The sequence below is a fragment of the Caloenas nicobarica genome, chromosome 21, assembly GCF_036013445.1.
Source record: "Caloenas nicobarica isolate bCalNic1 chromosome 21, bCalNic1.hap1, whole genome shotgun sequence".
Taxonomy (NCBI): Eukaryota; Metazoa; Chordata; class Aves; order Columbiformes; family Columbidae; genus Caloenas; species Caloenas nicobarica.
In genome coordinates, this window is record NC_088265.1 from 1,027,400 (window position 1) to 1,136,174 (window position 108,775).

The window sequence follows — 108,775 nt, forward strand, 5'->3', positions numbered from 1 at the left end:
GGGTGGGCAGAGGTTGGCATGAGGAGCTGGCAGTTCTCTGAATTCCGGTGGCTTGGGCACTGCTGCCACCTCCCAGCCCTGCCGTGGGACCGCCGACTACGCCGTGCTGTGCCCGTGCGGGAACGCAGCCCGCCCAGCGTCTGCCGCCCCTCGGGGGGCTCGGCTGTCCTGGCGAGGCTGCTGCCTGGGCTAAGTTGAACAAGGAGGGAAAAATACTTAAAAACTGAGGCCAAATGGGTCAGTTGGTCATGGCGACACAGGCTGGTTTGGGATCTGGGCTGCCTGCCCTCCGGCACTGCTGTTCAGCCATGAAACCTATTTTTAGTGGTGAGCTGAAGGCGGTCGCAGCCCGGTGCAGTGCAAGTGCGAGGAGGGGAAGAGGATGGTGTGGGCAGCCTTCCTCCAGCCCACGCACGGCGAGGAGGACTCGGGGTGGCGGGTTGGGGCTTTTAAGCCCTTGCCCTGGCACAGCCACCCAGGCTGAGCCCCAGAGCAGGGTCGGGGGTGGGATGCACATTGCTACCCACCCTGGGATGGATGGACCGGGGCCCCATCCGGCGCTTGGGAGCTTTTCCTGAGGCTCCGCTCCAGCCCGTTTGCATCCTTGGCAAGGAGGGACGGAGGCGCTGGCCTTCCCCAGCCTGGCCTCACTGGCGGCGCTAATTAGGGAGGTTGGAGCTGGCAGTAACGAGCACTGCTGGAGTCGCTTAATGGGGAACAGATTCTCCCAGCGCGGGAGGGCTCTGCGGTCTGGCCGTGTCCTGGCATGGGAAGGGTGTCGCACAGACCCCGTGCACCCTCAGCACCCCAAGCACCCAGCTCCCTCTCCTCCCTCTCCTTTGCTCTTTTAGAGCCCTTTTAGTGCTGCTCCAGAGGGACCAGGTCTCCACGCAGCAGCTCTGTCCCCCGCCAGGACTTGAGACGCATGGGCAAGGCAGAGCAGGGAGGTGGGGAGCAGAGCCGGGCTCTTCACAGAGCGTGATGTACTGCTGAATGTATGTGATATTCACGCCTACAAACGTACTTTAGTGACAGTTGCCTTTGAAAAACGCAAATAAAATAGCAGTTGCCGGTGCAGGGCTACCGAGAGTGCAGCTCAGCCCTGCAGAGTGATGCTCTGCAAACCCACCCTCCGAGAGGTCCCACCAGTGCTCAGGGCTGCACACTGACATGGGCAAAGCCAGAGGTTTTCCCGCCCCTGTCCCAAGCCTGGGGCACGTTCACTGCCCTGAGCAGTGCCGGCTGCTCTGCTCACATCCTGGGTGCTCCTGGAAACCATAGGGATGGTTCTGGGATGTGGGAATGATGGACCAGAGCAACTCAAGTCCCTGGAAAGGGCCTGAAAAGCAAAGTTCAAGTCTTCCTCTGGATGCAAGCCGATGCTGGCCTTTGCTCCTTGCAAACCTTGCAAACCACCAGGGAAGGCAAGAGTTAAACCCTCCTGCCTGAGAATTAATTAACAACAGATGTGCTCCAATTTAACTAATTACTCTCCTGCCAGCACTTGGTTTTTACAGGTCTCTTGGAGCTGTAGCACTGCGCCCATGTGGCTGCTGGCCCCACCGGCTGGGCTGGGCTGGGCACCCTGGGTTCTCGTGCCCTCCTTCCTTGGCTCCTGCTGTGGTGTCTTAAATGAAACAATTCAATGAAACCAACTAAAATTAATTGAATGGCCCAGTTGCCCAAAATAGCATTGCTCTGTTGTTGCCGTTTTTAGAGCAGCTTAGTGGCAGGGTCCCCCAGGATGGGCAGCGCACAGACCTGGCTGCCATGGGTGCTGCCTTTCCCATACTTTCTGCTGGCGATTGATTATGGACGGGACATGGGATGTATTAATGATGGGAGCTTATTGTCTAATTGCTAATAGACTGCCAGGGCATTCCTGGGGCCACAGCCGTGCTGCCGGGCTCCCCTGCTGAGCGTGTCTAGAGGTGCAGCCAGCGTATCGCGGGATGTGCAACGCAAGGCTTGGAAACCACCCAGCAGCCACAGCAGCCGGTGAGAAACCCTCCTGCTTCGGGACCGTCTCACCCCATTGCCAGAGGGTTTCTGGGCACCCTCTTTCTCCCCGTGCTGTGGGTGCAGGAGGATGCTGTATGGGATGAGCCCCGCATCGCAACAGCCTGGCTGTGTCTCTGCTCCTTCGGCGGGGGATACTTTCCACAGCCCGAGCTATTTCTGTTCACAATCGCAATCGATAAAACAGGGGAGAGGATTTTTATTTTTCCACTCCAAATACTTTCTTCATCCTGTTTCCTCCCAAGTTCACACGGTGGACTGGGGAGCGCTCCAGCCAGGAGGCCCATGGTGCCGCCTTGTCCCCCTCCTCCTCTTTCTCCTCCTCCTCCCCAGCACCGGTCAGTCCCCTGCTCCTGCTCTTGCCCCATCTCCAGCCCCACTGAATCCTGACTGGCCCTTCTAGTTCCCTGCGAGGGGCAGTGGGGGTGACAGGCATCGCACATGTGCGCGCACACACACACATAAGAAAACACTTTCAAAGCCAATGGGAAAAAACTAAAAGTAGGTCTTTGGAAGACACAGCGGCTCATGTAATCCCAGGTTCTGCTGGGCTGGCTCCGCACCGCCTGGCGATGGGGGGACGGGCCGAGGGGAGACGACTGCAGTCTATTAAACTTCCTTTGAGAACCTGCCAGACCAACAACAGCTGGAAGGAATTAACATTTCGGGTCCACCAGCTCCTCTCCTCGCTTTCACCCTTCCCCAAAAACCAGCCTGAGGCCACTGGCCCAGCAGCATCTCTTTTTCCCACTCCTTGGCATCTGACAGTATCTGGTCCAAGCTGACTTTTGCTTTGATCCTGAACCTGCCAGAAGCGTGAGCAGCTGCTGAAGGGAAAATCCCAGTGCCAGTTTGTGTCCCTTGTGTCCTGGAGGGTGAGGACCAAGGTGGGGTGTCACAGCGGCACTGTCACACCTCAGCCTCCCGCACAAGGGACAGCGGGTGCTTGGCAGGGGAGGCGGGGATGGCTCCGTGCTGCTGTCGCCAGCAGAGATTACACAGAAAGCGATTGTGTCTCAAGGGAAGGGGGTGCAGAAGCCGTCTGAGCTCGGCGATAGCTGAAGCAGTGCAGAATTGGCAAATGCCAGCGGGTTTTGCTGCCAAACGGCAATCTGCCTGCGAGCGCCGGCTCCTCCAGCCAGCCCTGGAGGCTGGGACCCAAACGGAGACCAGAGATCCCCACGTTCTGCCTTGCTACCAAGTTGGAGAAGGAAAAATGCTCGTGTTAACCCTCTCCTGGTGCCTGGGGAGGAGCAGAGCAAAACCGAGCAGTCCGGTGAGCCCGTCACCCTTCTGACAGAGACCCGGGCAAAGAGGACAGGTGAGGGCTTTGTCCCCAAAGAAACAACGAGACCCCGAGGGACACAATGAGGGACAAAGCCAGGATGCACAGCATGGCTGGACCTGTGGGCCCCTGGGGCTCATATACTTTTTTGTTTTAATAACATTTCTTATGCCTTCAACACCTTAACTTATACCTTATTTCATCTACAGAGCTGTTACGAGCCCCCCTCAGCTCAAGCATGGGGGTTTTTTTTCCTGCCAGCAAAAGCTGCAGCCGTCGCATGAGTGGCTTTGCAATGTCACCTCGTCCCTCTTGGCCATGCAATGCCAAGGGCTGGTGCACGATGCCGAGGGCTGGTGAGAATGCCGAGGCAGCGCGTCGCCCCGCCAGCGCAGCGATACCTGCCTTGCAGAGCAAGCAGAGTCTTTTCCGCACAGCTCGTCAGGAAGAGGTGCCTCATAAACCCAAATAGTGATTTCCTGCTGCAGTCGGTGGGAGTTGTTTTCTTTAAAAACGCGGCTGAAACCGGAGAGGAGATGGAGTTTTAGCTTAAATATCTGGGAGCTGGGGAGTTTGCTGTGTGTGAGACAGCGCCAGCAGCCAACACACACACACATGTGCATGCACCCGCTGGGGATGCCAACATTTGCAAGCCATTAACAGGAATATTTTGGGAGGAAAATTCGGCCCTACCTTTAACCCCACACAGAAACGTGCCGAACAGCCCCAGTGAGTTATAGGGTGAAAAAAGTGGCACCATTTTTCTTCTAAGACCAAAGCACTCGTCCCTGCTAAGTAGGGAAAGTTGGCACCCGCTGCGCACACGTGTGTGACAGGGCAAACAGCCCTTCACCTCCCACGCACTAACTCACTCCTATTTACGTGCGGGGCCTCGGATGGGCTGGTGCGCACACCCACCGCTCGCCCCGTGCGGTGGCATCGGGAGGTGACCCCAGCGCTCCAATTTCCCGTGTGTGTGTGTGAGACAGACCCTGCTGTGTGCTACGTAGCCTTTCTGACTGTGTGTGTGTATATATATGCATATGTATGCATGCATATATATATATATATATACACACACACACCCCCCTATATATATGCACATATACATATTTTATGCAATCATTCATTTGTAAATATATTTATATATTTACACACATACACATTTACGCATTCATTTGTTTGTATGTATACTTATATATTTACAGATATACATATTTTATGCATTCATTTGTTTGTGTATATATTTATATATTTACCCATATATATAAATACATATATTTCTTTTTCTAAAGCAGCCCAGTGGTACTATGTGCGCTATCTTGTTGTGGCAGGCTCATCCCAGGAGCCGGTCCGGGTTTCTTTGGCCTGTGGGTGGGTTCCCTCTGCTCCGGGATGCTGGTGCTGGGCTCCCCGTGGAAAGCTGAGCCTCCGTCCCGCCTGGCCGGGCTCGCAGCCCCTCGGCGAGCAGGAGCCGTCCCCGCGCTGCCGTTTGCTGTGAATTATTTGCTGGCGCTGCTGATGCTGGAGAGATGCTGGTGGCTTTCAGCAGGTCCAAGCTCCATTTCCACCCAAGCCCCACTGATTTCCAAGCTCATTTGTGCCTGAGTTCCTGGAGTAATGAAGGTTTGGGGTTTTTTTAAATTTTATTTAAGGCTCTGAGTTGTAAAGCGTGTTGAGTCCTCAGCATTGCTGGGTGTCTGCCTGCTTCAATATCCCCACCACAAAGGGGAGATGCTCTTCTCACATGTCGGGTTGTTTTGCTCAGGATTTTGGCAGCAGGGAGGGTGTTCTCACAACACGCACTGTGCTGAGCACACAGGCTTGGCCGGGACACGGAGGCTCAGCTCGGCTGGGATTACCCACATGTGCTGCCTTCCAGCCACCTTTTAGCTCCTTGCAATAAAGCTGATCCCGGGGGGAACCCTGTTTCAGCCCCCCCAGAGCCGGGGAGCTGCTCTCCCCTTGCCGCACATCGGCCGGGCAGCAAAACCGCTCAGCAGCAGCTTCCAGATGTTGCAAACAAATCCCGGTGGAGCTGGGCTGCACCAGCCCTGGGCACGTTTTCCCAGATCCCTCCCAAGCCCCAAAGCAGAATCTGCCCCTTGCATCCAGCTTGGCTGATTTTAGCATCGGAATTTTGGTTTTTTGGGCAGCCTGGCAGCTGCCAGAGCACAGCCCCTTCCCGGCCGCCCCAGCGCCTTTTGACGCCAGATTGCCCAAGGTGTGAAGTTCTTTGGATGCTCCCACCTGGCTAATGCAAAAGTGCAGAGATTTAAGGCATTTTTTATTGGCATGATGCTGCCCTCTAGTGAAGGGATGACCAGCCATCCCAGTCTCCCCTCTACGCTGGTACTGGGCCCAGTTTCCCAACAGTGGTCAGTCCTTGAGCCTCTTCTTAGTTCCTCGAGTGGAAAATTAAGACGTGAGCATCCCATTTTTGTTGCAGAAGTGCTCAGTATCTGCACCTCTCAGTGACATCCAGAGACACTCATTGCATTCACAAAGATTTTACACAACTAGAGCCGAAGCAGTTTCTAGATTAAAAGCACCAAGCCAAAAAAGAAATCATTTTAGGAGAGATTAAAAGAAATATCAGAGGCTGCACTGGCAGCAGAAGTGCTGGTCGGCTGTGAGCACCCCATGGAGCTCTGCCCTGCCTCAGCTGCAGCGGTGACACCCACCACACAGGGGGTCCCCTGGGGTTTGCTGGTGGGGGCTGGGGACCAGCCAGGTGTTAGCAATGAGTGATGGAGATGGAAGGAGAAATCTCCCAGCAGCGAATCACCTGGGCTGGGGTATAAAGGACTCTTGGCAGGATGGAGCTCTGTTTGCTAGGATCAGCGGGATGGGTTTGTGGTGAGCAGCAAAGGTAAGTGCACGCTCTGCTTCCCCTGCTGAAAAGGAGAGGAAGGTGGTTGGGGTGATCCTGGGCTAATGACAGGATGACAAGGAAACTGATTTTCTCCATGCATAGGATCGCTCTCCCCTTGTTGCACGAGAGGAAGCAAACGAGGGAGGTGAGCAATTAAATCTCAGGCAGTGCTTCTTCGTTGTAAATGGGAGCTGTTGTGGCCGTAGCACTTAAATAGCCCTTTGATTATTTTTGTGCTTAAAAAGTTTCAGGCAGGCTTGCAGCAGCTCAGGGCACATCCCAGCTCGGTCCCCAGTGACACACCTGGGGTCAATGCATCTCTGTAACTGGCCATGAGCCCCTCCGGACTCACCCTCCTGCGATGAGGATCGACGCTCTTCCCCAACAGAGGGGACCCCGACCACCCCTCGACCCTCGCAATGGCACCAACACTTAATCCAGCTGCTCTAATCCCAGTTATGTCCCACAGAAATACCTGTGGCCTCGGCGGGGACTCGCTGGGCACAGAGTGTGATGCAAGCTGTGACTGTCCCTGCCTGCTGTCCAACTGTCCCTTCGGGTCCCTCTGCTTGCTGTTTGCTGAGCATGTGTAACACATCAGCACAGTAACGTCCCATAAAGTTTGCGCTGTTCCAGGCTGTGCTTTATGTCCCCTCAGGTTTATGTTTACATGGGGTTATTTTCAATAAAGGTTCTTTACTGTCTGAAGTATTTCATGTTCAATAAAGGTTGTTATTGACGATGGTTCAATACAGCATCATAAAAATTGCACATGGCAGAAAGGTAATGAAATGCCCTTTCACAATAGCGCTGCACAAAGTACAAAAAAAAACCCATGATAAATTCTCACTTAATAAAACCCCTTGCACAGATGGAGGAAACTCTCACAGAGCATGTATAATAATATTTCACCACTTTTTCTCCTAGGAGCAGGTACTTGTGGCAGCTGACTGGGTGCAGACACGCTCACCTTGGGGGTCTCGTCACAGCTGGACTGACGGAGAAGCCAAACTGGGGGCAGGACTCCTACTTTTTGCCCCATGTAGTCAATTTTTCTGCAACACGGACCAGTTTTCTAACTTTCCTTCTGCATGCCTTTTGGACAGTGTGAGGCAGCCTCCTCCTCTGGCCACCACTAACCCACAGAAAAAGCCAAGCGCACGGTGCAGAAAGCTGCTCTGCAAAGGGCCGGAGCCCCTCCCACAGCCTTTTCACCCCCTTTTCAGGGGCTATTGCAGAACATTTACCTGTACCTGTGTGCAACGCCAAGACACGACCAGCAGCAGCTGTTTATCTCCCTGTATTTGACTTGCAGCATCACCAGGTAATGATGAGGCTGCAAGAAGGAAAAGGGAACCTGCAGCTTCCCCAGCTGGTGAGCCCAAACCTAAAACACAAAGTTACTCAGCTTCCTAAACCTCTCACTTTTCCATATCAGATCTAGAGATATCCCCATTTGCACAAAACAAAACAAATATGCTGATGGCACATAAACCTTTGTGCACCCGGGGTTAAAAGGGACTTTCTTGTGATGCAGCTGGTGTGTAGCTGTCCCACTTGGAGATCATAGAATCAAAATGCCAGGTTGCAAAGGACCGCATGGATCATCTGGTCCAGCCTTTCTTGGCAAGATCATAGTTTAGACCAAAAAAAAAAAAAACCAACCACTAGATTTTTTTAATTTTTTTTTTGAGTGATCTGTTCACCTAGTGCCAGGCAGGATGGGGGACAGGGCTGGCTGACCTGTGGTGGCACATGGGTGAGTCCATGTCCAGCTGGGCAGGGAACAGACAAGCTCTTCAGCAACCCCAAAAAACACACAATTCTTAAGCCAGGACAGGGAAATAGGCAACTATTGCATTTGCTCTGCTCTTAGGCAAACTCCTTTTGCTTTTAATCCAAACGAGAGATGCTTGGTCTAATGGGGGGGCAAGTTTGCAGAGTTGAGCTGGCACCTTCTGCCTATGCACATGTTTCCAGAAATCCCGGGGCTCTAGGGACAGGGGAGGAATAATAAAAGTTGGCTGTTAGTTGGTACCAGCCTCAAGGATTTCTCCCTGCAGAAGAGTGTAGAGGTGTGGAGCAATGAATAAGAGTAGTACACTAAAAAAAAAAAAAACAACAAAAAAACCCCACCAACCAAAACTATCAGGTTCTTCTTTTGCCCGTATCCCCAAGTAGAAAAGAAAAAACTCTGTCCCTTTGTCCCCTCACTTGCCCTCTACAGATGCACATGCAAAATCTAATTAAAATTTAGCAGAAGAGGAAAAAAAAAAAAAAATGACACAGGGTTTTTAGCTTTAAAAAAAGAGAGAGAGAAAGAAAGAAGATCCTTAACAAAGGCCATAATATTAACAGGGCTGATTCGTCAGCCGCTACCTGATAATATAGAGTTGAGCGAGCTTTATTAACGCTGGAAGCCTTGGCTCTTTGTTAATTACGGGCTTTGCTAATGATTTGGAATATTGGTCGGTTCTGGGGGATGTTGATGAATAGAGACCTCGCCAAGATTTATTCCTAATTATCTCATTTGTCTCCCTCCATTACTTTTTATGGCTGAAATTTATGGAGCTATTACCAGGGACCTCGCCAGGGTTCTGAGATGATTTGGGAGAAGAGAGATGTTTAATAATAATAACAATAATAATAATAATAAAAAGCTAGATTAATAAGAAACCGATTACGCAGCAGCGGGCGGTGGGGACTGTTCCTGGGTGACCCCCGGTCCCAGAGGCTCCCGGCCCCCGATGGTCCCCTTGAGTCCCCGTCCCCACGAGGGAGCGGTGTCCTTGCCCAGCAGTCGAGGGACATCTGGAGATGCTGTAAGAGCTGTTGGGAAACTCCTCCTGGCACCTGTATGAGTTGGGAAACTCCTTTTGGCAGAGACGGCAGAAATCCAGCAGGTTTTACCTGTCCCCACAGCCAGGTCCCCTCCATCCCCTCCAGATGATTCTCCTGAGCTACTCCGGCTGCACCGTGATGCTCCAGCGGCACCGTGATGCTCCAGCGGCACCGTGATGCTCCAGCGGCACCGTGATGCTCCAGCTGCACCGTGATGCTCCGGCTGCACCGTGATGCTCCGGCTGCACCGTGATGCTCTGGCTGCACCGTGATGCTCCAGCTGCACCGTGATGCTCCGGCTGCACTGTGATGCTCCGGCTGCACCGTGATGCTCTGGCTGCACCGTGATGCTCCGGCTCCTGCTGCAGCCCCAGAGCTGAAGTCAGTGACAACGCTCAAACCCCCAAAGCACCCCAAGGATGTTCATCTATCCCCTGGTGTTTCCATTTCCCCACTCATGCCACCAAAATAATTCAGTGCTTTAATATCTGATACCTTGGGCCATTCATTAGGGGTTTTGGCCGCGGCAATAACAAGAAGTCCCTCTGCCACCCCATCACAGGCTGTACCAGTAAAGCCACGGGGCTTCCCAGCAAAACAACATTTTCCTTCCACCCCACCCTGGGGCTGACACTCAGCCCACCATCCTGTAATTATCATGCAAAATAATTATTTTTCTCAGCTGCCCTGGGGACTAATTCCCTCCCAAAGTCTCCCAGTAAACATTTTCCCAGTACTATCAACTTCTCCACACAAAGGCGAGCCGGGGCTGCAGCTTATCTCCATGCAGTATTATTCCCCTATCTTCCAGCATGTAAACCTACTCTGGTCCCGATAAGAGGCCTCACACAAAAGATCAAAGACAGCAAGACTCTTATGAAGAGGGGGGTTTTCTTCTTCTTTTTTTTTTTTTTTAACTTTTTCTTTTTTTAGTGTTATTAGAAATTTGCAGATCCAGAAGCAGCTGTGTTCCCACCCAGTAACACAGATTAAAATAGCTACTTGCAGCTGGTTTCACTAGCCAGAAGGAAAAAAAATGTTCGTCTTAGTGATCTGGGGAACCCCAAGTTACAGCATCCCTCGTGGGAGCTTTGCTGTGTGGACATGTCCAGCCGTGGGACACGGACGGTTTGCTCCGAGCGCCAGCGCAGGGTGCCTGTGTCCCCCCGGGCACTCCTGCAGCTCTGGCCATTTGTCAACCTGAGTCACATCAGACAGCTTCTGCAAAAAATATAACAGGGAAAAGAGAAAAAAGAAAATTACGATTATTGAAACAAAATATATAAGCGCTTTAAAAAAACAAAGTGCTTTTACTCCATGCATTGAAAGGGGAAGCACCCTACTCCTTGCTAGCCAACATAACCAGCACAAAATTCTTTGCCTGGAGTTAAACAAAGCACCCTGGTGAACCCATGGCACTCTCCCCAAAGTCCAGGTTTAGTTTTCTCCCTCTCCTCTAATTTTGGTGCAGACCCAAAACCAGACATGCCAGCGTGCGGTAACCTCTGCCCCACAGCACGTCCCTGCCAGCCCCATCCCCAGCAACTCACGGGTGCCCTGAGCCCTTTTCTGCTTTCTGGGTCCTACAAAAGGGACTTTACACCTGTATTTTTCCTGATTTTGCACTTAGATCAAGGTTGGAGCAAATGAAAACTGGAAGCTAAGGGAGCTCTTTCCTCCTTCGAGTCAGAATATGAAGAGCAATTGCCGTGGCTACTTTGGGTTAGAAACACTGAAGTGATGCTCGGAGAGGACAGAGGATGGATGGATGGAGCACAGAACATCCAGCCCTCTTGTCCCAGCAAAGCCCAGGCATCTCCACTTAAACCCATGTTCCCAGCACCCTGGGGACCCCAACATGTCTCCACGGGACTAAGATGATGCTCAGGCCCCTGTGTCCCCGTTTTGTGCTCTGCCCGCAGTGATGCCGAGTGCCACCAGCTGAGGGTTGGGCTCCAAGCGCAGGAGCGACAGCAGCCCCTTCCCACCTGAGCTGCAGCCCATCAACACAGATGGCAAAATCTAAATGTTATGATAAGGTATTTCTCCCAAATTTCCATCTTAATAGAATTACGAGACTGTAATTACCCTACAAGCCTGAAAACCTGCCGGAATCCCAATTAGGAATCTGAGGACATAATTGGCCCCTAATTAGAAAGATTTGTCAAATGTGAACAATTTTCTCACTACTTCTTTTTTTTTTTTTTTTTTTCCTCTTTTCCTCCTCTTTTCCCCCTGGTGAAAAAAACGGATATCTTCTTTTCCCCTCCACCTTTTCCCCCATAAACAGGGGCTGCAATGTCCTGGCTGCACTGTGCTCTGCATCCTGCTCCTTTGGGCTCTTGGGAAAGACCAACTCCGCACCAGCTGTTAAGCCATTTTTATATTTCTTGGAACAGTGCACTATTAAAAAATTTAAAAAAAAAAAAAAAAAGGAGAGAGGGAAAGGCCTGCAAAACCGCAGCCTTGGGGTTTGATTTTGCTCCTGCCACAAGGACAGGGTGGCCAGGCTGCTGCTGGAGCAGCTTTCGGGGCTGGGAGAAGCGGAGAAGGAGGCGGATGCTGGGCACAGCGTGTCATGGTAACGGACATCACCCCGTGGCTGCGATCCCCAGGAGGAGGGTTGTGCTGCATCACCAATATTTTCTCAGTAACGAAGCCCAACGAGCGCTCCCTGCTCACACCCACAGCATCTCTCACCCCCATTGTGCCTGCACCCTGTCCCTGTCCCTGAAGCCCCAGCTGGGGACGCACACCATCCCAGTACCATGTGCTGGGAGCACAACCACCCCCTGGCCAGGGCTCACAGCTTCCTCCCTTCTTCCTCTTCCTCCTCCCACCAAGACTCTTTAGTTAAAACGACAACAGGAGGGGAGGGATGGGGGGGGATAGGGAGAAGCCTGGTTTTCCTAATTAACAATTAGCACAGAGCGTGCTGCTAATTATGTGGTTCCATGTAATTAAGAAGCTAATTAGTGCAGTGTCAATTAAGATTTAATTAGTACCCTTGTCAAAAATACTTGAAAGCACAGTTTATATGCAAGTACTTCAATATTTCAATGGTCATGATCTCGCCGACGTGGGGAGCGCCTGCTCGCCAGCCCTCGCCGGAGCCTGCAAACAGCTCTCCCGAGTTTATTGATATTGTCCTTTAAAACGCTGCCACGTGTCTCTGTAACAGACATTTGTATTGATTCTGGTGACGCGGCAGAGCTTTACTTCCCACCGGGACGGGGCTCACGTCAAACCGGCATCCCCGGGGCTGCACCGGGTGGGCACGGAGCCTCCGGCACCCCGGCCCTGGAGCTGGCAGCACCGGCACCCACAGGACCCCAGTGCCCGGACCACAGCGCCGCTGGGGTTTTCTTTAGCATCAGCCACCCCTGAGCAGCTCTGGACAACCCTGCATTGCCCAAGCCCGGGCACAGGCAGCTTCCTCGCCTCCAAGGAGCTCCCAGGCTCTTCTAAAAGCAAGCGTGTAGCACCCACAATGGTAATACTTTGTGCACCCAAATGCTTTTATTCTGGTAATCACCCCTGCTATTGCCAAAGATGACAACGACTTGCCTGTGGGCACATCTGTGCCCGAAGCTAAACGTATGTCTTTCCAGTCCAGAACATGGCAGAGCAGCTGGACCACACTGTGTGTCCCCAAGGGGACAACTGGGACCAGCGCTGCTCAGTGCGGCTGTGCCCAAAGCTGCCACTTCACTGAGCTCCGGACCCTCCTGCCACAAAAATGGGACAGCGAAGGGTCCCCAAAATCCCCAGGGAGCCCAAAGGTGGTGGCTGGTGATGGCAGAGCAGGAAGGAGACGTGAAGGAAGGACCCAAATAGCCGAGGGGGGTCTTGGTGCCAGCCACAGGAGGGGACCCCCCATCTGCTCCCCAGACAGAGCCGGGACCCCACGTTTTGGGGCTGGTGAGGACAGAGCCCAAATCGCCCGTGATGTTGAGCAAGGCTGTCCCATACACGAGTCCAACAGGTCTTGGGGACATGTGGGCTTGTCACCTTGTTTTAAAGAGGACAAAAAGAGACAGGACATGGAGCAGCCCATCCTCAGATGAGCCGTGGCCAACCCTCCTCCCGGCCGGAGCTGAGCCCAGCGAAGCCACCGCGCTGCAGCCGCGCGGACCGAGGGACGAGGAGTCCGGGAGCACGGGGGAAGCACGGGAGGTGCTGGGATTTTTCCCCCCTCCTTCCCTTCTCCCTCCCCCCCGCCTTGTACGCGGCTGAGCCGCCTGCTCTCCCACAACGGCTGCCAAAATACAGCGAGACAGGGTATAATTACAGACACTTACTGCGGCCATTACACCACCAGCACGGTCTGCGCAAAGTGACACACGACCCGTCAACTCCTTATTCACGCCATTAAGGGGACTCATTAGCATCTTCGCTCAGAAGCAAAATTACCCTCACTGCTCATTTCAAGATGTCATAAATTTTAATTTAGGACCCAAAGATAGCACAATGGGAGCGAGCTGGCTCTCTCTGGCAGTCGCTGGCTGAGGGAGGTGGAGGTGGCGGAGGGGGGAGGAAAGAGAAATGAAAGGGCTGGTTTGATAAAAGATGGTGGGGTTTTAAGGAGCAGAGATGGGGAAGGAGGGAAGAGAGGATGTGCCCAGAGGCCTGGCGAGTGCTCTGCCCCATTGGAGGCAATGGAGGAAGAGGAGGAGGGAGGCTGCTGCGGGACGAAGGCTTCCCTGGGAGGAACAGCAGAACGGGGACAGTGCTGGACCTGCTGGGCCGGGGTGTTTGCAGCCTGTGGCTCTGCGGAAGAGTGGAAACACACCATTGCTCCCCAGGAAAAGTTGCTTTTATTTGAGAGGAGGAGTGGCTGTTGGAATCACATCTGCATGGGGCACGTGGGAGATTGTAGAGCAACTTCTGCAAAAGACCTTCCAGCCCACGTCTCCTGCAGCCAAGCCCTGATAACCTCCCTGCTGGGTTTTTGGTACCTCACCCGTGCCAGGAGATACTCTTGCAAGGACAAACACGGGCACCCCATTCCTCACACCCCCTTCACCCTCTGTGACTGAGACGCCTCCTCTCCCCCTTTCCTGCAAACTGCCAGGACCAGACACAGTTACAAACCGCTTAAACTTTACCAGCTACCAGGCTCCATGATTAATGAGTTCAAATGTCCACATCTTTAAAACACAGGGAGAGGGGAAGAATTAGAAGAAAAGCAGCTCCAATTACAGGCAGCTGAGGGACTCCAGCCCACTCCTGTACTATAAGAACACATATCCAGAAAGGTTATGTTAATTTTTTATGTACAAGACTGTAATTAATTTCTGGGGCTGGCTGGATTAGCAGAGAGTGTAAATTCCAGCCTGAGCTCAGGCTGCAGATAAACCAACACCGCTGGGGCCAGGAGCAGCACCGTGCCAGGGCCACAGCTCTCGATGGCTCCTGGGGACCCCGTGTCCCCACACACAGACCCAGCAAAAAGCCCTTTTCCAGCCCTGGGGCATGGTGCTGGTGGCACCAGGGATGGGGTTAGCACAGAGGGTCCGGCCACCCCTGCACCGTGTCTGGCATCCGAGATGCTAATAGCATCCAAAGCCACTTCGGAAAGGTAAAAATACAAAATAAACCCTCCAACAGCCTTCGCAGAGACTGCAAGGAAAGGGTCTGGGCAGGCAGGGATCATGTGGCCTGGAAATACAGTAAGTTTTTAGAGGAAAGAAAAGGCTCCATTATTCTCCCATTAAACTCTCCCCCTCTCTCCCTTCCTTCTGTCAGTCTTTCCTTCGCTTGCTGCCTTCCCCCAGCCTCTCCGAAGACAGATCGTTCCCTTAATCACTCTGGAAAAGAACCCCAAGCCGATATAATATTATAATTAATTAATTCACTAAAAAGGTATTAAATTTCTTTTCCCCCCTGTGGATATTATCTGAATTCATTGACCTTTAGAAAAATCACCCTCTAATTGTAACCAGGTTCAAGTGCATTTCCAGCCTGTCCCTTTTACATTAATAATATCTTCCAGGACTCCACTATGCTGCTTAAATATTGTATAAATTTCACTGCCCCCTCAAAAAAGGAGAGAGAGAAAGGCATGAAATGAAAACTATGAGCTGATTAAACCAGCTCTGGAGTGTGGGGGGACGAGGTAAAAGGACTTCACAGTGGCCTGGGAGACAGACAAACCCACAGCAGGACCCTGAGGGGGCTTTGGGCAAGGAATCTTGTGACTCCAAGGTCCCTGCAGTCCCTTGATCCCAGCTGGGAAGAAAATCCCAATCCCAGGATGCGGGATGGTCCCAGGAGGAGCATCCTCAGGAAAGCTGATTGCCAAGAATTTGGGGTGCAGGTTGGTGGGAGAAGGGGTCCCAGCACATCCACAGCGGCCTCTCTGGGGTGTTCGTGTGGCACAAGCACAAGAGGACTGGATTTACAATGGGGTTTCTAGACACCAAGATGAACAGGGCACTGCTTGTCCCAGCCTGGCCCTCCTGGGGGTCCCAGCACCTCCGTGGGCCCCGGCACCGCTGCTCCCCAGGTTTCTGCAGCTGCAGCTGCTGCTCTTGTCATTCCGAGTGCCTGTTGTCCCTTTTTCTGGTTGCAGGGACAGGGCTCTGCTGCTCTGTTCTCAGCGGGACCATGCTCGAACAACAAGCCAGCCAGCAAACGCTCCAGCATCCGGCACTGTAAATTCAACATCGGGCATGGAAAATCCAGCTGGGCTGCTGCCGTCAAGTCTATCGGGTATCACAGGCCAAAGCTCCGGTTGGCAGCAGTCCCAGCCCCGCCAGCGGAGCAGGGACGTTTGGCTCTGATGGAGATTTTGGGGTGCAAATTCCTGCTGCTCCAACACGCCCCAACAGCCGATAAACTGTCTGCAAGGGCTCCCCAACCCCACAACTTTAAAAAGCTGCTGACGGAAAAACAACAGGCCAAATGCATCCAGGGAGTAACCCTTCCGAGCCAGGGACTCGACCAGGGACCAACCTAGCCCCTTCTCTTTGGAAGCAATTCCTGGACAGGCATCAGAGGTTTTCCAGTCTCCCCCTCTTTATTACACACAAAGATTTACTTGCAAAGAGCTGCTTTGGTTTCTCCAAGCCAAGGCTGTCGCGCTGCATATTCCCCCACCTGAAAAAGCCATCCCTTCCTCCTGACCTCATCCCAGCCGTTGCCACAACAACCCCTGGCGACGTCACCGGCGGAGGATTAGGGCTTCAGGTGGGGAAGGAGCAGCAGGAGTAGCTGAAGTGCTCAAACCATCGAAGGAGCTCCGGCAAGAGCCAGAAAGGAAATGAAGGGAGACAGGAGGAGAAGGAAAATTCAGCAAGAGCCCAACACCGAGACAGGGGATGGCTTCCAGATTGCAGGTCTGGTTGGTCCCATGCCAGGGATACCATGGAGCTGTGCAGGGATGCCTTGGGCCGGAGCAGGGGAAGCCCCTTGTGCCATCTCCCACTCCTCGTGCTGCCCCTGCACTGCTCTTTGCTCCGGTCTCCGGGGAAGGGCCCCCTTGCTCGGGTAGAGCATCTTGCTCCAGAGGAGCTGAGGACTGGGCTGGCCTGTACTCATTCCTTCTTGCTTCAGTATCAAGCCCATCTTCTGTTTTATTAAGGGTTCTTGCCTTCCCCAAGAAAACTTCTTGTAGAAAATTCTCTCGAACTCAAGAAACAATTTGCCAACAGTGTTTGTGAGTGGGATTGTAGACATGTCTATAGGGATGGTGCTGGAGAAGTCCCAGCTCTCTTCAGGCTGCTTTTCATTTTCAGACAAGTCCAGTCTGACAACAAAACAACAAAATCAAACCCAGGCCCAAGACCTTTCACATGGAGCAGCCCAAGGGGACGCAGCTGCATCCTCCCAAAGAACGGAGTGCCCACAGCTCAGCTCCTGTCCCCACACATCAGGGGCTCTCAACCCTGTCCCAGCTGCGTGCTGGCCCTGTGCTCATCACCCCAGTCGCACATCCCCTGCGCTCTTCTCCAGCCCAGGTCAGCCCCGACCTCTTCTAGGAGTTCATTTTGCCTTCCCCCAGCTTTTGCTGGCACTTTACGCACAGGGAGGTTAAAAACTCAGCAGGTTGGTTTGTGGGAGATGCTGAGCACATGCCCTGCAGAGAGCAGCAGCCGCTCAGCACCTCTGCCCGCCAGCCCGACAGGCTTAACCCTCCTGGGTGTACCCAAGCCAGCCCAAAGACGGAGACGGGGCAGCAGCCCTGGCGCGGGGATGCTGAGAGGACAAGCGGGAGGTGCTCCTGCTCACGGAGGCACCAGCCGCAGTACAATGTGCTGAGTTAAGGTTGGATTCCATGATCTTAAAGGTCTTTTCCAACCTACGTGATTTTTTGGGCTCTCGGGGACACACAAACCCCAGCATCAGCTCCTGGGAGAGCTGCGTTTTGTCCAGGGCGGCTCCTGCCCCCCGAAGCTGCAGCGGCTCCGTGAGCGGCGGCTCCCGGGAGCAGCCGGGGCTGCGCAGCCTCGGCCGGGCCGGCCCCCCCGGGGCCCCCGCTTCTCCGGCAACGGTCTGGCTCTCTCTGGTGGCTGCTCAGCCCCGGTGCAGCCTCGCTGCTCCCGCCGGGACCCAGCCCGGCCCCGCGGGGACGCGCACGACGCCCCCGCCCGGCCCCGCTCCGCTCGCCGTCTCCTCCGAAGAAAAGCCACAATATTGCGTGGGGCAGCGGCGAAAAAGTGCCACAGGCTGCGTGAGAGAGAGCGAGCACGGCACGGGCCGGGGAACAGAGGCGAGGACTCCGCGGGTGCGGCAGCGCCGGTCCCCGCGGTGCGATGGCAAAGGGGCTGCACCAGGAGCAGCAGGGACCTGCTGCCCGGTCCCCATCCCGCTGCCCTGTCCATCCATCCTGCTGCCCTGTCCCCATCCCGCTGCCCGGTCCCCATCCCGCTGCCCGGTCCCTATCCCGCTGCCCGGTCCCTATCCCGCTGCCCGGTCCCTACCCTGCTGCCCGGTCCCCATCTCGCTGCCCGGTCCCCATCCCGCTGTCCGGTCCCCATCCCGCTGTCCGGTCCCCATCCCGCTGCCCTGTCCATCCATCCTGCTGCCCTGTCCCCATCCCGCTGCCCGGTCCATCCATCCTGCTGCCCTGTCCCCATCCCGCTGCCCGGTCCCCATCCCGCTGCCCTGTCCATCCATCCTGCTGCCCGGTCCCCATCCCGCTGCCCTGTCCATCCATCCTGCTGCCCGGTCCCCATCCCGCTGCCCAGTCCATCCATCCCCACAGGCAAAGCCCAGCCACAGCTCATCACACCCGCCACAGCCCCAGCCAACACTCCCTTCCTTTTATATCCCACTTGGAGCCCTGACACTGATTTTTTTTTTTCCGTGGGTGGCTCACAGACTGTAATTAAGAGCCCTTCTCTCCCGCCTGCCGCAGCTCCCATCTCCAGCAGCTTCTGTTTAAGCGAAGGAAACCCCCTTTCGTCCTCTCTCTCCTTTATAATTTTTTTCCCCCCCCCTCTCCTTTCTGAACATAAAGGGATGACAGTGCTCCAAGCCAGGGTCTTTTGCATTTCTGAGTTGGTTCTGTTAATTGGAAGGAGGGCTAAGAATCTGCAAGGTCGTTTCAATCTACATCTGACCTTCAGAGTAATCCTCTATGCCAACACCAGAGCATGTCATTAAAATGAGGCCCTCTACCATATCCCGGCATCCCTTTATTCTCTCCTTGTGCACATTAATTGCTCATAAGTTGATTTGATCTCCCTATTCTGCAAGAAGTAAATTGCCCTCTTATTTCGCCATTTTCATCCTGTTTTCTTAATTAGGCCCTTAAAAATCTCTAGGGCCTCAGCTGGGCCGCAGGCCTCATCCTGGGAATAAATTTTGATCTCAGTCTGATAAAGAGTGAGCAAACCCGGAGACTGAACAATGTCATTCGCCCCCCTCCCTCTCCTCCGTGCTATTCTCTTGACATGAAAAGGCTATCAGTTTTTCTCTGTGTTAATATAGGAAATAATTCACACTTCAGGCGTTGTTCTCTATTTAGTGTTCACACTCCCCAGATAAATCAAATCAGGGACTTTTTTTTTTTTTTTTAAGTGTCTGAAACTACTTACTCTTTCTCTCCCCACAGCCTCCTCACACTCTTTTTCCCTCCCCTCTTTCTTCTTTTAATAAAGTTTCCAAGATTAGCCCCTGTGATTTTCCAGCCTGGGAAGTCTATTTTAAGGTGGATTTTTTCTTCTTCTGTGCATGTGTGTGTTTAACACCATTGCGGAGAAGAGCAAAGGGGCAGCGGGAACAGAGGAGCACAGACAGGGTCTGGAAACATGGCATGCGATGAGCTTTGCCAGCTAGGAGACTTTGCAAGCACATTTTTCCCCTCGCTTGCACTGGGCAGGAGGGTCCCAGCTGCAGCAGGAGCTGGGGGACACTTTACCCCACCCCTGCTTGTCCCAGGGACTCTGCAGCACCCGGGGGTGATGCTGAGCCAGCCCCAGCAGCAAGGAGGGGGCAGCGACGCCCCCACTCAGCCCCACACCTGCCCCAGAGGCCACCCCACAGGTAGGAACACACCTGAGCTCCTGGGATGCTCCACTGTCACCCAGCACAGACCAGGGCAGCCACTCCAAACCTGCCCTGATCCCAGCACTGTGCCCAGCCTCAGGAACACAACTCCTTCCAGCTCTGCTCTCTGGGGCCTTGTGATTACTACTAATTAAGGGGCCACGCCCCTTAAGCAATTAAGCAATAAGCAGATAGGTCAGCACCTGACAAGTCCCACCTGTGCTCAGCACAGGCAGCTGGGAACCTGCCCAAAGAGGGAGCCTGAATACCCCAAACCACCTTGGGACAGGCTGAATGGGCGGAACAGCAGTGCTCTCCCCTGCAACTGAGCCAGGCTTTCCTGCAAAAATAAATCCAGTCCCCAAGCAGCCCCCCGAATGCAGGGCAGCTTCCCTAAAAGACAGGGATGCTGCTGCAGCCCAACCTCCAGGCTTGGAATGCCATGAACCTTCCTCCTCCGGGACAAGAAGAAACAGCTCACACTGCAATGCTCCAGGATGTTGTAAATAAATATATTTTAATGATTCTTCTTCCATTCCAGTTCATTCTTTTATACATTTATTTATAAAACAGTAGTAAAATTTTTTAATCAGAGCACAGTGCATTAAAAAAAAAAAAAAAGAAAAATAAAACAAACAAAAACCCCAAAAGATTAAAAAAAAATAATAATAATCCACAACTGTTTACTCACGGCTGGGGGAGATGCCACGTCTCATGATGAGCAGCGGCCGGTGCCAGGAGCGGGGCTTGTGCCCCACACGGGCCATGTGCCACCAGCGCCGGCCCAGCACAACCATTCCCAGCCATGATAATCCCAGGTGACCAGGGACTCCGTACAGCTGCCCTGAAGCCCCTGCGCACTCCACAGATCGCCCGCGTCTACAGGTGCCCGGCACAGCGTATGGGCTGCTGCTGCCCTGCCAGGGGATCATTCTCTTTACAGGCACTAATGGCAGCGCAGGAAGGACGCCAAGGCCTCCTGCGACCCCCCATGTCCCCCCAGTCCCCTCCCTGCCCCCGTGCGGGGCAGTGGCCAGAGCCTGCCCTGCCCCAGGGACCCCCCAACATCTCCTCCCTCCTTCTTCCCCCTTTTTCCCCACCGCCTGCACCTCCCCGCACCCTCACATCCAACAGGCACCTCTCGGGGGGCACTGGGGCTGCCCCCACCTTGCCATCCCAAATCCAGCCACGATGGAGTGAGCTTGTCCCTCCTTGGCTGGGCTCTCCCCTCGCAGTCCCAACCCCTCAACATCCCCCATCCTTGGTCGGGGTGCACCCGGTGACCCCCATCCCTGCACTGGGCTCCTGGCCACCCAGCCCCAGCTCCCACGGCCGGGGAGGTGATGCTGCACTGTCGTGTGGGATCACAAAGGGGTCTCCTCCCCACAGCCTTCCCTGCGCGTTACAACAAATTAATGCGTGATTTTCCCCCTGAACGGCGTCCTCCACCCCTGCCCGGCTCCCTCCCCGCTGCCAGCCAGGCTGATGAGGCAGAAGATGACACAGAGCCCAAAGCACGTCCCTGTCACCGAGTCATCCTGGCTGGGGAACGAGCTGGTGACACTGGGCAGAGACACCCCATGAGCCAAAGGCAGTGAACAGCAGCTCAGGTTTGGCAACTGGTACAAACCATCTCCTGGTCCCTGGCCAGAGCCTGGACCTTCCTGCCCAGATGTGGGACAAGACATCAATGAGTATCCCCCCACAAAAAAGTGTAAAACTCCTTCATCCTTCCACCCGAAGAGCCGGAGCTGGGTGTGATGGGGCAGAGGCACCTCTGCGGGGGGTGTCGGGGGAGGCCGATGCTCACCCGGCACCGTGCGGCCTTGGCTGGAGCCCAGAGAGGTTTTGGGGTGGTGGGTGCTGCCAAACTCCAAGGGGAAGTCCCCTCGCAAGGTGGGGGCCACAGCAAGCATCCAACACCCCGTCCCAGCTCTTCTAGAAGTCCTCAATGCGAATTCATAGCCTCAGACCCAACCCATTCGGAAAACACCCCCAGTGCCCTGTGAATTAACTTGCTCCAATTAACACCTCTTCTCCCTCCTGCCCTGTGACCCTCAGAGGCAGCAGCTGTGCCAAGGAGGGAGGAACCGTGAAGGACTTGGCACCGTGAAGCATCCGCGGGGCTCGGAGGCCACTGCTGGGGACAACTTGCTGGGGACGTGGGCTCCTGGAGCAGGGTGGCAAGGAGGCAGCAAGCCAGGCAAAAAGCTCTGAGCATCATCCCTCTCCCAGGGACACGGAGGCTCCTGCGTGCTCCGGCACTGAGCCAGCACCCTGGCGAAGGGGTTCGATCCGAGAGGGTTTCGCTGAAAGGCAAAGCAGCCGAGATCACGTTCCCGGGCTGGGGAATCTGCAGTCAGGCCAACACCACGGCAAACCAAGAAGGTCCGCTCCAGCTCTTGGCAAAAAAAAGCTTGCGTAAGACACAGCGGTACCCAGCGAGCCTCGATCCGAGCCCCCCCTTGCATAGAGAAAAGGTCTTCCTAAGTCCATTCAAGTGCGTGGCAGAACGGGCTCCTCCCGCGAGAAGGGCGCCCTGTAACTCCACTGACCAGGCCTGACGGTCCAGCCCTCGTCCCCAGCACCCGAGCAGCTCCTCGTCACAGCATGTCGGCATCCTCCATGCTGAAGCTGCTCCGGCGGCTGCTGGCCTTGGAGGCCTCCGGGGACATGGCTGAGAACAAGGGGTCAGAGGCCAAGGGCAGCATCGTGTCCTGCATCAGCATCAAGTCCAGCTCCTTCTTGGACAGGGCCGGGAAGGACGCGCCGTGGCCGGGCTCCAGGCTGTCCGGGAAGCCGCGGGAGCCGTCGTCGAAGCTCAGGCTGTGGGTAAAGTCCAGCTGGTGGTAGGGAGACTGAGGTGGTGGAGGCAACACCAGCTGCGATTCGGGGTCCGGGGGCGGCAGCAGTGGCTCCAGGGTCCCCTCGTCCCCGCTGGCTTCTTGCTTGACGACCTGCTGAGCCAGCTCGGCCACGTTGACACCTGAGGGCGAGGAGGTGGGCAGCCCGTGGACACGCGCCTGCATCTCCAGCTCCTGCCAACAGAGCGCGGGAGGTTTTGGTGGGGACGTCACGCACAGGGACACGGCACGTGGGCATTGATGGAGGTGGCAGGGACAGAGGGACCCAGAAGCTACAGGGAAGGAGCCCATGGATGAGATGAAGGATGGAAAATGGTGTCAACAACACCTGCCGTGGTGACCTGAACCTCAGACGTTGGTCTGAAGACTTTGTTCCTGGGGACTTCAGAGCCATAAGAGGGAGCAGAGCCCCTGCCATCCCTTCTGCAGCACGGGAGGGACCTGCTCGCGGGGCTGGAACGGAGCAGAGGGACGGACGAGCAGGGGAAAGCTCACCTGGATGCGGAGCAGCAGCTGCTTATTTGTCATCTCCAGACGCCGCGAGTGATTCTCCAGGTCTCGTGACCTCTGCAAGTCCTTCTGCATCCTCTTGATGTAGTCCACAGACGCTTTCAGGATTGTCCCTTTGTTCCAGCGCACGTCTCTGCCGTGTGGGATGGAAAAAGAGATTGTCACCTGCATGCCAGCAACGTGTGTCCCCTCACCACTGCTCCGCCAAAAAGTGAGTATCGCCTGCCCCGGGGCCAAGCACTGAGCAAGCCCACGAGACCCACGGTTATCCCAGCCCTGCAGAAACTGCTGATACGTACAGGTCATTGGCCTTGGGGATCAGCATCCCCAACTCTTTGATGCGGTCGTTGATGTTGAACCTTCGCCGTCTCTCGACTACAAGATGAGAAGAGAGGGCAGGAGATGAGGAGGCAGCAGGAGCAGAAGCAGCTCAATATTCCCCAGTCCCACCAGCCACACTGCTGCTCCTGGGACGTGGGGCTGGTCGTGCCCTGGCCAGACCCTCCCGGAGCTCAGGATGAGAAACCTCTGGGGCCAACCAACCCTTTGGGACCAACCAACCCTTTGGGACCTTGCTTGGGTCCATCACCCTGGCCGGTCTGACCTTCCCCCAGTGCTAATGAAGACAACGGGGTCCCTTCTGCACCGTGGGCATTCTGCAGAGCCATGACAGGGGCTGTGGGGTGTTTCCAGGGGGTCAGGTGGGATGGGAAGGGAGACGCAGCTCAGAAGGAAGGGGAACGAGCATGAAGAGTGATGGGGAAAGGGCTGGGTGGGTTGGAGAGGGAAAGGCAGCACCGAACTCACTCAGGTTGTGATTGTCTTTCTTCTGGCGCTCTTTCGCCAGGGCTCGGCTCTCAGCATCTGCAACAGAGTCCCACAACATCATCAAGAGGGGACAAGGCTGCATCTCGCCCCACGAGCATCCCAGACTGGTGTCAGAGCACCCCGGCATCCCCCAGAGCCACCCCCCAGCCCATGCGGACAGGGCAGCCCCAGCCAGCTTGGGTGCTCGCCATCACCACCTGCCAGCTCCAGGGCTGGGGACAGACCTGCCAGCTCCCTGGGGACATACCTGTCAGCTCTCTCTTCTGGGTGAGGTCGGCAGGGCAGGAGCTGCTGGTGACACCTACGAGAGAGGCCGTCACCTGGGGGTCCCCGCTATAGACATTCATGTGACTGCTGGACATCGGGAGCTGAAAGGCAGAGGGACAGGGGGGTCAGCGCCATCCAGGGCTGCGGGACTGGGGCTCAAGCCCAGCTGCTTGGTCGCCGGGGTGCGAGTGCGTAGCCCAGGCAGGTGTAATTGTCTTCCTGGGCCCTTAAAACAGCTATAATCAGAGTAGCAAAGAAAACAAGACTTCAAAGGACGCAGCTCATTCCCTCCCACAGCCAGCATCTAAAATAGGGCAGATGAATCACATCTGAGAAGTGCTCGGCAGGATGAATCCCACTGGGAGGCACAAGCTGCCGTATGGATCTGACCCAGGAGACGGTGCCGCTCTGAGTGAACTTCTGGCTGGGAAACCTCGCCCGGTACCAACATCCCCCCAATCCTGCAGCAGACGCTCGGTCCCTCCCCGCACCCTTCCCTGTCTCTCTGGGTTTTTCTAAGGGCTCCCAACTGCCATTAAGAGGCAAAGAAGCTGAAGATCTGGCTCTTGCAGTTGCAAAAGTGAGATCTCGCTGCCTCCCGTCCCCCAGGTCCCCAGGGCCGCCTGGGCATCACTGCCGGGATGTGGCAGGACAGGTCCCTCCGTGCCACCTCCATCCCCAGCAAGCAGGGGGGTGCAGGACCCCCAGGCCACCCTCCCTCCCGCAGCCTGGGCTCCAATCTCTTCCCAACACACATCAGAGACCCACCGTGTTGGGCATGTGGACTTCAGGGTTCATATAGCCCAAAACGTCATCCAGGCGCATGATGTCATCGATGACCTCATCGAACTGCAAGGGAAAGGTGTAAGGTGTTCACGGGCGTCTTTGCCCTTTCCAGCCCCCTTTGCGTCCCCCAGCAGCCCGGCGGCTCCTCCTCACCTCACGCTCGGGGTTGGAGCCGATGTTGAGCATGGCCATGGGGCTGTTGGGCGCACTGTTGCCCGCCGAGGAGGACATGACGTGGGAGGGTCGGACACCGGGGGACGCGGCGGGGGGCGGCTTGGGAGAGTGGCTGACGGGGCTGACGTGGGCAGCAAACTTGTTCCCGTAGGTTTCGGAGAGATAAGCCTGAACCTTCTTGTCCCGTGACTTCTGCAGGTGGTAGGTGGTGGGGTTCTCCAGGTAGGACTGGACCTGCGAGGACACAAACCATCAAGGATCTCGCGCACCCTTCGGCCCCGGGGAGCGGGGACCCCCCCAGCACTGTACCTTGAGGACCTCCCCAGGCACGGGCGGTGGGGACTGGTAGTGGACGGGGGTGTTGATGGCTGGGGTGGAGGCCACCGGCATCCGCTGCTGCTGCACGTAGTTCATCATCATCTGCTGCTGAGCGCGCTCACGCTCGGCCTCCTGCTGTGCCTGCTGCTTCATCAGCTCCATCCGCAGCCCGATGCGGGACGCCATGGTGCACCGGCGGGGGGACACGCAGGCGCCCACCAGGCACAGAGGTGACCCTGAGAGGAGGACACGGAGGTGGCCCTGAGAGGAGGACATGGTGCATCAGGAACAGCGTTATTTTGCAGCAGGGAAACTGTGGCACGGGATATCCTGGAGCATCCGTACCAGCCAGTGACCAAGCCAGGATGATTGCCCAACGCCAGCTGGATGGCTCTGCCCTCCTACCGCAGCTCCCCACTGTGTCACCGCTCTCCCTGGGGACAGCCGGGGCACCCCGGCGGGGACGGGGAGGGCAGGGAGCAGCCGGGACCCCGCGCCCAGCAACACGGACTCACGTACCGCCGGGTCCAGCTGCAGCTTTGAGCCACCAACTTCCCAACCACCGGAGCAAAGCAAGGAGGGCCGGGACAAACCAGAGCCTGGGAGCAGAGCGAAAGGGAAAGAGAGAGCAAGAAAAGGCCGGTGGGTGCCAGGGAGGCAGAGTTTAACCCTCAGCCCCGCCGCCCCGAAACCTCGGCTCCGGCACGGGGCGAACAACGCGGCTTCTGTGCGGGGCCGGCACGCGAGCGCGGAGGCGGGGGGAGGCGTGCGAGGCCCCCGCTCCGCACAGAACGGCCCTTGTTCCCCCGTACAAAGGGGACGGTGGCCCATGGAGGGGGGAGATGATGCCGGGATGCCAGACTCTCCTGGGCACGACGATGGGTCTTCACGGGGCTGGGATCGGGATGCGGGAGATGCCGTGCGGGATGGGGGTCCCACAGCATCCACAGGGCGGGAGGTGATGTGAAGCACAGGACCCAAAGCAAACGCTACCAGGGGAACAGGCAGGAGCCAAATAGCCAGGGTTTGCTCTGCAGCAGCGTAACCAGATAAATCTGGAGGGTTTTGCTATCTAAATACAACGTGTAATTGTGGACAAAGGGGCCACAGTGGATACAGCACACTGGGATTTCGGCGAGGCATCTGATGCACAGTGCCACGCAATTTCCTAAGGGGAAATTAAATCAAGTCAGCATGGACAGAAATACGATTACATGGATCAAGAGCCAGCTATTGAACAGCAAGAGGAGGGTAATTAATTAGACGTGGTGGCCCATCTAAAGGGGGATGGGAGAAGAGGAGCCTGGGACAGTTATCAATCGGAGCTTCGTTAAGACGGCTGCCACAAACAGCCTTAGAGGAGGACACGGGGACATTTGAGATGAGCAGCAACAGAGCCCTGGAAAAGGACCCAGAGACACCAGGGACAGCCACAGTGGATAAAACAAGGCTGAGGGGCAATAAATCACAGCTGATGCACACGGAAGAATAACCCCAAATACGGAATACAGGGGCAGGGGGAGCCGAGAGCGCTGCCCGAGACGGGAGCTGCCGAGGGCAGGATGGGGAAGGGCGGCCAGAGCCCGGCCCGATAAGGAGAGGGGGGAAATTAGGTCAGGTTTAAAATAACCCGCTTGGTTCTGCTTGGCTTCCCCCTGGCCCCCCAAAACGCCGAGCAGCTTCTGCTTTCGCTCTGAGTCAGCCCCAGTGGGAGGGCGGCGAGTGGGAGGGAAAGGATGGGGACCCAGCCTGAGCGGGTCCAGGGGGGTAGGAATAAAGCCCAGCATGGGGACCCAGTGTCACCCCAAAGGGACACAGCGCCTGGAGCCACAGCGCCGTCCCTGCGCCCGTGCAGCGCCCCACCGCCTCCTCCCCGCGCACACCGCTGCGCCCAGGTGTGGGTTAGAAATCAAAGCTGCCGTGAGGCGGTTTCCAGATTTAGTCCCTGGATCGCGTTACTCTCCCTGGGCAGCCCACAGGCACCCGCGCTGCCGGTCCTGCTTGCGACGTACGGGCACATACACGTACATATGGAGCAAGTGCAACATCTCCTGCCCACCCCTGCAAAAGCTGGAGGGAGAAGAGGGGGGCGATGTCCCGCTCAGCCCCAGAGCTGAGAACCCCCAAACTCATCGCACTGAGGAGCCGCCTGCCCAGCCCCGCTCTCTCGCGTGTGTTTATTTCCCAGTCAATTGGGGCCATTTACAAGCGGAAAAATCATTCAGCAGCTTCAGCCGGGAGTGGGGACCCCAGGGAAGGGCGGGGGCCAGCGTGGGGGCCACGCCGCCCACCCACCGCTCTGGGCCACCTCATTGATACCTGAGAAGGCAGCGAAAAGCAAAGGGAGAAGAAGTGAAAACAGCTCCGCTTCTTGCTACCGGCAGCAAGCGCCCACCCAGCCTTCCTTCCTTGTTTCTCATTTTTAAATGCTATGGCGGGGGGAGAGATGTGGGGGCAGCGAGTGAGGGAGCCCAGCGCACACTAGCCGGAGCAGGGCCAAGCGCCCGCCGCCGTTTCGGGGCTGCCGGGGTGCAGGAGCCGCGATCCTGGCCGCGATGCGCGGCAGTGTTTGCTCCACACCAAGATCTGCTCCGGCGGCGTCCGCAAAGCCGCCCCGTGGGTGCCGGCAGCCCGGGGACGGGCTCCGCTGCCACCCCGCTGCGTGGGGACAGGGGACAGCGGGGCAGCGGTTACCTGGGTGCGGGACGGCGGGGCCAGGGGGGTCTCCGGGCGCCGGGGCCAGCAGGTCACAGCTTCTCTGTGCTCCTCGCCAGGACCAGCCCGGCTCCTGCGCCAGCCCCACGTTTCCTCATTTTCAGGACCCTGCTTCTAACGCAGCAGCAGCCGCACAGGGTGCAGGGGGGGAAGTTGCAAAAAACCTCCAAACCTGCTTGTTTTTCTTGCTGCAGCACACGAGTTAGCAGTCGAGCTGAGAAAATGCATGGCAAAACTTGCTGCAGCCAGCACCGGGGTGCCGGAGCCCCAGCTGGGTCTGCCCCATCGCGTCCCCGCAGGAGCTGCCGGCAGCGCGGCTGTGGTGCTGCCTGCGGTGACATCCCTGCCTGCGAATGCACAGAGAGAGGAGAGCTGTCCGTGTCCCTGTGGGGGTTGTGGCACACAGGGACCCCTCGCCCTCCCCGTGCACAGCCAGATCCAGCCCCGCACGCTGCCGGGCAGCACCCAGGGTCCCTCCGGCACCCACAGCAGTTCCCCACCAGGATGGCGATGCCAGTGCTGGCTGCCACCAACCAGGATGGAGATGGCAAAGCCAGGGGATGACAAGGACACCTGTGTGATACCCCAACACAGCTGGCACAGTGCCGGGGACCCCCGTTGCGCAAAGCCACCATGTCCCCTTTGCACCCTGCAAGGGCACCATGGCACCTCCCTGCGCAGATCGAGCTCCCCCCAGTCCTCCGCCGGGGAGAACCCCCCAGGCCAGGCCAGCGAGCCACGGCCGTGCCCCCCTGCCAGCAACGCGGCTGGCACCCATCCGCTCCGCGCAGCTGGGACCGGCTCTCTCGGGGTGCTCGCCCTGACTTGGCAAGGCCACCGCGGCCGTGATTTATGCCGTGCCAGTGTCAGGGGTCGGGTAACGCCGGCACCCAGCAGCAGGAAGACCAGGGTCCTTCATACTCATCGGCACGCGGAGCAGCGCGGTGCCGTGGCTGGCAGCCCCAGAAAGGGTCAGCGGGACAGCGTCCGACCTGGGGAATGGGGATGGGATTCCTTACCATGAGCGTGGCCAAACCCCAGCAGCAGAACAACCCCCATCCTTGGAGACCCCGATTTCACCCGAATGTTGGTCACGCTTGGGGATGGATCAGAGGCTCCCGAGGTCCCATCCCACCTGTGCTCCTCTGGGATGAGGATGGGGTGGTGGGAAAGGGGGGGATGGCCCCGTTCCCAACCCCGGGGAGCAACAGTGCCCTCCCCATCACCCACCGGGTGGGCAGGAGGTGGGTCGGGCAGGTGGGTGGCCAGAGCCCCCCAGCCCCCCCAGAGGTGCTTTCCCCCCGCAGCGAGCACGCAGCCCTGAAAGGGAGAAGGAGAAGGCGGAGGGACTTGGCAAGAAAAAGCCGGGGTCAGTTGACAACATCAACGAGAGACTGAGTCACCAGGACTGTTTTTAGCCCCGGCATCTCAGAAACGTGGACCGCGGTGTTGTTAACAGGCGCTTGGGTCAGAGGCCAAATGTTTTCCCTTCCATGCGTTAAATACAACTCCTGGAAGCGGCCCAGGTATCCAGCACAGTAAAAACATTAACGCAAGTTTGGTACAGCAGCGGGACCCCGGTTAGGCGGTCCCCTAATTGCCCAGGTAAGCCGGCCTCATCGGGGAGGGGTCGGGGACCCTGCAGAGGGAAAAGCATCATTTCCTGGGTACCAAGAGCCAGGGCTGAGTGTCCCTTGTCACAGTGTCACCCCCAGAGCAGAATAAATGGGGCCCATAAAAAAGCCCCCTGGTTCTGCTGGCACCAAGGTGCAGCCACAAGAGCCCACCCGTGCATGGGTATAACAACACCCAGCCTTGCTGCATCGCCTCTCCCTCAGCCCAAAACCCCTCTCCTTCCCCCCAGAAAGCCCCTGTGCCCCACGTGGCACAGCTGGGGGACAGCACGGGTGCCACCCTCCCAGCCAAGCACAGCGGGTACAGGCTGCCACCCCGGGGACAGCCCCGGGAGCAGGGCTGGGGGACCCCTGGCACCCCACCCGGAGCAAAAGCCCTTCCCGCAGGGCGGCTATCCTGATTGACACATCACTGTCCGACTGACCGCCCGGGGAATTCACAGCCCAACAGCACCAACAGCCTGAGCCGACAAGTGCCTGGCCTCCCCTCCCGCCCACCGCCCCGTAGCCGCAATTATAAATAAAAGTGTTAACGGGCAGAAGGACGTTCCTGGGGCGCGAAGGAGCCAACGGCAGCGCAGGGGTTGGGGACACGGCGCAGCCAGCAACGCCCCGCGCTGAGTGATTCAACAGCCCCGTATCGTGTCCGCCTTCCAGCAGGGGGACGAGCAGGGGAGCGGGGTGACCTTGGAGGGGCCGCGGTGGGGATGGACACACGGACACACCGTGTCCCGCTCACCTCGGCAAAGGTCACGGGCTCTGCAGGAGAGAGCGGGGCCCTGCGCGCACCCGCGGCCAAAGAGCAAACCCCATCCTGCTCCAGCGTGGGCTGACTCCATACAACCTGGGTGCTGGCGTGGGTGTCATTTTTTTTTTTTTTTTTTTTTTTAATAACTGCACAAATAAGCAACAAGAGGAGCAGGCAGGACAGCACCATCCCTGGCGCCCAGCCTGGTTCCAGCAGGGCAGATGCAACGCACCACAGTGATGGGATTTAGAGGCACCGCATGCCTCCCAATCCTAGAAACCGTACCCAAAAAGTAGGGATGCTCAACAAAACCAGCCCTTGAGGTCCACGCACCCCAAGTTCATGGTGCCACTCGCTGTGAGCAGAAGGCGTGAGGTGACAGCAGACGCCCCGTACCCCCCAGTGCCGCCCCCCTCCCTCCTCCCTCCCTCCCTCCACGGGCCCATGCTGCTGCAGGGAGGTAATATTTATAAATACGCCACGTCCAGCCCCCAGCGCCCGGCCAGGAGGCTCCTGAGGGCGGATTTCATGTCACCGCACCGTGGCTGCAGCCCAGCGCCGCGGCCGCCCCGGCCATGGGAGCCGCAGCTGTTCCGCAGCCCCAGGAATAAACAAGTTGGGGACAGCCTGTGACTTGTCCTCCCCAGCAGCCCTGGGGCTCTCCCGTTGCCATCCCGGCCCCGGCAGCACCTCTCGCGCCCAGGGGAGCCCCGGCCATCGCCGCTTACCCGCAGAGGAGAGGTTTCTGCTCTCCCCTCCTCTCCCCCAGGCTCAGTCCGGCACTTTCCTGCTCCGTGAAGGTCAAACTGGGCTCTCGGGAGCCCCCGCTGCCAACCCAGCCCCTGCCCTGGCGCGGTGCCGGTGCAGCCGGTCAGGTCCTCACCACGGCTGCTGCCGCCTCCCCGGCACGAGTTACGCCGGTTTGACCATGAAGGAGCCCAGAGGTTTCTCCCATCGGGCTGGGCTGTTTCTCCAGGTTTTTTGCCTGTCCCCAGCCTGGAGCGGTCCCTGAGGAGCGGTGGCGGCGCCGAGTGGCACCCACCCTGCTGCAGATGAGGTGGGGGCTGCGGCCAGCACCATGCGCCTCCCCCAAAATCCCGGGGAAACAGCCCCGGTGAACGCCAGAGCCGCTGCCCTCGCCCGTCCCTGAGGCCCCACAAACTCCCCTGGCTGTCCCCAAGCCTGTTGCCAGCCACTGCCGCCAACATGTCCCAGCCCGGATCCCACCCCAGAGAGCACCCCCAGTACCTCTGCCTGCTCCCAGTGCCACGCAGGGGGGTCCAAATGTGCCCAGGCTGGGTGCCCCCTTGGCCCTGCTAATTTTGGCACCTGAGTGCTACTGCAGCAGCTGCACAAACTGCGCTGGAGATGCGGCCATGTGCTGAAAGCAGAATTTACAACCCAAGAAGAGTCCCCAAACAACGCTGAGCTGGGGCAGGGTGATGGGAAACCTTCGGCTTCACAACTGTTTATGCAAAAAAGTAAATCACTTTCATTAATAACGTGCATGTATGGGAAGGAAAAAGGAATGTAACCAGCAGGGAAGGATGTTACCTGAGAGTTTCAGGTTTATCTGGAAAGAAAGTTGCACCAATTTACCTAAAGGAGAGATTTAAGCAGGCTGCAGAGTGCTGGGAGTTTGTTCAGAGTTAAATGCACTTGTAGGAAAGGTGACAAAACCCCTGTAGCAATTCTTAGAAGAGTTTAAAAATAAGATGGCACAGACTCCTTGCAAAGGCTGTAGACGCCAAGCTGCTCCCGGCGAGGTCCGTCCAGCCCCGCTCGCCTTTGTCACCGGGGCTCAGCCCTCACCTGCTCTTCCTCTGCCCCCAGGGAAATCGTCTGGTTTCTTTTCTCTTTCTTTCTTTCTTTTTTTTTTTTTAAATTTAGTATTTATAGCTTTGCTCCGCTGCCTGTTTGTTCATCAGGAAGTGAGGGGGAAGATGTTTGGAGAAGGGATGGCTCCTTCAAAGGCGGCCGTCAGCATCAGCTGGACAGGACCAGGGCCGGCATGGGTGCCGGTCTCCCGCCCGGCATTCCTGCTTTTCTCAGCAATGTGCCACCTCCACCTCCGGCCAACACTCAGGTGTCCCTTGAAGGTGAGGAGCAGGAACCGGAGCTCGTCCTGGAGCGCAGGGCTCAGCATCCTGCACCCCTGGGCTGACCATGCCGTGGGACCCTACGCACATGCAAATCCCCAAAGAAAACCCACTCTGACCGAAACGCAAGCGCCAGGCGCCAGCCCTGCAGCAGGGCACGACCTTGCAGTGAATCTGGGGGAACCGCCGGGGCTCTTTCTGGGCATACCAGCGGGGGGAAAAACAGCTGAGCGCATATTTCCTGTCTGCATGTCCACGGAGAGATCATCTGTTTCATCCCTCCAAGCATCACACCCACAGCACCTTCCCCTGCTTCAGCTGCGGAGGTGACAATGACCGCGGCCGGTCCCAGGAGGGGACGCACCCCGGCCAGCCCGCACCAGGACCGCACCACGGCTCGGCAAAGCCCCAGCTGCTGCCTCCCTCGGGTTCGCCGGGGTGATGCCACCGCAGAAAGGCCACCCCGGGATGTCCAACACGTCACACCTCCAATCACCCTCCTCTTTCAAAGGGCTGCGAAACACCCAGCGCTGGCTCCCGCAGCCGCCAAGTGCCCTGTAACATCTCCCACAGCAAAGAGCCGGTCGGGGAAGCTGCCAGGGAACGGGTGCCGCGGGTCACCACGGGCGCGGGCTGCAGCCACGGGACGCCACGCTGCTGCGGGGGCCGTGCCAGCGGTGCCGCTGCGGGGCTGCAGCCCCCGCGCCGGGGACACGCTGTGCTCAGTCGGCCCCGGCAAGTCGCTTCCCCCCCGGGGCCGGTTCTGCTTTTCTGGGGTGCAGGACAACCCCACATGGGGCAGTTACGAAACAGGTCCCTTTTGGTGGGCGCAGCTCGAGGTCCACCCCCCACAAAAAACCAACTACAAACTCCAGCTGCCCCCAGGGGCAGAGCCCAGAGGCGATGGGGACGTCCCATGGCGCGGTGGGGATGTCCCATGGCCAGCACCCCCCTCCCCACCATTCATCTGCACCCCCGAGAAAGGAGGGAGAAACAGGGATCCAGGGCTGAGATTCATCACAACATCAGCACCCCAATAAGCCCCCCAGCACGGGGAGAGCCGCGGGGAGCCAGAAGGATATTTCTGCCCTTGGTGCGTGTGCTTCTGGGGGAGGACACCCCCAGCATGGCCTCCCCAGCCCCATTTCCCTGCAGCGGCTGTTTCTCTCCCCGCGGGGCTGTGCTGCTCGGGCTCCAGGGCCACCCCACCCTCAGCCCTGGAAATGTCCCCCCTGCTCCGATGATTCATCACTTTGTCGCTCGCACACACAGGGCTCTTCCCTTTCCCCACAGCACTGCCGAAAACCGGCAAACGGGGAAACCTCGTCACCGCAAAGGCGGTGGCAGGGCGGGGGGGACCAGGAACGCATGTGCCATGAACTCGGTGCCGTGGAGCGTGGAAAAAGAAATAAAAGACCTGGCTGGAATCACAACCTCCATCCCAAACACCCGGATGCTGGAGTCGCCCCGTTGCCGCCAGCTCCACCCCGGAGTGGTTTCCTACTGATAAGGGCAGGAGGCAAAGGCGGCATCCCTGGGGAGACAAACCCCGCACCCCTGGAAAACACGCCGGCCGCCCTCCACGCACGCAGGAGCCCGCATGTCGCCCGCCACGGCCATCGGCACCGACCCCACCGCCTGAACCTGGCGGTTTATCAGCTCCAGCAGCCCAGTTCCCACAGGCCCACCGGCCCCGGGATGGTTTTCCATGCTGGATCCCCCAGCTGCAGGTAAGCGCAGGCTCAGCCGCCACCGGCGCCCGCAGCCGGAGAAACCAGCCCCGCTCCCTCCTCCGGCCGGCGGAGCAGCCGTGCATGAAGCCAAGCAAACATGGCAGGAGAAACTGCAGGGGACGGCAGGGGGAAAAAAAAATCCCCCGAACTCCACACCTTTGCTGCCTGCTTGACTCTCTGCTGTTATATAAAAATAAAATCACAAACTCCCCCCATGCCCCAAGGGCCAGGAACGCGCAGAAGCGCTGCGATTCCTGGAAACAGGCCCTGCTTGTCCCCGGACTTGCACGGGCTTATTTATTTGTCTTAGAAAAGCACAACAATAACCACCATATTTTGGCTCTTTTACTCTTTTTTTTTTTAAGGACATTTCCCCATCATCTGACTCACTGAAGCTTTAGAGGACATGGGTATGAACGCTGGCGTAATCCTTCCTGCTTTGCAATTAATTAATGAACATAATTAATCGGCGGCTGGTGGTTAAGTGCAGCCCCCTCCTGTGCCCCTGCCAAACTCCTGCTGCCCCAGAGGAGCGAGTTGCAGGCTGGGACAGGGGGGTCCTCTTGGTGATCCCCTAAAAGCTGTGTGACGGGGGTACCCCAACCCTCCCCCTGCCTTTTGCAGACCCCAAAAGCAGAAGGGTTGGGGGGCAGCCAGCTCCTGTCCCCCCAGGCTGGCAAGGATTTGCAGCCGGGGGGGTTCACGGAAACCCTCGAGCAAACCCAGCGCTCCCAGTGACAGCACCGAGAGCTGGAGCATCCGTGCCTCAGTTTCCCCACGCACAGTGCAAATGGTGCTCGGGGGGGGGCGTTGCGCTTGTAAAGGGGACCCGAGCAAGTCACCTCCGGCCGTCGGGGGCCCGCAGCCCCTGGGATCCCCGGCCTTTCGGAGGGGACACCCGGCCAAGCTGCCGGAGCCCCCCGACCCCTCAACCGGCCGCTCAAGCCCGGCAGCCGGGCTGGAACCTCCCGCAAGCGGGGGCCGCTCCCAGGGGCGGGCGTGGGGCGCGGGGCGATCCTTATTATTTACAGCAAAGAAGGAAAAAAAGAAGAAGAAGAAAAAAAAGGCAACAACCCCACGGCTGCGAGTTCCAAGCGCCCCAGGACGGGGCAGGAGCGGGAGCACCCACCACCCCCCAGCCCAGCCGGGCTCCGAGCCGCGGGGCCCCGCTGCCCCCCCGGTACCCCCGCTGCACTCACCGGCGAACGCGCGGGGATCGCCGCAGGGACCCGAGCGCCCGGGCCGGCCCCGCTGCTCCCGCGCCGGGGGTGGCAGCAGCGCCCGCCCCGCCCGGGCCTCGCTGCACGCCGGGAGCTGCCGGGCCAGCGGGGCCGCGCTGCCCGCGCCTGCCGGGACTTGTAGTTCCCCCCTCGGCCACAGCCGCACTTTGGGGTAGGGGATTTCCTCCCCAAAAATGGGGGGTGTCGGGTGGGCGTGCAGCCCCTTGCACCAAGGCCATGAAGCCCCTTGCACCAGGATTATGCAGCCCCTTGCGTTGGGATCGTGCAGCCCCTTGCACCAGGATTGTGGAGCTCCTTGCACCAGGGTCCTGTAGCCCCGTGTCGTGCAGCCCCTTGCACCAGGGCTGTGCAGCCCCTTGCACCAGGATCATGCAGCTCCTTGCACCAGGATCATGCAGCCCCTTGCACCAGGGCTGTGCAGCCCCTTGCACCAGGATCATGCAGCCCCTTGCACCAGGGCTGTGCAGCTCCTTGCACTGGTGCCAGAGGCCTGTTGCAGCCGTGCAGGGTCAGCAGCGACCTGGAGCCGCGCAGGGTGGTGGGAGCAGGAGCAGCGTGTGCTTGGCCCCTCCAGACGGGACCCTTGGGGTCCAGCAGCGGCCGGGGGAACCGTGCGGTCACAGCTTTGGTCACAGCCGTGTCCTGGGCACACCACCCCCTTCCTTCTCATCACCCATCCTTCAAGGCTGCAGTGATGAAGAGATTTACCCCTGGAGAAGAAAACCAGGGTGTTTTCCTCAGCCTGAGTGTCTTTGTGTGACACTTTTTAATCCCTAATTTATTTGCAAATATGTGTGGGTAATTCCCCCAAACCTGATGAACTGAGAGCTGTTCACACGCAGCTTGTCTCTGCACATCCTGCTCCAAACTGGTTTCTGAAGCCTCCAGCGACCACACTGGCTCAGCCCTGGGGTCCCTAGGCCACTGCTGAGCACATGCTACAGCCTGAATTTCTCCTGGCCACCCTGGTTTCCCAGCCAGCCACAGCAGGGATCCAAATCACAGACAAAAGATTGACCCCAAATTTGTCATGGCTGCAAATTCAAAGGCTCCGTGCACATCTGAAAGCCCAGGCAGCGCCTGGAAACCTTGAGCGTGAACTCAGACTTTGCTGTTTCGTTAAGGAGAGCTGAGCCAGATCCCGCTCAGCCACAGCCAGATGAGACACGAGGCATTTAGATTTGCAGCCCTTTATTCGCTACAGGAGATTTGGACACTACTCATCACCATACACAGGTCCGAGAGAGGCTGAGGTGTTGCGGGGACAAATTATCCTGTGGGCGATGCTCAGCATCCCCAGGGTGACAGGCAAAGCCAACTCTGCTGTTGGCCACGTGGGACATTGAGCGATACTGCCAGAGGAGGAGGGTTCCGAGGATCCAGAGCGGCTGAGGAAGACCCCCCGGCCCCTCCCCGCCCCACCGCATCCTGGTGGATCTGCCTTTGCTTGGACAGACCCTGCTGGGAGCAAAGGGAGGAGCAAAGCCCAGCAGGGACATGGTGGGTTGTCACCTGTCCCTTCCTGCCAGAGCAGCTCCAGCTCTCCGAAACCTCCCCATCGTACGGGGGGGAGCAATGTCCGTCCCTGCTATCCCGTCTATCCGATCTCCGCCTCGCCGCGCTCAGCCTGTGTCAATATTTTGACACAAAGCACAGAGGAGTTTGTGTCCTTTCTCTGGTGAAATGACAGAGCTATTAATATATCTGATAATGAGTTCCAGTGATAAAGAGCTTCTAAGAAATGAGTTTGGAGCCCAGGAAAGAGCAGTGTAGCCCAAGCGCCCCCCGGCCAAGGTGTTCCCCGTCCCCTTCAGCCACAGATCATGATTCCCAATACTCTGGCTGTTGTTTTACCCGACTGAATAGCCCCATTTCAGGATTTAGAGGTCATTTGAATGTCATGGCTCACCTAGGCTGGCTTCATATTCCCACTCTCACTTAATCACAGGACTTTATTAAACCTTATCCAGCCGCAATGAAGATTAATCACTTCCCACACGCACCTCTGACGAGGTTTCCCGATTCCCAGCAAGAGGGACGGAGGTGGGGACTGACCGGCCCTGCGGCTCTACCCTCGGTCGAGCGGCTCAGCCCTGGGAGCAAAGCCCTGGCAGGAACGAGGGTGAGGACCCGCGTTCTGGGCCTGTCCCTCACTGGGGACAAGGACAGGAGCAGAGTGCAGGTACAAAGGCTGCGATCTGGGGGACGGCAGCTGCCTGCTTCCCACCGCACCAAGTCTGCAGCCCCCGGCTGAGCTGACAGCACATCATACCCCTTTGCGAGAAACATCAATGTGTTGACTTTAGGTCTGCACCAGCCCAGGGACAGCTGCCCCACCACTTTCCCTGTGCTGACCTGGCAGAAATCAGCCCAGGAGTTTATCGCGGCACTTACCTTGCTGCAGAAAGAGCAGCTGAGACACGCAACGTGTCGCTCTGTGCTCAGGCATCACTCAACAAACTCAGAAGGTCAGAGACAATTTGGGATGTTGGGGTTTATTTGTAACAGGAGACTGTAAGAACACCCTTACACAGAAATCCTGCAGGGACAGGGAGCCACGCGGGCATGTAAAGGGACATAAAGGTCCATAGGAACCCTGTCGCGCTCCAGCCACGCTGGTTGTGGTGTGCGTGGCCAGGAGAGGGGCTGGATTTCGCTGCTGCATTCCTCTACACCACCGGGGCAAAGCCAACGCGGTTGTCAGCCATGTCGAACACGGTGTAATACTCCCTGAGGAAGACGTTCCCCAGGATCCAGAGCGGCTGCCCGTTCTGGGAGGGCAGGTAGGTGGCCTCGACCCCCAGAGTGCAGTAGCCTTTGTTCTGTAGGGGGGGAACAACGGGGAGTCAGAGCCCCAGCCAAGCCCCGGGACAGCGCCAGGGATGGAGAGCACCACTGCTGGCCAGGGAGCGCCAGGTCCTCTCCCGGCCCTCAAGGGCTCAGCAGGATGAAGCTGCTTGGCTGAGATGATACGTACGTTCAGGACGTAGGTGGAGGGGTAGAGCGGGAGCTGAACGCCGCTGATGATGAAGGTGATGGTCGGCATGTTCTGGATCTCATTGCATTCAACCTCATACTGCGGAGAGAGGGCGAAGAGGAGGTTATGGCTGGAAGAGCAAGAGGAGAGATACCCCCGTGTGTGGGGTAACACACACTTTGTCCCCTGGCAGTGGCACGTCACCTCCCTGACATGCCTGCAGCAACATGCTCTGCAGATGCCACCTGAGTTTTGCGGGATCTGCTCAAGCCCACAGTTTCTGGCTCCCTCGCAAGTGTCCCCGCTGCTCTGTGGGCACCTCCAAAGCATCCCCTGCACTCACCCCATAGCTGGTCTGCTGGGCACCCACGGCCTCAATGAAGCTGCCCATGTACTCCCGGGGCACCGTCAGCAGGAACGTCCCCGTGTCCACGATGGCCTGGCAGCCCCGCCTGCACCAGCCCGTCACTACATCTCCGATAGCAAACCTGGCAGGAGAACCGCGAGAAGGGCGTCACTTCAAGCACCCACTGGCAACTGAACCTGTCTTGGCTGGATCGCTACGTCTGGGATGCTCTGAAATGCGGTACCTCAGCCCTGCCGGAGCCCACGCCTGCTGCAAGAGCTGCAGCTCCGTCCGCAGGACGGCTGTGCCACCCGCCTTACATGAGCTGCCCGGGCGGATCGTCCCCATCAGGTACAAACACAACTCACTCATGAAGTGCCACCTGCCAGTAACGCTGCTGGGTCACCGCTGCCCACAGAATGTCCCCACGGAAGAGCTGAGTGTTAACTTCCCCGAGAATGAGCTCTCCCCCATAGTTGTAGGTGGGTTCACTGCAAAAACAGTTACAGCAGCAGAGATTGATAAATCAGAGCGATATGCACAGGCTAGGGAGGAACAAATTCCCCAGGAATCTGCATGGGGACAGGCAGGGGGACATTGGAGCAGAAGAGGATGTGCAAAGGGCCCCGACAGGGTTTTACCGAGAGAAGTAGACGCTGAAGATGGGCTGGGCGAGCTGGTTCTGCTGCAGCAAGCTCTGCAGCACGGTGGACAACCCTTCCGACTCCAGCGAGGGGTAGCCCAACCCCAGGATCCCGTCAAAATCGGCATAGTAGAACGGCTGGGTTGGCTCGTTCTTGCTGAGCCCAAACTCCTGGTTTGTGACCGTGATGTTCTGGATCTGGAGGGGAAGGAGACACCAGGTCAGCCTATATGCTTAAGCAGACCCAAGCAGCCGTCGGGTGGGATGACTGATGCTCTGAAAGCCCAAAGAGCACAGTGCAAGGTCACAGCTGTTGAAAACATCACCAGGCAGCTGGGAAAATATGCAGGAATTGGATTAAAACAAAGCTCGGTAACTGAGGGTGGCAATAACCACTTTATACAGGTTCTGCCCATCTCAGGCCCTGGTTTGCCCAAGTGACTCCAGCACTGCCCTGGGCAGCCTGTTCCAATGCCCCACAGCCCTTTGGGGAAGAAATTGTTCCCCAGATCCGACCTCAACCTCCCCTGGTGCAACTCAAGGCCGGTTCCTCACCCTCATCGTGTCGCAGCCCAGCAGAACCGTGAGCGTGCCGCTGCCGTACGAGACGTTGTAGGTCCGGCCAGTGCTGGTGAAGGTGGAGGATGCGCTGGGATTGAACTTGGCATGATTGTCTGTGCGAGAGAAGAGGACAAAGCTCCTGGGCACACACTGGCCTGGCCCCCGCGGGATTTCCGTGCTGGTCGCTCTGTTGGGATAACGCCCGGGACAGCGGCTTCCCCAGCAGAGAGCAGGTTGTGAAGAGCAGAACGGGCTGTTCTCACCGTTCTCTCTAAGGCAGGGTTTGCATCCCAGTTCTGCCTGCATCCCTCAAGGGAACAGCTGTTGTGATCACAGGCCAGTGGGAGCAAAGCCATCAGCAGCTGCGTCCCCATCGCCAGCAGCGAGTTACATCGATGGGCTCTGCCGGGGAGCGGGACATCAGCTCCACCATTTGCACCTTCCCCTCAGCCTGGCTACAAAAGCTCAGGCACAACCCCTGTGACTTCTGCGCTCTGGGGACACCCACGATGGCCACAGTGATTTGGCCGTCTTCGTTAGCCAGGCACGCCACGACCGGGAGCTCTGCACTTCCCAAGCAAGGCAGCAGCTGGTCCTGGGCAGCCGCTGTCCCAGAGCAGCGTGCCAGGATCATTTTCGGTCTGGCATTGCCATTCCCCTGGCGAGGAGGCTCGGCGGGGCTGCGGTACTCACAGCACGGCGGGCTCTGGCAGTAGGTGGAGGGAACCCAGAGGCTGGAGGAACCGGTGTCAAAAAGCACCAAGAAGTTTTGCGGCGGGGTCCCGATGCTGATCTCCCCGAAGTAGGAGGACTGCAGGTGGGAGACGGGGCAGCTGCGTTGGCCACGGGGTCAGCACAGACCAGGCTCTCGCCTCCCAGCCCTGCACCAGCGTCCCCAGTGCTGGGGAACTCCAGGATCGCTCTTGCACATAACAAAGTACACAGGAATGGAGCGAACTCTCACCTTGCTTTTTCTCCCAAAAGATGTAATATTAAATATTTCTCTTTTTTATGCCTTTTCTTACATATAGAAAAGCATCGCTTTTGAGTGCTGGGGTGGGGAAAACTTTTCTGAAGTCTAAACCAGCAGCTTTAATAAAAAGAGGGGAAAAAAGCAAATCTTTCACTCCCGGAGGCTCGGGGTGAACAGATCCCTCTGCAGCTGGGAGGGCAGCGGGAAAGGGGAGCCGGGGGACTCACGTCCAGGTGGTTGGCTATCGGCTCATACACAACTTGGCCCTTGCTGGCTGGCTCGTATTTAATGTTCTTCAGGTAGTCCTCCAGCACGCCGGCCTCCTTCATTTTCTCCCGTATAGACTTGGCTTTCTTCAGCTTGATTCTGTACAGAGGAAAAAACAACAAAAAAACCCCAAAACAACAAAGAACATGGCACAGCAAGAAATTAGGAGATTTGGGCATTTTCTAATGAGTTCTCTGGGCTCCTTTGAGCCCTCCGCTCGGCTGCTGTGTGTGTCCGCAGGGGCTGCAGCCTGGACTCGGCCCCCGACGCTCTGTGGGATGCAGGATGCTGGAGTCACCCCGGGGACACTCGGGCAGCATCCTTGGGGACGCGGGGCAGCCCGTGCGGGTTCCAGCTGCAGCCGGGCTCTGTTATCCACCCTCTCCCTGTTCTTTCTGCTGCAACACCCACCTCACCAGCCCCTCCGAGAGCTGGAGACACAGCAGGGCCAGGACCAGGCGCTTCATGGTGCAGTTGTCACCCGCCGCTCCGCGAGCACCTTCTCCGCGATGGCAGCGGCGGGGCTGAGCTGCCTGGGCTCCCCGCTTTTATACCCGCTTATCTGCTGACCTCCATTTTCCGTTACCACCCCGCGCAGCCCCGGCTTCAAGGGTTTCTTTGTATTTTGGGCCAGGAGGATGTTGAGGAATTTGTGTCCTTAGCGAGGTGCTCAGGTGAGAGTTGAGCAGCACACGTCTTGGGTGGCGAGATCAAAGCGTTACCATCCGATAAGCGCCCAGCTCTTATCACCCCGGAGAGAGGAGTGACCCACGACGTCAGTGCGCTGGGGCGTTATCGGTGTTCGCCAAAACCGGTTCAAACCTTTGCCCAAAACAAAGGCGCTCGCAGCTTTTTTGGCGCAGGATGGAAAACGTGTCGGACTTTTGTCTGTGGTTCTTCCGCCCGGCCGGGACCTTCTGGCAGGAGGAGGGATGGAAACGCAGGCGCTGGGGCTTTCCCAGGGCTCCGGGCTGGGGCTGGCGGCTCCGCTCCCCAACCCCAGGGGCTCCGGGAGCCCAGGAGGCTCCTTCTGCTTCCCCGTCGGTGGTTTCTGTGCTGCTCCGTGCTCCTCCAGCTCTTCATCAGCCTCCCAGTCCTTCACCGTCCTCTCCTCCAGGTACTGCTCATTTCTATATGTCATACACTGCAATCCTGCTCCTGCTTTCATACTATTTTAGACAGAAATCCCATATTTTATTTTATTTAAAAAATAATTTTCTGAAGCAATCAATTCCCTTTCCATCCTGCGTTAAAAGGCAGGTGCTGTTCCTCCCTCCATGGGGAGGTTTAACCCACCCACTGGGTCCTGCACCAGCCCAGAAAATCAGGAAATTCCTCATTTGCTTTTTTTTTTTTTTTCCTGTGGAAAAAAGTGAACCACAAACACAGACCTCCCAAACTGCCAACAAACACCCCAGCGTTTTCAGTTATAACCTAAATATTTTCTACCAAACGGACCAAAATATTTTTGGTTATAACGCAAATATTTTTTTTCTAGCAAATGGACCAAAATATTTTTGGTCACAACTTAAATATTTTCTAGGAAATTGAGCAAACTGTTCGCAGCTGGAAGCTGAAGCTCAAAGGCAGCCTTGGTGTGGTGTTCAGGATTCTGGGGGCAGCGAGGAGGGTGCACAGCGAAGCCCCTGCCCGGGGCTTAGGGAGCAAATCTGGCCTCTTGAGGGACCTGCTTGGCAGAACATCAGGGGATAAAGCCCTGGAGGGAACAGGGGCCCAAAAAATCTGGTTAGTATTCAAGGATCAGCTCATCCAAGCTCAGGAGTGACACATCCCAGCAAGGAGGGAATCGGGCAAAAAAACCCAGGGGGGTTCGAACTACGTGATCTTGAAGGTGTCTTTCAGGACAAACTGTTCTGTGATTCTGTGAAATACTTTCTAGAGCTCCCTGGCCCCGCTGGCGTCCCCGCTCTCCTCACCTGCGTCGCTGTCGCTGTCACCGTCCTCATCCCGTGTCGACGCTCCGCACGGATTTTATTCCCTCGGGAGCACCGGGGAGTGTGTGTCCTTTGGTGGATATTGAGACTATAATAAAGCAATTATCTTGTTTGCTAGCAGGATTGATAGGAAGATCAACTTATTAAGATTGGATAAAAAAAGCAAATTCTGGCTGAAAGCAAAGAGCAGTTATCAAAACGTCAATATAGCGAGTGTTATCTGCAGGTCCCCACGGGGACTCGGCCTTGCCGGAAGACAAAGGAATCAGGTGCCCTCTACAGCACACACACACAGATTCCACTTTTGGTGCTTCTTGACCTCAGGTTAGACAGCACATGTTGGTCTGATGGGTTTCCAGCAGAGCAAACAGCCAGGGCAGGGTCGGCACCACCTCCCAAAGGCTGGGAGCTCTCGACAGAGCGTTTCACAGGGTTAGAAACGGGCTCTGCAGCGGGATCCAGGGCCCAGAGCCCCCTCCTGCCTGCGGACACCAGAGCCATTGGGGACAGAAACCTTCCCAGGACATGGGCATCACCCTGAATTTCCTGCTCTGCTCCAGGCTCTCCTCTACCCATGGCAAAAACACAGAGAAGTGACCGGTCCCGACTCCAGGACAATTTACCAGCCTGGCTCCTGTGTCTCTGCCCCAGACACAAGCTATTGCTAGTTACCTCAACAAACAGCAGCACGGATGTTAATGACCACGAACACGGGACTGGCAGGAGCTTCCCTGCTCGTCAGAGCCCGTTGCTCTTGTAAGCACCGCGTCAGCTCAAACCCCTCCTGAAGGTGCCGAACCCCGTCTGAGTTAATGCTCTCATCATTTAAACAGTCTTGCTCGGTGTGATTAATTCAAAGCGGCTCTATAGGCCCTGCCTGGAGCAGAACTGCTCTCTGCACAGGTTCTCCAGCCGAGAACAGGCGGTGGGAGCCGTGACGGCACACGTGGCCAGAGCAGCTGTGTGTACGAACCGCACAGGCACACGTACCCTTCGCTCCGTGCTGCCCCAGCTGCTTTTAGCGGTTTATTTCCAAAACAGAGACTGTAGTACGCAGATGAACCGCCTCCAGCCACCTTAATAAAAATATTCCTCCTTTCCCAGGCAACATGAGAACTGTTGGGCTCTCAGTCTAACATTTAACTTCCCAAACCAGGGCGGAGATCAGACACTTCATGATGATCATCTCTATTTCTTTTAAGCTCTCCGCAGTGAGACTAGCCAGGTGGAAGACAGCATCTGTTGCTCCAGGCAGAACACATAAGGACAGAGACACTACTCCTTCAGGGGAGGGAGACCTGCAAAAGAGGTTGCAAGAAATCCAGCTTGAATCGCGTGAGGACAACTGGTGACTGCTGGCCTTTCAATTTCAAATAAAAAGTACAGTTCGGTTTGAAATGACAATTGTTTTTCTGCGCCACACACAAACGACAGGACCACGGGCCGATCATCATACTCGGTTTATTCTGTATACATTCGTAGTGCACGTTAAGGTCAGACATGAGCACTGCTGCTGCTCCTCACCTGTGAGGTGACCCCCCGATGGGATGGAAAGAGGGACAGAATGGATTTCCACAGAAATAACCCGAAGCAGCAATTACACAGCGAGATCACTCCCCTGGTCAGAGCAGCGAACTCCCGGTGGCCACAGCCCCGAAGCACCTTTGTTTTTCTGCCGCATCAGAAATGTTCAGTATCAAAGACACCGGCACAAGGAACAACATGGAGAACCGCACGGGAGAAGAGCTGGAGATAACACGGATGCATCTGGGCCTTTCAACTGGAAAATCACATCCACTTATGGAAGGAAAACAAATTAACTCCCTTCTTTACAATTAGCCTTTTCCATACCCTGGCCTGTAATTGGCAACTTCAAAGCTCTCAGGATTTCCACTAATGTATTCGCCCTGTTCAGTACAGGAATGTAAACCTGTTCTGCTACCTGTGCGCGGCATTTCAAGACCAGCCAAGTTGGAGGGAAAGACAAACTTCCCAGAAAGAAGGATGGCAGCCCTCCCAGGAGCTAAATTTAGGCAATGTGTTCATTAACGATCATTCATTAATGACACTTCACAGTCAAGACACCACCCGAGAGGGCTGAGAAGCATCACACGGGGACAGAGGAAAGACCTGGGGAGAAATGGCTGAGAGAACAGACAGCTCTAATACCAAGTTCTGTTTTTTAGCCCCAGTGAACAGCATGGCTTAGGTAATAAAAATAACATTTCAGTAAGAACTGACACATTCGAGTCTCTTTGCAGAAATATTGATCCTTTAACCCTCACAATCCAGGCTGTCCTTTGCCATCCTCTCCCTGTACGGCAGGTACAGCTCAGATATTCCAACCTCCTTCCCCGGGGGAAATGCAGACACATAAAATGGGTTAAAAAACAAACGAAAAAACCCTCCCATGATAAAAGACAACTGGGCACTGGGGGAAGCTATATTCCTACCAACAGGTCCCTGGGAAAGGGAAGGGTAAAAGATCTATTTATGCATTCACTGGGGAATAATTCTGATCGATTAACTCAAAACTCAAACAAGAATCACTCAAAAAGGCTAAGACAGGGAAACTCTCTGGATGTGGCTGCTTATCGAGTCGTCCCTTGAACTTCAGTCTCACAAGTGGCGGGAGGAGCCCAGTGAGGACACAATACACAAACCTGCCAGCTTCATTCTGCTGCCTAAAGCTGTTTTTCAGAACCAACCAAAGTCTGAGCAAACGCAATAGTTTATGAGGTGCCATAAAGATACAGCATATTGCACAAACAGAAATTTCAACGAAAAGAAAACGCTAACAAGGAAAGAGATCCCTCCTGCCCATCACCCAAACCAAGGAGTTGAAGGAATGAGAAAATGCGAATTGTGATGTCCTCATCTTTCAACCCAGTCCTGGTTTCTCCTCCAGAACCATTTCAAACGTGGCCACTAGAGGAAGCTGCGACCCAGCTCGGGCTGATACAGGGAGAAACCCCAAAGTGACATTTCTGTTCCCTGTGCCCCCAGAACTGCCGCCTGTGTCCAGACACGGTTCCGCTCCTTCCCGGCACTTCCACAGCACCTGGAAAACGGGACATGAAGAACACACAAGCAGCAGCCGCAGCATCACCTCGTCCTCCCCGGACACAACCTGCCCCCCCAGCATCTTCCCTTTAAACCAACCTGCCAAGCCTTGCGCGTGTGGGAAGGGCCCTCGCCTCTTCCTCCACAGACCATTTCATCCTTTTTGCCCTTTTTTGGGGCAAGAGGGGAACAAGTATTTTGCATTTCCCAGCTCAGGCAGGTTCACCCTGAGGCTCCCGGAGCCCTGCCCTGTGCTGCCGTGTGGGAGCCCCAGGGTGACACTTACAGCTTAGAAACTCTTTATTCAAATAGTTTATTTAAAGCTTAATGCACTTTTAAACATAAATAATTTATTCTCTCCCTTCCCTAAATGAAAGCTAGATTTAGGGGGATCTATTACTCGTCTTTTTTTTTTCCTTTGAATAAAGTCATTTGGTATACATATAAAAATATATTACTTGAGTTTCCTTTCACTTACAGATCACATAAGGGTTGGGGTGGAAAAAAGAATAGAAGACATGCACAAGGACTTAGAAAAAAAGGAAAAAGCAGAGATTTTGAGCATGTGGTGCACTTTGAATTTATAGTGCAACAGCAAGACAAGAAATCCATGTTACCACCACAGGCTTGGCATTACTCATACTTCTGCACTTTTTCTGAACGGCATGGCACGTGTCCTTGCTCCCCAAAGGGTCACATTTCAATATGACATTACAGCACCAAAACAAAAAAAAAAGGCTGAACTTCAACAATCCGGAAATCAGGAGCTCAGCAGCAGGTTGCAGCTGGATGGTCGGGAGAAGATGAAGAATACAGACAGCAGAGAGGTGGATGCCAGAGTGACCCCGAGTGCTCCTGTCCCCTCAAAACCCCTGCTAATGGCAAAGAGGAGCCAGGAATGGGTGAAGCTGCAGCAGAGGGGTGGGACATCCTGCACCGGGAGGGGGCACAGAGCCCAGGCAACACCTCCCACCCGCCTGACAGCTCAGACACAGCCCTGGGATCCAGAGAAAAATCCACATCAAAGGCCACAAATATACCCGAGAGCCGAAACTCAGCCCTTCCAAGTCTGCGGCTGGAGGAAACAAACTGCATATTCACTCAAAACACCCATCAAACATTTCTCGTGGACCCAGGCGGGCACGTGGGTGCAGCAGTGACTTTGACAGGACTCCAGGCTCAGCTGCTGGCAGCTCCGCTCGCACGCCCATGGCTCCCAGACCATTTCCGCCCACCCTCTGACACTTGGTCCCAGTTAAAAAACAACTTTTTGATTCACAGCTGCTCTTTTCCCCAACGGCAGCTCAGCAAAGCCACCAACCTCTGCCGAGATCTGTCTCCTAGACAAAAGGAGCGAGCCACAGTGAGTACATGTTTCATATTGGCACCGGATTTGGCAATTACCACTGGGGTGCAAAAGAACATTTAATAAATAAATAAGCAAGCAAATAAATAAATAGACAACACTTCTGAACAGCCACCAAAAAGAACCCTTAAAAATCAAAACCGGATATGCTACGATTGAAGTTTTCTATCTCAAACCTCCAATCTCTCTCATAGTTGCGGTCTTGCCCTCCTCTTTTAAAGCAGGGTCTCTTCAGGAAATGGGGTTTACGTGATCACAGTGTCTGTGCCCATGGCTCCGTCCTTCTCTAGTAATTTCTAGAACTGCCCAACTTAAATTGAATCTGAGAAAGGGACAGAAATATGAAAAGCTTTTACGTGCTTCAAGAAAATCGGTAACAGGGCAGAGGGGAGAAAGGAGTGAGTCGAGGGGGGAAAGACTGCAGCACGAGCTCCGTCACCAGATACCGGCGAAACCACAAGGCAAAACCCGGAGTTGCATCCACATCGCACTCGCCCTCCTGCTGGCACCTCCTGCCCCTCTCACCAGAGATTTAACCTTCAAACAGCACCCTCAAATATCCCACAAGGCTTTAAAAATGAACTACATGGGAGAGATGGAGAGGGGCAGACAGACAGACAGACCAGCCTCAACATCAGCTGTAGGAGCCATCCCAAAACACCAGGAATGGGGTGAACAGGGAAGCAGAGGCAACGGGGAATGGAATTACACCGAACGGCAGGGACCAAAGCCACGACACGGCGCTTGCACTTGGTGCTCCCCTCACAGAGGCAGGTCAGTGCTGTTATGGCGAGTTTTCCGCGAAGTCCCATCGTCTCTTGGCAGGGCCCTTTGCAAACTGGACATGGCCGCTGTCTTTTTTAGGTCAATGACCGCGTAGGAGTCTGTCCGGCGGGCGTCGTGGCTGGCAGGAGGAGGGGTGCGGGGGACCGGCGGGTTCTGATGTCCCTTGCGCGGCTCAGCCTCCAGCTCCACCTGGATGTAGTTGAGCTGTCGCGGCTGCTCTGGACAAGGCCGGGGGAAGTCGAAGCTGAAGACGCTGGGCACACAGCTGCGGCGAGGCTTTGGCAAGAAGCCGCTGCGCCGCTGGCCGCTGCCCCCGTGCAGCGCCGTGTTCTCCGAGTTCATGTAGTTCTGCAGGGGCACTTCTTCACCAGCCTCCGAGTAGCCGCTGGGAGAAGGTGTCAGCACATCTGCGGCGCCCACATCCTCCTCGCCGTGCCGGAGCGGCTGGCACTCCCACACCGGTGGCAGCGACGGCAAGTTCTCATAGTGCAGCAAGGCCGTTCTGCGGTGGGAGCAGCCGGATAAGCCCGTGTCCTCCCGGCTGGGTTTCAAGCGTCCGCCTCGGCAGAGAGAGGAGGTGCTGGGGGGCAGCAAGCCGTTGACGTTCTCGTAGACACACTGGGGTGACGGGCACTCCTCCTCGCACTCGTTGTTGTTGTTGGGGGGGCAGAAGTGTGTCCTGCACTCGCGGTGCTGCCGACAGACGCGTCTGTAGTTGGATGTGGGACCTAACACGAACTTAACCTCCCCCGGCTGCAGAAAGACCTGGGGATTGCGGTCCTCGAGGGAGCAGCTGCGGTTCCTAGGGGGGAAAGGAGGGTGGACTTCAGGCAAGGAGTGCATACAGTGTCGGCCCCTCGGCTCCTGCTCACCGTTGGCCGTGTTGACGTAGGTGTGCGACTGCAAGGAGAGAAGCAGAGGGACAGTGAAAGGAGAAGAGACAAGAGCAAAGCAGGTGCCAGCAGCTGAGAAACTGACAGGAATGGAAAATTCTTCATTTAATAATTGTTAAATAATTTCCACGGAAATACTAGTGGATCAAAGCAGCCACTCCGTCGGCCTTGACAGAGTGTCTGTTCTAGTGAAGTGCCAGGGAGCAGAAGTCTCCAAGAGCAAAATGAAGCAAAAGAGGAAAAAAAAAGGATGACGAGGTAAGAGGATCCCCCAAGTTAGAGAAATCTAGAATTGCGCAGGACTCCTAGTATGACAAACTGCTTGTTCACTGCCTGCAAAGAGTAGAATTGAGGAGATCCAGGTTTACCTGCTCATCGGGCCCAATAAGGGCGTGAGTAGAGTCTTCGCCCACGGAGGAATGTCTGAGGCTGCTCACCGAGGGCTGCCGGCCTGCCGAGTACGACAGCGCTTCTCCAGGGAAGCTGGGAAATCCATTGGGAAATCCTGGGACAGTGTAACCCAGACCTGGGAGAGAACCAGGACAGAAAACAATCAGCGCACTGGTTTGGTACAAGAGCTGATTCACTTTCACAGCAAGGTGGGCTCTGAAGTGCACGCTGCACGTCACAGTCAGCCTGTCCGGGGAAGATCCCACCATGAAATACCTCCTATCAATAAAAGGGCTAGGCTCTCCTGTTTAAATCGATTTACATCACTTCTAATGGAGACAGGAACTGAGCAAACCCAAATTCTTCCAGATGTGGTTTCCTCTCGGAACCACCCGATCCTTGTAGGTGCTACTTAAAAAGGCTGCTTGGCAGCGGTCCAGGTAAAAACCAACTAAGGCTGACACCTCGGTAGACTATTTGAAGGGCTTTTTGTTGTCATTTCCTTGGAAACAAAATACCACATCGCAGACAAGTGGGACCTTAAAATAAACACGCTGTACGGGGCACACATGGACAGAAAGAACCGGGCGAGCAGCGAGGCCGCGCACGGGAGAGATGCAGGGGCTGCAAAGGGCAGTTTCAGTCGCGTGACCGCAGCCACCCCCCCCCAACTCTGTGTCCCTCCAGTTCTCCCAGAGAAGGAGGCTCACTGTTGGGTGCCTGGGGGGTCCGGGACAGCTCCCGCTCCGTGGGGTGACTGCTCCTGGTGATGACAACAGGCTCTTCCACCACATTGATGCTGTTACACTGCATCAGGTCCTGAAGCAGATTAAAGATCTCCTCTGCTCTGGAACACTTGAAGGCAAAAATCCCTGCACGGCAACAAAGAGCAGGGTCAGAAAAACAAGAAAGCAATTCTGCTTCAACCAGAGTTTATGTAATTCTCGGCTCTAAATGAACAGGTAATTTGGATTTCTTTTGCTGTGTTTAACACAATCAACCCCCGCAAGCCACAGGTGAATGACCAATAAGTCAGTGGCTTATTGCATCAACAGAAATACAACGGGACGACAGCTGTCTGAGCAAACAGGGCACTAGGACGAGGAAAACAGCGAGCACTCCAGTTATCTTATGACCGTCAATCCTGCACGAGCAGAGGTGTGAAAAGGACAGGCTATCCAGTCTCGTCTCATCTCTTGTCTTCTATTTTAACTTGCTGGGTATCCAGTCCAATTCTCATTACCACGGGAAAGTCTCTCCAGTGACTGCTTGAAGCTGAACTGGGCCATGCGGAGCGTGCGCGCAAGGGAGGGACAACACCGTATTTCCAAAATGTGTGGAATTAAACAGTGAGCAGCCCAAACCAGAGCTAACCAATCCCAAACTGGCACGCACACACACGCACAAAACCATAGCAACAAGAATGGCATGGCAACAACCGCTGCTATCCCAAAGAATAAGGTTTCAAACATTCTGGCCAAAAAAAATAGCTACGTCTGCCTTATATAAAGTGGGGAGCAGCATAAGGAAGGAGTCCGCCCAATAAAATTAACTAGGTAGAAAAAAATCCTACAAGGAAGGGAGAAAACTGATCAAAACACAATGCCTTCCCCCTCATTTCTGTCTGTGTTAAGACTGATGAGTAAGTATGTGTCTGCTAAAAATTCTGCAATACACTAAGAGCAAACAGCTCTGCTTTATGCCCTCTACCTGCACCCAAAGAAAAAAAACCAAAACACACAGAGGGCAGAATTCTAATCACTGCAAAAGACAAAACAGAAACCGAAGATAAGCAGTGCCCATCGCTGGCAAAGGATATGCACATGACTCCAGGAGAGGAAAATCCCACTTCATAAATATTAAAAAGGAGCATACAGCACTACAGATCTGCAGGGCGCTTTGCACAGACACTGAACAGTCATGCAGAGCCCTTTTGAATAAGAAGGAGTTTACAAACACATTAACAGAATGAGGAAACAAACTTTTTTTTCCCAGGGATGGAGATGCCAAGGAAATGTTCAGCTCCTTAAAAGCAAGAGAGACAGACTGGTAAAGGAACTAATAGGCGCCACTGTAAAACTGGAGGCTGTTCCCAGAGCTGCTGATGACTTGGCATGTGCTCCTGGGTGACTCACTTCCCTTCTCTGAGCACAGCATCCCCGTGCATAAAATCAGGAAAACTCCTTCCCCTCTACGTTACAACGTGCTGCCAGACACAACATGCAAAGCATTAAGTAGAACTTGCACTAACCAAGGCAGAATAAACTCAGTGAGAAACACAAAGTGTGCTCAAACAAGCACTGCTGCTGACGTGCACTGGGCAGCTCTGTGGAATAAGCAAACTCGAAGAGGGACCTGCAAAAAGGTGCCGGTGTTGCCCTTTTGCTTTATCCCTGGATTTAAAAGATGCTTAACAAAGCTTCAGGCTTGCAAAAAGCACTTTCTAGTCCAGCAGCCTCTCCTGCCACAGCTGCGCATCGCTTCGCAGCGAGGCTGGGAGCGACAGTGTCACTAACACCCTCCCTGCCATTAAATACGCCCCGTCCAACGCTCGAGCCCGCTTCACCCATTACCCCATGAGTAGCGATGCACTAGCAAAATGAGACCATTAGATTTAAGCCCAGGTCCTGAGCTGTGATGTTGTTCTCATTAGCGTTTTAATCAGGACTATTAATTATATGTGCATGCACGCTCTGGTATTCTGGGGGAACAGAAGACGCAAAAGAACCTGTTGATTCATTAAAAGCAGGAATATGGGAAGATACAAGCACCAGCTCACTCCGGCTGCCGGGGAACAGAAAGCTCAGCAGTTCCTTCCTGCAGGAAGCCCCACACTCACCCTGCCCCGTCTGGCAGCGCCGGCCACTCTCGAAGGAGAAGAGGTTGGAGTCGTAGCCGTAGCGGCGCAGGCAGAGGTAGGGCCACCTGACGGCATCGCGCTTGTGCGTGTGCAGGATGAGCTCCGTCTGCGTCAGCTCCATAATCCCAGATCCCAGCTCGTTACCTTCATCGTCCACGTTCGTTACCTGCACAGGCCACAGAGCTCACGTCAGGAGACTCGGTGCGTTGGTATCAAAAAAACCCCACCCACAAAGACACTGTAATTCCCACGGATTCCCCCTTCGCTGACTGAGATGCCTTTTTCTCAGCGGGAAGCACGAATTTGTTGCTGGCAGAAGGCACCAAGCCAGCAGCCCTGGAGACTGTGCGCTTGGCAGTTCTGCTGCCGCGTCTCAGCAGACACTGGAACACAGCCCTGAGCAATAAAAGGTTTCTCTCCAGTTCCCCTTTTCCTCACTCAAGCTGAATCTCAGCGCAAAGGCAATTTCTACTGCAAATACAAACATATTTGCAGCAGAGGTTGCTCAAGGAAAGGAAAAAACAACAACAACAACAACAAAAACAGTAACTTATTTGCAAATCTTATCAAGTGAAAGACTCCTCTGCAAGAGCAGGGGTTTTCTTGCCTTTCACGCCTGGATTCCAACCCATGCTGGGCTTTGTCGGTGCTGTCACAGCCTCTCTGATGTGGAGGAGGGTGCAATACTCACCTTAAATTTGGTGGGATGGTTGTCTGGGATGCTGTCTCTGCACAGACAACTGCAGCAGCTCCCCATGACGTCAGCGTAAGAGGAAATCCCTGCAGAGGGGACACAAAACCGAGGGCAATCAGGTTTGTGAACCAGCTCCTCCCACTCTCTCCAAACACGCTGTATTTACAGCCTGTGTCCTGCACGCGGCCCAGGGGGTTTGGATCTCAAACTCTTCAATACCTTCCTTTATTAATGGATGCCATGCAATATAAGGCTAATTAAAAACAACAGCTTTCTTACCATTAGGCATTTGTGGGATTTTTTTTGAGGAGTGAGAAGAAATTCCCACTGCTGTCCCTCTATCTCCTTTGGGACTTCATGGTGACCAGGTGTCAGAGTCACCTAAAACACCAGGGAAACTGCCCCATCTTCCACCTGACAAGGAAAACACAATTAAACAAATTAATAAAACAGTTTTATAGACTCAGTATGGATTTACTCCCCGCTGACCTTATAGGCTTTGATCTATAGTTTAGCAACAGAACCCTCTCCGCTTCATCTAATCTGGTCACTAGAGGCCTCGTCCTCTTCTGTCTCTGCCCTCCCACTCCCATCTCATCAATTCTGTCAGTAAAAATTAAAAATCTAGTAGAAAACCTGTCACCTTTGCCCCTTCTTTCTCCTTTATTCCTCTGCCCCTCTGGTGTTCCCTTCATCCACATCTGTCTAACCGGTGAGGGGGTTAGGCTGGAGCGCTGCCGCCTATCCCCAGCAGTTATTATGGTCAGAACTGAACAAACGAGGAAAAAAAAAATCATAGCGGGATCCCTGAGCACTCCCTCAGGGCTTCCTGCTGCTCCTCACTGTTGAATATTTTAGCGGCGTCCCTTTCTCGCAGACACGAAGCCTCTCAAAGCTCCGTCTCCTACTCAGCGCTCTCAACGCACCTTTCCGACGGCTGTTCGCCCGTTCAGAGCCTCGACCAGTCCAACCAAACACTCCAGAAGCCTTCGCAGCCTCCTGGGCCCAGCTCAGCTCTCCTGACCCCCCAGCTGGGATTTCCACTCTCCCCCAAACCCCCAGCCTGCAGAACACCCCTCAAGCCTTCGCCCTCCGTGTGATTCTCCTAAACCCGGGACTGACCGTGAGGGTCCAGCTGATCCCAACGGCCCCGGCGGGACCCCCGCGACGGCCCTGACCAGGGACACGGGGACGCCCGGAGGGAAACGCCCACGGCCCCACACCGACCCCCCGGGACCCACCGGCCCCCGCCAGCACGGGGGAGCAGCGGGGCTGCAGGGGGCCCCGAGGGGCTCCTGGCGAGGGGAAGGGCCGGAGGGAGGCCGGGGCCCGCACAGCCCGCGGGGCCGGGGGCCCTGGGGAAGGGGCGAGTCCCGGGGGGGGCAGCGGGGGGCGGCTGGGGGCTGCGAGGGGACAGCGGGGACAGGGAGGCGGGAGGGAGGCCGGGCCATGCGGGCGGCCCCGGGGGAAGGCCCGGGCCGCGGGTCGGTACCTGAGGCGCTGCCCGGCTTCGTCGTCCGGGAGCTGAGGCCCGAGCCCCCGCTGCCGGCCGGCCCCCGGCCCGGCCCGTCCCCTGCCCGGCCCGCCGGGTCCGGGCTCGGGCTCGGGGACCGGGAGCGGGACCGGCCCCGCCAGCGCCGCGTCCCCCAGCCCGGGCCGGGCCCGCCGGGAGCAGCGAGTCCGCCGGTCGCCGCCTAGAGCGTCTCGGGCTGGGAGGACCCAGGCACGGAGGAGCGCGGCCGCCAGGGGGCGCGCTGGGTCCGCAGCGCCTCGGCCGCGGGGGCGGGGCCAGAGGGGGCGTGGTCGTCGCGGGGGCGTGGCCTCGGCAGGAGTCTGGGGGCGGGAAAACCACGTGCGGGAGGTTTGGGGGGAGCGAGGGGCAGGAGGTTTTATTGGGGCGTTCAGTGGAGGGGGACTGGGGAGGTCTGGGTGGAGGAATGCTCTAGGGGGGTCAGTGAAAAGGGATGGAGGGGGTCTGGGGCAGGAAGGGATCCTGGGGGCTGCATTCTGCATCTAGCCCCCCCATCCACAGCATCCCTGCACGCCACCTGCCGCAGTTCCACCAGTATCAGAGCACTAAACGAGCACAGTCATGGCGGCTCAGTGCTGAGGTCCCGCAGGCGGCTGGACCCCTGGACCCCCTTGGTTGCTCCCAGTGGGGCTGCATGGGGTCCCGACTCAGCCCCCGCGCTCCTGAGCGCTGACACAATAACAGCCGCAGCCCACGTTCAGCCTCCGCCTCTGGGAGGCTCCAGGTACGCGTGAAGGGGCTGCCCCACAGCAGGACCACAGGGAGGCCACGAGGAGAGTCAGGCTGGGCTGCAGATTTTACACTTGTCATTTTACACTTGCAATTTTTACAACTGTGAAGGCTCTGCAACTACAATCCTGCCCGTGCTGTCGTGCCACAGAGCTGCTGGACACCAGCTGTGAGTTTGGAGGGACTGCTGGCTCCTGGTGACCCGCGAACGCTCCCAGTCTGCTCCAGCGCCGAGTCACCGAGCCGCAGTCTGCAGCCCTGCCCTTTCCGTGGGGACGCTGCCGGCCACATGCTGGTTGCTCTGCGGTGTTTTGGCAGCAGAAAAGCCCAGTGTCCTGCCCGTCACACGTGCACAGTCACCCAGTGCCCGTAGGGGATGTCGTGGCATTTCCAGGGCAGTGGCTTCACTGGAGTGGCAGCTGATTCCTCCTCAGAAACCCCTGAGTGACCCATCTGTCTAGTCCAAGCCCCTGTGCCTGGCTGGTCTCCTAACAAGGACTTTGACCATTAATCTTTTCGCCGTGCAGAGGGACATGGCGCGCAGGCAGCAGCAGGTACAAAGTCCATAGCAGCAAACGGGTCAAGATAAAGCTGTGGAGACCAACCTCCCACCAAAGCCAAACAGCGGATTAACCTCCCCAGCGCACATCTGAGAGCTTAAAGGGTCCCTGGGGAACTGCAACGCTGGTTTAGCAGCCCCAGCGGGACCCTGCAAAGATGCTCGCCTGCCCCTTCTTCTTTTCCTCCTGCTTCCTTCCCTGCCCAGGTGATTTTGAAGAGATATAAACCACCAGTGCAACAAGCTGTGCACCAACACAGCCCTGCACAGCATCTCCTGGCAGTGCCACCGGCTTGCCGGGGAGCCTGGCCACCTCCTCTGACAAATTACCATCCCCGCAGATTCACACTGCAGTCCCAGCCCTGGTCCCAGAGACCTACATAACGCACGAGCCGCCCGCACCCCTCGGAGCTCCCAATGGAGCCCCAAAACAAGATGTGGTTCCAGGGCAGCAAGTTGCTTGGCCCATGCGGGGGGCACAGATGTGGGCCAGTCCCTGCAGACGTGGGGTTTTGGGGGATGCTGTGGCTGTGCCTATCCCCAAAGTCACATCATCAGGCAGGAAAACTATGGCATGTGAGAAATACAACAAAGACGCTCTGCCTTGTGTTGGAGACTCTGATCAGTTTTGCCCTGACTCGTGCTCGAGTGCAATTGCTTCAGCCAAGGCCTCAAATGGCTTTTAGGAGACTCGTCAGGTATTCAGGGCTTGTGAAAACTGGGACATCCTGACTTGCCTCTGGCTAACTCCTTTGTGAGAGCCCAGCCAAAGTCTCTCCACCTCTAAATTGGGGTGTAATGACACTTCCCCTCTTTCATGAAGCTTCGACTCTTTCTGATCTATGTAGGAAAATAAATCACCGCGCGGATCATAAAAGTCATCAAAACGGCAACCTGGGGTGAATTGAGCCGCAGATGGAGGGAAGGGTGCGGACGCTCGGAAAATGAGAGGTGGCGAGAAAAACAGATGTCACGCAGAGCTCTGTCCCCTGTAGGGTTAACGTGCCCCCCCCTCCGCCATCCTTTGCTCTTCTCCTCCCTGCCCGCCGCTGGGATTCCCTGCCATTGGCTGTCTCTGTAGGTTTAGGCTAAAAAGCCTGTAATTAGGACCCTGGCTGACACAGCTCCAGTTTCCTGGGCAGGCGGACTGAAAAAAAAAAAAAGAGAGGGAAAAAAAAAAAAAAAATAATAGTTTCCGTGCCTGAGCTTGGATGTTTTCCTTTCGCTTTGCAAAGTTTTCCCTGCTCAGGCTCCATTCGCTCGCCGCCTCCGGAGCGGGGCGGGCCGGCGGGGCTGGAGCGGCCGGCGCAGCGCGGAGCGGCGGAGCCCGCGGAGCGGAGCGCGGGGAACCCGCAGGTACGTGCGGCTGGGAGCGGAGCCGGGGCCGGAGCGCCGAGCTCCGTGCTGAGCTGGGGCGGGGGGACAAGGTGCCTGGGAGCGGGGGGGACGCCGGAGAATCCCCGCCCGGGAATCGCTGCAAGGAGAAGAGGAGGTGGAGGGAGGGAGAGGGAGTGATTTTGGGGTATTCTGGGAGAAATAAACGGGGGGAGCAGAATGGTACTGCTGTCCCTGCGGTCTTTGTTTATGGGAAAACGTCCCTTGAGAGCAGGAGACGGCGTCTGCGCCATCCTACCGGACTGTGCCATCCCAGGTGTGCGGCCGCTCTGGCGCAGGCAGGGGGCTGGCAGGGTGGGCAGGGCTGCCTGCGTCCCTCGGGTAGCCAGGAAGGAGTGTGGGCTCCACCATCCCTCCTCCAGCTGGGATTCGGCAGGAATGGGGTGTTTTGGGGTTAGCGATTGAGTTTTCCACTGGAGGCGGCTGGGCCCCGTCACACACCGACGTGCCGGATGGGATCCGGTGGCTGTGGGGGTGGGTGGGGGGTCTCGGTTTGTACCCGGCGGTGTACGGATGGCTGAGTTACGGCAGGTTAATGGGTTACTGCTCCCAGCCGGGCCAGCTGGCTGTGCCTGTGCACTCCGGATGGGGGAAAACACACTAGGAAAAGCCCTTTGCAGCACTGGCACATTCCCCGGTGAGCAAAGAAGCCACGGCGTTGGCCACAGTCGCCTCCAGTGACATGGACAACACGACACCATATGGTAGAGCAGGATGCTGAGACCCTCCCTCACTGGGGGGCTGTGCTGACCCTGTCCCTCCACACTGCGGGCCCACTGGACAGCTGTACCCAGCCAGCAGCACCCAAGTGTTGCTCCACCTCGTGCCATCAGCCCCAAAAGCCACCGTGGGCTCCTTCGCGAGAGGCTCCAGCTCAGGCAGCCTGACTTGGGCTGCGCTGCAGAACTAGCTGCTCCGGCTCGCCTTGCCAGACCTCAGCTTATCTCACCCCAGAAAAGATGCATCTTTATGGCTCTTCATCTCTATTTCCACGTACCTTTGTTGCAGCTGTGTTGACAGGAGCTCAAGCGAAAACAGGTTATCCTGTGGGTGAGGTGGTGAACACAGAGCTGCACCTCTGAAAGCTGCCGGTGGTTTTGGATGCTTGAAAGGGGATCTGGTGGTTTTGGTGACGGTGAACTGTTGTGTTTCCTTGGGGTTGCGGAGCTGGGGGGCGTTTGGTGCTTCTGAAAAATAGGCTAGAGGGGTCTGAAACAGGTTCTTGTAAGATGGAGAAGTGACTTCATAAAACCAAAAGGCTGTGGGGGAAGATGCCAACCAGCCCTTGGCCATGCTGGGAACGGAGCAGCTGCCCTGAATGCGAATGGGCTGGGGTGGCTGCGCTGCAAGTTAATGTGTGACCTTGGCAGGAGAGGGCTGGGAGCCCACATATGCCAGCTGGAGAGGGGGGCTGCTCCCAGGGAGCCAAATGAGATTAATATTCTTGTGAATTTTAGCCTCTTGTACCCAGGGAGATGCAACCACTTTGCAAAGGGCTGTAGCTACTGTGGGAAACGTGCTCAGAGTAGGAAGGGGAATCCTGCGGGGCCACTGAGCCAGGCAGTGCCAGCACAGGGACCAGAGGCAGGGTGGCTGTTTGCAGCCTGACAGGTGGGGAGCATCCCTGTACCCCTTTTGCAGGGCAATAGCAGGAGCACCTGGAGGCAGTGAGGGATGGCAGGAAGGAAGAGGGGACAGGGAGCAGAGGAGACAGACCTGTTGGGGCTGCCTGGCTCCTTAGCATGGGAGGCACATACCACTGTCACCGTCTGGGGCTAATTACAGGGACTTGCCTCCAGCCCAGACAGCTGCCAGCCGGCGTAATCACATCAAGCTGGGCTGGGCTCTCCAGCACAGCCCCATGGGTTCCCAGCAGCCCTGCCCTCCACTCTCCCCCAGCATCGCCCACTGGGCTCCCTGTCCCAGGGATGAGGTGCCCTGTGCACCCTGCCATGGGGCTGGGGCCACACAGCCACCCCCAGCTCTGCTGAGTCCATCTGAGGGCTCTAATTACAGCAAAGCCCCAGCAGATTAAACAAATGCAGCTTGGAGGCTTAATGAGGCAAGCACAGCCTGGGACTGCCATCCGCCTCCCACGGGGAGGGAAAGCAGAGATGTGTGTTACCCAAACAAGGCAGCAGCAGAGCTGGGACGGGTCATGGAGCGCACAGAGGTCTCTGGGCAGCATCCCCAGGTACAGCGGTCTGTCAGCAAGGCCAGGGCTGTGGATACATAGAGCTGGGTCAGATGATTCCATCCCTGTGCAGGTCCTAGAGCTGAGCACAGCTTTAAAAAGCACTGTGTGACCAGCCCTGCAGCCTCCCTGGACTAACCCCAGGGCTGGCAGACCCCAAGCCCCAGGAAGGAGCAAGCAGCCCTTTTGTTTTCTCCCGCTGATTAGCCAATCTGCAGTGTTAATCATTGACCGAGGTGCGTGGCAGGGAAACCTGAGCTGCCCCACTGCTCCCACCTGCTGCGGCACCCCAAAAAGGGGCAGCTGTGGAGAGGGGAGCACAGTGGGAGCAGGGCCTGAGCTGGGGGTGTTGGAGCTGTTTAGTGGGAGCAGTGGGGATGCAGGTGCTGGTGCTGGCCAGGGGAGATAAACCAGACGTGCAGAAATACCATCCCAGTGTGGAATGAACTGGTCCTTGTGGTGGCAGTGATGCAGGAGGACCCGGGGGTTACCACCACCTCAGCCTGAGCCCCTGCCAAGCCACTTGCTGTATAAAACACTTTCCAGAGCAGTTATCAGTCCGTGGTGGGCACTGCACGGGGTGAGTCTGGGGATGTCCTGGGGCCGTTTGGTTGCAGCACCGGGACTTGCCCGCTGGAGCAGCGGCTCAGCTCCGTCACACCCACCCTCGCTCCCCACGCCGGAGCAGGAAACCTGGGCAGAGGCCGTCGGGCTCTGGGCCGGCGTCCAGGGAGCCCCAGGAGCCACCACATCACCATCTCGCCTGTGCTGTGGAAAGCCAAGGCAGGAAGGAAGCGAGCGGTGGAAAGCGCGGCATGGGGAGGAGGGGACGGGACTGGCCGGGTTTCCACCGTGTAACCATTAGCTTGGCGAGATGGTGACGGCTGGGCGAGCTGGCTGCCCGGGCAGGAACAGCCGCTCCGGGCAGAACAATAGCAGCCCAAGGGGAATAAATTATTTTCCACTGAACTGAGATAGACCTCGGTCTCCTCCCGCTGCCCCGCTCAGGCACTGGCCACCAGACCGGGATTCTCTGTGCCAGCAAAGGACTGGCGGGAGCCGGGGAAAATCTCCTACTGCGGGTGAACGAATGGCCAGAGCTATCTCCCAAAAACCTGTTCCAGCTTCAGCACAGACACCCAGGGTCTTTCCTGCCCGGTTTCTCTCCATCACCGTCCCTTCGGCTCCTCTTGCTCTGCAGACAAACCCTGCCCTGCCAAGCACCCATGTCCTCGAGGTGGGTTTGCTTATCACCCCTGCAGAGAAAGGAACAGCGTCCAAAAGCCCTTGGACTTCAGCAGGGGTTCAACCGAGGGCCTTGAGGTTGCGGTGGCACCGAGCATCACCCCGGCTGGACCTGCCCCAGGGTCCCTCCCCAGGGCAAGGAGCTGCTTGTTCCGCTGCCATGGGAATGACACTTGTCCTGCTCCCCCGGCTCTCACCAGCTCTGCCGCTCTCTCCCCAGCTCATGTCCCGGCCGAGCCCCGCATGGCCCCAGCGAGACGAGCCTCCGCCCTGCGGCACCGCCACCGGCCTCCCGCCGGCCTCGTCCGACAGCGACTCCGGCTGTGCCCTGGAAGAGTACCCGGAGCCCCCCGCGGACCCCGCACCCCCCGAGGTGGGCAGCACCCCGGCTCTGCCAGGGCTCCCTTTGCTCCCCGCTCTCCCCCAGCCTCGTGGGTGCCATCCGTGGGTGGTACCTGCAGCCCAGCACCCCCAGAATGAAATGCATTTTAGCAACCTCGAGCAACACAGCTTAATCCCCCTAAAAATCTGCTGTTGTTTCCCTCTTCCACGCAACACCCCAAGGTCCCGCTGTGCCCCGGCAGCCGCTCGCCGCAGCCCGTCTCTGCCGCCGACAGGATCCGGCTCCGCACCAGAGCCCTCCTGCAGCAGCTGCCGCCGCAGGACTGCGATGTGAGACACGGGTGGGTGGGTGCTGCCCCCCGCGCTCCCCCACCGAGCATCCCCTGACCCCCCTCCCCACGCAGGAGCGGTTCTGCCCCGACCTCGCCGAGGAGGAGAGGAGGCAGCTCCGAGCGTTCAGCGCCCGACGGAGACGGGAGGCGCTGGGACAGGGGCTGGCATGTCCTGTGCCAGGTCCCTGCCATGGCTGTCCCTGCAAGAAGGTGAGACATCCCCCCTGGCACCCATTCCTGAGTGGGGACCTGTCCCCAAAAGCCAACCGGACTCCAAACCCCGCATCCCTCTGCCTTGCAGTGCGGCAGGAGGCTGAACAAAGGCGACCCAGGGATTTCGGCGTCCCGGCTGGGGGACCAGTTCTGGCACCCGTCCTGCTTCTCATGCCACTTCTGTCACCAGCCCCTGGTCGACCTCATCTACTTCCAGCAGGACGGGAGGATCTACTGCGGGCGGCACCACGCCGAGCTCTTCCGACCCCGCTGTGCCTCCTGCGACCAGGTGGGTGCCGGGTGGGGAGAGGCTTTCACCCCCCTTTTGCTGTTGAATAAAGCCCCTGTGCTTGGCTGGGGGCTGCAAAGGCAGCAAGAGCTGTGGTGGGCAGGAGGAAAGTTCCTTCTGAGCCTTGCAGAGCCCTGTGCCCCTGCCAAGGCACGGAGGCTCCCCCTCGCTCCTCCTCACAGCAAAACGTTCTCCAGGCTATGGGTTTTCTTGCTGGGTGCTTAGAGGATGAGAGGATGGGTTGTTTTTTGGCCCTGCAGCTGATCTTCATGGAGGAGTGCATCGAGGCGGAGGGCCGGCGCTGGCACCTGGAGCACTTCTGCTGCCTGGAGTGTGACGTGCCCCTGCGCGGGCAGCGCTACGTGATGACGAGCGGCCGGCCCTGCTGCCGCAGCTGCTTCGAGAGCCTCTTTGCCGAGCCCTGCCAGGCCTGCGGGGACCCCATCGGTACTGCCCTCTTGTCCCCGTGTCCCCAGGGCAGGGCAGAGCGGGACATCCCTGCCCGGGCAGGTGGGACGTGGGCTGGGAGTGCTGCGGAGCCAGAGCCCCGCGGCTCGCTGCGGGGGCCGGGTTCTTGGCACGGGGCGGTGGGAAGAGCCTCCCCCTCACCCCAGGTTGCCCCCCAGGTGCCGACAGCGAGGAGGCCACCCACCAAGGGCTGCGCTGGCATGCCCGTGCCGCCTGCTTCTGCTGCAGCCGCTGCCGCCAGCCGCTGCGCGGGCAGCCCCTCGTCTGCCGCCGCGGCCGCCTCTTCTGCTCCGAGACCTGCAGCCTGGGACGAGACGCGTCCTCCACCACCTCCGACTCCTCCGACTCAGCTTTCACCTCAGCTCCGTCCCCTGATTCGACACCCCGAGCTGGCCCCACGGGCAGGACCACGCCGGGGACGGGCGGCACCGCGGCGGCCGGGGGCTGCAGGCGGCGCGGGGAAGGGGCCGGTAGGGATCCTGCTGCTCTGCTTGGGGGGGTGTGGGAGCACAACCCGGCTCTGCTCGGCCCCTGGGTGCTTTATGGGGTATGTTTTACGGGTACAGCCCACCCCAGGGTTGGGGCAGCGGTGATGAGCCCCCAGCCGCCTCCCATGGGAGGGTGAGCACTGGCAGCCAGGGTTTGGTCAGTACAACCCTCCGTCCCTGCACCAGGGGCTGTGGCAGGGCCAGCTCAGCCTTCCCCTCCCTCACCCAGCCTTGTTTTCCCTCTTCTAGACACATTTCTGGCTCAGGCGTCCGTGCATCCAGCGTTCCGGAGCCCGGAGGACCGCGGGGCAGCCAAGGAGCGGAGCAGGGATGCTGCTGCACACACAGGGATGCTGGGACCACCGGCTGGAGACCCCTCTGCCCCCCAGCCCAGTACAGAGGGTCCCAATGGGGCTGGAGCCCGCAACCACACAGCTCTGGGGGGCCCTGACCCCCAAACACCCACAGGCCATGGGAATCCACACTTCCCATCCACGTGCCCTGCCCCACACAGCCCATGGCCAGAGGACATCGACCTGCAGGACATCACGGAGGAGGATGACTCCTGGTGTCCCACCTGCTCTTCATCTTCAGACTCAGACTCGGAGGAAGAGGGTTTCTTCTTCGGGAAGCCCATCCCCAAGCCTGGGATGAGCTCCCTGGGCAGGGAGCCGGCGGGGAGGGCTGGGGGCAGGACGGCGAAGCCGTGGGGCAGCAGCAAACACTGCAGTGTGTCCTAGCAGAGGGGACAGGGGGTCCTCGACCGGCACTGCCATCCTGCCGGGTCCTGCCACAGTCTCGACACGTTCCAAGTGCATTTTGGACGCAGCCCAAGACTGGTGGGAGCTGCTGGGATCCTTCCCCCCGGCAGCTGCTGGCAAAGCACAGCCTGCAATTCCTGCCGGCCTCCCCTGCAATTAGGAACAGGTAAAGCAGGTAGGGAGCCCAGAGCCGCAGCCCGCGCCGGGGCTCCCCCCTCGGGCGAGGCGGCAGCTCCAAGAGCAGCCACGTACGGGGGGGCAGCGGGTGCTCCAGACAAGGGCAGCTGCCTGCATCGCCCTGCTGCAGGGACCCGTGGGACAGGAGGGGTGCTGGCAGCCAGGGCCGGATCCTTCCCTGGGACACCTCTTGGAAGGACAAGCACCATTGCCAGATGCTCTCCAGCCCTGGGGGCAGCCTGTCCCCCTGGCACCGTGGGAAAGGGGTGGGAGGGACACAGATGATGCTCCAATAAAGCTCAGCTGAGACCTGGATGCAGGAGCCACCTCGGTTGCCCCTTTCCTCACCTCCGGGGTCAATGCAGTGTTGGCCATGTCACCAACGGGCTGTGATCCCTGGGGACAGCTGCTGGAGCTGGGGGTGCCCCATAGTGTGTCTGGGATGGGGGGACACCGTGGGACCCCTCCTGTGCACGGCAGCCCCAGGAGAGCGGGACCAGAGCAATGAAGTAGGGGGTGCAAAGACCATAGTTTATTTTAGATTTAAAACCAAGAACAACCCTGTGAACCAGACACATCCCTGTGAACCAGGAATGGAGTGAGGAGCTGGGGGGGATGGGAGCTCCCCATAGCTGCTCTCCCTCCCACTAAAACCAGCTCCCCCTTTCGCTGCACATACAGGGGGGCTAAAACTAAGCACCAACCCCCTCCTCCCTCTCCAAGAGATGGTGGGATGGTGCCAACACATCCACACCACCTCGACACGAGGGCTCAGCACCATCACCGCAATGTGCCAGCACAGCCTCCCATCACCCCCCAGCCCTGGCTGGCCGAGGTGGGTCTGTCCGCTCCCCCCGGCCCCCTCAGCGGCTGAGGGCGGCCGAGTCGTAGCTGTCAATGAAGTTCTCGAGTTCGCGGAGGTGATGGAGCCGGCGCTGCCGCAGGTTGGCCCTAAGCGCCGGCCCCAGCGCCGCCTCCATGGACGGCTCCTTCTGCAGCAGCATCGTGGCCACCACGGCGACGGTCAGGCTGAACTGCTGGTACGACTGTCGGGGAGCACATGGGCTCAGCACAGGGCGCCCCTAAACCTCCCCCCGTAGTATGCACCCCCCTGGGATATTTGTTCCCCTCAGGGATGGTCCATGAACTCCCTGACAGCGTCCAAGCCCCTGCAGAGCCCTTCTCGCCTACGAGCACCTTCCCTTGCAACAACCATCACCTGGAGGGGTTTCTCCCCAGTGACCCCAAAAATGCCAAGTTCACCCAGCATTGTTTCTCGTCCTGTGGTTCAAAGGGTCCTCAGAGACCTCCCACCCCACAGCTGGTCCCAGACCCCCCCACACCTCAGCGGGGGCTCCCCAGGACTCACCAGCTCGATCTCCTCCTTCCTGGCGAGCACGGTGGCAGAGCGGAGGTCGGTGCTGGCTGGGGAGGATGCCGGGGGCGCGGAGCAGAGCTGGCGCTGGCCGTCTGCAGCCTGGGCGGTGGAGAAGGCGAGGAAGGGTCAGGTGCTTCGAAGGGGAGAGGGGCTGGGCAAGGCTGGGGCCAAACTGGGGCTGCTGGCACCCACTGCCAGCCAGGAGCTGGTCACCCTCAGCTCTGGGGTGCTGGTTTGCCACCCTCCCGTGGGTGCGGTAGCTGCCCCTCGCCCCCCGCTCCACCCCAGCCCTGGCAGCATCGCCCCGAGAGCCCCGCCAGCAGATTGTTCTTCCCCATTAGGCAGTAATTAAGCCACTTTGCAATGGTCTCGTTTGCTTCGTTAAAGCTCAAGTCCCGGCGTTGTTCACGCTCCAGCACACTCTCAAGCCTCCAGTTATTTTTTTGGCCATTTTCCCAGCTGTCTCCTGTTCATCGGCATGTCCGGCACAGCCGGCAGCGGGGCTGACATGGGCTCTGCCTCCAGACAAAGCTGCACTTTAACCCCATAACCCTGCAAACAGGGGGAAAGGGGAATACCTCAGGGAGAGCAGAAGCACCCGGACTCTGTACTGGCTCCGGCTCACCAGACCCAGGAGGGTGCCGGGTCCCCGGTGAGCTCACTGGTGCGGCACAGCCGTCAGAACCAGCCTGGCCGGGCTGTGCGCTGGGCTCGGCAGCAGCTCCTGGGGGGACTGGCGAGTTTTCGGGTGGCTGGAGGTCACTGAGGAGCTGCAGGAGAGAAGGTGGTTGGGGAAGGACGGCAGCGGCTGCGCAGGAGCCTTGGGGGGCTCTCCTGCTGGGGGGACAAGCCAGGGAGCTGCCCCCGCACACCGAGACCCACCCCATGGTGGGCAGCTCCTGCCTCGGCTGCTCCAGCTGCTCCGGGCAGACACGGCTGTCCCTGGGGCTGCGGGCAGAGCTCAGCGTCCCCCTCTCCAGCGGCCGCGCAGACCCTCTGGGCCAGCTCCGTGGGGGCTGTGGGTGCCTGGGGACGTGACCCACCACCTGCTCCAGCCTCGAGGACGCTCGGGCTGCTGGGCTCGACCTGCACAAAGCGTTACAGATGCGACACAGAGCCCGCGGTGAGGGCTGGCAACGCCGCCCAGGCATGGGGCAAAACCAGAGGTTTGCAAAGCGGATTGCAAGGTGCCACCTCGCCTGGGTGCTGCTTTCAGGTGGGAAGAAGAGACACATCAGCTCATACCTCAGGGTGCTGCCCCGTCCTGGCAGAGCTCTCCTCCTTTGTTTGCAAAGCAGAGGGGTCCTGGCTGCCCGCAGGGTCCTGCCCGGCTCCTGGCTCCACCTGGGGACACGCAATGGCATGAGGCAGGGACACACGTGTGGCCCGAGGAGAAGAGCTGGGGGACGGGATGGACGGGGAGTGAAAACCCAAAGAAAACCACGGGGCTCTGCAGCCCCAGAGAAGAGTCAGGAACACGTCCGTGCCTGGTAAAGAGACAGCGAAGTGAAGAGCGAAAGGGCTGGATGAGAGAGAAGGAAGATGTCACACTGGCTGAAGAAACCCCAAAACCAGGCACCTCCGGGGCGGGAGCCCCCCTGCCAGCCCCTGAGAGGGCTGCTCTCCTACCGGCGTCACTCCTGCTGCCTGCTCGGGCTCTGCGCCCGCTGCCGCAGCCCGGGGACCCACAGCCGGGCTCTCCTGAGGGGTGTCAGCCGCTTTGGGGGGCTCTGGGACTTTCTTGCTTACTGCCGGAGTGTCCTGGGGGAAACCACAGCAGTTAAAGGCACAGCAGCAAACGGTGCAAACTGGGGTCACTGCTGGGTTCTGGGGTGGGGGGTAAAAACCCACAACTGGAGGCATCTGCTTCTTGTGCAGCGCAGCATCTTTGGAGGATAGAAGTGGCTGGGGACCATAAGACCTGAAGGGCGGCTGCTTCCCTGCGCAGTGCGAAATACAACAGGAGTGACTCCTTGCTCTGCCCCAGGAGATGCTGGGGAGCAGCGCGGGGTCCCTGGCAGCCGGTACGGGGTCACACAAACCTCTGGTGGGCTGGCGACACGGGACCGGGCGGACCACGGTTAACTGCCGGTAGCTCTGGCGAAGGCGTCGGCAGTGTTTATTCCCCAGGCCACGGTGGTCCCAGGATGACCAGCCGTCCTGGAAGCCGCCTTGCTCCCTGCAGCAGCAAAGGCAGCCCCGGGCGGGGATTTGGGGCTGGAAAGGGTCCCCGGTGCAAACCCCCCTACCCTGAGCAGGGCCAGCAGCATCACTGCAGCAGCCCTGGGCTGTAAAGCAGAACTGAGTGCAGCCCCCCCACATCCCTTCCCTTGGCACAGACACCCACCCGTGCAGGCTGCCGGGGGGCCAGGGCGGCCACTGCTCCTCCGCGGGGAATTCGGGCCAGGCGAAGAAGCCGGGGCCAGGTGGTGGTGGATCCTGCAGGGAACAGGGGCGGCTCAGACACAGGGAAGGACGGGGGACGCTGCCATGCAGGGAAACGGGTCTGTCCCTGCATGCTGTACTTGTCAACAGGGCAGGCAATGGCCCTTGCCCCGTGTTACGCACCCCCTGCCCTCAGTCCCACAGCCACTGCTGCCCCCGCGGCCACCCCCTCACCGGGTAGCAGTCCTCTGCAAAGCCGTCCTCTGGTCCTCCATTGTCTTCTGTGTCATCCCACGGGGGTGGCTGGGGAAAGTCGTGGGGTGCCCATCTCCCGTCCTCCTCGTTCCAAGGGAAGTCAGGAGGGCCAGGGGGGTCTCTGGGGTCCCAGGGACCGGGCTGCAATGGCAAAGTGCTGCTGGTGAGGATGGTGACACGCTGGGGACAGCCACACAGCTGCCACCCAGCCCCAGCCCCAGCCCCCTCACCGGGTGCCAGCCCTCTCCAAAACGGTCCTCAGGTCCGCGGCGGTCTTCCCTGTCGTCCCAGGGGGGTGGCGGGGGACAGTCCTGGGGTGCCCACCTCCCGTCCTCGTGCTCGTGGAAGTCGGCAGGACCACAGAAGGGTCTGGGCTCCCAGGGATGGGACTGCAGCACAAATCGCCGCCGGTGAGGCCGGCAGCTCACCGGGGTGTTTCGGTTTTGCTGCAGTTCCCGTTTCCTGCCGCAGCCCCCGGCTCTTTCCGCTTCTCCTGCTCCCGGGGGAGCCCCCGGGTTTGGCCACCCTGGATTTGTGGGTGAACCCCAAGAGCTCCGTCCCCCCTCTGCTCACCCCAGCCCGTGTCCCCTTACCGGGTGCTGCCTGCGGTGGCCTCTCCTGCACGGGGGCTCCCAGGGCGGCTCATCCCAGCCGTCCTGGGGGCGGGGACTGCAGGGCCGTGGGGGTCCAGGTCTCCACGGACCGGGCTGTGGAGAGGACATGGGGAACACAGAACCAGACCCTCACTGTCACCCTTGCACCGGCTGGGTGCTGAGCCGGGAGCCCGTCCGCCCTCCTCTCCCCACCAAGGTCCCAGATGATTTTCCCCATAGCACAGGGATGCTCCTCCTGGCTCTTTGGCATCCCAACCCATGGAGCAGCAGACACCCATCCCGCCCCGCAAAGCCCCTTTGCTCCCACCTTGCTGGCAGCAGGGGGGCTGCACAGCCGCCTACCTCCGCGGGGAAGCCCCTCCCGCGGCCGGGCGGGGGGAACATCTCGTCAAAAGCCGGTCCTGGCCCCAGTCCCCGTGAGGAGGCCCCCGGGAGGTCAGCACCCAGCTGCAAAGGAAGAGGCGAGGGTGAGCACGTCCCCCAGACGTCACTGCCGGCTCGGGGACAGCTGCCAGCTCAGTGCCACCTGCAGTGTCCCCAGCTCTGCTGAGCCCCAAGCGTTGGGTCACCCCCAGAGCCACACGGCATCGTCACCAGCCAGGACGCAGAGGAGGTGGCTGAGCGGGGGACACACAGACCCGCTCCCCGTCCCGGGAGGGGACACGGCTCCTGGCAATGCCGGGGCTGCTCCCCTGGCACCGGGCACCCCGTCCCTGTCCGGACGGCTCCCCGTGCCTGCCCTGGCCCCCGCCCGCTCGCAGCCACGTTTCAATGGCCCCGTGCAAACCCCACGGGTCACAGCACCCAGCGGCACCTCCCGCTATTGTCCCAGGGGCCAGCTGGGCACGGTTTGGGCTCTTTGTGAGGGTGCAGGGTCCGAACCCTGCATTTCCCAGGCTCTCTGGGTCAGCCTCTGTGGTTTCCCCAGTGCGGGGCCGCCGCGGCTGCGTGAAAGACCGGAGATTGTCGTGATCAGAACCACCACCACACACCTTCACAAAAACATGCAGCTTGTGCTAAGAAGAGGAAAGTTAAGCTTGACCAGCCAGCTAACAGGAGGTATCAATAGGGAGATCCCCTGTTTTCATAAACCACAGTTTGAACTTCTGTGCCCTTCAGTTTTAGTGAGCATGCTTAATTGCCTTCTGCATATTAACTCCAACGCCTGGAGATGCACAGAGTTAGATATAATGATCACGTATGTAAAGCCATGTTGCTTATACCACGCAGTACCTGTGTCCGGATGCCATCCCAGTGAGCAGGGGATACCCAGACCCAAAACCAGCCCGGCTGGGGCACTGGGCTCCCAGAGCCACCAGTAACACCAGTAAGGCCCCAGGCTGGCAGGAGTTATTGGCAGCACAGGCACCACGCTTCGTGTCACAAGTCAGCAGGGACCAGGTTGTACCGAGAGGAAAAGAAAGAACAGAACACTTCTGTCCCCAAACGGAGGCTTTACCTGGCAGATGGGTCCCAGGTGGACCTGGAAAGCAGCTCGTCCACCCGGAGAGACGCGGCCCCGCGGAGCATCAAAGGGAGAGCCCTCCATCCCAGAGCCTTCCATCGGAGAGCCCCCCGTCCCAGAGCCCCCGTCCCAGAGCCCCCGTCCCAGAGCCCCCGTCCCTGCGCGGATCGCCACCCTGCAGCTGCCGAACACGCCAACGGCAGCAGCCAGGTGCTGATTCCCGCCCAGGCAGCTCCCTCGGCGCCCTCCCCAGCACTAGATTTCCCTTCCTTGAAAGCTGAGATCCCTCCAGGAGCTTTCACTCCTGTTTGCAGACCGTCTCCTCACGCCCATTTCAGCTGCTGAGAACAAAGACTCGCTGATGTGAAATGTGCTATTGTGATTCGTGTCACTATGGGAGCGTGCCAGGGGACAGAAATGAGTATTAGTGTACTGCCAGTGCGAAATGTGCAAAACAAGAAGTTATGATAAGTGCACAAGGATAACCAAATAAGGCATGGAGCAAGGACACAGGATATTGTGGTTAGGTAGCACTAACGACTTTTGTAAAGAAAACCCGCTTTATGCATGCACCGAATAAAGGGTAAAGAAAAGGACACTGAAGAAGAGGAGAAGCCTTCCTCCCGACGACCACCACGAGGGGAGAAACAACCACCTGAACCTCTGAGACATGCACAGAAACCCCAACGCCACGGTAACCTGGGGAATCGAAACTAGGAGGATACTTCTCGGAAAACGGAACTCAAGAAAGTAAAAAAAGACCAAGGGAAAAGTAAGCGGTGTGCGTGTTGGTGGAGCAGTGACTCGCCGCACACCCAGCGCTGTTTGCTTGCCTCTCATTGCCTAGCCTTTTCTTTGATATCTGCTAATAAAGCGACTGATTCTGATTGAGACTCGACCAGACTCAAGTCCTGTTTATCACAAACTGGTGACCCCGACGCGATGTCCTTGGATCTTCTGGTCTGCTACTAGACCCAGGGGGGCGCCCCACTATTGTGGCCCTGGGGGCTGAGTGAGCTCCAGAAACTAACGACATTACGAGAATAAAAGGCGAGCAAAGAATTGAGCTCCCTCGGGAAACTGCAGTATAATCACCCATAATTCTAGTGCACGAAGATCCGGGCGAAGACGACGGACTGTAAGTACCGCTTGGTTGGGTGGATTGACTGTGTGCCTGAGTGAGACGCAACATAGTCGCGGGGCGAGAGCGGAGTCCTTCTAACCGCGGTTCCAACGTCCCGCGAGCGGCTTGGCCGGCGAAGGGACGAAGCGCGTGAAGCGGGATTCGGGTTTGGGTCCGGCAGGTCGGAATACTAGGAGGCACCAGTCGGGATGGGCCAGGGAGAGAGTAAAACCCAGGGCTCAGGGGACCCCCGGAGAGGTCCAAGGAACAAGGTAAAAGGGAGCGAACTACCGGAGATACCCCAGGACCGTCCCCTAGGGTTAATGCTTAAATTCTGGGATGGGTGGCCATCCAGACAAGGAGAAAGAGCCACTGCGCAGTCAGTAGTCGAAATATTGTTAGAACAACTTATCCCCAGGTTTGGAATAATAAGAGTAATCGATTCCGATCAAAGTACGCACTTTACCTCCAAAGTTATTAAGTCCTTGATGACTGCTCTAGGAATACCTTGGGAGTATCATACCGCATGGCATCCCCAAAGCTCAGGTAAAGTTGAACGGATGAACCAAACATTAAAACACCAGCTGTCCAAAATAATGATAGAAACTAAATTATCATGGGTTAAATGTTTGCCTTTGGCCTTGTTAAATATTAGAACTATGCCGAACTCAGAAACGGGAATATCTCCCTATGAAATGCTTTATGGTATGCCGTACTCCCAGGAAATGCCCATCAATAGTGTATTAGTGGAAGATGCCACTATTCAGCAGTATGTAATAACCATAGGGGAAAATACCCAAGAGCTCCGAGACAAAGGGATACTGACCCAGGCTGCACCCTTGGGATTTGCCATACATCGAATACAACCGGGTGATAAAGTGCTGATAAAAACTTCGGAAGCAGATAACCTCTCCCCAAAGCGGGAAGGGCCTTGTCTTGTTTTACTCACTACAGAGACTGCAGTACGAACCGCTGAGAGGGGCTGGACACCCGCCTCCAGGATCAAAGCACCCGTAACGTCAGACATTACTAAGTGGACAGCAGCATCTACTCCGCGTAACTTACAGGTTAAGCTGTGGAAAGTATAGATGCCAGAGGTGACCTGTGAGGAAATAGGGTGTGAATGTAACCCATTTGTATGCGCTCAACGCAATTATTGTAAAGAGTGGTGGTATTATCATTCTCACAGGTAATATAACCCAGGAGGATTATGCCCAGAGTGCAGATGTATTGAACTCTTAGAGACCCAGTGGAAACTACAGGAGTTAGTGATAACTGATCAAATAGAACTTCATGGGTTTGAATGGTGGGGATTATTTCTAAACGATACTAAGGGAAGATGACGGAGTAAAGCCAATATTAGGGTGAGGGAGTGTCGCAAGAGGAATAAGGTACCCTGTTGTTCCTGTCATTTCTGGGCTGTAAAGGCTAAAAGTTGGACGGCAATAAAGAATCGACATGAGAAAAGGCAAAGTAAGTGGGAAATCCCAGGTCGCTATCCTTGCTGCCGAGAAGAAAACAAGCCTTGCTGCCAGGTGCAACCTGGTAGGCAAAGGAGGCAGAGGGGTGGGATTGACGCTGTGGAAAATCCTCTTACCAGCAGCCTTCCCAGCTCCAGCCAGCCCGAACTCTTGCTCAAAGTGCTACCGCCCTGTCAGACATGGGACCCAGGTTATGAATTCCTTTGCGATGCACTCCCACGTTAACCATGTATGCTATGATCGACGCCAGTTAGAAACTTGCTCCCAGGCAGGAAAAGAATACTGGGTAGCCAGGAACCTTGGAAAAGGGGGAACTAGGCTTGGATTAGGCTGCCCTAGAGGAGAAGAACATACATGCTTTACAAAAGGTGGTATGTGGGGGTATTCAGACGGAGGAGGAGTTCAGGATAAATTTAAAGAGGAATTAATCAAAAATGTCACTAAACACCTACAGCAAAATAACCGGGGTCCGCAGAATAAATTCCCTAACATGTACAAAAAGATAGAACAGCGACTAAGTGAATGAGATTTACAAACTCCAGGGAAGAATGTATTTGTGGATTTACTGCAGGAAATAGTTAAAGAACTCAACGTTACAGGATGTTGGATTTGCGGAGGATCCCAAATGACCGAGCAATGGCCCTGGAGAGGAGAAGGAGTAAGTCCGGAACAACTTTTGAAATGGAACCAAACCCATAAATCTCTTATTGAGATTCGGCCTGAGGGATGGATACTTAGTCATGAAGTCATTGGGCTAATACGTATCACCCGAATAGGGGAAAATTTTATGAGATATGTGGGGCATACCCTGTGCAGAATGACTTATACCACCAACTCTACTGATACTTCAGAGGGGACCTGGTGGCCTAATCCACCTGAAGGGTATCGGTCTAATCTGAAGAATGGGAATTGTACATGGGACAACATTACTGAGTTATGTTGGAATAACAAGACAAGGGCAAATCCTTCTTATGAAGTTAAAGACATTAGGGGTTATTGGGACCATCCGGGGAACGTTAGTTCCGACTGGAAGACCCCAGACGGATTGTTCTGGATTTGCGGCAAACGAGCTTACTATTCTTTACCCAAGAAGTGGAGAGGAACCTGTACGATTTGGATTATACAACCTGCCTTCTTTTTACTCCCCAAATCAAAGAGGGGCAGTTTGCTTGCCTCTTATTGCCAAGCCTTTTCTTTGATATCTGCTAATAAAGTGATGGATTCTGATTGAAACTCGACCAGACGCAAGTCCTGTTTATCACACTAACTAGCAGCACAGATGGAGCAGCAGACTCCCCTGCATCCCCTGGGGGCTGCACAGACCAGACAGCACCTCTGCCCAAACTGGCCTCTACACCAAGGTCAGCCCAATCCCTCCGGTTACCTGACATCCCTCAGCAAACCCGGCTTAAAGCTGAGCTTGATACAAGACTTGCAAACTCTGCACCGCATGAGCCTCTGGGTGCAGCCCCTGGTCCTGCTCCATCCCACCTCTGCTGCTCTGCTGTGCAAGGGGGACCCTGCACCCCCAGGGCACAAAATGTTCGTGCAAGGGGGATCCTGCACCCCCAGGGCACAAAATGTTCATGCAAGGGGGACCCTGCACCCCCAGGGCACAAAATGTTCGTGCAAGGGGGACCCTGCACCCCCAGGGCACAGAATGTTCGTGCAAGGGGGACCCTGCACCCCCAGGGCACAGAATGTTCGTGCGAGGGGGACCCTGCACCCCCAGGGCACAGAGTGTCCATTCCAGCCCACACTCCCAGCACCCGCCTGCATCCAGCTCCAGCATCACCTGGATCAGCCCCATGGTTCCCCCAGATGCTCCCAGCCTTGTGCCGGGGGATTTGGGGGAGCAGGGTCCCCCCCAGGGCTGCAGCACAACCTGCAGGGACGAGCAGGGGAGGGAAAGGGGCGAGAGGGTCTGGGGAGCACGGTGGCCCTGGCAGGACAGGGCCCAGCGGGAAGGGACGCTGCCATCACACCCACCTTCGGGCTCGGCCGGGAGGCTGCGGCTCAGCGCCGCCCGCTTCGCCGAGAGCTGCTGGGGCCGAAGCGCCGCTGGGGCCGCCGCTGTCCGCTCACCTCCTCGTGCTGCAGCCGGGTTCGGGCCGCGCTCGCAGCGCCGCTGCCCCCAAGCAGCCCCGGGGACAGAGCCCGCTGCCCAGCCAGCGCATCGCCTCAGCGGAGCCAGCTGCTCCTGCCACCACCTACAGCATCTCCTCCCCGTTTCCCTGCATTCCAACAGGGAGCGGCACTCCCAGGAGCTCGTTAGCACCAGCCAGATGTGCCGGTACCAGGCGCAGGCATCTCTGCGGCCCCGCGATGGGATGCGATGAGATGCGTCACCTTCGCGCCGCCCGAGGAACATGTGCGTGGTGTCAGGGTCTGACAGCAGCAGGAGGTTTTGCCCGGGGCTGGGAATGCTCTGATAACAAGCTGGTCCGAACTGGTCTGTCCAGCAACACAAACTCCCGAAGACGAGTTTGGGACCTTGCAGGAATGCGGGAGGAGATAAGGGAGAACAGAGAGGCTCAGCATGAGCTCCTGCTGCCAAATGTTAACAAAGGAGGAGATAAAAGGGAAAGCCCAGAGTCTGAGGTGCAGTAAAATCCCTCAAAGAGCCCAAACAATGGAGCTGTTTGCAGGGACGGGGCAGCCAAGGGCCCACCAGAGCTGCTTCTCAACCTGCTCCCACCAAGCAGGTAACACATAGCATCCCAGCTGGGCAGTTAATTATAGTCTGTAATAGCTATAAATCAATTAACTAACTGGGTGGATCTTTGCGATTTGGGAAAGGAATACAGCAGCAGCTCTCGTTCCACAAAGGATCCTTAAAGGAACCTGCCTGTCCCCACAGCACTGGGTGACACCCCAAAAGGTGCAAACCCCGCTGGGCTGGGGCACCGCAGTGAACACCCCTGCAGGGCCAGCTCACTTCAGCAGCTCTCGGTCCCGTCAGCTGCTTTTTCTGTGCACAAGAGCAGAACACACGAGCTGGTGCCCCATCTGCTCACCCGTGAACGCCCCGTCCTGCAGTGACCAGCGGCACGGTGACCCCGGCTGCTCCTCCTGCATCGTTTGATGTGGAACGTGGGCACAGTAATACATAATCTGCTGCCAAAGAGGGTGGAAATGGAGGCAGAAATTGCCATAATTACAGCGAGATTAGTGCTGGGGCGCTGGGAAAAGGTGACGGACGCCCAGGTAAGTGCCAGGGCAGGGTGCCCTGGCAGCAGGTACGTGTGTGAGACTTAACAGCGCTAATAACGGGAGTTTTGCTGTTGGGAAGTCACCTCCAGATGGAAACAGGCACCTCCTGGGGACGCTGGCGATGCCTCAAGTGGCAGAGAGCTTTTTTCTTTTTTCCCCAAAAGCCGCAAAGGCTGCGGGGGGGTCGCTGGTGGTGGGAAAGGCCGGACCCGCTGGGGCTGTGGGGCCACGGGGGGCAGAGCTGGTGGAGATCCACAAACCAGAGTGAAAGGGCAGGAAAGAGCCGAAGGGAAAGGGAGAATTTGGGAACAAGAACAGAACAAAGGTTCGGGCACAAGTAGGCAGGGACAGAGGAAGCACGAGAGACGTTTTGCAAAGGCTACAAGCCCGTCCTGCCCCGGCCCGCCGGTGCTTAGTGCTGCGCGCCGTCCCGGGGGTGCGACCGTCCCGCTCCGGGTCCAGCACCTGCACCCGAAAACGCTCAGTCAGGCGGGAGGGGCCGCCGGCCGGGCTCAGCCATTCCCCGCTTTCCACGCGTTTTTCCCCATTTTTTCCCATCCCCGCAGCAGCAGCAGCCCCGGGCAGCCGCTGCCGTTATGGCCGCTGGGCAAACCCTGCTCCAGGAGCCCCGACCTCAGCCGGGGGGGGCTCAAAGGTTCGGGGGTTCACCCGCCTGTGTGGCGGGCGGTGCGGGGGCCAGCGCTGCTCGGCTGTTCCCGAGCAGCAACACCCGCTACAAACCGCCCGTGCAGCGCCGGGGGGTGCAGGGGCCCCCGCAACCGTGCCCAGCGCGGGCCGGGGCTGCACCGGCCGCTGCCGCCCCCCCGCCTCGCACGGGGAAACGTGCACGCCCGCGGTGCACGTTGTTGGTGCTCGTTGTTGTTGTTGTTACTCGTTGTTGTAGTAGTAAATGTCAAAATGACATAGTGATTCCTATTGCTGGCTAAATGGCTCATGTTACTGATAAGAACCTCCTGAGTCTCATCGAAGAAACACAGACTTACTGGTAAACGGGAACAGGAACAGATAAATCGTGGACTGAAGGACAAGAGGATGACAGAGTGAGGGAGGCAAACAGAAACGTCAGCAAAAACCAGAAGGCCAGTGATTTCTTTCTACAAGGACCCCCGAGTTCAGATAAAGGACACACTGAGGAAGAGGAGAGCCTTCATCCCTGGGACCACCAGATGGGGAAAGAAGACCCGAACACCAAGCCAGAGCATGCGTATCTATTAGTGTGAATATGTATTAGTAGGTGGGATAGTTACCAAAAATAGAGAATTGTAATCACAAAGGGGGGGTATATAATGACAACTAAAACTTCGTTAGGTGTGCGTGTTGGTGGAACACAGATTCCCCACGCACCCAGCGCTGCTTTGCTTAACTCTACTACAATAAACCTCTCTTGAACATAGACTCTGTGTCGAGTGAGTTTGTCTATCACATTGTTGCACGTTGTTGGTGCACGTTGTTGGTGGTGGTGCTCGTTGGTGGTGGTGGTGCGTGTTGTTGTTGCTCGTTGGTGGTGGTGGTGGTGCACGCTGTTGGTGCTCGTTGTTGGTGCTCGTTGGTGCTCGTTGTTGTTGTTGGTACTCGTTGGTGGTGGTGGTGCTCGTTGTTGTTGTTGGTGCACGTTGCTGTTGCACGTTGTTGTTGTTGCTGTTGCATGTTGCTGTTGCACGTTGTTGGTGCTCATTGTTGTTGTTGTTACTCGTTGCACGTTGCTGTTGCTCATTGTTGGTGCTCGTTGTTGTTGTTGCACGTTGTTGTTGCACATTGTTGGTGCTCGTTGTTGTTGTTGCTGCACGTTGCTGGTGCTCGTTGCTGGTGCTCGTTGTTGGTGCTCGTTGTTGGTGCTGTTGCACGTTGTTGTTGCACGTTGTTGTTGCTGGTGCTCGTTGTTGTCGCACGGGGTCCGCGCACCGCCACGCGCGTCCCGGGCGCCGCCGCCGCCGCGCGCCGGAAGTGACGCCATCAGGCGGCGCCGGAGCGGGGCCAGGCGAGGCGGCGGCATGGCGGCGGCAGCGCCGGGGGCGGCGGCGGCGGCGGCGGCAGCGCCGGCGGGCCCGGGGGTCGCTCCGCAGGGGCTGCGCGGGTGGCTGCGGAGCGCGTACCGCTTCGCGACCGACCGCAACGACTTCCGCAGGTCGGTGCCGCCGGCGGGCCCGGGGGCAGGAGCGGGGGCGGGGGGCAGGAGCGGGCCCCGGAGCCAGCGCTGCCGGTTTCTCTCTCAGGAATCTGCTGGTCAACCTGGGGCTTTTCGCCGCCGGAGTCTGGGTCGCCCGGAACCTGACGGACATCGACCTGATGGCCCCGCAGCCCGGCCCGTAGCGGCGGTGAGTCCGGGGAGCGGGGCGGGTCACCTGCTGAGCCCCCCGGCGAGAGGCGGCACCGCCAGGGGACCAGACAAAACACAATAACCGGGACCGGACCCCGCGCCCGCTCGGGACCGGAGCCTGGCGCAGGCTGGTTTGTACCGGGAGTTGCGAAGCTGTTAAATCGCTGCACGGCGCTAGTCTGGGCTAGAAACAGCCTTGTCTAACTCCGCTTAATCACTGATCTAGGAAAGAACCGGAGCTGCCAGGGAGAGGAGCGCGCCCCGCACGCGAGGACAGGACACGTTTGGCCGTTCCACGCTGCGATGCGCCCGGGGAGCCCGTTCTGCTCCTGCAGAGCTGCTGCTCGCACTTCAGAGCTGCTGCTTGAAGCAACAACGAGGGGGGGGAAAGACACTAAGTGTGAGAGGGAGAATTTATTTTCAATTTGTTCTACAAGGCACAATGAGAATATTCCTCAAGGATGTGAAGCCATCGGCGTGGAATTTGCTTCCGTACCCCCCAAGGTGTTTAATAAATATTAATGTAGAATAACGACATAACTAACTGGAATTTCATTTTTTTAATAAGAAACTTCAGCTTACAAAAACAAGGTGTAAAAAGAGTAAAGATTTACAAAAAAATCATAAAAACATGATTTATATTTCACACCCAAAAGACAAGGGGACAAGTCCAGTCCCGGGCTTTGAGCAGGACCCATCAGCTAATTATTCCAAGGACAAATGAACCTGTGAGAAGCCGCAGGTGAACTCGGCATCAGGAGGTTTCCTGGGTGGTGTCTGGAGGAGATAAACCCGGGACAGGTGCTGTACCGGATGGGGTGTGGGAGGAAGAAGCCGTTTGGTGTTGCATAGCATTGGAGCGCCCTGCACTGGGACCAGTTTGCCGTTCCCAGCTGTAAAGTGGGTGGTGAAGCTGCGGAGGGGACGGGGGAAGCGCCACGTGAGGCTGAGGGAGCTGCGGCCACGATTTAATCTGCTGTGAACCCACACAGCAGCTCCTGGGAGATGCTCTTTATAAAGCAGAATTAATTTCCCAGCCCTGAGCGTTACGGCAGCGGGACCACAACGCGGGCTCAGGTTCTTTGGACGCGTTTGTGCGGGTTTTCGGTTTAAGACGTTCTGCGCTCTGTGACCAAGAGCTGTCCCACACCTGCCCTGAGCCAAACATCCCGCTACCCAGAAAGATGCTGTTTTCAAAGTGGGTATTTTAACATCCTGTAAAGAAATAAAGCTCTTTTGAAGTACGGATAATCTGGGTTATACAGAAACGGTTTCTGCAGGACAAGGGGATTAATTAGAACATTTAAATCATTTTATAGTTAATCTTAGTTTTGATTTAGAGCACACTAATCTCCCAGGGCCCGGGTTCAGGCAGGGGGCAGTTCATGCAGTTAAGTATGTAAGGCTGCCATAGGTGACGTACTGGATGTTGTCTTAACAAACCTTGATTAAAATAAAAGCTGCTGAACCTGCGATTAGGAGCAGCGCGGTTGCCCCAAGCTGTGAGACAGCTGGACAGATTGCCAGAAACATTCGGTAATTAATTGGATTCTCTCGTCACTTGCTGCTGCCTGGGAGCGTCCTTGAGGCGCCGGCGGCCTCGCTCAGAGCACAGCACGGCATCAGCTTAAGTCATTAGTGACGCAAGTACCAGAAACGTGAGGCAGAAACCACAGGCTGTTCTGACTTAAAGACCCCACAGAGTCACTGAAAAATCAGGAAACCCGCCTGAAGCTCCATTCTGGCTCCTCTCCCCAGCACGCGGCGCAGCATTTCACACCGGAGGAAAACTGCTCGTCTTCTCCCCACGGCCTCTGCCAACAGCTCCCTCCCAGCAACCCTCTCTTAGAGCAGGATTAACTTTTTAAAGTGCTGAAGATGAGCTTTAATTCTGCCCTGCTCAAGTCAGGAGTGACGTGTCCAGGGCGGCAGCAATGGGGTGTCCCGGCAGCACCCTGCCCCGGCCCAGCGCTCCTCTCTGAGAAGCTGTTTTAACTTTCTGAGATGTGTTTAAGTTTCTTTTATGGAAAGACAGACATGTAAAAAAAAAAGTTTTACGGGAAACAAACTCATCCACTTGTTCCTTTCCTGTAAACTGCTCCTTAGATGTATAGATGTGGCTTAAAGAGTTTGACTGCTTAACCAACGCAAAGTTAAGCAGGGAAGAAATAGGACCTAACTCTCTTACATGGGCTCTAGGTTGGCAGCAGTAACTTACTGTAGTTTACACATCTGATAAATGAGGTGAAAACTTGGTTTTCGCATGGAAATGTGTCATTCCTCTTGCAGCAGCAGGAAACAGCCTCGAGGCCCAGGCCCAGTAGCTTCGTTTATTAAAGGTGAGCGAAGATGACACTTGCTATGAAAATGTCACTGTAAATCAGAGCGGGGGGGAGTTCCATAGCCCAAACACCGTGCTATGACAAGTGCAGAGATTTCAACCATCTGACACTAAAACACAAGCTGCTGAGCTTGCTGGTAAACTTCAGTCACAGAGACAGGAACTGGAAAAACATCAGTGAGCCTGAGTACGTGTTAAAACACACAAATCCGCTGCTTCCATCAGGAGGGGGGAAATTCACGACTTATTTCCCAAATGTTTCTGTCCAGTGAAAAATATTATTGGGTACAAGGCACCGAATCGAAGGAATCATCTGAAACTAGTTCACAAAACCGTACTGGCGGGTCAAACTCATCTCCTGTGCACGTAGTTCTGGTTTGCAACACCACGGCTGGAGCTCGGCCGGGGACACTGGCAACAGCCACAAGTTTCGTTCGTCTCACTCAGATGCAATTAAGCATGTTCAGGCCTGGGGATGTTACAATCAATAAAAGTTTCTAAATTACCGATATCTACGCTAGAAGGTTTTAGCCTTCTAAAAGCAAAAAAAACCAAACCCAAACCCTGATAGTGAGTCCATAGGACACACTTAACACATTTACGTTTTCAATTTTATTCCTACGCTCCAAAAGCCGCCTGGACGTCGCTGAGTGGGCGTGGGATGGCCACCCAGACCAGTCTGACGTCAAGCATTTCATACGCATTATTCTGTTTGCTGTCTCACATTAACAACTTCTAAGCCAGACCAGAGAATTGTTCTGGTCAGAACTAATGGGGGAAAAAACCTGATTTTTTCTCAGTGCTTTGCAGAGAAACTGTTTTTGCGGTATGCATAGTTTAACTTGGGAACACCGACAGTAACGGGCTAACGTAAAGGCAAATTTATGTACCTAACTTGCTAGTGGGATAAAGCGAGCTAAAATAAAGTGTTTTCCAACTACCACAGCATGTGCTGTATCATACCTGGCCATGAACACATTAAGACTCCTCATTCTCAGAAAGGAATGCCAATTTACTTACAAATCGGCTGGAACAAGGACACAGCAGAACAGTTCCGCACGCCCCGAGTGTGACGGTCCCTGTGCACAAGAACCTGGTGCTCGCTCCGCACACCCCCGGGCGGCCGAGCCCTCGCGGCAGCGCCGGAACCGGCACCACAGACACCAACTCGCTGCCGCCTGCGCCACAATAAAGGTTTTCACGTCGCAGACACTGGGCTCGTGACTCAGCTGTGACCACGGAACCCCACACACGAGTTAAGTCACGTCACCTGCCCTGTGTTTGCAGAAGCAGAGCCTAAACCTGGAACTATTCTAAGTACGCATCAAGGTGTGAGCAGGATTTGAAGCCGTACCGTTAAAGGAGGGACAAAGTTTGCTTTACAGGCATTCACTGAGTGGGCTCCGCTCTCACTGCAAGGGGTGTTTTCACCTTACGGATGCACGAGGGCACTTCCAATCAGAATTTCTGGCAAGCAGGACACTATAAAACAGTGTCCGCCACGGAGGGAGCATTGGGCGATGCTTGTCTAAAGAAGCCTGCAGCAGACAAATATAAACCCAACAGCATAAAAAATGCTATACGCTATCGCTTCCAAATAAAAGCTAAATGTTACAGAAACCTCACAGTGTTGGAAAAAGCAAGTTTATTTACTTCGAAGTACAATTCACTCCTTCCCTATCAGGGCAATCACTTTTCTGCCCACAGTATCTCCCCGTCCCAGCACAACCAGGCTAACATCACACGGAGAGGCCACTCATGGCAAAAGTTGCCCCTGGAAAATGCTACAAAATCTGCTCGGGCAGTCGGGTGCAGCGACGCAACAGGAACCTTCCCAGATCCACGTTACAACTGTCATTACTACCTGAATTCAGATATTAATGCAAAACACTCAGTCAAAAAATGAGCGTTCGCAGCAAAGAGTCTCAGCTCTCTGCGTTAACAGCCAACGCTGCGTTACCGTTTGCCTTTCTATCACATTTTTATATAAACGGGGCCGGCGCGGCTCAGGGATTGAGACAGCGAACGCAGCAGAGTGGACCCTGACTGTCATTTAGAAGAATATAATCCTCTTAAAGGGCGGACAGGCTGGGAAGGACAGATGCACGGGAAAAACACCGGTTTTCCCTTCCACCTCTGAATTAAAAAGGCAATGTTGAGCACTATTTTTCCTTTCATTTTCAAGACTATACATAGTCTTCACAGAGCATGTATTTGCCCTAGAAATGCATCTGATAGTCACAAGCGCTTGATTTTGATCCTTTCAGGAGTGTCAACTTCTACCTGTGCTGAACTCAACTCTGCTTCCCCCACAATCAGCAGCCACATTTACTTTAACTGGATCTCAATTTGGCCTACTGCATTTTTAGTAATTGTATTTACTGGTAGCACAAAAAAATCCCCTACCTAGTAAATACACAGATAAACAGACATTCATCAGAAATCCTTCCAGACCCTGCCACATGTAGAGAACCAAAACCAAAACTTCTTAAATCAGTTCCCGTAGGACTGTTTCAAACTCTCATCTCCAAAAAATAACAGCGTATGATCTCAAAGTTATACTTAACTGTCAAAAAGGTGGTTTTTGTTGGCTCAAAAAGCAGCATGTTGCTCAGACATACAAGAAATGGGAACGTGAAGGACGGAGGGGAGCGAGTGCGACGCTGTGCTCTGACAAAGCAAGAGTTTCTTGTTTGCTGTGCTCATCTCTGCGTGGCCGGAGCGATCGACAGCAGCCAAAGGAAGAGATCTATTCGCCCGTAGGAGAGGAGATTAAAAGTTGTGGTAGTGGCAGTGGAAAGAGAGGAATGGTATTTGGGACACTTACCAATTTTTTGAAGAGCCTCATATTTTAGATTACTTCACCTTCAACCACTTTAAAAACCTAACAAACCATGATTGAAAAAGTCATGTCCCTTTGCAGCTACATATTCAGATTTGATTGAAACATGAAATGTGAACAGCCAACCCCGAATTATAAAAACACCTGAGGTGCAACTGTAGGTTGAGCAGTGACTATGAATAGTCACCTAAGGCCCTACGTTTCACACAGAATTCTCAAATCAAGATGATTATGGATACAGACATTTTTTCAGCCTTCCAAACTCAACATGGAATTTGAGATTTAATTACATTCCTTCCCTTTATGTCCCAGCAGAAATAAAGACTTTGGAGGTTGAACTGTGTGCAATCTCCCTGCCCTTGGTCAGTCTGGCCTGGTGCGATGACCACAATTAATGACAATTTCTCGTCCAGAAGCAGCAACAGAAGGCAGCGCTTGTCTCCCAGCCCTGCGGTGTCAGCACCGCGCTCCCCGGAGGACAACGGGCTGCACTGGCACCCAGCTGCTGCTTTGCAGTGTGAGAACCCTCCACGCCACCTCCTGCTGCCGGGGCTGTGCGAGCCAGCGCTCAGACTTCCTTGTAAACCTGCTCACCCAAGTCGTGCCAGCAGGAGCCTGTCACACAGGCTTTGGTTTTGCTGCCACTGTAAACAGATATGACACACAGGTACATTCCTGTTTTATTACAGGGTTTCATTTTTTTGCTTTTAAACACACCTTCTCCAGAGCAGAACTGTTTTTAAAACCACATTCTGAGTGGATTTAGCTGCCAATTCAGTTCAGCCCAGAGAATAAACCATCCAATATGCACGCAGCCTCAGTAACACTGAGAAACGGAGCTGCTGACAACGCTCGCCAGCCTTGGGTTTGCCCTCCAACGATGGCAAAGAAATTGGTATAGCAGAGGTGGCTGAGGCCTGGGGGAATATTTTCTCTAGTAGAAGAACATTAAACATTTCTCCAGCAAGAATGGCTCTGCAGACAGTCAACTCCACCTATCCAACGACCATTCAAATAAATATCTGGGTTACTGCTTGATTCAAACCCTGGAAATCTGAACGGCAATTAGAGGGGAGGGTACTGTACCTGTTCCTTCTGGAGTTTTGTCAGCATTACTGGGACCGATGGGGTTTGAAGCCAGTTGAATGCTTCTGTTTCCTGGTTGTGCTCATTTGTTACACACCTTACGCCATTCCTTTTTGATATGAGGTGAATAATACAGCATCGAACTTTCTCATTTGATTTTTGTGAGCATAATTTAACAACAAGATGCTTTAAAAACAAGATTCTGATGACAATCTTACGTGTCAGAATTGCGCAGCTAGGTAACGCTTTTCCAGGCCCTGGGCGGCAAACAGGACCCGGTCCCTTCCTGCAGCCTTTTTCCTACGACGAGGAAAGATGCGAACGCCAATGGTTTTTTAAAAAAAACTGAGACTTGATTGAGCTACAGAGCTCCCCATCACAGGAACGTCAGTCTTCTGTCCTTATCGCTATTTTTGGACGGCACCTGAGCTTGAAGTTGTTTTTCTGAGATTCTTGCTTTGTCCTGCACTGTTCTTTGAGTGTAAAAAAGGATGTAAGCCTGGGTTTTGCACACCTCCTCCACGCTACATACATTCAGTTTGGAGTCATTGCAGTGGACCCAAAAACCTGGGAATCAAAGTGAGAAAGAGGACACGAGTAAGGGAGGCGTCATTCCTTCCGAGTGCATTTTGGAACTGTTCATAGGAAACATCCACAGAGAAAACGCGAGACAGGCATCACTGTCTTTCCCCCTACAGATGCTTTGGAAAGGAGGTTCTAATCTGGAAAACATTTTGATAGTTTCTGTGCTGTTAACTGAGTTTAGAAATACCAAATCATAATTTAACCAATTGTAAATGATAGCCCCAAGACTCAATTAGGCAAATAAAAATTCCCTGGGGACAGCCAATTTGTACCTCTTTCTCTGCGAGTCAGAAGGCAGAGTCAATACTAATTCAGCTGCAGAAAGAGACTGCTGGAAAATCACAAAACCCTGCGGATGTTATTCATGAATAGTCCCTGTCCAGTTTCAAAACACTTTCTGTTTATCTCATCATCCCAAGGATACTGAGAAAAGACATCCAGCTGGAGCAGCTCCACAGAGTTACATCACATGGGAAAAGCATTCATGCTGTTAACAGCAAGCGATAAAAGGGACCCGCAAAGAAAAGGGCAGCAATCCGTGGCTTTATGGAAAAAAAAAAAGAGGAAAAAAGAAAACATGCTACTAGCAATACATTCTGGGAAACAAACTACCGTATGTCAGGAAACTTGATTCCAAACAGCTTTGATGATAAAGCTTTACAACGCACTACGTCTACGAACAGCACACGAGTTTCTTGCATTTGTTTCCCCGTCACAAGGCACACGCACCTCCCTCTGTGTTGTAGCAATACGCTGTGTAGTGTCCTGAGCCAAACCCTTTCCCGTGATGCATCACCACAGCGGAGAGGTCATAGACAAAGGTCTCTTTGTCAAGAGAGGAGAGAGAGTCCCTGCAGCAGTAAGGTTCCATGTTTAATACCTGGTCAAAGAGGACATGGACCCCAATCTTCTCACGGTGATTGCGTTCAGACCACCTGCAAACACACGGGCACCATCAAAGACTTGTCTGGCCGGCGGTTCAGGGCTGGGAGAGCCGCACACACAAGTACCCGCTGCCGAACAGCTCCGAGGAGCTCTCTGTGCCGGGGTCAAGCAGGCAGCGCAGAATTTTTCATTTCTGTTTTCACTCTAACATCGTCATTTTTTGCATACAGCTGATTTTGTCACTGACGCCCATTTGTTATTTGTTAGGAGACTGTTGAGATTTGCGACAGCCAGAGACAGACTCGCACCTACTGTGACAGTCTAACAGCACTTTAAATACTCGGTTACATAAATATAAAACCCACACACCTCGATTGCCTGCACTAACCATTTTAGAAACTTTTCATAACATTTTGAACTTTGTCTGCTACGTTTAATTCAACAGGTATATACAGAATACTGGGATTTAACTATCACAGGCTTCCAGTTTCGCCAACTCTTTCACTCATCAGCTCACCCATCTCACAGCCACTGTTTCAAATTGTCTGCAAACTCGGACAAATACCATTGAATACAATGCAAGAAAATCAGTATTAACATCTACAAAACATTATATTGTGTGTATAGTAGAAAACATGCTCCAAACAAGGTACTGATTGCAATGTAAGTAGTACTGACAGGGTATCACATATCTGGTTTGGGTAAAATGTTTATACATGTGCATTTCCAGGAAAGTGAGAGAAGTTCTGCGCCCACACGAGTCCCTTCTGCCCCACGGAGCATGCCCCACTCACCTGAATCGTTTAAGGTGCAGCCGGAGGACCTGAGGTAGTCTGTAGATCATTAACTGCTTTTTAGCTTCACTCAGAACAAGAGGTTTAGGAGAAGACTTTCGCCGTTTGCCTACCAAAAAAACCAACCAAACAAACAAAATCAAGGCAAAGATGGTGAGAGTCTCATTAATTTTCCGAAGGGGAAAAGAGTACATTGTGAACTCTTTTTGCAGTAGCCATGGGCCAGCTCAAACACACTCAGGATGGACACGCGAGGAAACGTTTCTCATGAATTCCTTCACAGAGCAGGAACTTCTCTAGGATCAAAACGCACACATTTAAAATACAGCAGCAGTGTGCGACTCACTGTTGCACTGGTCGCACGCGTATATCCTCCCTTCCAGGGCTTCCGTCTCGGTGAACTTGGCCAGCATTTCGGTCAGCATGCACTCCGTCTGGTTCACAGGGACCAGCCCCTTCTCCATCAAGTGATAGCGCTCGGGGAACTCCAGGGAAAGGTCCCAAAAGGGCTCAACCGTGTTGGATTTGTAGTTGCATGTTATACAGGTGACCTGGGAATGAAATGTGTAGGCACAGATGAAGTTATGAACGTATACACCTGCAGACAGGCATTGGTACCCACAATAAATAGCCAGTTTATGCCCAAAGGGCAGTGCAGCTTCACGTGCACAGAGGTGACCTGTGAGTCAAGAGAAATGCTGCTTATTTCCAGTCTGAAAGCTGCCTGTCTTCAGCAGATAATTTAAACTACTTTCTCAATTCAATTTTTTTAATAGAGCCAGTATTTCCCTTCACTTCCTCAGATAAACACCATTACAGATAAAAACACCAATTCACAGTTGGGTAACAAACACCCTGGATCTGTTTTCTACTAAAAAAGTACACGTTTGCATTTATCATGCAATCTTCCTTCCACATTTTCTCTACTTTCCTTGCATATTTCAAAGTATATAATTCCCTTAATGTCTTATCTGCTAACTATATAAAAATCATTCTTGAATGGAGCATGAAAGGACAAATTTCAGGTGCACTTGTTTCCTTATGTCATCCCAGAGTATTAAGAACAGCAGAAAAGTTTTCAATTAAACTCAGAGGCAGAAAGTGAAAACATGAGGAGGTAACAAAACCAGAAAGCAAATCTGCTCAAACTCTGTGTTATTGCGAGAACCGTTTGCCAGAAACCAACTTGCAACTTTGCAGCTTCATCCACTGAAGGCACCAGTAACTTCAAGACGGATTCGTAGTTGGGGAAGGAATTCTTCTGTGCATAGAGGGGTTTGAAATTAAATACAGCATGTGTACGCAAGAGTTACATAGGTAGAATAAAAAGCTTGGCAAGTTATTTATAGTGTATCGTAGTAGCAGATAAATTATACTGATCTGTGAGCATCTTCACGCTGTTAACAGAGACCTACCACTGAATTTAGAACACGCACCACTTCCAGAGTCGAGAGACAACCAAAGAGCTTTTAGTTAAGAAGCCCACAAGAAGTTCATGCACTGCAGAGATGATTCAAATGAACCACAACTTCAAACATCCTTTCCCTGAAAAGCCAAAAGCTTTAACTTGAAAAATACACCTTTTAATCTTTAACGTGCACGTAAGCTCTTACGAGCGGTAAGCTCAGTAAGATTGGCACTGAGAGGGATGATATAAATAGTGATGAGAACACACACACGTGTAATACTGCGTGTGGTCTGGTCCTGCCAACCCTTGGGTGTCAAGTGGTGCACACATTTCATTTCTCCTGGAAAGCAAACGTAATTGAGGACTTTGAAAATGCTCTGGGCTCCCAGGGTCTGCCTCGTGGGGAACAATGAGTTTCAGACAAGGGAACTGCACAGGAATACGAGAGTGAGCAGCACGACAGGCACTTTCATCTCCTACAGAAACCTATGTTAAGGACAGTCAGTATTTCAAGATGACTTTCACACGCCTGCAAAAAGAAAAATTATCACAGAGAGCTTATTCTTTAGAGCACAAGATGACTGCTTCCTCTGTCCTTCATCATATTCTTTCTAGCCACAGAAACAAAACCAGGCAGGGACAAAACAAATTACAAAGACACTTTAAAAACATGGTAAAAACTTAAAACTAAGGGCACAGAACTACTGTACTTGTGCAGATTCCGTTCTGAAGTGTCAGAAGTCAACTGCATTTACAATACACGTGACAAGTATCAAAAACGTGACAACCTGCACAGCAACCCAACAGATTTCTTTCTCAGGAGACGCTCCTAAGCAACTTCTCTCACTATCTGGCGGCTCCTCAAGAAACGGCACCTTCGCTCCCTGGTGCGAGCGGCTCCAGTTGATTTCCGTGCAAAAGCAGGTGCCTACCTGACTAAGCAACTGCCCATGAAAAATGGTGTTCACCACCTTCAGGACCTGCTTGGTGAGCTTCCTCTGCGAGAACGGGATGAGGATCCTGCGCTTCGTTCCTTCCGACTCCAGCTCCTGCTGCACTTTGTCCAGCAGCTCGCAGAGGAATTCCTGAGCGTCCTGCTGGTCGTAGCCTCGGAAGGCGGGGATGAGGCTCCACACGGAGTGCAGCATGGCGAACGGTGACACCAGCGCCCACTTCCCCGACCACATCACTCTGAACAGGGTGTGCAGTTCGTGACAGAGGGAGATGTGCTTTGAACTCGGTTCCTTGGGCTGTATTAGCTCTAAACTCCTGCTTATCGAGGAGCCGCCGTTTAAGCCAGCTGGCAAGCCCTGCACGCCATAGGATCCCACTCTGTCAGTCCTCCCCGACTCATTAGCGGCCGACCCATTTGCCAATTTGCCAGGCATCCGAGACTTCCCATTCACAGTTTTGGCTAAGAGTTCTTCTGTTTCACAGAGATCAAGTGTCAAAAAACATTCTCTAAATTTCTGGAGGTGACTTAGCACTTGCAGAATAGAATTCATGTAACATGTGTTTCCCAGGTTCCTTAGACCCGTCACCCCGGGAGTCATCAGAGGCTTACGCCGGATGGAATAAAACTGTTTGAACCTGCTGCTCTGCATCTGCCTTGAGGTAGGGGAAGTGGCCGCCACCTCCCTGAATTTCCTTGGAATCAAGTTCTCCCTGTGCATGTGAGACAACAGCCTGGCGCTCTTGCGTGGAGGAGTGTTCGCCAGCTCCTCCAGGAGCTGCCTCTTCAACTCCTGCCGCCGCTGCCGAGCCGCCTCCTTCTTTTTCTCCAACTCCTCCATTTGCTTCTTTTGTTTTAGTTTCAGCTGGCCTCTAGAGCTCTTATCGAACCAGGTCCGCAGCGCCTTGGCAAGCAGGGCCTGGCGCCGGTGCCAGAGCGCAGTGAGCATCTGAGACTGTCCCTGAGGGCTCCGTGGGTGGCTGCACACGTCCTCTCCCAAAGCCATCGATCGCAACGTCCTGCCGCTCCTTGTCGACGGATCATGTTTTTGACTTCTAATCGCCGACAGAGAGCTTCTCAGCAATTTCAAATCGCCCTCCGGGTTATCATTCAAGACGTAATCTTCACAAAGGTAACAAAAGACGTAGAGATCGTTGACTTCCATGGCCAGCGGGTGCCTGGTCTCTTCGAAGTGTTTGAGGGCATGCTCCTCGATGTACGTTCCGCACGCCACGTGGGAGCACTTGAGACAAGCCCAGAGGGACTCGGTGGTGCGGCAGTCCACGCAGTGCCACTTCTGCGGGTTCAGGATCGAGTGGTCCTGGGCGAGTCGTAGCCGCCCAACATGTTTGCATCTATCCATGTCTCACAGGAGTCTGTGCTGCTTTGACCTTGGAAGGCAAAAAAAAAGAAAGGAAAAGGTCTTAGAGCCACTATAAGCATTTAAAATTCTCTCTCTTGTACCAGCTGTAAAGACCTATAAAAATACAGATGTCACATCTTGTCAATCCCAATCGCAGTTTTCCTTCAACCAACTGCATTACTTCTGCACAGTTTTTTAAAAGCAGTTTTTAGTACCAGCAAAAGATATTGGATTGACAAGGTCTACAGAATAGAAGTGTCTATCTGTCTACTCAGGATGGCCCAGGCAGCTGCCACCACCTCACCCAACCAGAGCGGCCTCCAAGGAGAAAAAGATTAATTCAGTCCACACGCACGTTTGATCTTTGTCTGCCCTTGTGAAATTGATACATATGAAATGAATTTGGAATTGGAATGCATGCCATCAGGAACCAGACTGAGGTTACCAACTTTTCGCAGAAGCCACAAAAATATCAGGTAATTGTCATAACCAGAGCATTCGCAAGTCTGCAGGCTTCTCATTCTATCCTCAAATTCCCCGATTTCCCACAGCCTCACACATTCCGATGTTTAAAAAAACCCAATCAGAACCGAAAAAAATGAAATGCGTAAGACCATGTTATAATAAACCTAAAGGAACATCTGTATGTGTGCATGTTTGCGTGAGCACACAAACAGGAAGAGCAACTGATTTACTAAATTACTATAGTGTAAGAGGAGATAAATCAACGCGGGGATACTAGAAGGCGCAAAAAGCTTTCACTCCGTGTCCTGCGCCCAGATGTTGTATAAAAGATCCTCAGCCGTACAAAGAGCACGTCTGAAAAGCCGTGTGCCAGCGCCGCGGTTTATTCTGTACGGTCCCTGCACCACTGAGCCGAGGGAAGGACGGGGGGCGCAGGACGGGCCCGCGGAGCCGCTCGTGCTACTCACGGGGTCCCGGCTGAACATCCTCCCCTCCGCGGAGCAGCCTCCGGGGCGCCCACCTGCCCCATGTCAGCCACGGCGGTTCTTCCAGGATTTAATTGCTACTGAAGTCTTCGTTGTGAGGCAGCTCAGCTCCAAAGCCCTGGAGAGAGAATATTCTTGTGATGCACATACACAAACTAAGAACGCTGGCGGAGTTGCTTTTCAACACGATTAATCCCCTCGGTGCAAGAGTTGCTGCGGAGAACACATTTATTATAGAAAACAGAATTTTCTGGAAGTCAAAGCATGAACACACCTCGGAACACAAATATGTAGATGTTAAGAAACGTCACATGGAAGAGGCAGTCTGGAATTTTCATTTTTCTGCTTTCATTTTCTGATAATCTATAAATCTGCCGACGACATGTAGCCTCTTCGTAAGTCTTTTGTAGTGGGTGACCCAGCATATGGCAAAGAAAAAATCTGAGTTAAAAGAACTGAGCACAAACACGCACCTCCTGTGGTCGCTTCCATTTTGGCTGCTTCGATAACTTGGTGAAAGCAGCAGTGATGGGGTGGGAAAAAGAAAAAAAATCTGTCCCGAATTAAATTTTGTTTCTAGATGATTTTGCAAACAATAAAAATGAAGTAATGAATAGTTTTCAAATGTGAACAGCAACAAAATAAGAACTACAGAGGAAACAAAAAAAGGAAAAACCTGCATTTTGCCAAAGGCAGGAAAGATTTTAAAAACGTATCTGTTGTAATAATCCAAGAAAGACTAAATTCACTGGCTTACACATCTACGACTACAGCACTTGAATGCAGTACAAAGTGGTGACAGGAGGGACAGCGATAACACGCACAAAACGGTTACGGGTGTCACAGAGAGTGTCAGGTCTGGCATACAGAACATTGAGACAAAAAACCATTTTGCAAGGGGCAGAGGCGAACACCGCGAAGGCCACAGCGCGCTGTCCCAAAGCTTCAGGGCAGATACCGAACAGCTGCCTCGACTGGGCTGCAGAAAACCCATCTGACCAGGTTAAGAAAACATCTTTTTAGTGGTCCCCAAATTATGCAAATTTACTTAAATGATTGTCTTTTTCCAATGACACTGCTGCTAAAGATGGAATCTGTTAAAGAAATCAAAGCTCTTCTACTCTTTAACTCTTCTCAACTTGAAAGCACAAGTGGCCACTTCAGAATCCATCTCCACAGAATGATTCTGCGGTGCCTAAATCACCATTTTCGTTATTGATTTAAACCAGTTCAGAACCTGCCCAGCTTTCCTTTGGGCTGCTCTCATTCCCTCACAAATCCTGGGAAGACACTTTGGGAAATCCTACACTAAACAAAGGACCCATTTGGTCTCCTCCTTCCAAGTTGGAGACATCCCATCCCACCTTCCTCTCTGACCTTTTTTCCCTCTTTCTTCTTAATTTTTCTGCTCAGGTCTCGACAGAAAACTGTGGAATAATCCTGTCTAGCCTTGGTGAGACCGAGTGGCATAGATTCCAGCTCCAAAGAGTATAGACACTATGGTAACATTGAGAGCCTTCATTTACATAAAAGAATACTAATTATGTTGTATCATCAACATCTGTGATTCTGCTCACTGCCATATGCGACAGTGCTGGGAATTTAACCCTTGAGTCTCACCAGCATATCCCAGGTTCGTATCGTCTAACAAAAACCAGGCCTTATAAATACAATTTCCTAGAGACCGATTAAACAGCTGCCGAGCGCAGTTGCTCGCCAGCTCTGCAAGGGCTCAGGACACAAGATTTTCAAAGAGCACTGAATTTATCCTTAATTTCCAAGGAAAAAAAGAAACACCGCTGATATGTTGCTGCTTTCAGCTGGGTAACAGGCTGCACGGAAATCAATCACCCGGCAGAGCCGGTGCGTTACCGAATCATGTTTAACAATGAAGCAGCCTGTCAGGACATAAATTACAAGCCTTTTGTCAACTGCTTTTGCTTTTCCTGTGCGGGCCAGCAAGATTTCCTGTTTGAAAAAGGAAAGAGAATTTAACAGCGTTGGTCAGTTAACAAAGCAGCTTTGTTACACCTTAACTCAGCAATTCTCAGCACAAAAGCATCTTTGATACTGCATGTGATATTTCCCCACCTGTTTCTCTTTAGGCATCTCTGGATACTCCTCTCGCAAATCTGAGCCCTAATCCCACGTATATTCGGCTGCTCTGCAAGTTAGAAATAAACGGTGTTTATTTAACCCAAACCGCTGAAACGATGCGTCTTTTCACCCTCCTCAAGTATTTGCTGCACCGGCAGAGCCTCTGCACCCACCAGCTCCTGGGTTTCGCCTTCACGTTAAAGGTTTTGACCCCTTCCATGAAAAAAAATTAAAACAGGCTCTGTGGTACTGTGAAACACGAGCACTAAAGGCAGCCGGGGTGTCTGCAGGTCCAGCCTTGCCAGCCCACGCGCAAACAGACGATTAAATAAGTCACTGAAAGACGCACACGACTAAGAACAAAATTTGCTTCTCTTTTCCATAGGTAAACAAACGGCTTGCCACAACCTACTAGCAAGAATAAAAAGAACGCACCAACAGGAGAAATTACAGAGCTGTGATTAAAGGAAAGCACAAAGATGAGTCAGAACCTGTAAAGAGTTGCACAAGGGGAAAAAAAAACCCAAACCAACCTTGCAAAGATGCCAGGGCGGGAAGTATTTAAGATATTGCAGCAAGTGAACAGTAATTCATGTGGTTGATGTGACAGCCCAGGACAAGCCATGAGCAACACAAGAGTTTAATGATGGAGAATTAACACCTCAAATGTTAAGGTCTTGGAAATGAACAAACACAACTCTCTGCAATTACAGTATATCAGGTTAATTTCTTGGGTGTACAGTTTTTTCCATCAAGGTAGATCTCATTTTAAGAAATGTCTGTATAGTTGTCCCTTCTCACCTACTTAGATCCTTTCTTTTCCAGATAAGGGCTGGGGGAACGACTTAATTGCTCTGTATGGAGAAGAGGTACCAGAAGAAGGATGGAGCTGCATCGCAATGCCACTAAAGGTGAGTTAAAGCTGAAAGAAAAGAATAGGAAATACAAGGAAAATAAGGACACTAGATTCGCCAGTTCTTCTTGGACTACCAGTGATGTTCTAGAGACAATTTGAAAAATTCTTCCCTTGCAAATCACTTATAGTGTTTAAATACTGGGTCAAACCCTGCTTTCTTTTCTTGCATGCCTCATAACCCTGGAAAAACTTAAGGCAAGATCCCATAATAGCTTCAAGAACCAAACGCAGCAGAAACAATTTGGCTCTTGACCCTAAAAGAGTGTTAAAATAAACCACACGACTTTATTATGTCTCTTTGTACCATTGTTACACATTTGGAAACTGATTAAAGACATCTGTACAGATCTGTTGACACTAGTTACTTTCTTTTTCTAAATAAATTTGCACAACGCAAAAAAAAAAAAAGTGCAGTGATCAGGAAAGGTGCTGGAGGTATTCTTGGTTTCTGTCAAAACTACGTATCTTACACAAATATATTGCATTTGATCAAATAGGTTTAAAAACCCTGGGTGCAAAAAAACAAGTGCCTTCCACTCTCGCACCCAATAAACAATTTTTTAGGTGCAAACCTAGAGCAGAATTTCTAGCCTGCTGCAAATACTCAAAAATGCAAATAAGGAGATATTGGAGAGTATATATATATATTTTTAAATTGCATAAAACTACTCAAAAACTTTATTCCTCTTGTTATTTTAACCCGCCCATTTGTAAGGAACCAATTATTCAAGCGGATGTCTAATGAAATCACAGAATCTGAGCTGCACGGAAGATGGTGAAAAACATTTCCCGCTGAAAACATTGTCGTTCTTCTGCTGGCAAGAGCCGTCCCGTCCGTACCCACAGCAAAACCTGGTCTGCGTCTCAGAGCCACCAGCAATGACGCTTCAAACAGCAAACCCGTGGTATTCCGCTGGAGAGAGGGAACGGCTGCACGTGTCCCAACGTCCCCGCGCGTCCAGCACGGCTCCCTCGGCAGCCAGAGCAAGGACAACACCAGGAAAACACCCCAAAATCTCTTTTTCCTCTCTTCTCCCAAGAGCCACCCGCTTGCCCAGGCAGGAACGAGTTTCTCCCTTGACTCCTCTGGTTCAAACCCGGCTGGTTTTAGACTTTCAAATCGCATCTCCAAAGAGTAACAATAGCCCTAGAGAATTTTTCAATTATTCTGAGAGCATATTTTCTTGAAAACTGTCAGCTTTATATCCCACAATTGCTGGATTCTCTCTATCCAGGATGACACGCTATCAAGTTACTTACAGGCAAATTAACACTGCTGACAAAGGGAAAAAAAAAAGGAAAACACATGAGGAAGAGTTACAGATGACTCAAGATTCAGCATTTCTTTGAAAAGACAGGCAAAGCAATGGATTAAATAGAACTTTGAATATACGAATAAACCCCAGTTTGACAGACAGACACACAGACCGGAGCTGTGACAGCAGAAGCGGCCCCTGACTCCACCTCACCCAGCAGAGCCCTGAAACACGGAAATTCTCCCAAATTCCGAACCACCCCGCCGCGGGGCAGCTCCCAGCACAGGGGAGCCTGACGGAAACAGGATTGTCCTGACAACTTCCACAGCGAGTTCTGTTTTATTAACTCCTTTAAGTTAATTATAACTATGTCCATGTTAAACTGTTCTGGGAGCCCACAGTGTGCTGTAAAACTCTGGTCTAGGCTCAAACCTGGAATCTCGGGCATCAGTTTTCAAAGAAATATTCAGTCATTGCAAAAAAACCCCAAACCACCACCACCATCAAAACAAAACCCCCAAAGCACTCAAAAGCACCAAGATTAAGAAAATCCTATTTCCTGCACAGGCTTCCTCAGTGGAAGTAAATGCAACTTCTGCAGGACTTCGTTCCCTGAATCATTTTAGGAAGCTAAAATAAGTAGATATTGCTCCGTATCCGATTTTAGAGTACACCATAAAACAAATAAACAAAAAAGACGCATGTCCTACAGTTCCCTGAAAATGTGGGAAGTTACTCCATAGCAGCCCTGGATGTTAAAAAGCATTATTAAAATGCTATATACCTCTTAGCTCCTGGCTTTCTAGAAGTTAATGTTTCTTCATTTATTGCAACACATAAAGTCCCCTCCCTCCCCTTTCTTTTCATAGGCTTCCCAGGTTTTATTTTTGGTTTGGCGTTTTGAAGTGTTAATAAGCTGGGAAACACGATATGGACATGCTGTATAGAAGAGGCATCGCTTTCCATTAAACCAATTCACAGCATTTCCTCTGGTCCAGGAGGGACAGGATCAAGGCAGTAACTCCACCGGTACTTACGCCTGCGAAGCCTGAAGCAGTTAGAGCAACTACATACGACTGGAATTACCAAACATGAAGAAATGTTTTGCATTACAACAGTCTGCAAGTAGATGCTAACTGCCCAATATAAAGTAATAATTTCACTTTATGGGTCGAGCAACTAGCTTTATAGAATCCATGAATTCCCAACGAATTCTATTTCCATAATTGTGACAACATGATTTCATATATTTTTCATGTAATTTCCATAATTGTGACATGCCATAGCATTTTGAAGTTTTCTACATGTTTGCCCCCGAACAACACTCCGCCAGCACAGGCAGTAGCAGCTTTAGCGGACGCAGAATTAGTGGCACCGACTTCAAGTCCAGAGCTACAGCAATTCTCACTATTTGGAAATCCAGTTTTTTATACCCCACCATCCACAAGCTGCCGGGGTTTCTACCAAAACTGGTGTCTTTTTGTTTCCTTTCACACTTAGCACTGCCCAGTTCGGCAAGTATTTGAGTTTAGCGAGACTGCTCGAACGGACAGAGTATGGGCTGACGTGTCCGCGGGTCCAGACCTGGGCACAGTGAACAAGGCAGTTTGAGAATAATTAACAAGGTGCCAGTTAAACAAAACCAGCCATGTTATATTTCAACATGGCCTAAGAAAGCAGGAATAGAGGAGATAAACAGCCATTTTCTTATGGCCCCACTTTCCCTACCTTATTATTCCTTTTAGTCATGGCCTACTACAATGCAGCCAAAACACTACATTTTTCAGAACACTAAAAGCGTTATTTCTTTTGACCGCGCTCTTTAAACATTATTTCTCACATTCAGTGTGTATCACATTCATCAGTGATTGTCACATGAACAATACTGAGTTGACATTCACAGCAATAGTTCAGACATTAGATATTAAAAATATTAAAAACCACACACTCCACCTTTTATACGGAAAATTATACACAATTTCCACCCATTTTCACAATAACATCAACAAAATTAAACATAACTTTCCGCTGCTGGCAAAACCATTAGCAAGGTCAGAAGCAGTTAGATTTTGATCTACAGTACCTTGCTCCGTTCCCCCATCACTTGCAAAATCTGATTGTTTTTGTATCAAAAGACATGCAACTTTAATAAAACCAAACCAAGCCCGGAGCCTCCGTTGCACAGGTACGAGGTGAAGTTTTTTGGCTCCAGCACATCAGAGAATCCTCGCGGCTGCAGCGGAGGACTGAACAGCCCTGGCATTCAGCAGCCTCTTCGCGATCTCTTTGTGATCGACACAAAGACGGATTATCCCAGGCACTGAATACTTGCTAAGTTATGGGTAGTCCTCTGCTGTTCTTCCTCCCCCATTTTAATTCATATTCATCCTGGCAAAATCTTAGACAGACTATTAACTAATCTAAAACAACATCGCAGCTGATAAAACACATAAAGCGATCAGTCAGACGAACATGTCAGTGCCATCTACTGAAGCAATAAAGAACAAGACAACCCAGCAGACTGGGGCTTATTATCTTCCCAGCCGTCATGAATAGGCAAAGAGTATTAAATATAAAGTGCAACATTCCACAGGCACATTCGGCTGTGCTTTGAGCAGGGAAGGTGCCTTCGAGATGTTTGAGGAGCAGGGATTAGCAGATGAAATAACGACAGGTTTCCACACACCTCTCCATCATTTCCTTCCCTTCCCTTGCCAATCATCTCCTACTGAGCCTTTTAAAACCCCAAGCGAGCGAAACAGAGCAGCAGCTTGAACATTTTCTATGGGTCTTACTAAACGCTGTTAACTGGCAAATGGAGCACATCAGAGTGACCGATTTATCCAAAGGCAGCGAGGAGTTCTGGTGTTTTGTGCGACCAGCAAAGCCCGGGCCGCTGCCCCAGATGCGGCATTTCTCCATCCAGCATCCGCCGTGTGCCCGCATCCCGCGGAGCACGCGGCTGCGCCCGCGGCTCTCGGAGCAGCAGACGACGTGAGCCGGCCTCGCTGGGCCGCTCGGCTCCCGGCTCTGGTCAGCAGAGAATCAGACAGAGATTCGCACGTCCTCTCGCTCTGCTCCACGGACGCGCCTGTTTTGTGCTCAGAAATCTGTACAGCAAACCCGCCTCTTCCCAGGTGTGCAGAAGGAGACCTAAAGTGGCTTTAGCAAAACTAAGAAGTGCATTTTCAGCCTCAACCCTTCCCTACGTCCAGCTGACACGCGAGGCTTGAGCCGCTATTTCTGGTACATATGGAATATTTCGCTTGCTCATATGCACCTTTTTTTTTCCCCCCCTGTTCCTGATGGAATTATTCCCAATTTGCATACTAGGAATCCTGTTCTGGCTGAAATCCTTTTCTATAAATCACAGGCAATATCTGAGTAGTGCCTTTGTCCTCACCACAACACGTCGACGTAACAGAACCATGTAGGAAACGGGAACCCAATTTGCAGAATATCAGGTTGTTAATCTTCTTTAAGAATGGAAGATCAACCGCGGCCCGATTCGATAGCATCTGTTATTTTAATAAATTATCCTCCTAAGAGGTTAGAGTTCATCACATCAATTTGTCTTGGGAGGAACAACAGGACAAGGAAACAAAAGACAGGTGGATTTGGTTTTGATGCCACGATCCAGTGCCTCAAAAAGCTGCTCCTAAAACCTTCCACTCCTATAACAAACAGGATATTATCTGCCTTATTCATTGACTCACTTATTTCCACAGTGTCCGAGCCAGCAGGCCGGGCAGCCACGCTACCGAATCATCCTGAAAAGTGCAGAAAAAGAGCAGCACAAACGTCAAAGAGGAATTTTTGAGTCTGCCTTTGAAAAACACTCGCTGTGTTCACTATCCTGAATATTACATTTTCTCAAAATAAATCAACTCTTGTGAGAAGGATCTTCATCCTTGCTCTCATTCAGGTGAATTAACTATTCTTAGTTAAATAGATTTGCTTCTAGTCTTAGTCTGATGACAGATTAACTCATGACTGGTAGGATTATAGACTTACCTCTAGAACTAAATCACTTTTGAATCTGAGTTACAGCTATTAGTTCTTTAAAGCTTAGCTGAACAGCTCTTAGTACCTCCTTTGTATTTTTGAAAAAATGATTAAACATCATTAAATCCAAGCTAAGAGCCCTTTCTCACAACTCCAGTGAATAAACAGCTGATTCAATTTTTTTTTTTTTTTTTTTTACAGAACAGCAGAGTTTTACGTGGATTTTTTTGAGAATAATTAATACTATTCTAAGTCTAGAATACTCAAAATTAAAACATGGTTTTCATGTTTGTGTGGGTTTTAAGCACATAAAAATCTGAAAGGCACTAGTAAGGAAAGCGAGGAGCAGTCTTTCCCTGTACTTTCCTATCTTTGCAGAGGATGGAGATATTTAACCATCAGTCTCTCCGTTTAATTCGAAGTCCAACAAACTGCCTTAATTCATTGCTCTTGCCTTCTATGCTTCCATGAGAGGAAGCACGGACGGGACAGCGAGGAGAGAAAAAGCCACCGATCTACATCCCCAGACAACAGGGTTTAATTTTAAGTAACGCACACCCCAAGTTTCGGTTAATTTATCGTTAAGTGTCCCTCTGGCTCACACTAAGCCAGCTGCCATCTCCGAATTAGAACACATCACTTTTCACTGGTTGGTAATGACTGAAAAACCCCCAAGCATCCCAAAGCAGATTATCCTGTCCAGTTCTAGCAACACATCTATAGATACACACACAGATACATAGACATACAGTCTGTTTAAATCAATATTTAGATCTCTCCTTCCACCCAGAAAAGCCACCAACTATTGTGAAGTATAACCCCCCACCCCAGTGAACACAAATGCAAGGCCAAATTAGTCAAAAAAGATGTTTGCTCCTCATTTGACTGAGTTACACAAACCTGCGGGGGCGGGAGGGGAGGAATTCATGCGGAACTGTTTTTGCTGAAATTTAGTGGATGAAAAAGTTGTTGGTTCTGATCAACTACAGTTCAGTATTTATGCAGATAATGCTCAAGCCAGAAGGCTGCCACAAATCTCTTATCATTTTCTTAATTCACAAGGCTCTTGTTATTCAGCTGGAACGCATTTAATATACAACATAATGCAGAATTCTAAACTATCTAAAATTAGCAGGTAAAGTTAGCTGCAGCACCAGGCAAGAGACAAACGGGTCCCACCACACTAAAATAAAGGATTTAACATAAAATACAGTTTTGCTGTTTAAAGAAAAGGCAAGCACATTTGTCACAAACGCGCTGGAACAGAGTGAGGCTCAGCGACACGGGTCCCCCAGGAAAGCGGGGAACAAAGCGGAGCAGAAACACGAGCCGGCGCTCGCTGCCCTGCTCAGGACACTGAGCATTTCTGGCTCAAAGCTGCTTCTCTCTTCATCTGCATCCCCACCTCGCAGGCGGACACCGACCTCCTTCGCACCGCTCCCAGAGTTCAAAACCGTGAATTGTCTGCAGAGGCTTTTCACGGCATGAGAGAGGGGCAGAATGCAATTATGGGACAGTATTTCTTCATCAGATCTAAGCCGCCCACTGAAAAGTGAATGGGGAAATATGGCTGCAAGGCAGCGGTTCTCAATCAAGTGGACGGATTTGCCTTTCAGAGGGAAAAAGGGAAGGGAGCTGTGGTCACCATCTCTTAATCAGCTCAGCTGATGCGCTATAGAAGGTCTCAATGGAGGAACACAGCTGTGGCCCATAACTCTTGGCTTGATCTTCCATGCTTTGACTGAAAAGCCTGAAAAGAGCATAAGTGAACTAAAGCTTTTCTCCATTAAATTGGTCCTTTCAAAACTGGCTTCACCCAGAGAGGGGAAAAAAAAAAAGTTTCTTTTTCAGGGTGTTTGTTTAGAGGTTGAATGTAAAAGTTTTCGTGATACATACAACAAACCGAGGTACAATATGAGAGATCAAACTATTATTTTCTTTTAAAGATCGAGATGGAGCACATTATTTAGTAATTCCTGCCTTCTGTAGGGATTCCTACATCCAAGTATGTGGGTTTTGCTTTGGCTGAAACACCCTTTCGCATTTCAGCTAGCAAAATTACAAAACACCAAGAAAGCATCTCCTTAGAATGTTTTTTTACAATAGTACGTTTGTCACGACTGACACGTTACACAAGATGCATTTCAGCTGCACTCACACTAACTTCGAGCTGTCAGAGCCGCGTGTTCCAGTTTTCTGTCTTCATTTGGAAAAGCGGCTGAATGACACAGCCAAAGCAGCGAGACGAGCGAGTGTGCACATGGTGGGGAGGAACGGGGATGCACTGAAAAGAGCTGCTGCTTTTTCACACGCCTGCCTGTATTTTTCTCCTACTTTCCCAGTGAAGTTCTCAAGAGGACAGGCCTGTCAGTGCATCACATTACGATCACCTAATTAAAGGAACTTCTCTAGTGAGCCTTCTTTAAAAAAACCTGAAGGTATGCCCTGAGTTTGTCATTTTCTGAGAGATTTCATACTGATCTTTGTAATGCATTGGAGGTGTAACGGTTAATGTGAGCTCGTTACCATCTTATAAGCAAAAAGCTAATTAACAATGCTTAGCTCAAAGCAGCTAAGTTTATTTTTTTTTTAATCTAGCTCATGTCCACTAAAGATACGAACTCACTTCCTACTCACTTCCTAACACTACAGCAGGAAGTAAAGGGGTTTTTTTTCCCTTCAAAACCAGCAGAATGCAGTGTAACAGCGCGCATTTTAATTTCCATTTTCCTCAATGTGCCATGATATGAATTACTGCAAATGCCAAGTAACTCGCTTTAGACCACTTAGAAATTATTTCCCTACGAGCCTGGCAATGGCCAGAATCTCCCCCTCCATTTTTACCTTCTCTCCTCACCCCACTGCGATGGTTTTTGTTGCAGGGTGCCGGAGCCGCTCCGAGCTCTGCTGCCGGTTACTGCAGCCGGCGCGCGGGGCTGCAATTCAACGGCTCAGCCACAGACCACTGAACAGCCTCGCGTGAGCCATCTTTGATCTAAAGACTAATAAAACCAAAAGTGGAGAGCGTTAGTGTCAGTATACATGGAGACACGAATAAACCACCCAGACGTTTTGATCTGTAAACTGGGTTTTTAAATGGTAGTGGTTTCTGTTAAACAATTTGTTGAATTTGCTTAGTACACTCCAGAGCAACGATTCATTAAGGGTTTCACGCTAATGAGGATGGTCTCCTATTCACTGATGTTGAAGTGGGGGCTTTTTTCTATACAACCCACCCACATCAGCAGCCTGGTCATTGCGGTAAAGGGTTTAGGAAAGGTGAAGTGTCCACAAACCGAGAGACTAACACCGGGCTGCTGGGGCAAGAACAGCTCCCAAGGTTTCATTCCCCAAAGAAAAATAAACAAGCAAACAAACACCATCAGCAAAACCAACCCTTGATGAAATACTCAAGCTGAAAAACACAAAGGTTGTTAAATAAAGTGAGAAACTTCTAGGATCCCTCACGCACTGGAGAGGATTCCTGAGCCGAACACAAAGGAGCAGGGGGATCTTTGGGAGCTCAGGGCCGCCCCATCGCCCTCTTCCCCACTCCACCTGAACTGCTGAGCAAAGTCTTCAACCAACTTCTCTTAGTATCTCTCTAACCATTTCTGACAAACACTTTTAAAAGAAAAATCTGAGTTTTGTTTTGACTCGGAGCTGAGGTCGAGTCCAAAAACCCTTTCACACTTCCCCAAGGCAAAAAATGCATGTGAAAGAACTCACACATATCTTATAAGACAAAAACTGAATTTTGTAGCATTTCCATTTGTTAGTTATTCTAAATCTATCCACTAACATCTTCCAAGGGCTAAATTTCACTTTATGAGTCCCAACAGAAGTCCTAAGAAATTTCAGTATAAAAGCAGCTAAGAAAAAAAAAAGAGGCCAATAAAAACAGGCTCTTAAAAGACATATTCAGTAATTGATACCACCTTTGCCACTAGAAAAAGCGCTTCTTGCCACTTGCTATCAGGTGCTGAGACAAACAGTAACTAATTAAAAAAAAAAATTAACAAGTGCATTTTAGCACTGAAGAAAACAACCTGCAATGTCTGATGCAGACAGAGCCGCAAACAAGCGAACACCAAGTGAAGGATCATGATCAGTCGCAAGAAATCCGCTGCAGCAAGAAACGGCACTCGGGGCTCTCAGACACAGCAGCGATACACCAAGCTAAACGTGACCTTTGGGTTTTTTATCAGTGGTATTCCTACCATTAACAGTATAACACACAAAAGAGATGCTTTGCCATTCCCTTCGAGTTTACCAACCCAAGTACTAACCGGATCAAGCACCGTTTTGTTTTGCAAGCCACAGCACATGAGACTTATTCACCATTTCTCCATCCTTCAGGCCTCCCGCGTGCCTTGTCAACCACAGCGCTCTGCACCACACGCAGGAACTGCGGCCACAGATTCTTTACTAAAGATCTTTGGACACACAACAGCTAAATAAATCCCCAGTTTTGCCATACTAGCTGTAACACTCTCTAAAACGTTGCATATGTGACTATTGTTAAGCCCTGCTCGCGAATAAGCAAAATTCTTTGTAACAAACAACTTGCACAAGACCAAGAACTATTCCAGACCTGAAAAGCTGCCAACTTCAAAACACTCTTTTCACTTGAAGTCAGCTCATATTAACAGGAAAAATGATTAGGGGAAAAATAAACAAGCATTTACCGTTTGCAGCCTCGTGTTTGAAAGCACATGTAGCTCAGAGACATCAAATGCTGCTCATGTTTGGCACATAATTTTCAAATATTTGCACCTAGAATATTTTCAAAGCAATTAAAAACACCAAATGCTTTGCTGCCCCCCCTCCCTTTTTTTTTTTTAACCATGCCAACTCATCTGACAACTGTAGAACAAGATCAACCCCCGAGCATCACTGCCCAGGGCAGAGCAGCAGAAATCCAGCGCAAGCCCCAGCGCTGCAACTCCAACCGCTCTGTTACACCGACACTTGTTTAATCCCAGGGCAAGTTTAATCCCCAGCGTTCACACATACACACAGTTTTTATATTTGCAGTTCCACCTATTCACCTGCTCCTGCAGCTCCTTCTCCCCTCCCCATTTTCACATCCCAGCCGTGCATCTCCTCTCGAGGAGCAGCTCAGATCTCCACCTTCCTCCCCCTCTCTGACACCTTATTTTTGCTTCCACTCCCACCTATCATCCCTTCTAATTTCGTCCCTATTTTTTGCCTTGCCTTTGCATGGGAATGACCGATACCACTCAGGAGAAGCTCCTGCCGAAGTCAGCTGGAGTTTTGCCCGGGCTAAGGAACCGGTCGCTCCCATCGCATCTTTCCCCGCGCGCTCCTCAGGTCCCAGCGAGCGTCTCCTCCGCAGCAGCAGGACATAAAAGAACCAAATTTTGCAACATTCCACACGGGATGAGCTCAACGCCTTCAAGAGCTCACAGCATCTTTCCCTGATTAAAACTACAAGTGTAGCTCTGAAAAGCAAAGACACTTCTCCGCCTCCCGCTGTATTTTTCAAACCCAGCGGGTGCTTCCATCGCAGCGTCCCCGTGTCCCCGCGGGCTGTACCTGCAGATCAGGAGCTGTTCTGACACACAGATCGCGCTTCTTTTTCCTACGTACGACCGCACGCAACACGATTAGCGGGCGCGTTTCCTAAAATCAGCAGCTTTGCTAAAACTGACCCGGTCTTTGCTTTTGTTATTCGAGCATTCGCAGGAGGGGGGTACAAATTGCTGCCGCCCCCTCTGCTTCGAATTCTGTTTAAAACGTGATTTTAAGGGATGCTTTGCTCCCTGGGGCAGACACCAGCGACCGAGAGACCCAGCCCCAGCCCCCCCGCTTAACTTCAGCCTTGTAGCGGTGCGGCGGGCGGGGAGACACAAACCCCACAGCTTTTTCTGGTTTTACACAAACATAAATCAGCACCGACTTTCCCCGTTTTTGTGCCCTCTCCACCCCCCGTCCGAGCGCAGCAAGCGGGCTTGGGGGCAGCTTTTGGGCGCTCTCCCCCCGCGGGCCGCGGCCCCCGCGCTGTTCCGCCCCCGGCCGGCGGGGGGCGGCCGAGCCCCCGGGAGGGGCCGGTACCGGGGCAGAGGGTCGGGGTGGCTGGGGGGGCGCTCCCGCGGCCCCCGCGCCTCAACAAAGGGAAAGTTGCGGAGCCGCCGAGGCCGGCGCGGGGCTCCCGCCCGCAGACAAAGGCGGCGGCCGCCGGGCCGGGGGGGAAATCGGGGTTCGCCTCAGGCCCCCCCCCGCGCCCCCCAACCGCACTGAGGGGAGGGGGGGGGCGCCCTTTGGGGCGACAGGACCAAGGACCCCTGAGCACTCTCCTCACAGCGGGGTGCCCCCTCCTCAGCCCCTCGCCCCTTCCCTCCTCCCCTCGGGGGGGTCGCGGCCTCCCCCCCCCCGGCCCCTTTATTTACCGCCATCATCAGCACGCGCGAGCTGTCACCCAGCGCCAGGCACCCCAACGGCCGCCGGCCACGCCCCTCTCCCCGCCCATTGGCCGCCCGCCGCACCCCGCCCCGCCCCGCCATTGGCTGCAGCGCACGCCACACAGCGCTCTCGCCCGCCCCCTCGCCCCGCTCCGCTTTCAGCGCCGGCGCTTACGCCGCTTCCGTAGAGCGGAGCCGGGGCGCTAACGGCGCGGCGGGCGCACCGGCGGACGCCGTTTGCGCAGCCTGCGCCGCGGCGGAGAGGGTTCTGGCGGAGCTTACAGGCTCTGCGTAGCCGCTAGGGGGAGCTCTTCAATGGCTTACGGTCGAGGAGCGGGAGGGCCGCGCCGAGGGGCGGGGACTGCGCGGGCCACGCCCCGCACGGTGACGTACCGGGCTTTGTGAATCCCGGGCTGAAGTTCGGTTGAGTCACGAGAGGGTAAATAAGGATGTTTCGCAGACAAAGAGACTCTTAAAGGGGCGGCGCGGGAGGTGACGCGTTCCCGAGGGGCCCCCGAGGTGGCTGCGTGGGGTGGGAGGTGCCCCACAGGACCCCTGAGGTGACTGGGGAGGGACCCCACGGGGGCTCTGAGGTAAAAGAGCGGGCCCTGAGGTGAGCACAGGTCAGCAGTGACACAGACACCAATGACACAGAGCACAGGTCAGCAGTGACACAGACACAATTCCTCTGCACAAGGACAAAAAGTGTCCCCTCCCGTCCTGTCAAGTTTTTCGGCAGAGCGACAGGTGGGAGCCCTCCTGCTTCTGCCGTGGCACGAGGACGCTCCACAGCCTTGCGGTCTCCTTGTGAGCTCCTTCGCCAGCCTTCCCACAAATTCCATTTCCTGTGAGATTTGTTGCCCTTTCTCTACACCTTCCCTTTTTGACCAGTGCCTGGTGTGTTTAGAACCCATACGTGCACAGAAATCCAGTCACGCACGTCTCAACTCCGCCACAGCTCCCCACTGGAATGAGCCCTGAGTCTGTAAAGTCTGCTAAGAATTAAAACTGAAGAATAATGAGGCCCTTATGTCCTCACTCTCTTTGTAAAGCTTAGCAGGGTGCAGCAGTAAGTACCTCCTCATAAAAAAACGCCACAGCACAAAACAGGACAAAAGCCCACGGTATCCTCAGGGTGGCAGCAAGACTTGGACTCAGCTCTGAAGCGCTGGTGACCCTGGAAACGTCACCCAGGCTCTACTTAGAGCCAGGAGGGGAAAAGCTGTAACGATGCAAGAGTGAGACCCACATCCCCGAGATCCCCAGTCCCCTCTAGGTCAGACTTCAACTCACAGAAAGCAACACCACTGCCAGCGATTCTGAGAGGTACAGGAGCAGAAAAAAGAATCCACAGTGGTACAGGACTACAGCTTGGCCACCTCTCCCTCTAGATCTTGCATTCTCTGAGAAAACACTGGGCAGCAACAGGAAAACAACCTTCTAGACCATGCCTTGACAGGCAAAATTAGGGTGGTTTTCAATTACGCTGGTTCAATCCATTAACGTAACACAATTTAAAGCCCCCTGAAGACTTGTTAAGATGCAGACTAGCACGTTCCAAGCCACGTCAACCTGCCACATAGATGCTGGGGGCAGGGGGCACAATGAGGATTACTGCAGCTAATAACACTGAAAACCAGTCATTTTGTCCATCGAGAAAGTAAAAAGCCTCAGTGTAAAAGCAGCTCCTCATGCAGGGCAGCTGATCCCGTTGTTCACAGAACGCAGTTACAGCAATGGACGTTTTTGCCGAGACAAAAAAGGCTAAATCCCACCCATCCTCACACGCGTGGAAACCTGCTGACGTCAATGGCTGTAATGGGTAATTGAAGGCAGAACGTAGCTCAAGGGGTCCCGTTTTATTGCTCTAGGAACAGTACAGTGTATTAATAAGAGCACTGAAGTCCCCAGAGATTCCAGCACACATTTTATGTTTTTAAGACATGTGACCAGAGTTTTGACATCTCTGGTTACAGAACGCATCTTTCGGGAATTAATAAACCATTAGCAGCATTCAGCATGGCTAATTTGGTCATTAAAAGGTATTTTTTTTTTAACATGAAGACTTAAAATGGGAAACAGGACAGAACTAACTACCCCTACAAAGGCTACGGTTTGTTTTCCTAAGTTTTCCCAGCCACATTTAACTATGTGGAACAACAGCAGGTCAGATTCACTGAGTTTTCATCACTGAAAATTAATAGCCCCACTGAAGTCAGTGCACATGTCACGAACTTGAGCTAAGAGTTGCAAAAATTCAGTATATTCAGCATGCTGGAATTTCTAACACACTTTTGGCATATTATGCCATTTATTATGGCTCATTAACCAGATCTTTCTGGACCCAGTGCTGCTTAAATGTATTAAATGCCCAGACTAAAAACTACAAGCACTCTAACAGTTAATTAGATTTAAAGGTATAAATGTAAATAACTAGTTCTCCACCAGCCAGCAAATCAAGTAACAAAACTTCCTGCTTCAGAAGGAAAAATTCATTTAGGAGAAATCCATTTCTATTTTACTTGCTCTTCAGACTCTTCAAGACCCAACGAGATTTTCTGTGAGCAAGATGCACACGGCTCCTTCCCGAGGAACCCACCATCCTTCTTGCAAATCTCCCATCCTAAAACCATCCTCACACCTTCTTTACACCCACCCGTTGTGTGCAGGACATGGGCTGCAGAGCCGGA

At 54.4% G+C, this 108,775-nt stretch overlaps 7 protein-coding genes across 13 annotated transcripts; 2 read left to right on the plus strand and 5 right to left on the minus strand.

The window, feature by feature from the left end:
* Nucleotides 1–20,616: 20,616 nt before the first annotated feature.
* On the minus strand, nucleotides 20,617–35,472 carry TFEB (transcription factor EB). 5 transcript variants are annotated; one of them, XM_065649336.1, is made up of 10 exons: nucleotides 35,390–35,470; nucleotides 25,781–25,860; nucleotides 25,253–25,497; nucleotides 24,923–25,177; nucleotides 24,752–24,832; nucleotides 23,964–24,084; nucleotides 23,696–23,752; nucleotides 23,188–23,263; nucleotides 22,874–23,021; nucleotides 20,617–22,552 (listed from the first exon to the last, which is right to left on the minus strand). In XM_065649336.1, the coding sequence occupies exons 3-10, from the start codon at nucleotides 25,445–25,447 to the stop codon at nucleotides 22,118–22,120; spliced, it is 1,368 nt and encodes a 455-aa protein (XP_065505408.1). In that variant the 5' UTR covers nucleotides 25,448–25,497; nucleotides 25,781–25,860; nucleotides 35,390–35,470; the 3' UTR covers nucleotides 20,617–22,117. The 5 variants fall into 5 exon arrangements, with proteins under 5 accessions (XP_065505408.1, XP_065505405.1, XP_065505409.1 ...); XM_065649333.1 differs by lacking the exon at nucleotides 25,781–25,860 and having other exon boundaries at nucleotides 35,390–35,472; XM_065649337.1 differs by lacking the exon at nucleotides 25,781–25,860 and having other exon boundaries at nucleotides 25,253–25,522; nucleotides 35,390–35,472.
* A 2,533-nt stretch (nucleotides 35,473–38,005) lies between these two features.
* Nucleotides 38,006–42,129, minus strand: PGC (progastricsin). The gene is made up of 9 exons (XM_065649338.1): nucleotides 41,610–42,129; nucleotides 41,159–41,297; nucleotides 40,652–40,769; nucleotides 39,953–40,071; nucleotides 39,396–39,595; nucleotides 39,123–39,245; nucleotides 38,752–38,896; nucleotides 38,409–38,507; nucleotides 38,006–38,253 (listed from the first exon to the last, which is right to left on the minus strand). The coding sequence occupies exons 1-9, from the start codon at nucleotides 41,663–41,665 to the stop codon at nucleotides 38,101–38,103; spliced, it is 1,152 nt and encodes a 383-aa protein (XP_065505410.1). The 5' UTR covers nucleotides 41,666–42,129; the 3' UTR covers nucleotides 38,006–38,100.
* Nucleotides 42,130–44,607: 2,478 nt separating this feature from the next.
* On the minus strand, nucleotides 44,608–54,865 carry FRS3 (fibroblast growth factor receptor substrate 3). The gene is made up of 7 exons (XM_065649652.1): nucleotides 54,698–54,865; nucleotides 53,485–53,619; nucleotides 53,203–53,291; nucleotides 52,491–52,677; nucleotides 50,362–50,523; nucleotides 49,630–49,787; nucleotides 44,608–49,268 (listed from the first exon to the last, which is right to left on the minus strand). The coding sequence occupies exons 2-7, from the start codon at nucleotides 53,492–53,494 to the stop codon at nucleotides 48,345–48,347; spliced, it is 1,530 nt and encodes a 509-aa protein (XP_065505724.1). The 5' UTR covers nucleotides 53,495–53,619; nucleotides 54,698–54,865; the 3' UTR covers nucleotides 44,608–48,344.
* A 1,133-nt stretch (nucleotides 54,866–55,998) lies between these two features.
* On the plus strand, nucleotides 55,999–64,087 carry PRICKLE4 (prickle planar cell polarity protein 4). Its single transcript, XM_065649744.1, has 10 exons — nucleotides 55,999–56,019; nucleotides 56,366–56,528; nucleotides 57,274–57,380; nucleotides 61,079–61,231; nucleotides 61,423–61,530; nucleotides 61,605–61,742; nucleotides 61,834–62,034; nucleotides 62,295–62,481; nucleotides 62,661–62,972; nucleotides 63,240–64,087. The coding sequence occupies exons 1-10, from the start codon at nucleotides 55,999–56,001 to the stop codon at nucleotides 63,728–63,730; spliced, it is 1,881 nt and encodes a 626-aa protein (XP_065505816.1). The 3' UTR covers nucleotides 63,731–64,087.
* A 370-nt stretch (nucleotides 64,088–64,457) lies between these two features.
* On the minus strand, nucleotides 64,458–68,992 carry LOC135997137 (basic salivary proline-rich protein 2-like). 2 transcript variants are annotated; one of them, XM_065649599.1, is made up of 13 exons: nucleotides 68,903–68,992; nucleotides 68,540–68,653; nucleotides 68,177–68,335; nucleotides 67,926–68,087; nucleotides 67,654–67,745; nucleotides 67,349–67,485; nucleotides 67,158–67,246; nucleotides 66,936–67,067; nucleotides 66,552–66,650; nucleotides 66,189–66,392; nucleotides 65,885–66,076; nucleotides 65,298–65,405; nucleotides 64,458–64,974 (listed from the first exon to the last, which is right to left on the minus strand). In XM_065649599.1, the coding sequence occupies exons 1-13, from the start codon at nucleotides 68,942–68,944 to the stop codon at nucleotides 64,792–64,794; spliced, it is 1,713 nt and encodes a 570-aa protein (XP_065505671.1). In that variant the 5' UTR covers nucleotides 68,945–68,992; the 3' UTR covers nucleotides 64,458–64,791. The 2 variants fall into 2 exon arrangements, with proteins under 2 accessions (XP_065505671.1, XP_065505672.1); XM_065649600.1 differs by lacking the exon at nucleotides 66,189–66,392.
* An 8,841-nt stretch (nucleotides 68,993–77,833) lies between these two features.
* On the plus strand, nucleotides 77,834–78,720 carry TOMM6 (translocase of outer mitochondrial membrane 6). The gene is made up of 3 exons (XM_065649464.1): nucleotides 77,834–77,988; nucleotides 78,077–78,178; nucleotides 78,407–78,720. The coding sequence occupies exons 1-2, from the start codon at nucleotides 77,855–77,857 to the stop codon at nucleotides 78,171–78,173; spliced, it is 231 nt and encodes a 76-aa protein (XP_065505536.1). The 5' UTR covers nucleotides 77,834–77,854; the 3' UTR covers nucleotides 78,174–78,178; nucleotides 78,407–78,720.
* Nucleotides 78,721–78,763: 43 nt separating this feature from the next.
* Nucleotides 78,764–106,132, minus strand: USP49 (ubiquitin specific peptidase 49). 2 transcript variants are annotated; one of them, XM_065649462.1, is made up of 7 exons: nucleotides 106,074–106,132; nucleotides 91,369–91,504; nucleotides 89,054–90,464; nucleotides 87,060–87,264; nucleotides 86,714–86,822; nucleotides 85,764–85,969; nucleotides 78,764–85,016 (listed from the first exon to the last, which is right to left on the minus strand). In XM_065649462.1, the coding sequence occupies exons 3-7, from the start codon at nucleotides 90,434–90,436 to the stop codon at nucleotides 84,826–84,828; spliced, it is 2,094 nt and encodes a 697-aa protein (XP_065505534.1). In that variant the 5' UTR covers nucleotides 90,437–90,464; nucleotides 91,369–91,504; nucleotides 106,074–106,132; the 3' UTR covers nucleotides 78,764–84,825. The 2 variants fall into 2 exon arrangements, with proteins under 2 accessions (XP_065505534.1, XP_065505535.1); XM_065649463.1 differs by lacking the exon at nucleotides 91,369–91,504 and having other exon boundaries at nucleotides 106,074–106,122.
* Nucleotides 106,133–108,775: the final 2,643 nt, after the last annotated feature.

What these genes read in the sequence shown, in the direction of transcription:
- TFEB (XM_065649333.1), bottom strand. Translation starts at nt 25,447, where the DNA reads ATGGCGTCCCGCATCGGGCTGCGGATGGAGCTGATGAAGCAGCAGGCA. An exon ending in AAGTCCACATGCCCAACACG is followed by an intron (nt 24,085 to 24,751) that starts GTGGGTCTCTGA and finishes TCTGCCTTTCAG; the next exon opens with CTCCCGATGTCCAGCAGTCA. An exon ending in CCAGAAGAGAGAGCTGACAG is followed by an intron (nt 23,753 to 23,963) that starts GTATGTCCCCAG and finishes ACTCTGTTGCAG; the next exon opens with ATGCTGAGAGCCGAGCCCTG.
- PGC (XM_065649338.1), bottom strand. Translation starts at nt 41,665, where the DNA reads ATGAAGCGCCTGGTCCTGGCCCTGCTGTGTCTCCAGCTCTCGGAGGGG. An exon ending in CTCTCGGAGGGGCTGGTGAG is followed by an intron (nt 41,298 to 41,609) that starts GTGGGTGTTGCA and finishes TCCTCTGTACAG; the next exon opens with AATCAAGCTGAAGAAAGCCA. An exon ending in CTGCCAGAGCCCGCCGTGCT is followed by an intron (nt 40,072 to 40,651) that starts GTGAGTACCGCA and finishes TCTCTCGCACAG; the next exon opens with ACAATCATGCCAAGTTCAAT.
- FRS3 (XM_065649652.1), bottom strand. An exon ending in GACCCCCCAGGCACCCAACA is followed by an intron (nt 49,788 to 50,361) that starts GTGAGCCTCCTT and finishes GTTCTCTCCCAG; the next exon opens with GTCTGGGTTACACTGTCCCA. An exon ending in TTATTGGGCCCGATGAGCAG is followed by an intron (nt 49,269 to 49,629) that starts GTAAACCTGGAT and finishes CTCTCCTTGCAG; the next exon opens with TCGCACACCTACGTCAACAC.
- PRICKLE4 (XM_065649744.1), top strand. Translation starts at nt 55,999, where the DNA reads ATGGCGCGCAGGCAGCAGCAG. An exon ending in GCTGTGCCTCCTGCGACCAG is followed by an intron (nt 62,035 to 62,294) that starts GTGGGTGCCGGG and finishes TTGGCCCTGCAG; the next exon opens with CTGATCTTCATGGAGGAGTG. An exon ending in GGCCTGCGGGGACCCCATCG is followed by an intron (nt 62,482 to 62,660) that starts GTACTGCCCTCT and finishes GTTGCCCCCCAG; the next exon opens with GTGCCGACAGCGAGGAGGCC.
- LOC135997137 (XM_065649599.1), bottom strand. Translation starts at nt 68,944, where the DNA reads ATGTTCCCCCCGCCCGGCCGCGGGAGGGGCTTCCCCGCGGAG. An exon ending in AGGCAGCAGGAGTGACGCCG is followed by an intron (nt 66,651 to 66,935) that starts GTAGGAGAGCAG and finishes GCGTGTCCCCAG; the next exon opens with GTGGAGCCAGGAGCCGGGCA. An exon ending in GGAAGGAGGAGATCGAGCTG is followed by an intron (nt 64,975 to 65,297) that starts GTGAGTCCTGGG and finishes GCTCCCCGACAG; the next exon opens with TCGTACCAGCAGTTCAGCCT.
- TOMM6 (XM_065649464.1), top strand. Translation starts at nt 77,855, where the DNA reads ATGGCGGCGGCAGCGCCGGGGGCGGCGGCGGCGGCGGCGGCAGCGCCG. An exon ending in GACCGCAACGACTTCCGCAG is followed by an intron (nt 77,989 to 78,076) that starts GTCGGTGCCGCC and finishes TTTCTCTCTCAG; the next exon opens with GAATCTGCTGGTCAACCTGG.
- USP49 (XM_065649462.1), bottom strand. Translation starts at nt 90,436, where the DNA reads ATGGATAGATGCAAACATGTTGGGCGGCTACGACTCGCCCAGGACCAC. An exon ending in ATGGGCAGTTGCTTAGTCAG is followed by an intron (nt 87,265 to 89,053) that starts GTAGGCACCTGC and finishes TTTCATTCCCAG; the next exon opens with GTCACCTGTATAACATGCAA. An exon ending in CTGCACCTTAAACGATTCAG is followed by an intron (nt 85,970 to 86,713) that starts GTGAGTGGGGCA and finishes GTGTGTTTGCAG; the next exon opens with GTGGTCTGAACGCAATCACC.